Source organism: Pleurodeles waltl, chromosome 7 (assembly GCF_031143425.1).
Source record: "Pleurodeles waltl isolate 20211129_DDA chromosome 7, aPleWal1.hap1.20221129, whole genome shotgun sequence".
Classification (NCBI taxonomy): domain Eukaryota; kingdom Metazoa; phylum Chordata; class Amphibia; order Caudata; family Salamandridae; genus Pleurodeles; species Pleurodeles waltl.
Genome location: NC_090446.1, coordinates 906,401,923 through 906,546,101, shown reverse-complemented (window position 1 = coordinate 906,546,101; position 144,179 = coordinate 906,401,923). Strand labels below are relative to the sequence as shown.

Here is a 144,179-nt window from a genome sequence, read left to right as displayed (position 1 = left end):
CCCCACAGCCTTGGTGACCGCCACCTCCCCAGGACAAAGATAGCAGTAAATGCGGAGGGGCCACATAGCCACCACCTCCCCGTTCATGTGGGGGGACCATGTGCCTCCTCCCCGTGGCAGCCGCAAAGACTACCACCTCTCCAGGGCTAAAATACAATAATGAGGGGGGTCCATTTAAGACCTCCTGCCCCAGGGATTGCGAGAAGTTATGTGGGGGGGACACAGCCCCCCGGCAGCCCGGGGACCACCACCTCCCTGGAACTAAAATACAATGATAAGGGGGGGGTCTGTTTTGAACCCCCAGCCCCCAGGACCACCACCTCCCCAGGGCAATACTCTTTGGAAGTGGTCTTGCACACACCACCTCGAGGAGCCACCCCCTAAGGCCAGCTCCTGCTATGTCCCAGAATGCCCACCACTGGGATATAGCTGTTTGATTTTACTTGGTGGAAGCTGACAACTCCCATCCAGCAAAAGTCCGCTTTCTGACAGAAGGAGCTGTCAAACAGCTCCTGCTGGCAGAAAGCGGAGTTTTCATCTGTTTACCTGCACGTAGATATGCGTGCAGTGAAACAGATGAAAACATTGCTCCCACAAGCAGGAGCTGCTATTTCAAGTAGCTCCCTGATTACAGGACTGATGTTGGCTGCCGCCGGAGTCCAGAGCCTGCTAGGGCCGCAGAGACCTCAAGGCTCCCCCGTGGTCTTCTAGCTTTAAAAAAAATTAAATACCCAGGGCCCAGCCATGTGACCTGGGTGCCGCCCAGACATTTTTGTTTTCAATTTGTCTGAAAATATCTAATTCTAAGTATATCATTCAGCAAAGACTGAAAAAGCTCTCTCTCCCTCTCTGGGTGGTTATAGGGGTCTTCTAAAATTAATTTTCTGGGGGGAGGTGGCTGCTAGCCCTTCTCCCCAGGCCAACCTCAGCCCTGGGGACCCCATCACCCGGGGCATTGCCTAATATTTTTTTTAGTGGAGGGGGCAGGCGCCCCCTCCAAACACCAATTTTGGCCTAGGGACCCCTACCGCATGTGACCTGGGTGCCCCCCAGGCATGTTTGTTTTCAATTTGCCTGAAAATATCTCTTTCTAAGTATATCATTCAGCAAAGAATGAAAAAGTTCTCTCTCTCTGTCTCTCTCTTTCTCCCTCCCTCTCTGAATTTCTTTCTGGGTGGTTAGAGGGGGTCCTTTAAAAAAATTGGGGGAGGAGAGGGGCTGTGTGGCCCCCTTCCCAGGCCAATCTCAGTCCCGGGGACGTGATCCCCAGGGCCCAGCCTAGATATTTTATTTGTTTTTTATGGGCGTGGTCCTTGCACCCCACCCCTCTCAAGGCTGATCTTGGCCCCAGGGACCCTATTCCCATGGTCCCAGCCTAATTATTTTTTTGGGGGGTGGGTTTTAGGAGCGGGGCTGTGTAGCCCCCCCACACCAGGGCTGAGCTTGTCCCCTGGGACCCTATCCCCCAGAGCCCAGCCATTTGACCTGGGTACTCCAGATGCTTTTTGTTTTCAATTTGTCTGAAAATATGTCATCCTAAGCTATATCATTTCAGAGCACCCAGCCACAATGTGGAGGACAGTAGGGTTAGTGGCTGAAGGCCTCCACAGCCCCAGCTGGCTCCCCTCCTCCTGTGGGAGCCAGCATTGCTGTCACAGAGAGGGGGCTGCTTGAGAGCAGTTTTCTCTGTGTGCCTGCCTGACTCTCCACAGACAGAGGAAACCTCCACTCCGATTAAGGGAGAGCTGTTTGACATTGGAGCAGAGTGTTTGCTGTGGCTTGGGGGCAGCTGTCAAAGCTGCTACCAAGCCACAGCAAATAGCTATGTCCCGGGGGTGGGCACCCTGGGACATAGCAGTAGCCGGCCCAGGGTGGTGGCAATTCCAAGGACCATCATAGGCTCCTCGAGGGTGGCCGCGCAGCCCCCTTCCAACACAGAATAGCCCCGGGAGGTGGTGGTCCCCGGGACTGCAATTGGTCTGAAACAGCTCCCCTTTCTATTTTTTTTTTTTTACAGTTTGCCCCAGGGAGGTAGTGGTTCCTGGGGCTGGGCGGGGTGGGGGGCACGCAACTCCCCCCCTGCAGAGAATTAAATTGAATCCCCAGGGAGGTGGCAGTCCCTGGGGCTACAGAGGGAGGGCAGTGTGGCTGCCCCGCATTCAATTAGATTCAAGCCTTGGTGGCAGTTGGGAGGGGGGGTGGCCCCAACACATTACTTTTGTTTTTAGCTCAGTGGAGGTGGCGGTATTAGGTACAATGGCTTTGTGTTAGACTTCTTCATCCATTGGGCTGTGTAACTGCCATTTGCGTTTTGCTTCCGCCCGAAACAGTGTACTTGAAGAAGCATTCAATATCAGCTGCTGTGTCGTAAAGTGCACTTCACTGTCAGGACAGGAGATACAATATTATACTTTGCACAATGCTTTTTAAAATCTTTATCATTATTTAAGTCATCCATATGTAATTAAATTAGGTCTATGGGTTACAGTAATTCCAAATCGATTGTCCCTTTCTGTGTGCCAATAACGACTATAGTTTGTTGTGATGTGCATTAAAACAAAAACAATGTATGTACCTGCCCAGTACTCCCGCCTGCTAGGAAGCTCCCTTAGTGTTCTATTAAAATGATATGTAATAGTTACATTTTTATTGCAAGTAAATAGCCTGCACATTAAATTGACAGCCCCTTTCCCCGTTTTCCTGTTTTCTTTTTGTAACATATGTTACAAAACAAATGAAAAAACAACCATTTGCACCAAGTTGCACAGGGCAGACTTTGCTTTGTGAATGCTTCTTTTATGTTTGAAAGAAGTGCTCCTGACACCTGGCATAAACAGAAGAAACAGAAAGAAGGCTTCATATGAAGTTGACTTATTGTCTATGTCAGCCTATGTGTTGTGGCATAAGATTTTGAGGACTTAGGCCCTCATTACAACATTGGCGGTATTGACCGCATACCGCCACGGCGAAGGCCGCCAACATACCGCCGCTGTGGCTACCAGCTGGCAACGCATATTATGACCGCTGATGGTATTCCACTAGAAATCTGGCGGAACATCGTCAACGGTCATGGCGGTGGATGGTGGTAAGGTGTCGCTGCTGATGTCAGCACCGCCACGCTAGCAAAACACCGCCTACCATATCATGAGCAATGATACGGCCTGGCAGTGTTTTGCTGGCGGGCGCTGCTGCTGACAGCAGCGCCGTGGCCATCTCCAGCCGGAGGACCCCCTGCAAGCAAGTAAGTCGGGTTCTCCGACTGGAGAGGGGGGTGGTGGGTGTTGTGTGTATGTGGGGTGGTGGGGTGGTGGGTGTATGTTTTGGGATGCGTGCATGCGGGTGTGAGTCGTGTTGGATGCATGCGTGAATGAGTGATTGTGAGTAATGTGTGTTGTGGATGCATGTGTGTGACAAGGTATGTTGGTGTGTACAATACACACCAACATACCTTGTCACAACGTGTGGATATGTATGTGTGCATGCGTGGGTGGAGGTGGGTATGCGTGGGTGTATATATGTGCGGGGGCAGGAGCGGGTGGGGGTGGGTGTGGGAGGACTCTGCAGATGGGGTGAGAGCGGTGGAGACCACTATCAGTGCCAGGGAAGGGATTCCCTGGCACTGATAGTGCCTACCGCCATGGTTTTTGTGGCAGTACCAAAACCATGGAAACCATGGCGGTAGGCTGGGTCGTAATCCCGAGGGTGGGAATGTGACGGCCACCGGGCTGGAGACCTGTGTCTCCAGCCCAGTGGCTGTTACCAGCCTGGCGGTCGGGATGTTAAAGTGGCTGTGTTGGATGGCGGTAACCGCCCGGGTCCAAATCCCTCTTTTTTTTTACCGCCGGCCTGTTGGCGGTATTACTGCCGCTTTAACACCGATCGCCAGGGTTGTAATGAGGGCCATAGTATATCAAACAACAACAAACCAGAGCAGGATACCTCACTATGTTAATCGAATGGAAATGGCATAAACGTCAGCAACATGCTATCCAATGAAATAAACGGCAGTTTATCCCTCAGAAGCAGTGTTGAGTGGTAGGCGAATCTAAGGAAACAGGGAGCGAAAGATAGCAAATCCATATATCCACCGGGTGCCCACTTTGATTATACAGATCACTAATAGGAGCAAAATAGTCAGGCAAGTTTCTCTTGAGGTCAGAAATGGTCCCACAGTTCTGCTGATGTTTATTTCCTTCCCTTGAAAGGTGCGGGGGATTGCTCACAGTTGAGATGCATTTATTGACTTAAGAACTATCTTTTTTGGTAATCTGGTTCATGGAACTGAATACGAGACTGCTATTACAATAATTATCCACTTCTCATTTTTCAGAGAACAGCAGCTGCCGCTCGTGATATTTTCCGACACATAATTTTGTGATTATGATGTTTTCACGCCCACAAACTCAGGAACTAATTAGCCATCAAGTCTCCTGACATATTTCTACTTCCGGCGCTGAAGCTGCCTGTCTGGTTTATGGTGTCCTACCCACATATCTATCAATGAGATCAAACTGACACATGCATGTGCACTTCGTGTTCATGCATCTATCATATGTGCTTGCGGTTTATATCTTCTTCTCGTTTCTCTCTCTGTCTCTCTCGCTTTACCCTCTTCTTTTTCTGTCTGCTCTGACTGTGTCTGTTTCTCAGTTGAAATGTCTACACCCTGCTATGTTGTTTACTTGTAACACAGTCTCCACTGTTTTCAATGATCTCTTGGTGTTCTTTGGTGTTTGTAAGTGGTACACCCCAGAGCGTGCTCCAGTGGAGGATTAGGTCTTGTGAACATCAGCCTCACCCTGAGCTTGTGTTCAGATCTGTCTGCACGGAAATCCATATAAAATTCTAACTTAAAGGATATGTCAATATCCTGATATGGACTTGCTTCCCCAGTGGAACCACCTCTTTCAGTTAGGAAAATGCCAGCAATGATGCTGAAACGTTCTCATAAGAATGACAAAGATTCTCTTTTCAATGCTTTATGGAAGAATTAATTGACAAAGTAGCAGTAAAGCATATAAATCATAAGTACAAATAACTCTGTTAAGTTCTAAATGAAATCGGGCACAGATTCACCTTCTAAAATGGGGAATAAAGGGTCTCTCTTGCTAGCAAAATCCACACTGTTATCTAGTACTTTAGACAAAGAGGTTCATATATTCTGAGGGAATACATGATTCAAAGGGTTTTGGACCAATAGAAAACATTCTAGAGTAAACATTTTACTACAGAATGCATTTGAAGATTCTCTCAAGGTAGTGGCACACTGAAATTCACCCACTCTCACAGTCTTGTATGTACAGGTAAGCTGATACATTGTTAACACAGCCTGGAACAGTAAGAACCGTCCTTGATTCAGTAGAACAAGAACATTTCTCTGAGAACACTTTCCGCTTATTAAATTGAAAACTAGATGCGTTTTGTTTAGAAATGGAACAAGTCATCATGTGAAATATTGTGACTTTGAGGCAAGATGGAGGACAGTGTAAATACAAGCTAATGTTAGCACAAGCTCAAATCGAAGTGATCTATTTATTGACAGAAAATGAACACTCACATAACCCTTGTCTAATAGTGACACACTGTCTGACACTTCTTAGTGACGATGTGTTTTTCCATATGCGTTCCTGTCCCTCTCATTCTTAACTCCCAGCTGAGAGATTCCAGCATGAACATCTCCACCAGGCTGCTGGAGTAGACATGGTGGCTGGCCTGTGGCCTAAAACCAACACATGTAAATGTGCATAAGTAGGCTTTCTTTTTAGGATTTGAGGATTGATCATAAAACATTTTTGACTGGTGTTATTACATCTTTAGTGGTAACTAAGGCAGGGCTTGGCGTAGACACCTCTTACCAGCAGTTTTTTCTGGCAGTGGTAGTCTGCAAGAAGACTGTTTGTGCATGTTTGTAATGCTGCATTGTAGCAGGGAGGTTCGCCAACAAACAAAGAGTCGTATTTAAAGTTGCATGCAGGTGAGTTTATTAATACCAAAGGGACCCACGCACGTAGCTGCCTCTCCGTCCTGGAATAACGGTCAACTCAAGGCCGAGTCACTCGCACTCCAGAACCAAGAGAAGCAACCAATGGAACAGGGATTCCATTGGGACCACGCGCATTGAAAACATACAAAGAAATAAAACAGCACAATACAATATAGAAAGTAAATTACATTGCATATTACAACCTCTCCCTCCTTTACAATAAAATAAGCAATAAAACACTGAGACAGAATAAAATCTCTAAATTTAACAGGTAAGTTAACTTGTCTCGAACTTCTAGTTGTAACACATTTAGAATGAGCCTCATCCATGTTTTTGTCACTATCAGGACTTGAACCATTATCAACAGACTGATGATCAGAACTAAAATTCAGGACCTCAGAATCATTCATGTGATCGGAATCTAAATTACTAGATTTCAAAGACCCATCACATGCAAATTCTTGTAAATCCGTCGACAACATTGACCCCTCATCATGTTTTAAATGAGACATGCTCCTGAAAATCTTGAGTTGCTCCAAATTAATAGGAATTACACAACTCCTGCTCCACCAACCTCTTCCATCTAATAATACAGAAGCTCTGGTAACTTTGAGAACTTTAGATGGAAAATGAAATTTAGATTCTCCTTTTCTTACCCTAAAAGGTTTTTTAAGTAAGACCCAATCATTGACCTTTAAATCAACTGTGTTCGTGGCAAACCTGTGATCAAAATTACATTTCTGCTTAAGTTGTTTATCAAAAACAGAACATCTCATGGTGTTTTTAACCAACAACTGAGATTTTTTGTCAACATCATTCAAGACATGAAACATCCATCTTGGTACAAGTTTGGTTCTGGGATCTCTTCCCCTTAGTAACTTGAATGGAGAACAGCCTGTAGTTGAATGAGGAGTAGATAGATATGCCCAAATTTTCTCTTGCAGAAATTCTGCAACATCAACATTTGATGCTAAAGCAGTCTGAATTCCTTCTTTAAGAATCCGATTGACCCTTTCTACTAATCCATTCGCCGATGGATTGTGTAATGCCACTCTGATATGTTTGATATCATGTAAAGTCAAGAAATCTGAAAAAAAAAATGACAAAAAATGTGAACCATTATCAGTAACAATTGTATTGACAGGCCCTTCTGATCTAAATAATTTGCTCAAAAAACTGATAACTACATCAGAATCAGTTTCAGAAGTAAAAGAATAATAAACCCATTTTGAAAAATAATCCACCGCCACCACAAGATATTTCATGTGCCTTGGTAACAAATGAAATGGCCCCGAAACATCCAATGCAACTTTATCCCAAGGTTTCTCCAGCAAAGGAACAGGATATAAAGGCTTAGAGACAGTCCTCCAATGTTTATCTGAAACAATACACTCGGGTCACCTGTTGATAAAAGAAACTACTTGCTTATCTAAGCTAGGCCACCAATATGACATTTTAAGTTTTCTGGATGTAACTGAAATACCCAAGTGACCTTTGTGGGCTAGTTTAATAATCTTGTCCCTGATGTTGGTAGGAGGAACTATGAGATCACCCCTCAGGCAAATACCATTCTCACATGTGAGCTCACTTGACACATGATAATAAGCTCTAAGCTCCCCTGACAAACTTCTCTCAGCAGGCCATTTGGTCTTCAAAAATTCTACTACTTTAGACAATGTAGAGTCTGAGGACATAGGAGACATCCATTCTTGCTCAGAAACATGATTGTTAAATACAGCCAAAATGTCCAACAGGGCTACCACACACTCCTTTTCAGCATCAATCTCCACTGAGGCCTCGTAGGGTAAGGGCAAACTAGACAAACTATCCGCATGAAAATTCATGCCTCCTTGCACATACTTCAGCACTAGATTGTATTCTTGCAACTTGGATAGAATGCAAACTAACCATGCCGATGCTTTACCTAGACCATTTCCATTCAACAAATGAACCAAAGGTTTGTGATCAGTGAATACCTCACACCTGTTGCCCCAAATATAAGTTCTAAACTTCTGAACTGCCCATACACAAGCTAAGGCCTCCCTTTCGATGGTGCTATAATGTTTCTCTGCCTCCGATAACATCCTAGACGCAAAAGCAACAGTGTTTTCACCACCATTCACCCACTGACCTAAAACAGCCCCAATACCAACTAAACTGGCATCTACCACGACAAAAGGAATACCTGCAGGGTCAATGGGTTGTAATGCAGGAGCCTTGATAACTAAATCTTTAACTCTATCAACTGTGGAGTTTAATTCCTTTGTCCATTCAAATTTAGTTCCTTCTTTAAGTAATAATCTAAGAGGTTGCACTTCAATGGCATACACCGGGACAAATCTAGCATAGTATTCACAAAGTCCTAGAAAGGATTTTAACGCATCTTTATCAGATGGTGGACATGCCCTACTAACAGCATCCACATTGCTAAATTTAGGTCTGATTTCCTCACCAGAAATGACATGACCAAGATATTCCACCTCGTTTACGAACAATTTACACTTGCCAGGTTACCCTTCTCCCTTAGGACACTCAAAACCTTTTTTAAACTATTAAATGTTCTTTCTCTGTTACTGTGTGTATCAAAATGTCATCTTGGAAAGCCAACACCTGAGGTAAGTCAGAAAATAAATCATCCATCAATTTTTGAAAAACGCTTGCTGCTGAAGCAAGGCCAAAAGTTAATCGTAGATACTTGAATACCCCAAATGGAGTTACAAAAGTGGTTACATCTTGAGAAGATTAGCTCAATGGAATTTGGTGGTACGCAGAGTAAAGATCTATGGTAGAAAACACCTTGGAGTTACCCAGACTTGTAATCATTTCTTGTATACGTGGAAGAGGATGACTATCTATCACAATGTTTTGGTTAACAGACCTCAAGTCCACACACAATCGCAATTTGCCATTTTGTTTCTTGGTAATTACAGTGGGTGATACCCATTCTGAGGCATCTGCAGGAGCAATTATCCCTTGAGATTGAAGTTTATGTAATAAGGCCTTCAAATATACTCTTACACTCAGGGGTATGGATCTTACTTTATGTACAATAGGAATTGCACCCTTTTTGAGTTTTATGCAATGCTCATATCCTTGCACTCTCCCGATTTGGTCTTGGAAGACTTCTGGAAACAAATCAATTATACTTTGCGTTGTGTCTTTAAAAATGCACACACTGGCTACCGAATCTGATAGAAATAAATTAGGTAATTCACCTAGAACCACTGGAACATCATGGCCAGGACGCAGTATTATTCCTAAACATGCTAAATCCTTCCAACCCACAATATTACGCCCTTTGACAGCTACATACATTTTTGTTACAATAGTTCTGCCGAGACATTGAAGATCTTATACAAAATAACCCAAAAGGTTAATGTCTTGTTCTCCAAACGCCTTGGGAGCAACATCAGGATATTGTAATTCAATGGAACCCTTCCACATCTTAAAGAACGTGTGATCTACTAAGATAGTGATGGGTGCTCCTGAATCAGCTAGAACAGGAATGGTTTGAGAATGAATCACTATGTCACACACAGCCCCTTTAATAACTTTCTCAGTTTTCCCGCCCTGACCATCGAAACGTCAATGGTTAATAACATATTCGAAAATTGGTTAGATGTCTGTGAGATTTCGTCATCAACGTCAACACTGTTGATTTTGACTTTACTATAAGAGCCTCTGTTTGAGGGTTGTGACTGGCACACTATTTGAAAATGCCCCACTTTCCGACAATTGTTACATTTTTTATCATGTACCGGACAGGAAGTGTCATTACCAATATGAAAGTTTGAGCCACAACGGAAACACTATTTCGAATATTTAGCCACTTTTATCTTTGGCTGTTTGCTCAGTTTGTTATGAATGGCACAAACAGCTTCATTCTCACTAATAAGATCAACAGTGCTGTTCTGATTAGCTAAAACTTTGGAAGTATTTATGGACCTTTCAATCCCTTTAGCTAAAACCATAACTTCTTCCAAAGTTGGGTTACAACATTACAGAAGTCTTTCTTGAATCTTTTTGTGAAAGCAATGAAACACAAACTGATCCCGAATATAAACATCAGTATTTGAACCAAATTCACATTTAGCTGCTAAAACTCTTAAGTTTGCTATATACTCCTCAATTGACTCATCACTCATTTGTTTGCGCACAGCAAGATTAAATCTTTCAAGTAATACATCTGAATTCCCAGAATAATGCTTTGCCATACGTTCCTTCGCTTCAATATAGCAGTTCCATAGTACGTCCCCTCCACCAGGAGACGAAATAGCTGGTAAGTTGTTGAATATCCTTTGAACTGCAAATCCTAGATGGTTAAATAATAAAGCTTTCTTCCTATTAGGGGAAAATTCCGTAGCATCAATGGCTGCCAGATAGTTTTCAAAAATGCGAATCCATTCAGCCCATTTAATGTCAGGTTTACCTGCTTTCTGTAGGAAAACTGGTGGTTGTACAATATTATGCTTGGATGCCATAATAAACTTGGGAAAATACACAAAAATATTTTTCTTTGAATAAAGCAGGAATTGACACCAAAGTACAGGTGAATTTCAATGTTTTAATCAATGTCTGAAGAGCGACGTAGAAAGTACACACAAAAAAACAAAAACAAAGAATCCTTCTTCAAATGACACTAGCAGGACAAGCGTAAACAAACGTCATTGGAGGAAAATGTGTGTATCCGTTGCTAAGGCAACCTTAGAAGCGCTGCCACGTAGAGTATGAAGAGCGCGAAGAATCGGAAACCGTCACCAAGGCAATTTTTTTTATTAAAAAAAAAACTCTGCTGCGCAGCGTATGAAGAGCTCGAGAAATCGGAATCCGTCTCCACGGCAACTATAGGCCTAACTGAAGCGTAGCATATAAGGCCAGTCCAATTGAGGCAAATAAAAAAAAGATATGCCCCTCCTACTCACACCTTTCCGCGCAGCCAATCAGCTTACAAATATCTTCTTTCCAGGAAGCGGAACAATGCCAGAACTGAGCACATCAACAAGGAGCAGCTCACCGATGCCAGGAAACGGAACAACGCCAGAACTGACATCAACAAGGAGCAGCTCACCAATGCAGCACCGATGCCAGGAAGCGGAACAACGCCAGAACTGACACCAACAAGGAGCAGCTCACCGATGCAGCTCACTGATGGGTCCCTTCTATGGGGTAGCTCTTTGTACCCCACTCCTGGTACCAAATATGTAGCAGGGAGGTTCGCCAACAAACAAAGAGTCGTATTTAAAGTTGCGTGCAGGTGAGTTTATTAATACCAAAGGGACCCACGCACGTAGCTGCCTCTCCGTCCTGGAATAACGGTCAACTCAAGACCGAGTCGCTCGCACTCCAGAACCAAGAGAAGCAACCAATGGAACAGGAATTCCATTGGGACCACGCGCATGGAAAACATACAAAGAAATAAAGCAGCACAATACAATATAGAAAGTAAATTACATTACATATTACATGCATTTTGTTGTATTAATTTTTATGTTTGTTTATTTGCTGTATTATTAGGTTTCACATACCAGATACTGCTTATTTTTCAGATACTAGGTCTTTTTACTTTTGGTTAGGCACTCCATTAGAGTGCATGAGTTTTCCTGCTGTCTCCTTCATGTGCCTCTCTCTCTCCCTCCACCTCACTGTTTGTTGCTTTTTATCACTCATTTACTTTTCCACACACCCTTCTTCTTGCTCTCACACTCAGGTTCTTCTCTGTCAATCTGCTTTTTGCTCGTGTGTGTCTCCCTACTTCTTCCAACACAATCTCACCCACTCCTAGCTGCTGCCCCTCTGCTCCCCATTTCTGCCTAACCCGGGTCCGTACTGTTGCCCCCTCCCACACTCTTTCTCTCAGTTGCAGTACGCTCCCTATAACCATGGTATTTTTTTAATAATTACGTTTTTATGCAGGGTATCAGGCAGCAAATTTCTACTGGCCTGTCCACTTAGAATTACTTCTGAGCTACTTCCATTCCTTTTTTATTTTTTAATTACTGATCCATCTCGAATTGGTTTACAAAATAAAAATGGAGACGTGGTGGGTCTTCCTAGTGTCCAAAAGCCTACCTGCCTTAGAGAAGGAAGGAGAGTGCCTGTTTCTGCAGTAGAAGATGCTGTCCAGGAGGCAAATCCCAGCAATGTTCCTAGTGAAGGAACACCCAGGAAAAGTAAACTTTTGTGTACCAATGTGCCTGATGCCGGCCCAATCTGACAGACGGTCTCCATCAGCCTCCCTGTGTGGTCATTAGTTGAATTATATGAAGTGACATTGACCGTCATCATAAGTGTGCCGTTCAGCTTCTGTACAATGATATGAGGGGCCTACCTGCTATTGCCAATGAGCTGCAGCCAAGGATTTCCCCAATAGCTGGGAGGTCACAAGTACCAAGGACGTAGCCAGCCCCTGAGGCCGGTCTGCTGAGAGGCATCACCATTATGAACTGAGGGGCCTACCTGTCACCCCAATGAGCTGTGTGTCCAGATGTCACAAGCAGTACAACGATAGATCCCGGTCTGCCATGCTATAGGTCCAACATGACGTAATAGTCAAGGCCCTTTCCACAACCCTGGTCCCATTTCCAAAAGACTCAACCCGGTGACTACAAACAATGCTTGACAACCTCCACAATGCTGAACAGTGCTTTGCCCCTGCAGGAAACATTAGGATATGTCTGAGAGACTAAGGGGCGTATTTATGAGCCTGTTTGCATTGTTACGCACGACGCAAAACTTAAATGAGATTTTTGAAGTCATGCAAGGCCACTTCACCTGGCCCTGAGTGGTTTCATGAATCTGTAGTAGGGCAACACATCGCAAATCGCTGCATTGCCTTACTCTACCAAGGGAAGTCGTGCCATGGGTGTATCCTGGGTGTTCCCAGACAACTCCCATGGATTGTGAAGCAATCCCAGATTTACCAGAACTGGTAAACCTGGAAAGACACCAAAATGGTATGCCTTTCTAGGGGAGGGGTAACAAGGAGAAATATATTTATTTCTTCTTGTTTCTTCCTTTCTAAGTGCAGTACACATAGATAGAGGAATATGTCTCAGAGTATTGTTTTTTGCAAGAGGCAGGATAGTAGAGAGAAGAGACTGTCATGGTCTGTGTCCTGTGCTCATCTGTATATTCAATGTGGGCGCACGGATGTTCTTCTCCAAACTTATTAGGTGCTTGAGTCTTCCATTGTAGAGAAAGTCAGCTGTATGTGCTGGGTATGGGTGCTGCTTTGTGTGGGGCTTAGTGGCTGTAACACTTGCACTATGTGAAATGCACGTCTTCCAGAGAGCCACAGGACTCTCATAAGATTTGCAAAAGTGGCAGCTGTCTTGGAATTAAGTATAACTCCCTTGTGTTTTAGGGTGCTCCTTGCTATGCAACCAAGATATTTAGTTGGTGCAGCCGGATCCTTGCTACCAGGGTAATGACATCACTGCACTTTCATCTAAAGGAATCAATACCTGCTGGGTACAATGATGTGTTCTATGTTAACATTAGAAGTCAAGGATTTAGACTTTGATTTGCACACTAGTTCTGGAGTTCTCCTTTCCAAGAATTGTGAACTCCATTGCAACACGTAATATTTCACAAGAGCAACAGGAGAGATTTTCAACTTGTACAGATTATGTTAATATTACATTTGAATCTCACATGGCATTAACGTATTGCTAGTGGTGGGGAACTGAATGTATATTGTCAGGAGGAAATGCACAACAGTAATGTGCATCCATTATGTTTCGGCTGGTCATCTTGTTACATTGTGAATCATTCAAATCACAGACTTGATTCATGAATCACTGATGGTAGTTATCTCTATAGAAATGCATTTTGTAATATAGGTTATTTCATACATGTATCATAACAGTTTCATTTATATTTCAGCCCTAGGATGGCACAGAGTTTCAACCAAGCACAGAGATTAATTCAGACAGAAAGGGTCATCATATATATGATACGTCATGATAGAAATATTTACCTGGAATGCACAGTTCTTTCTTGTAGATTTCGATGACTATTATGCAGATGGACCCCAGCTGTACGAACAAGCAGAGTGAAGATGTCCAGTGCCTCTGCTTATGTCTCCTATTTAATTTTCCTTTTCTGGAGTGTAGAAAGCATAACAATCATTTGCATGGTTGTCACTGGGTCCAGGGAAGTATGTGGGTTAGCATTGCTTTTCATGGGCTGGGATCACTAATTTAGTGTAACCTTGATGGAGACCAGTGCTCAAGAAGGGTGAGACAGGAGTCAAATGTGTAAAGGCAGCAAGGTGCTAAAGGGAAGAAAGACTGAAGGGTTCAGGGTAGCGAGAGACTGCCACAAAAATGGATGAATAACAGAATCAAGTAATAACATGAATGACAGGGAGGTCTAGGATATGCAACAGATGAAAGGGAAACCAAGGCACAAGAGGAATGAGAGAGCTAACTGAGGTACACCTCTAATGAGGAAGGTCTCCAATAATATATTGCTGTTAGTACACCTTTCTATTTTAATTATTGTTTATCTTAACCTTGAAATTGTACAATTTTGTCTCAGTCTCAAAGAAAGACAGCCTGTGCTACAAATATCAGGGGCTCCAAACACCAAGGCTGTGTAATCTTGATTCCACCTCATTCCTCTTTCAGCCACCACCAGACACTCTCTGCTCCTTTGTCTCACTCTTGCAGGCTCTTTTTCATGTCTACCTTCTCCCTTTGTCAATGTTTTTCAGTTTTCCTCTTTCTTTCCTCCTTTTGTGTTTTTCAGTCTCTTTCCCGGGACAAAAAGCTGAATTCTGAAATAAGCGCAGGTCCCCAAAAATTAGTGCATGTGGGCTCCACTGGCAAGCACCAAATCAAATTAACCACTGGACAAGAAGGATGAGAAAATGGAGTAAGGGAACATACTCATAAAAGTGGACATTGAAACATTATACAGATGAGACAGGGACTAAAATCGGACGGCACTATACGCGTGACAAAAAAGAGCGAGGGCAAAAACGTAAAATGGATGAGTAAGGGAACTAAAAACCAAGACAGATGAGAAAGAGTTGATTGGCACAGGTCAGAAAGGAGAGAGGCGCGAGGCACAAGAGGAAAGATTGAGGCAACCACGTCCTAAGGTAAAAGAGAAAGGGAGCAGATAAATGCAACCGGTGAGAGGATGGATAAAAGCACAGCACACATGAGAAATAGAGAAGAAAGGCGATAGGGAGGAGTAAAGCATAAGCTAAGTAAGAGCAGAAAGTGGGGGACAAGCTAATGAAAGAGGAAAAGAAGGTACAAGATGTAAGAGTAGGAAGAAGGCATAAGAACAATGAAAGGGAATGATTCACAATGTGGATAATAAGTGAAGTTGGACACACAAATAATGAGAAAAAAAGCCCACGGTACACAATGGATAAAGCGGGACTGAGCCAGAAGACAGATAAGTGGGAGGGAAAGAGCACACAGTGTTTTAAAGGGAGTGGGAGAGAGGCATACTACAGAGGAGAGAAGGAAACAAGCTACATTGAGAATGAGAGAGAGGGAACTAGTGCACACAACAGATGAGGAAGAAGATTAGGGATCTGATAGGGGTTGGATGAGAGGGCACTCTGTCCAACTGAGAGTACCCTCTACACCAAACCCTCCATCCACCCACCTAATTTACTGGCAGACCTTCAAAAATGTCAACGACGTAGCCTACTTCTGCTCCATTGCCAAGATAGTGCTCCGAGGGCCCAAATGTATATGAGCTGTCAGAGATTTGGCGATTAGACTGCCCGCTGGATTTAAAGTAGGCAGATCAATGGCCATTTTTCAATGTACTTCAGTAACACCTGGTGCTAAAAGACAGTGAAAACATTTAAATACCCCCACACCATGGAGACAACTCTCACAAAGTGAGAGGCATATGCTTTTGTTTTTTAAAGCCAAACTCCTGCTTTGGGAGTTTGTTTTTGAAAAACCGAAAACATGTTAAAAATTTGACGAATGTTCATCAGTTTGACGGTACTGTCCATCAAATGTTTAACATATTGATGGGGACCAAATGACAGCAATTCATGCCATGTAGAGATGCCCACAGAGCCGGCAGACATCTGTAAATGCTGAGGATGGCTATTCCATCAAAGCAATGGAGTGTTTTACTTCACCTCCTTGATGAAGTGCAAACCGTGCTCCACACTCTAAATTGGGCCCCAAGTCCCACAGTTTATGAGATTGCGAATGAGGTACAATATTCATGTGAACATGGAACAAGGCACAATGCAGTTGTGAAAGAGGAGATATGCAAATGATGTATAAGAGAGGGGGTATGAAATCAGACAGTGAATAAAATGAGAGGACTAAAGCACAATATAATAATGTGAAAAGAGACATGAAAGATGGGGGGGGGGGGGTGGGCATGGCACAAGATGGATGAGAGAGAGAGAGATGACCATACCACTGGTGAGGTGAAAAAGGAAGGTAGTCCCCAAGACAAAAGGACGCTATACATAAACTCAAATGAGAGATGGGAGCAAGGCATAATTCCAATGTGTAGGTGGACAGGGGCACAAGTTGGTTGGGAGAGAAAACTAGGGCACACAGTAGATGAGAGAGGAGATCAGGGTACGAGAACTACAGGAGAAAAGATAGAGGCACAAGACTGATGAGATTAAGGTGACCAAATGTAACCATGAGACCACCATGAGACCGTGGAACAAAGTGGATGAGAGAAAAGACACGGCACAGTTGTCTAGACTCAAAAGTGCATGACAGGGAATCATATCTTTGGGCACTTGGAACTTGCCTAGGATTTATGGGGAGCGGCTTGACATCTATGAGGGTACACAGGAACTGAGCTAGCACTGAGCTAGAGTGAAGGGTTGAGACGGAGCTTGATTACAGACTATCTCTGCAGGTCACGCATGTTTAGTGATTAATGGAAGAGCTAAGCCTTCAGCATCTTGGGGAACTCAAGAAGCGAGGTGGAGGCCTTGATGTGTAGGTAGAGGTCGTTCCAGGTCTTTGCCTTTAAGTAGGTGAACAAGCAACCGGCAGTTCTGCTTCTGTGGATGCAGGGGATGTGTGCAAGTGGGAGTGCTGTAGAGCGCAGATATCTGGTAGGCTGGTGGAAGTATAGGCATTTGTTAAGTTAGGCAGGTCCTATGTTGTGCAGTGCCTTGAATGCATGGGATGGATGGGGATGGGGAGCCAGTGGAGATCTCCGAGGTGTGGTGTGATGTGGGTGTGGCGTGGGAGGTTGAGAACGAGTTTGGTTGCAGATTGTTTGGAGTCTGTGAAATAGGTGGGTAGAGATTCCTGTGTAGAGTGTGAGTTGCTATAGTTCAATCTGCTTGTGATGAGGGCCTACATGATTGTGTGTCTGGAGCTCAATGAGAGTCACTTGAAGAACTTCTGCAGCATACGCAGGATGTGGAAGTAGCAGGAAGTGGCAGTGTTGACCTGTGATGCGTTTGTTCAAGAGGAGTCCTAGCTTTCAGGTGCAGTCCATAGAGGTTGCTGTGGGTCCTAGCTCCATAGGCCACGCTGAGAGAGGATTCCTCTGGGACTCAGCAGATTAGTTCTTGGGCTTAAAGGTGTAAGGTGGGAGCCTTACTCATGGAGGTCTTCCAATGTGGAATGAGGAAATCCACTTGGCCCTTTTATTCCTGTGTCAAGAAGTCTAGCTATGAGTGTGTGGTGGGAAACAGTGTCAAAGGCTGTGGAGAGGTTGAGGAGGATGAGTGCTGCAGTTTGTCCTTGACTGAGGAGGGTCCGGATGTCGTCTGTTCTAACTGCATTCTGTCTAGCAGCTGGTGGAATCTGAGGAGGCTGGAGAGCTGCTTGTTGATCACCTTCTCAATGACATTGACTGAGAATGGTAGCAACAAGATGGGGCAGTAGTTGCTCTGGAGTCCATGAAGGAAAACAGATGGTGATTGATGGTTGTGATGGCCCCTGCAATACTGGTGATCTGGCAGTTCCAGGCACATTTGTTTTTAGATCATTTAGATCATGATCATGAGGATCTATCCTCACCCAAGATGGTATTTCCAAAGAGAAGTAAAACTAACAGTGGTTCATCTCTATAAGGGTTATGGAAGGCAGCCAGCATAAGAACAGGCAATTACAATAACGTTCGTTTCCAGACAATGGGTCTATCTTCCCTACAGGGACTGTCATGCAAACCACAATAGCTCCTCACAACAGGGGGAAAGCTTACTGCTGGTCAAGGGCATTGTTTATTTTCTTTGGGAGTTTTATTCTTAAAAAAATATTTTGTGGACTGGGTTCAACAAATATGGTGCCCATTCAACATGGTGAACTGCCTTTTTGGGCAGCCACCACACTGGTGCATCTGCTCATGGCCTAGAGGCATCCATGGTGGGGATACCTACATTTGTCGGGAAGTCCTCCACTAAGGGGAATGGAGGACATGATGGTGGAGATTTTAATATTGTGATGGCCATTCCATTGAATAATCAGTGGGGAAAGGCTAGAAATCTGATAAGATGTATTTATGTATTATTGCAGTTTTATATAGCGCAAACAACACCAATGGATATCAAAGTGCATTTATTAAAATCATTCATTTTGCATTTTCAGCTGCAGGGTATCTAGAGAATGTTACATACAATGATTTCATTTTCACAGGAGAACAAGAGATATCATTATTTTAATTTCAAAATTATTTAATTGTGTATCTGCATTTACTCTGTCTTATTTCTGAACCCTTTCCTGTTACGACCACAATAAGTGTAATTGAGACAGGCAGGCAGTTGCCCCAGCCTAACTGATAAGTAGTACATTTTTAGCAAATCAACATTTACAGTAGCAGATTCATAATCACACCACATAATAAAAGGCTCAGAATTTGCAAATGGCAAAAGTGGAGAAAATGTGTAAATGTTTCAGGGCCGCTTTACCAGGAATCATTCAGGCACATGAAACAAATAGATGAAAAGAAGATAGTAGACTTTTAGATTAATTTGATTAACCGAGGTGATTGACTTGTACACAAAATAAATGACTTCAAGAATAAGGAAAGTGTGTCGTGTGTGTCTGTCCTGAGATATTGCAGTAGTGGATGTTTCAAGAAACAATGTAAGCAGCTGGGCAATTTCTACCCAGATAAGCAAAAAAGTAGGGATGTCATGAGCCACGTCAGTTAAATTGTGAAACTCAGTACAAGCCATTTTAAGAAAATTAGCATAAAAACAAAACAATAGCCTTTTGAATTACCATAAGACATTCTACCAATGTGGTACAATACCCACAGTCACTGAAAAACGTTTACACAAAGTACAATTGTATTTCCTGTGAAAGGAAGAGCGAAGTTTGTTAGCAGTAGAAATATTGTTATTAATGTATGGGCGTAGGATGGTGGCATCAAAGGATTTGATTGCTAAATTGTATTATGGACACCCACTCCTCGAATTCCTTCCTGGTCAAGCTGTAAAGCCTTAAAGGCTTCTTAAAAGGATGTGTTCGTTGGAACAATCAAGTACTAACAGAATACATTTCGATTTCCACACTTTGAACATTGGTAAAGTTGATAGAGTACCAAATGAACTTTAGTAGCATGAAAACGATTGCTGAATTTCACCTAGAGTTTGCAATTCCTCGTGCATGTTTTTTGATAAATATTTACGTGTTTGTGTTTTCATTGCTATAAATACTTTTCAGGAGAACATAATAAAATGATATGCTCTTCCTGAAATACGATCTCCCAGATTTAGACGATATTGTTATTACAGTGATTTTTTATTTATATGTGTAGGAGTTGTGTGCTGACTTTATTTACAATTACAAAAACTCTGGAGTGCTTATGCACAATTTAATTAGAAAAAAGAAAGACGTGGTTGAAATTTAAATTTCTAGAACCGAATGGAAAGGGTTATGTCGAGTGATGCACTCAGAGGCTTAGTGTTACAACCTCCAGTGTGGGCAATATTCCTCTACTCCAGATACTCCACAATGTGAAATTTTCTCAGTGTGCACCTCACTGAAGTGACCTGGAAGCACCTATCCTTATTCTTATGGAGCTTATCTTTGAGGCTTAAATAGGTTCCCATGGAAAGAGAAAAAAAAGGATAAGCTGTGCCTTAGTTAGATCTGTTGACCGCTCTGAGATGCTTTTAGTCTTGAGTGGAACTCTGGCCTCCTTTCCGCCTATACCACTTCTGCCCAGAGTTCTCAAGAAGACCAGGAATGACCGGGCCCAAGTTATCTTGGGGGCTCCGGACTGGGCATTAAGAGTATGGTATCAAGATCTATTGAGCATGGCCACCGATCCTCAATTTTGACTGCCTCTTCATGAAGATCTTCTGTTGCAGCAGCAGGGGATGGTTCACCACCTGAATCTGTCCAATCTCTGCCTTCATGAATGGAGATTGAGCGGTGGCAGTTGACGGTTTTTGACCTTCCACCTGAAGTCTGTGATGTTATCTGGGCAGCCAGGCATCCCTCGTTGGCATACATTTGTGGCATGGTGTACCAACAAATCTGCTGATTCCCTCCCAGCTCCTCTTTCTGAGGTTCTTTTGTTCATTCTTTCTTTAGCCCAGCAGGGCTCTGCTTTGGGCCCACTTAAAGTGTATTTAGCGGCTAGTTCAGCCTTTCTTTGGTTACCTGATCAGCCCTCACTCTTTAAGTCTCATATTGTCAATTGATTCCTTAAAGGTCTCCCCCATTTATTTCCTCCCACTCCATTTATCATGCCTTAGTGGGACCTCAATCTTGTCCTTACTTACTTGATGTGTACTCCCTTTGAGCCAATGCACAATTGCCCTTTTTGACTCCTCAGTTTCAAGACTGCCTTTCTTGTTGCCAACACTTCTGCTCGAAGAGTGAGCTTCAAGCTCTTTCTTCCAAGCCCCATACTTGTCTTTGCACCCTGACAAAGTGGTGTTGCACACTAAGGCTTCCTTCCTTCCCAAGGTTGTTACACCTTTTCATGTAGGCCAGTCTATCACCTTGCCTACATTTTACGCACCCCACATCCTTCTCATGAGGAAGAGAGACGCCCCATCTGGACCCAAAAAGAGCATTGGCATTCTAACTCAATCGTACTAAAGATTTCCAGACGGACGAACAACTCTTTGTTGGATATGTGGGTGTGAAGAAAGGGAAGGCAGTGCAAAAACGTACTTCTTTGCATCAAGATGTGCTACCCTTTGGCTAAGAAGCAACCCCCTGAGTGCTTACGTGCTCATTCCACCAGAGCAACTGCTGCTTCCCCTGCGTTAGCACGCAGAGTTCCTGTACTTGATTTCTGCCAGGCAGCTTCGTGGGCATCCCTGCACACGTTTGATAAACATTACTGCCTGGACAGTCAGGTCCATCGGGATGGCTACTTTGGTTGTTCGGTCCTGCAGGACTTTCTAGTATGATCTTGGTTCACAGCCCACCTCTGAGGATGGCATTGCTTGGGTATCTATTCTAAGGTAAGGAATCTGCAACTAGAAGTCGCTATCAGATGTACAAGTTACTTACCTTTAGTAACTAAATATCTGGTAGAGACATATTCTAGTTGCAGATTCCTTACCGGCCCACCCATCCTCCCCGCTTGCGGACTGATTTCTAGCGACAGAGATTCCCCATTCAGGTTCTTAGCTCTGGCGCACCAATTTCTGTGTTCTTAGCGGCTCTGCACTTTGACTTGGAAAGTCGTTAAAAGAAACTGACGTCACTGCGCTGAGGTGGTGTCTATGAACTACTCCCGATTTTATTCACAGCGACTACGATGCCAATGATGCCCGTGGAGTCGATCAACGCCACCTACCGATGCGCAAGGGTATTGCTTGAAGAAAAAATCTCTGGATCCACTCTGACGCCTGGGGGAAATTCTAAGGAAAGGAATCTGCAACTAGAAGTCTCAATTAGATTGTATGGTCATGCTGGGCTATTCTGATACTGTTACTTTGTGCGCTTTTCATTTAAATTTCCAAAGCTTTATGTTTTGGCCTCAGAGGTTGAGGATATGAATGATTAAAGTCTTCATCACGTCAGGATGCTCTTGCAACACATCTCTCTGAAGAAAAGGAGGGATCATCTTAGTAGAACAAAGAAATGTCAAAAATAACTGCAAATTATTTTGCATATTGACCTTTAATAAAATAAAAAATAAAAAAAGTATGCTGAGGAGCCAAAAAACGATGAAACCTACTCAACATACTGCTCTGTCATCAGTGCAACATCCTGGAAGGATTATGCTGCAATATGACTGCCTTTTTTCATTAAAAGTGAAATTCACTCGTATGTTAGTCACAGTACAACAACAAACATGGCCTGACAAAGTTCTACTGACATATAGTTAGAGCTGGGATCGTTGATGCTGCAGCTTTTTGTGAGAAAAGTATTATGGCTCATGCCTTTCTGCCAATCAGAGCATGAAAGAGAGGGACAGACAGTAAAAGGGTGAAAGGAGGTGTGCAAAACACTGGGTGGATTCTACAGATGAGACACCTGCAAACAAGATCAGTCTTCAGTCATGTAGAAAGGTACCAATTATAGTCAGCCTTAACTGATATGCATGGCCACTGGAACTATGCAGCAGGGGAGCCTCAAATTATGCAGCAGGAGGTAACTAAATTATGCAGCAAGAAAAGGCAAATTATGCGGCATAATGCAGCTCTTTTTTTAAACTATTATTTCAATTGTTATTTTTTACACATGGTAATACTGCCTGGACAAATATTTCACCTCCCTAGTACCAGTTTAACAACCAAATGCATAAAAAAGCAACCAAAAGATGACCAGTTAACTTAGGCTAAGGGGCGTCCACTGCGCACAAACCCATGTCGCCACATTTGCAGTACCTTTTGATCCTTTTGAGCTAGAAACGAAATGTATTCTTTGTTAAAATCTGCAGATTATGCAGCAGTTGGTGGAGTATGTCAGATGCAACAAATCCAGAGATATGCAACAAAAAACAAACTGCAGAATCACATAATGCCACTAGTCCTGCTGATATCAGAGGGTTAGCAAGAAAAGTGGATGCTCTGCCCCTGAATACTTAGAGAAGTTGGACCCGGGATCTAAAGTGACCGACTCACGTTGGGAAATCAGAGAGCAAATGGGAAAGCACACTAAAATCACAAACATGAAAAGGATTTTAAGAAAAGTAAGTTACAGAAAATATGGGAACAAGGGAATAGAAAACAAGTGTGTTGCGAGACAGGAGCCATCAAGTATTAGAGAAATCGAGTGAGGCTGTAATGTGCAGACTTCTCAGCTCGGTGCAGTGTAGATTCCGAGAGTATGAATTTCTCTTTTTGCATGATGATAGATGTCATTAAGTCTACAGTGATCTGCAGAGACTTGGTCGTTGGCACAGACGGAAGGAAGGGAGATTAAGTAATTTGCACATAATTAAAGGATGTCGAATCAAAGTCGGAGTCAAACCTGCTCCCCCATTTTTATAGTTCAGGGAATCCAGCCACTAGGCTATGCCTCATAGAAATATCAGAGAGAAGATATGCCTAACAGATGGAGTCACAGGCCTAGGAACACTGGGAAGTGGATTCGGACTGCATCACCTAATTGTGACACCACTGCTGTGACATGGTGAAAATGTGACTCTGGGCCTGCCACTGCACCTTATCTAGGTGGTTTAACCCTGCCAATTCAACATGGCAAAAAATAAATTATTTTGGTAGATGAAAACCTTCATTTTAATATTAGTAAGCCTCCCTTAGGGAAGGTCATGGTAGATCCCCAGACAGTGTGCTTAATATTAAAAAGAAGGGCATGTTGCTTTGTGTTTAACTTCCTGACAGAGAAAACATGAAACTAACGTTTCATTGCAGCAAGACCAGTCATCCTATTGGCTAGCATGGAGTTTTACTAGCCACAGCGCTAAGCGCTCACTTTCATTTGGCACCACCAAAGATATCACTCCAAGGTATGAAATTATTAATTGCCTTAAACCCGGGTCAATAGAGTGATCGGATTTGGGGTAGCCTTTAATAGAACGTGAGTTTAGAAAGTCAATTTCTATATTTCACTTCTCTCCATTTCCTTTTCATGTTTGTTTCCCAAACATCTGATAGTCTTTCCTGAATTTCTGTAGCAATTGTCACCTGAGACAACATGCTTCCCTCCTGCCAGGAAATGTGAAGCATTCCAATGAACAGGTAGCAAAGAGAGTTGAGAATTAGGAGATGTGACCTCCTCTAGCAGGATGACTACCGGGCAGTAGCCACAGATGTCCAACTTCAAAGAGGCTACAGCATCAGTGAAGCAAATGGCAATTACAACTTCACTTGCTGATTCTTTGTGTAAGCAGACAGACTGGCATCTGCTCCAGCAGTGGAAAATCTGGTGCACAACCTGTTTTCCAGGAGAAGTGGCTCATTTTTCTGGGTACACCCAAGTGGTGTGCCCAGAGTGCCTCACAAAGGAAGAAGGCTATCACCACCTTGGTTTAGGTTAGAAAGGGGTATTTTAGGATTGGTGGAAGGCCAAAGCCCCAGGAAGTGATGAAAAGTGAGAATAGTAGCCTCGTGTGAACTATTGCCTCCAATAGATAGTGAGCCCACCCCTTCCACAAATGAAAAGATGACACAGAAATAGCACACCAGACCCAGTACTTGCATCACTACTGGATTTGGAATAAGACAGATAAGGGACTGCCCTGCTGTTCCCTGGACCCAGTAAAGAAAGGCTGCCCCAAAGACCAGACTGCACCTGCAAAGACAATTGTGCCTGCTGTAACCACTAGTGGAAAAGAGCTCCTCTTATGCCAGATTGGATGAAGTTATTCTAAGGGGTAGGTAGCTAACCTCCTGTTAAGCTTCAGGGCAAATAAAACATCAAGGAACCAGCTCTCATTGAAAGCCCAGTTGCCCCAAACGTTTGCTTGCTTCCAAACAATAAGGTTCCTGTTTGGCAACTGAGACTGGACCATCTCCAGGTCGACCCATAGCTGAGATCACAGTGGACTCTGGTTCCCCCAAAAAAGGATTTGCCCACTGATTCTGCTGTAACAAGGAGACCAGTTGATCAGTGGGGACTTGACCTGTACTGGACTCCCCTGCTGCAACAGCAGAATTGCACCCTGAGGCCAGAGATGACCCCTGAAGTTCGTGGACCCCAGGGAGGCCTCGGAAAATCTCAATGCATCATTTCAGCACTCCTTCTGCCTCTTCAGCATCCTCAGAGTCCTTCATCCCCATCATAAGGGCCACTTCTTACCTGGACCGCTTTAAGGAGGAAAAACACAGTGAGGACCCTAGGACTGTTGATTACGACTGGTAAACTGTCTCCTAGACCTGAGTGGTTCAGTTGACTGCCCGAGCCCACTGTGGCTAATCCAAGAATATTCTTAACAGGCATTTTAGCCCATTGGCTACTAACTGCTTCCAATAATTTTACTGCATCCAAGAGCTTAAAGTTAAAGTATTATGCTTACCTTTGAAAAATCACATCTTTAGTTTCCCTCAATCGATTGTTTTTGTTTTTGGTGTCTAATTTAAGATACAAATATGTTTTGTTATACATTGGTGTCTGATTTTCATTGCACTGTGTCTGTTATGTTATGTTTTGTTATGTTATCAGTGCTTATATAGCGCTTAAAACTGCCCGGAGGATTCGTAGCGCTTTAGCTGCAAACAGGTGGTGTCACCATCTAAATATCGTATGGAGATTAAACTTTAAATAGCCAGGTTTTCAAGGCCTTCCTAAACAGAGTCTCTTGTGATGTCGATCTGATATTAACAGGAAGACCATTCCAAAGGATGGCCCCTTGATAGGATAAGGATCTTCCTCCCCATCTCGCTTTTTTTACTGTCGGAACTGTGGCCAGTATAGCAGAGGAGGATCTCAGAGGTCTGGCCGGGCTGTAGATAGATGCCAGGGTTTTTAGCATTTCCGGGCCCTGGTTGAATATGGATCTATGAAAGTGACATAGAGCCTTAAACTAGATTCTTTTTTCCACTGGAAGCCAGTGTAGGGATGAGATTGCGACCCGTATAGAGTGAAGTTTAGGAGTGTTTAAAAGTAGACGAGCTGCTGCATTTTGTACCCTCTGCAGCCTCTGGATCACATATCTTGGGGCTCCCACAAACAATGCATTGCCATAATCCAGACGGGAGCCAATCAATGCCTGGATAACCAGTCTCCTGGCAAGTAATGGAAGTATTATTAGAACCTTCCTCAAGGTTCTAAGTAGAGCAAAGGAGGTTCCACCTATTCTGTTGGCATATTGTAACATTGAAAGTTGAGGATCTAACCACACCCCAAGACTTTTAATGAGACATTTAGGGGGCGGGAGAGTGAGTGCTCCAATTGAAGTGCTTGGACTGGTAGTGGATGCTTTCGGTAGCCCAAAGAACATGACTTCTGTCTTATCATCATTAAGTTTTAATTTACTTCCTGACATCCATGTAGCAACTGCTTTCAGACACGGACCCAAAGCTGTCCCCATGTCTGGATGATCATTAGAAAGGGAGACAATCAGTTGAGTGTCATCTGCGTAAGACACCAACTTCAGTCCAAATGATTCGATGATTTCTGCTAGAGGACGCATATAGACATTAAAAAGTAGTGGACTCAAAGCAGACCCCTGTGGAACTCCACAGTTGCTAAGGATACGTCTGGAAGTACAAGATCTATCTAGGACCTGGAAGGATCTTCCATAAATGAACGAAAGAATCCACTCCAGTGCGACTCCCGAGATGCCACATCCTTGTAATCTGTCTTTAAGAATATTCTGATCAACAGTGTCAAACGCTGCACTCAGATCTAATAAGATGATGGCGGTTTCCATTCCTTTGTCCATCCTCTTTTTCGCTTCTTCTGTGATCGCAACCAAAGCGGTTTCCGTCCCATGCCGTGGTCTAAAACCCATCTGGGTGGGATGTAGAAGCTTTTTTTCTTCCAGAAAAGTAGATAACTGAGTGTGTATGAACTTTTCTGTTATTTTGGCCATTATAGGTAGTAAGGAAATCAGTCTATAATTGGACAATATTTTAGAGTCCAGATTAGTTTTTTTCAGGAGAGGCTTAACAATCGCCACTTTCCAAGAGTCGGGTACAGTGCCCGAAACTAGCGAAGTATTAATAAGATTTGTGATTACTGGGCCCAACACTGGAATTCCCAGACAGAGAGTCAGTGGGGGAGCAGGATCAAGTGGAGAGCCCAATTTGGTTAGGCTCAGTAGTCTAGTCACTGTGTCCAGACCAATCGGGGCGAAATTTGTTAAAACGATTTCCTTCCTGACCTCCAGATTGGCCACCTTCTGATCTACCATCTGGGTGTCAGGAAAAGAGACATAGATGTCCTGAATTTTATTTAGAAAAAAGCTTGCGAGATCCTCCACATGTTGCTGCGGGGACTCTATGTTTCCTGGCTCCTCCTTAGGATGAATAAGGTCTTTTAAGGCATTAAAGATTTCCTTAGGAGAGTTAGCTGCAGCTTCAATTTTGCTGGAGTAGTAGGTTGCCTGAATCTTTTTAATTTCTAAATGATATGCTCGGATCATACTCTTATATTCTTTTATCAATGAGTCATCTAGAGTATATCTCCATTTTCTTTCTTGCTTCCTGCATTCTCTTTTCATCTCAAGTAAGTTTGTGGTAAACCAAGGAGCTGATTTCTTTCAAGGCAATTTTTTTGTGATCGAGAGAGGTATAATTTCCTCCAAACTATCCTCTATCCACTTGTTTAGGGAGCGAGTGAGAACAGTTATATTATTTGAATCTAGATTTCCTGGTTTCTTCTTCTCCAGTGAATTAATGAACTCTGTGGACTTCAGTTTATGCCATTTCCTTCTATAAGGTGGGTGATTGATAATCGAGGATTTGTGTTGAGAGATGGTTAATTCTAGCTCTACCAAAAAGTGATCTGACCAGGCTAGCGGACGTGCTGAAATTAATTCTAGATCTCGCATATTGGTGAATACCAAGTCAAGAGTTTGGCCTCTGTTATGCGTAGGGCCCTTCACTAATTGCACTAGATCACAAGCCTTCATGTCTGCTATTATCATCTTAGTCGAGACTTTATCTTCCAATTCTGCATGTAAGTTAAAATCTCCCAACAGTAAAAAGTTGGATTTAGTGCAAACCAGTTGTGAGGTGATTTCTGCCAGTGATGTCATAAAGTCTCCTATGGGACCCGGTGGTCGATAGACCAGGACACCAGAGATTGTATAGTGGGGATTTACACTGATAGAAAATGACATACTCTCACCTCCTTTAATTAGTGTGGGGGCTGTAGTTATTCTACATGTATCTCTATAAACAACTGCAATACCACCGCCTCGGGTCGGTCTGTCACTTCTGCTAAGTTTATATCTAGTAGGAAGAGTCATAACAATGTCTGGGCCAGAACTATCATCCAGCCAAGTTTCGGTAAGAAACAAAGCCAGGGGTTTTTCTTGTTCCACCAAAAGGTGGATATCCATTATATAGGCCCCCAGCGATCGACAATTAACTAGCAAATTTGAAGAATTGTCAAATTCCCTATCTTTTTGGAGATCCGTTCCTAGTTGGGTGGACCAGGCACAAGCGGGGCATCTATACCTTTTAGCGCAAGGATCTAGCTTTTGCGTGCAACTATTAAAAGATTTATTGTTCAGCGAGAAAAGTATGTCCTTAGTGTAGGTATTCAGTACCTTCTCAGTAGAAATTGAGTCATAGTCTCTTGGCTCTTGGCACGGTCTGGCGCGGATGGGCGCAGATGGGCTTGCCTTTGGCGCGCCAGCAGCGCGCCCGCTAGGCGCGTCCGCTACGCGCCGCGGTCATGTGGGCTAAAAATAGCCCAACACCAAAAAAAAGCTAGAGCGCTTACTCCCCAAGATGGCGCTCACAAAGGAGAGCCCTGACCTAAAATGGCGGCGCTGAGAGCTAATAACTTATCTATGAAGAGCACTAATCGTTTCAGTTCTCAGTAATACAATTTTACTTATAGACCAGCAAGTGTGCAATAAAGTGCCTCTGTGCGTTAAAACATCAGATTCAATACATTGACTGGACTTCAACATTAAAAGAACTCATAAATCGATAAAAAGAAGGTGAACTTGCCGCTTGCAGCAAGCGTGGGCAGTCAAAAACGCCTATGACTACCTTCCGCTACGCGCCGCGGTCATGTGGGCTAAAAATAGCCCAACACCAAAAAAAAGCTAGAGCGCTTACTCCCCAAGATGGCGCTCACAAAGGAGAGCCCTGACCTAAAATGGCGGCGCTGAGAGCTAATAACTTATCTATGAAGAGCACTAATCGTTTCAGTTCTCAGTAATACAATTTTACTTATAGACCAGCAAGTGTGCAATAAAGTGCATCCGTGCGTTAAAACATCAGATTCAATACATTGACTGGACTTCAACATTAAAAGAATTCATAAATCGATAAAAAGAAGGTGAACTTGCCGCTTGCAGCGAGCGTGGGCAGTCAAAAACGCCTATGACTACCTTCTTATTAGCCATTAGCCATTTTGGTACTAAATGCTCTAAACTTGTTCCTTTAAAATCGGCGTCAATGCCACAGTTACCCGAGGCAGAGCTAAACATTGTTAAATACCCTAGCTGGATCTGATATAAATTATGACACAATGAGATGGTGATGTCTCCCAACCACACTATTAATAATCCACTTTCCTACAATTTTTGTAAATATACTTTTATACACAGTAAACAGTGACACAACTATTGCAGTTCCTTGACCATCTCAAAGCTCAAATCAGGCTCAGACATTTGTGAAGCAAATTACCCACATCGTTACCCTCTACCCATAACTTCATTCCCTTACCCCAACATCCCAGCTCACGTACTTTCAAGTCTTTCGTGTTGACATTCAAATCTTCCCAGCCATACTGTTGGTGTGTGTATCCAGCTCATCCAAGTTTCCCATCGCTACCCATTCCCCAATTATCCCAGATTTTCCCAAATTTCTTTAGGCAACCTTGTCCCTTAAAGACTTCGAGTTTTATCACCCTGCAGTTTTCAATTCCCATCTCCCAGTCATGTAGTCGTGGGGTGTTCCCAACTTTGTGCAATACCATGCTTTGCTATCATGCATCCCAGGTTCACCAAAAGTTTCTGATACAGGGATAGGTCTGTTGGTTCCCATACGCTCAGAAGTGCTATGCAGGGATGTAGCTCCAGTTATTGCCCCACTGCCCCTTCTAGGGATACTCTCACTGCCTCCTAGAAGCCCCTCAGACAGGAGCAGCTCCAAAGCGTGTGGAAGAAGGTGCCCTCCAGTCTGCATTCTTGAAGGCAGCATGCATCCTCCCCTCTGCCTATCTTGTGGAGTAGTGTACGTGTGTAGTAGTCCCTATGTAAAACTTTAATCTGTATTAGGTGAAAACTGGCTTTATTAGCCACCTCCGCAGGGAACCCCAGAGCCTCCTGCCAGTCCTCTACATCAAGCTCTCCGAGGTCCCACTCCCATCTACCTAACAGTTTCAACTTAGGGGGTTGTGTATTGCGCAAGATGGTATTATACGTCGGTGAGATAAGTTTCTTATCTTTCCGCCCTTCAAGTCTCCTTTCCAGTGGTGCATCTTCTTGAGTTTCCTCTGCTAGGTGGACAAATTGGCGGAGGGCATGACTCAATTGCACATATCTTAACCACTGTCACTCTGGCATGCTATATTCTGCCTCCCAGGAAGGCAAAGGGAACCCGTACATTTGCATCCCACACATCCGCTAACATGGAGAGGCCAATATTGTCCCAATTTTGGAAGCCCTGTAGGGCTGTCACAAGGTGTAGGTGGGTTCCCTCCCATAGTGGTGCTTTTTGGGTCAGCCTATCTCGCTATCTCATTTCCCTGGTCAGTTTCTTCCAGATCTCCACCACTGTCACAGTGACCAGGCACTCCCCTGGTAGCAACCTACCCCCATACAGACTGTGCATTTAGCTTCAATCCCCCATGCCTAGCCTCTCTTGTCTGTACACCAGGTCTCCCCACTCCACACACGCTCAGTCATGAACCACACTCACCTGCGCTGCCTCATAGTATTCCGTAATACATGGCAAGACAATACCACCATCAAATTTGGATCTTTGTAAAACCCTCATGGCTATACGTGGCTCCCACTGCAGTGTTACACTGCAGTATGTCTACTGTGTTAAACAAGGTGTTTGAAATTTTGTAGGGACTATTCTGAAGGATGTATAGCAGTCTTGTAAGGGCTATCATCTTAAACATTGCTGCCTTCCCAAGCAGTGAGAGCGGCAGTGACTGCCAGTGCTTTACTACCTTCTCTAGCCGTTTAACATGGTACTTAGGTTCACCTCATATTGTGAGTCTGTAATCCTGGTGACCCAGAGTCCAAGATGTTTAAAACTTTGTACTCCATTCTCAGTGGCAGTGAAAGTAGCTTCTCAGTCTCCCAGTTCCCGATCGTGAACAGTAAGGACTTGTCCCAAATAGCAGTGAAGCCCGAGTAGGACCCGAAAATATGGAAAATATCTTTCAGGCCAGCTAGTGTCAGGGCAGCGTTAGACGTGAATAGCAGGAAGTCATCGGCATATAAGGATATGCATTCATCCCAACCATTGCCCCCGTCCAGCCCCAAACTTGTGCATCTATCTGGATCCACACTGCCAAAGCTTCCATAGCCACGACAAACAGCATGGGTGAGAGAGGGCATCTCTGACAGGTGCCCTTCTGTATTCTAAAGATCTGGGAGGTGTGACCATTTACTTTCACTCTTGCTGTCAGTTTAGCAGTTTGATCCACCTGAGAAGGTTTGGTCTAAACACCATTTTGTCTAGTAACCCAAAGAGGGAAGGCAACACCACAGAGTTGAGGCTTTATTCGTATAAAGTGATGCTATCTCTTTCTGCGGGCGAAGCTTCCGCTACTGCCAGATTACTGTATTGTCTTCTGAGGTTTAGCCTTGTCGAGCGACCAAGAATGAACCCAAATTGGTCCAGGTGTACCAAGTTGGACACCACTACTCTCGGTTGAGTGGACAGCACTTTGGCCAGGACTTTAATATCCGAGTTCAACAATGAAATTGGTCGGTACGGTGCACATTTGCTTTGGGGCTTGCCTGGCTTAGGGATAAGGATGACCGCCACCAGTCTCATATCTTCTGACAGTCTACTCTCCATAAACAATGCTCCAAAAGCCTCATGTTGTGGTGCGCCAGTCTAGAAAGTCTGTGAAATAGCGTAACCGAGCACCCATTCGGGCCCGGTGTCTTGCCCCTTGCATCTGACCCATCGCTAGGACTATTTCCTCAACTGAAATGCTAGACTCCAGGTCTTGCGTTTGGTGCTGCCCTAATCCTCTCATTGGGCAGTTTGGTATTAACCAGAGTATCTAATCTCTTAGAGCGTCTCTCTAGACATCATATAATCTCTCTAGATAGTCATCAAATTCTTCCACTAAACCCGCCCATCAGACACCACTCACCCCATTTTAGTCTTCAGCTCCCTAACTGCCATACTCTTCCTACCCATGCCAATAGTTTGCCCACCTTGTTGCAGGTTTCATAAAGTTCTTTCTGGTTCGCAAGATACGTCACTTTGACTTCAATGTTGGCAGCAGACTGAAACTCAGCTTGCCTTAAATCTGTCTCTTTTTTAACAGTCTGCACTGTGGGAGCTGCTTAGTCCTGCTCAAGTTGGTGAGGTCCCTTTCTAATGCAGCAAACCTGCAGCGTCTTTCCTGCATGACTCCAATTTCCCTGGAATTAATTACCCTTTTGATTGTTACCTTATATGCCTCCCAGAGCGTTACAGGCCTTTGTACAGTGCCTTTGTTTTCATCAAAGTATTATTTTGTGGCTTTGCTTAGACTCTTAAGTTCCTGGACATTTGAGAGTCTCCACATCTCCGTCTGCTATTGTCCCAAGGCTTCCTTGTGTTAATGGAGAGTGTCACTCATAAGGGCGAGTGATCCCTAATCCCTCTAGCCAGGTATTCTGCCTCTCTGAATCTTCTGAGTGAGGAGCCCAGTGTAAGGAAGTAGTTGAGTCATGAGTACACGTTGTGTACCCCCGAATAAAATGAGCACCCCTCTCCTTCCCATAGAGTGAGCACCAGACATTGCACATCCCACAAGCCTGTGCAAAACCTTCAAATTTCCCTCGGGTTGCGTCTCCCCCTAGTTTAGTACTATGCTTATCCACATGTGTGTCACGTACCAGATTAAAGTCCCCACCAATCAGTATAAGTGCTGGGGTCTTCCAGCAGTATGGTCCCCAATTTCCAGAGTGTTACTGATTGCAGTCCTGGCAGAGCATATACATTTACAAATAATACTGGTTAATTTCATACTCCCCCAGTATTGTCAAATAGCAGCCCGGTGCATCTGTCCAGGTATGCGTTACATGGATCGGGAGAGTTTTCCTAAGAAAAGTCAGCACCCCCCTAAATCCATAGGTATTCTGAGCGTAGGCCGCCACTTTATATCGACCCCTTCCCATGCTGCAATGTTGTCCATCAATGACATGCGTATCCTGTAGAAACACAACATCAGGTTTGTGTCTGCCTAGAGCTTGAGGATCAGACTCCTCTTCACTCTATTGCCTAGGCCGTTCATGTTCCAGGTCAACAGCATTAGTGACTGGGCGTTGGTCATGGTGGGCGTGTGTCCCCTGTTTTAGTGCATGGTCCGTGAGGCGCTTCATGATGTGTCAAGGTGTTGCATAGAACTCCTAAAACTACTCCCCTCCCTACTTTACCATGTGGTGAATCTAAAACTGACCACTCCTCCAACTCACGGTACGTGTAAAACCCAAACTAGAAATAGGGTAAGCATTATGGTGCTTCTGTTGCTGGGGTGTAATCAAATGTCACCCATCCATGACTGTCACTTAGCGTGCGTATGTTCGCAAACAGTCTCCGTTTGTTCGGTAGGCTCCTCTACCCCTTGATGTTCCAAGGTCCCAGAGCCAGGCACTGGCTTACCACTAAATTCGGCCCTTCAGGATTCTCCTATACCAGATGGTCAGAAGTCGCAGGCGTGACGTGTGGAAGTTGATCTTCTTCAGTATCTTGCTCTGTCTCCGTCTGCTCCGAGCCGCTGCCTTCTTCCTCGGAAACTAAGGAGTGCTATCTGTTACTGCTAGGAATGTCAGTAAATTCTTTGATCTGCCTCACTGTCTGTTCCTGGCCCGCCTTCACCTGCTCCTTCGTCAGGCAGGAGACAGTCTTCTTGTGGCGGCGACGCTTCACTGGCACCTGGAGCCAACCCCGATCCCTCCATTCCTTCTGTGGTGGACCCGACCAGAGAGCTTGCCCTTCCAGCCATGCCCATGCCTCCTGAGCAGATATCATGAAGTGTGTTTTGCCTCTATACAAGATCCGTAACTTAGCAGGGAATAGTAGCGCATATTTGAGATCTATCTGGCGCAGTACCTTCTTTACTGGGATGTATGTTCCCCGCTGCCTTTGAACTTGACATTTCTTGTCAAGAATGGTTTTGCTAAGGATAATGCCAGATTGTTGGCGTCCTGGTCCTGAGCTCACAAGGGAGCAGCCGCCATCTTTGGTGTCCAAGCACACACAGATGTTTAATTGTGTACAGCTAATATTCCTGTGAAGTGATCAGTGAGCTACTGTGATGAGCATTCAATCAGTCACTTAATAAACAGTTTATTTAGTTTTATAAAAGGCACATGTAGCTAGACATAAGAAAAACAAAAAGCTTATATCCATATGGTTCATTGATAAATAAACCATATCAATGTAGGGGGGCACATAAACCTGACTGATTTAAGACAGTGCTGCTGCTTTGAACTGATCTCCATACAGAACAGTGGTCACGCCGAAAGAATATTGGACACGGCTACTCAGCCTGCCAGACTGCACTCTAACAACCTCTTCCCCTCTTTCAGTATGAAATACTTATAAGGCAACATTCTCAATAATGAATAAAATAATTGAATACACCATTAAATATTAATTGCAATAAAGAGTGTTCTTTGGTACATGCAGTCTCCCACTGTCCTCCCACGTTACACATTCCCTTCCTTCAAAGATCAGCATCTGAAAAGTACCAGTCTGTCTATTCGTTTGTGGGTTTTTTTTTCAAAATCTGCGAGGCGCTCTCAGGGAGCCTCATGTGAAGTTGTACTCAATGAGGTCACGGTAGCCTTTGTGTGTGATTCATGTGTCAAAGTGAACAGAGGCTATGCATACAGTGCTAGAATTGGAAAGAAATTAATCCATCTATCCATAAATTGGGTGTCAAGATGTGGCAGCAGAAATGGAGTGGAGTCACAATGGCCAGAGTCATGAAAAGCGAAGTCTGACAGACAATTTATACTTTAATGCTTTTTAAAACTACGAAACTGGCAATAAGGACACACATAACAGTAAATGTGTTGTGGCTGTCGCAAAGAGCTTGAATTTTAAAATAACTGTTGGGGTTAAGGCATCTGTGGCAGAGACATTTGTGTGCCCAACAAATTTCAGGGGACAACAACAATGGTAACACTGGAGGTAGTGCACTTGTTCAAGGTATCTGTGCTTTGTTTAGTGACAGTTTTGACTCATAAAGTAATGTAGAGGGCTAATGTGCCTCCTCCAAAGCAAATATGTAACTCGCAAATCGCAGGTTTGCATTTTATATAGATAGGTAAGTGCACTATTGCTTTTAAAACAAGCATCCTTTTGCCTCGCATTTTATAAGATGCAATTCGCATAGCATAGAGAGCTATGAACCAGCACTGATGAGCTGCAAGAAGCCTTCAAGGTGTGGGTTTAGAACTTTGTTGCTTTTTCTCAATCTGTTCACTTGTCGTCACGGCGTGGAACGCTACGGTCGTGCTTACATGCAGACATAATAAAATCTGCAGAGGTTTGGCCCTTACTTTGGCCATATCATCATGGCGTGGAACGCTACGGTTGTGCTTACATGCAGACATAATAAAATCTGCAGAGGTTTGGCCCTTACTTAGGCCATATCGTATGGACATTATTGATCCTGGCATCTATTTTGGTGACTATCATAAAAGTTATAAACATATAAGCCCTGAAGAAGTCCTGTGTTGAGGACGAAATGCGTTGGCTGATGTTTTTATGATTATGTTTCAAGAAAAGTTGAATAAAATGACGACAACAATGTGACGTTCCATAATGTCTGGACTTTTGCGATACATCTAAACAAGTGGTGCACTATCAAAATATTGCTCAATCTGTTGTTATTCTAAGGTTTCTAAAAAGTCTTACAGACATCCCCAATCACTGGGTTGCATTTTTTTAAATCTTCACCATGTGTTTCTCCTGCCTGGCACTCGTAACATATAAAGCCTACCAGTAAGGATAATATGTAACTCTTATATATACCTTGTAACATTAATTGCTGTATGTAATATTTCTTACACCTTGATTTACACACTTGCACGATTTCAATCAATCAATCAATCTGGATTTGTAAAGCGCCGCTAATTACCCTTGAGGGTATCCAGGCTCTGGGCATGCTGCAGTAGGGCAGTCAGTTGAACAGCCAGGTCTTGAGTCCTTTTCTGAGTTTCAGCAGAGAGATTGAAGTCCGGAGGTGAAGTGGGAGGCTGTTTCAGGACTTTGCGGTGAGGAAGGAGAAGGAGCGTCCTCTACTGTTGCTGCGGGGGATGCAGGGTGTGTGGGCGAAGCACAGGGAGGCAGAGCACAGGTCCCTGGTGTGGAGGCGGAAGTTCAGTTGGTGGTTTTTGTAGGCTGGTCCCTGGTTCTGGAGGGCCTTGAAGGTGTGGCTCAGCATCTTGAACTGGCATCTCTTCTAAATGGGGAGCCAATGGAGCTTCTTGGGGTGGAGGGTGTTGCGGGTCCATTTTGGGAGGTCTAGAATGAGTCTGGCTGCTATGTTCTATATAGTCTGCAGACTCTTGAGGAAGTGTGGGGTGATTCCTACATAGAGTGTGTTATTGTAGTCCAGCGGACTGGTGACAAGGGCTTTTGTAATGGTCTGTCTGGTGCAGATTGGGAGCCACCTGAATATCTTTCAGAGTATGCAGAGGGTGAAGGAGCAGGTGGACGAAACTGAGTTGATCTGTCTTTTCATGGTGAGCTTATTGTCCTGGATGAAGCCAAGGTTTCGGTGTGGTAGGTCAGAGTGGGTGAGGAGCTTATCTCAGGAGGCCACCATGATTGTTCTAAGGGGAGGTATTGTTCCCAAAGATAAGCACTTTTGTTTTGTCTGTGTTGAGTTTCAGGCAGTTTTCTTTCATCCAGTGAGTGATGCTCATCATGCACCTGTGGAAGTTGGTCAGTGTGGTGAGGTTCCCAGGTGAAGGAACAAAGGTGGATTCTCTAGGTTCTTCCAGTGAGGAACCAGGCGATCCACTTAAGTCATCTCCTTGGATCTTGATGTTTTTTGATCAGGGTGTGATACTGTGTTGAACGCTGCTGAGAGGTCGAGAAGGATCAGGGCTGCTATTTTTCCTTGGTCCAAGAGGAATCTGATGTTGTCAGTGGCCACAAGCAGGACAGTTTCAGTGCTGTTGTTGGTGCAGAATCCGGAGTAGAAGAGTCCAGAAGAAAGTTGTTCTCCAGGTATTCTGTGAGTTGGAGATTAACGGCCTTCTTGAGGGCTATGGCGGGAAAGGGCAACAGGGAGATGGGGAAGTAATTCTAGAGTTTATTTGTTGGGGTCAGTGGAAGGTTTCTTGAGTATGGGCTTGACTTCTGATGTTTCCATTCTTTGGTGAAGGAGGCTGTGGTGATGGGTGCATTGAAGATAGCAGTGAGCTTCCTTTTTGGGTGAAGGTGATTTAAAGCCTTCTAACACCTTACATTTGAATGACTATCACAATAAAAGTATTTAATTAAAAAAAATTGTATGTGCTATGCAAATTCTTATGTGTGCAATTATTCATTCAGACAGACACCTCTGACATTCTTACACTGCATGCATATCTCTCACATTTAGATGTTGAACTAAGTCAAAAACCTGCCTCCAAAGCATAGTTTCCTTTAAGTGTTGTGAAGTGATGACAAGTGGCGTGCCTTTGTTTTACTCCATGGAATTAGAATCTGGGTTTTTAGCTATAGGTGGCTCCCAGCCCTGCTGAATAAAAGAAAGGCTCGTGGTCTATACAATCAGACCTTTGTTTGGGCCCAGCTGGAATTTTAAATAAGAAAGGCTTTTGTGTTGCTGAATGTGTCTCTGTGTGGGAAAATCTCACCAAGATCGATAAATTACACTGGGATAAATTTATCATATTCCTTTGGAACATGACCAGGCTCTGCACAGGGGATTCGCCTCAATTATAGCTGCCAGATCCGGGATCCTACTTTAACCCACTCATTTCTTTCACTGCTCACATACCATCAGATATTTTGCTGCAGCTTAGAAGCAGCAGAGATTGTGCATGAGGTATCGCAAAATATATGTAGTATTTTTATAATTCGCGTCCTTGTCAATTGTATTATTCACTTTCTCAATACGGCAGCTCCCAGAAAAGTTACAATGAGCACAGATGAGACCTATATTGTTCTGAGGTTTCTGTTGAAAGTGCCTACCCTTTAAGTGTGATGTCCCGTTTCCCCCTGCTGGTCGCTTTCTGAAGTAGCACTGTCGAGCAATTACCAAGACGAAAGTATGTTTCAGCTTTCCAAGACTACTGTGGCAGCACATCCTACAACATGATTATTATTAGGCTGTAAATGTGAAGTCTAACTTATCAAGCAATAGTGGAGAGAGCTAGATCCCGCCCCTTCCGCTTCTCTCCATATGTCTTCTCCTGTGTCCGATTAATTGTACAGAACAGCAGCCCTCTTACCAGGCGTCAATGGGAAGACATCCGAGGCCCTGTTTCGTTATATGTTTGCGTGGGTGCACGCAAGGTGGTGCTTAATGGTACAGCACCAATCAACTTTCACGTTTGAAAACGTTTTTTTGCACGGAAAGTTTATACCACCACACTTCGAAACTCCCAAATACGCCGCAGGGTGGCAGCCACTCTGTAATCTATGTAGAGGCGTGAACAACACAAACACCCACAGGTTTGCACGCAACGCCTGACCAACTAAATTAGCGTAAATCCTAAAGTCAAAAGCAAGCACTTGAAAACATCGAAGAAGCCCAATATCAACGGATATTCTCATCCAGAAGATGTGCAATTCTGCAAAACTGAACATCTTATGTAGCTCACTCGTAGGCAGCTGTCCTCACATTAAAATGTGTCCTGGAGTTTACCTCGAGTATAATCCTCACGCAGTGCACTAGCGCGTGTCCCTTCTACCACAGAACAAAACTTAGCTTCACACTGAACTGACTTCGTATATTTGGCTCTGCACAAGTTTTCCACAATTCCGCAGGGCAGCACTGCAATTTTTTCGCGCAGCTCTTCTTTGCATGAGCCGTGGTATATTTAAAGCTGTGTCCCTCCGCGGTGAACAGTTCAAAATGTTATGCTTTTTGGAATCTGATGGAATATATTTTGAGAAGGAAGAAAGGTGCTGCTAAATGGGAACATGCGATACAGCTCCCTCCTCCCCCCCCCCTCTCTATGTTGTGGTTGTCTTTGTGTGCTTCTCCCTTGTATTGCTTTCTCGTCCTTGTGCTTCCCCCAACAGAGTCACGTTCCTCCCTCTGGCCCGTGTACTTCTATTTCCCTTCGCTCCACATTCCTCTCTGACTTGTTTGCTTCCCCCACCCATGCTCTCGCTGTTGCTTCTGCTCTTCTCATTCTCCTTCTTGCTTCTGCCCCCTCACCCCGTGATGCTTCAGCCCCTGTATTGCTTCATTCCCCTTCCATGACCTCTATGTTGATTCCCCCCTCCACTCGCGTGTCACAAAAAAGAGCAAATGATTTTCCTGTACGTTGCTCTTTTTTTTGACCGATCAAATTAGGATCAATAAATAAAAACGAAAAAAGGTGCCTGCTTCATTTTGTAGGTGCATGCATATGTACCTAAAAAAGGGGAAGGCAAAGGCATCATATAACTTTTTTGTTTGCTTACTTTTTAGCCATGCTCCACAGCATCGACGATGCTTGTACAGCATTACTAAAAACAATTGGAAAATGAAATACGTCCCAAAGGTGATACCTATTTAGTTTGCCAATGCTTGTTTTCTAATGAGGTGTCAAAAAATACTTTTTCAATAACAGGAAAATAATTGGTAGGGAACAGTGTTGACAGTTATGAAATAACTAATTGTTACTTCCTTACATGAGCCTTTACCATGTAGGAATGCATGCCTGCAGCAGCGTGGCCCACGGGACCAGGGTAGGATGGATTTACTGAAGGTCCTTTGCCTTATTAAGCCGCAAGAGTTACTGTGAAGATTCACTATAAGAGTCACTTGCTCATTTTGGGAGATCATTTCTGGGCAGACGCTTATACTCTTGGACAGACAAATATGGCCCACAGAACCTGGTGTAGTTTCACAGGAGGGAATGGTTGTGAGTCGTGACCCCACAGACTAAGATCCTGATGTGTGCTTTTCGTGGGGGAAGGGGGGCGGGGGGTTCCCAAGCGTCCTTGAACCTGTATTCCATGTGGTTGTGTGGAAGGAAGAGACTAAAACTGTGTTAGGATAGGTTCGCTTATTTTATTCCTATTTTCTTTCCCGAAAGAGTAAAAACGTGAGCTTTTTCAGAACTCTTTGTGTATCTTTCTGTCTGCCATGCCATTATTATTGGCTAACACAGTTTTGTGTAATCGTCAGAACAAATGCCCCTACCCTCTTGGTGTACGATAAGCGAAAGAAAAGTAAAAACATACGTCTACGAATATAACAGTATAACAAGTTTAAGAGATGCCTTTCTCCAGCAGCGATGTCACTAACCGCTCTGCAGTACGTGCAGCAGCTCCCTGGGGCGTAAGGCTAGACCTCCAAGCGGGCCAGGCTCGCTGCAGCCTCGGACTGTAATTCTATTTCTGGCTGTTCCATGCTGCTCACCGGAAGTCTGACCGAGCCAGACACGCGACATCCGAGCGAGGCAGTGCAATCTGGGTACCAGTCAATGTAGCATTTTTACGTATTATACTGTGTGTTTTGAACCGTTAATGTTTGCATTAGCGAACCGAAGAGCAGATCTCGATGCTCAAGCGTAGGTGGAGTAAAGTATTAAACACAGTATGGTGAAGTCAGAGGCTGGTCCTGGCGGGAGAGACGGGGGAAGAGAGAGGCGGAGGGGAGCTACCATAAACTCTGCGGTTATAGGTATTTTCATACAGTTCGAAGCAGCAGCAGCAATGTGTGATTTTGGCTAAACTGCTTCTTCTCACCCTTTTATTTGGGTAACTTGCCAGGCGCCCAGGCTCTCGCGGCGTTTGTCTTGTACCTCTCGTCACACTCGATGCTGTTGCTAGCTGCAGGGCATGGAAGCAACGCAGCCACTGCGGCGCAAGGTGATCCCCAAACCTTTGCGATGGGCCCCAATCCTTCATGGGGCCCTTATTGGGCCGAGGACTAATGAATATCTGTGAGATGTGGGCGACTTGTGGGGCCCTCCTCAGATCCTGCAGAGGCCCATCATTGTGCGTCACGCCACGGCAGCAGGGTGTGTCATGCCACCCGCTCCTTCATTGTGCAACTACCAGCTGGGCCCTGGGTGACCTGCCGGCCCGGTGGAGGGGGCAGAGACACCCTGGGTGCGCCCTTTTATTGCATTTCACCAGAAGCACCTGCCTCCTCGAGACCTGCCTGGGACACGAATACAGGCCCGACCTTTACCCTAACGTGCTTTCTGTGCAAACAGCCGCGCGCCGATACGCTATCAGTTGAAAATGCATCTTTCTCGTGCCGCCACTGGCCAGGAACGCAGGGGCTCCTCGGGCGCCTGCGCTCTTGCACCTCTTCCTCATCCCATGAGGAAGGCTGGTGAGAAGGAAGGGGGTGGAAGGTCTTCTCACACTGATAAGCATTTTATTGCTGCCACTCCACTGCCTGCCACGCTTCGTGAGACACGCACGTTGAATGAGAAACATGCCAGAAACTCTGATGAAAGATAAAGTGGTGGACTGCCATATAAGGGACTCAGGGGTCCCCCCGGAGGCCGGTGCCTTGAAGTTCGCACAGTGACAGCGGCGTAGGAAGAGCCTGACGAGCCCTAATGGAAACTAGCAAAAAATGGCGCACCCTGTACCATCCAGCAAGAGAGATAGCTACGACCCTGCATAGGATTTGATGTCACATAAACCTTCAACTCCTATAAATAGGTTGTAATGGAATAAAACTGTCATCAGCAGGGATTTTCCACAAAATGCAAATGATACCTCGTAAAAGGGGCTTATAAACGAATTCAAGTAAATCCTAATACTGCCGCAATGTCTTAGTCCGCCATTTCACACTCCTTTCTGAGGAGTTCCTTCGCACATCCCGGGCTTGGCATTTCAATGCATAGGCAATCCTTCCCATACATATCCCTGGCCTCGCACATTTTAGTGGAGTCGCCCCCTTTGCTCTTTCCCTTCCACTGACATTTGACCTTCTACACCGAGGTCTCTTTACAGTCCATTAATTGCCGTACTCATTCTTTGAGAAGTCTCCCTCATCCTACCATACCTCCCTCACATTGGCTCCTACGCACCTGCTGGGCTGTGACTGCATTTCAAGGGACGCTACATGTGCTGCAGCGGCTCAGGTGCCTGCTGTACCCCGGAAAGGGAGAGCTAGGGTTCCTTTTGCCTCCATCCTTATAGGGTCCACAGTGCTCCCGTCCAGTGGCAGCTGCCAAGGCCTATCTAAGAAGGAGTTGCTGCTTATGGCCCTGGGAGGCTCAGCCTGTAAACGGCGACAAACACCGATTAGAATATGCCTGGAGACTGCAGAGGCCCCAGTGCTCATGGGTGACCCACTATGCCCTTTGCCTTGTCCCCCGTCCTCATGCTCCGGTGAAGCATAGACTATTAATACAACAAATGTTGGAATTCTATAAGCATTGGGCATTCAATAAAATTGTTTGGATTAAAAAAACAAACAAGTTGATTTCAAGACCGGAGGCTCCCGTTATGCATTGAACTTTTAATTGCCAATACTGCAGCACCTTTAAAGACATTCCAAACAATAAAACCACAATCTAGAATTAGAACACCATAGTCTATAAATGCATCCTTCCTACAACAGTCATCCTCTTTTAAATGCTGTGCCTAAACAGATAAGCACTTTGATTGAGTTGTTGTAGAATGATGTATGTTTAATTCATAATTTACATTGATTTGTATGCCTGTAAGCTTATAATTTATAGAAGTGACATTTAGATATATTTATTTTCGATAAATTATGTTTTAACTAAAGGCAGGTATTTTGATTAAAGCAGCAAAGGGAAAGCCGCATTTGAATGAAAGAAAAGCGATGAGGCATTCATGAGGAAATGTTCTCACCATATAGTATAAGGCACCTTAGAAGTGGTGACTTGGGGCCAATGGGTCACAAGAACACCTTAGAAAAGTAAGTGCGTAGGGTTGAATATTCAAGACCAGTAATTGAGGAGAAAGTGTGTTGTACTCCGAATTTGAACCCAGAAATGATTAGTTTGCTTTTTAGATTAGAAAGAGATCCGCACAAATGTCTAGAAAGATTCTTAAAACAGTGCCAAGATAAGGTGCTGGATTTTTTAGCAAGGTTATTGGACATGGACATGGCAGAGGAGGCTCATGCCAATGAGTCAACAGTGGATCTAGAGTTACTCCATGGATGGAGTCAGAGAGCCATTATTTTATTGGGCTAGGCAAATGCAGTTTTCATGGTAGAAAGGAGGAAAGCCATTCTAATGAAGATTAGCCCTAAACTGGGTGATACAGCTGAAAAATAACCAAGTGATAATTCTAGGGGTTTACTTTTAGGAGTGGGTTTAGTTGATAGTTTGGGAAATTATGTTTCCACATTTACATCCTTGGATAAGACGCAGGTTAACATGAGAAGGTGTTCGGAGGAGGTGTGTTTGGAAGGACCAGTAGAAGGGAAGTTTCAACTGGCAGAGGAGTACAAAGGTCCCATTATATCAACCAAAACAGAGGGCATGGAAGAGGTTATCAAACCTCAGCAAACTTTTACCCAAATAAAGGAAGAGCGGGAAGGTCAGGATAAGGAAGATTTTCACGTGGCCAAGGCTATAATTATTCAGGATCACAATGTGAGTATGGGGACTATTTTTGGTTTTCACCAAAAAAGAGTGGGAGGCCATTTCAAATATTAAGGGAAGGCATGGAAAACGATAACAAAAGATCCATGGGTATTAAAGACTGTACAAGGTTACAAAATAGATTATGTGGAACAACCACAACAGACAATGGAACAAAGAGAGTTAAGATTAACAGAAGAGCAAAAATTAGCAGTGGATTCAGAAATAGCTTCCTGGTACAGAAAGAAACAATAAAGCATATTCAAGAAAGTGCCACGAATTATGTGAGCACATTCTTTTTAGTAGAGAAAAAAGACAAAGGATGGAGACAGTCATAATTCTGAGGGAATTAAACAAATATCTATTGTTAGGACATTTAGAGATGGAAGGAATCCATTGTTTGAGAAAGGTTATTGAAAAACAATTGGTTAGTAAAACTAGACTTGAGAGATGCATATTTTACAACTCCATTGGAGAGGAGGAGTCGTCATATGTTTTTACAGTTCTGATGGCGAGAACAATTATATATGTTCCAATGTCTTCCATTTGGGATGTCTTCAGCTCTATGGTGCTTCACAGAGATGCTGAGACTAGCAATTGCTCACTAGAGAGAGAGAGATACGGGTCCAGTTAATTGTATACTTAGAGGACTTATTGATAATATCCAAAGATTTGGCGGTATTGAAGAAGGAGTTGTATTACTAAAGAGCCTGTTGACGGAATTGCTATTTTTTTATAAACATGGAAAAGTCAAGATTAGGACTTTCTCAAATGATAGGATAGAATTTTAGGATTCCAGGTAGATGCAATAGAAATTGTGTTACACCTACCAGAGTGGAAAGTGAAAATGATAAGGAAATAAATATTACATGTTTTGAGGAAGGACATGCTTTCTTTGAGAGATTTAGGATTGTTATCATCTTCTATCCGGGCTATTTTCCCAGATCCTCCATATTATCATGCATTACAAAGAATAAAAGGAAATGCTTTGAGGAAATGTCAGTGGTATGGAGACAGAGTGGCAATAAATCAGAAAGCGGGGGAAGAGCTGAACTGGAGTTTACAGAATATCGATGCTTGGAATGGTTGGGCCATTTTTGGATGCTTCCCGAATTTTAAACTAGAAACAGATAGAAACAGATGCCAGCTTGAGTGGCTGGGGGCATGGTTAAGAGAACAACAGACAAGAGGATTATGGACAGAAGATTTAAAGAGGAAGCATATAAAGTGTTTGGGGTTAACAGCAGGAGTATATGGTTTGAGAAACTTCAAAGGGATTTTGAGAGGTCAGACTGTGTTGATGAGGATGGACAATGTGCCAGCTTACATCAATCGACTATGAGGGAGCAGATCCAGTGGGTTGTCAGAATTAGGGAGAGAGCTTTGGTATTTTGGTCTAAAACACAAAATAAAGGTGAAAGCAGAGTACTTACCAGATGAGTTGAATACGATAGCAGATTGAAATTTATGGAAATTTTATTTTTGTAGCAATTAGAAACTGAACCAGTGGTATTTCAAGAAAATAGAGAAGCAATGGGGTCCTCTGGAAGTGGATCTTTTAGCAAGCAGACTGACCTTTCAATTAGAGAAATATTTCAGTTGGATTCCAGATCCAGGGGCATATGCAGTGGATACAATTCAACAGAATTGGAAGGGAATGAGAGTATATGCCTTTCCTCCCTTTGCAATGATTCAGAGAGTTCTGCTGAAGGTGAGAACAGTACAATGTCAGTTGGTGTTGGTAACGTCGCTTTAGGTGTCCTAGGTGTGCTGTACATCAATGATGAAACTGATGTGTGCAATTCCTTTTATGATTCCAGCAATGGAAAATTTACTGAGGAATAGAGAAGGAGAAGAACATCCTTTAGTATGGACAAGGAGTTGAAACATCTTGTATGGAAAGTGTCAGGCTATCTGAATGTTTCAAGGGACTTTTAAGTGGGGCTGTTGAACTGCTCAAGGAGCCTTGGGCACCAGGATCAAGATATAAGAGAAAATGGAGAGTATGAGCTTGTTGGTGTGTGGAAAGGTGTTTGGATCCTGTGGAGGCTTCTTTTGTGTTTCACTTAAAATCATTTTTTTTGCCACTTAAAAGCACTGTAAATATCAGGTGGAATTTGTGACCTACATAATATCACTCAGTTATTGGAAGGATGAAAAAGTAAGTTACCCTTGCAGGGATTCAAATTCATAACCAGCAAGGAGCTTTACATTCCTGAGCTATCTTGAGTGCTCAGTACCAATAAATAATCTTCAACAAACATCAGTCAAATAGCAATGTACAAAATTATCAGGCTGGCCTAAGGAGATAAAAATAAATATTTTTTTCCCTTTTTTAGTTACATATGCAGATGTAGACACTTGTGATGGAGAAACTCCATCTGCCAAACTTTAAATCAGGCCCTAAGTTTCTTTTGAGGTGAAAGGGGAGACGGTGACCACATGCACATTCACCTATAATTAGTGATGACTAATAAAGATAGGGTCATTGCTATCCATCTGTTCTTGACCCATCATGACTTGCCTGGTGCCTCCAATTCAACTAACAGAACCACTCTGGTGTCAGCAAGTGGAGAGGACTGCAGGTCATGATCCGGATCTCAGGAAGCAAGTTTCCCTTTTTGGCTGGCAATTGCTTGGAGGAGACAGATAGACTAAGCAGGTACAAAAGGCCCAGTTGTCAATGCTGGGAAAGGATGTGATCATCACACAGGATCCCATTCTGAACTATCTCATATGGGATCCCTGCAGCTATTGAGGATCTTCATGTGTAATGGCTCAGGGGCTCGGTACTAACAACTCACTTGGACTGGGCAGGGTTCACAGCGATAATGAAACTGCATTTTGTGAGTTTGTCCTGTTTACACCAATCATATTAAACTGGAGAGTAATTTATTGTACTCAAAATCTGCATATTTGGTCAAGATGCCCAGAAACTCCAGAGAGAGAAAAGTAACTCTATGTATGGTCAGGCCCAGCTGAGTATTTTCTCTGAGGAGTACATATAAGGAATGGGTATGCAATTTGTGTGTTAAATCTATGTAATCAAGTATGTAGGTCCTTAAAAGTAGATTACTTACATGCAATGTCCACCATGCTTGCTCTGATGGGTACTAGTTCTGGCTGCTGGGCACTTTCAGAAAATTATTTTCAGGGTGGTACTCATCTGTCCTGGTCACTGATGTCCGTGCTATATCTCAAATACTAACAATTTCCCTGACTTCCATTCAACAAGCTAGTGTATTCATCTGAAAAGGAGCATGATCAGCTCACTAAGCAAGCAGAGGTCTGGTACTGCTGTAGAACACATAACTGATTGCTGACCTATTGAGATTCTGGAGCACAGCCACCAGGATGAGGACCAAAACTGGGTAAATAAAGCAGGGAAATACTGTAAAAAGTATGAGGTACAGTGAGGCACTCACTCTTAGTACAATGGCTGTAGCACTTTGTGTGGGAGAAGTCCCTTGTTTATCTGCAGATAAAGGGGTATCTCTGGATCTCCCTCCATCCATCTGCACAGGAAGAGACATCAATACTTTTCTCACCAAAAGCATCTTCAAATGAAGAAGCCAATCAAAAGAACTTAATTTCCCATCATCCATCTACATAGGAAGTGATATCACTGGATTTCTCATCATGCATCTGCACAAGCAGTGACAACATTGGTTTCCAGCCAAAGCTGTCTTTAAAAGAAGCCAAACATGAGGATTTCATTTCCCAGCATCCATCTGCACAGGAAGTGCCATCATTGGATTTCCCTTCATCCTTCTGCATAGGAAATTACATGATTGGATTTCTCATCATCCACTTGTACAGGAATTCACGTCACATAGATTGCCCACCACCCACCTGCACAGAAAGTAACACCACTGGCTTCCTGCCAAAATCATTTTTAAAAGAAGAACCCAAGCAAGCAAACTTTATTTCCCATCATCTATCTGCACAACAGGAAGTGACTGTTGATTTTCTATTACTCATCTGCACAAGAAGTGACATAACATGTTTGCAGCCAAAACCAACTTTAAAAGAAGAAGTCAAGAAAGAGGATTTTATTTCCCATCATCCATCTGCACAGAAAGTGACATCACTGGAGTTCCCATCATCCATCTGCACCAGAAGTGACATCACTTCCTGCCTTCTTCAATTAATTCTTCAGTCCATCCCATCGCTTGAACAAAGGGCAGACACGGACTTGCCTGTTTGGGCTTGTTAGGGACTGGAAAGGTTTTGAGCCTGAACCCCTGGTGTATTGAAACCTACAAGATAAGATTATAATCATGTGCCGCACTCACCACCAGATACTGCAAATCCCCTCTATCACACCCAGAATAGACAACCCAGACACCCACATAGCATTGGCAGAAAGAGATAGGCCCAATCTCATACACATTTCACTAACTAGCACACACCCTCAAATTACAGAACAAACATACCAATACATGCTCATCAGTGCTTGCTCTGCAGTACTCCATGCACCAGACATTGCAGATTTATCACAAGCTTGATACTCTCTTAATCACAGAAACATGGTACTCACCCACGTCTTCCTCACTGTCATCTATATGGTCTCTTGGTCCTGTACACTAGGCAAGTAAGTAACTTTCAACTCCACGGCAGATGCCATGTCCCTCTATAGGTGACTCAAACTGCCACCTTTCATCTAATCTGCAGGCCTTCTTGACAGAAGAAGGACTTTAATGATGGATTTTCAGATCTCCTTACCACCTCAATCATTTGACATGCCCATGTCACCCTCTTGAATGACTTAAAGTTCCCAGATAATGCAAGCTGTAAAAAAATAAGAGACATCCTCTTCAATCTCATTGATACACTCAATGTTGTACATCATTTCACACAACCAACACACTCCAAAGGCCACATCCTTGATCTTGTCTTTTCAACATTGTTAGACTTTTGAGTTTATGCAGGGTCATCCCCAATCTTTTTGCCTCCTGTCACCTATTTTGTCTGAGCTGTTGCTGTTGGCTTTTGAATTCTGAGCACTTTACCACTGCTAACCAGTGCTAAAGTGCATATGCTCTCTGTGTAAATTGTATTGTTGGTTGGTTTATCCATGATTGACATATTTGATTTACTAGTAAGTCCCTAGTAAAGTGCACTAGAGGTGCCAGGGCCTGTAAATCAAATGCTACTAGTGGGCCAGCAGCACTGGTTGTGCCACCCGCACAAGTAGCTCTGTAATCATGTCTCAGACCTGCCACTGCAGTGTCTGTGTGTGCAGTTTTAACTGTAAATTCGACTTGGCAAGTGTACCCACTTGCCAGGCCTACACCTTCCCTTTTCTTATATGTCAGACACCTCTAAGGTAGTCCCTAGGTAGCCCCCAGGGCAGGGTGCAGTGTATGGTTAAGGCGGGACATATAGTAATGTGTTTTATATGTCCTGACAGTGAAATGTTGCTAAATTCGTTTTACACTGTTGCAAGGCCTATTCCATAGGTTAACAAGGGGGCTACCTTTAAATATGATTAAAGTGTAGATTCCATTTGGGAGCGGATAGACATGGAGTTCGGGGTCTCTGAGCTCACAATTTAAAAATACATCTTTTAGTGAAGTTGATTTGAAGATTGTTTGTTTGAAAATGCCACTTTTAGAAAGTGAGCATTTCCTTGCTTATACCATTTCTGTGACTCTGCCTGTTTTTGGATTCCCTGTCTGGGTCGGGTTGACAGTTGGGCTGGTTGCACCTCTCACTAGACAGTGACACAAAGGGAGCTTGGGTGTAGTCTGCAATTCCTGATGAGCCATCTGTGCTAGGAGGGAGGGGAGAAGTGGTCACTCACACCTGATAGGGCTGTGCCTGCCCTCACACAATGCAGTCTCCAACTCCCTGGTGAGTGTCTGAGGCCTGGCCTGGGCAAGGCAGGATTTCACACTCAAGAGACCTTTGCTTTGAAGTAGGCCTACTTCAAAGGAGAAATTAGGTATAAGAAGGGCACCCAAAACAACAGACTTTAGAACACTTCTGGAAACCAAGAGGAACCTCAGCCTGGAGAACAGATGAAGAGCTGAGGAAGAAGAGCTGCCCTGCCTGTGACTATGCTTTGTGGAGCTATCCTGCAGTTGCTGCTTCTGCCAGAGTAAGAGGGCAAAGACTGGACTTTGTGTACCTTTTATCTTGTGAAGATCTCCATGAGCTTGATTTAGAGCTTGCCTCCTGTTGTTTGAAGTTTCAGAAACAGCAAAGACTTCTCTCTGCCAGCACCTGGAGTCTCTGGAGTGACTCCTACTCTGCCCTGTGGTGCCCATCCAGTTCCTGGGACCCTGAAAGGATAAGCTGGCAGCCTAAGAGGAGGAAATCCATGCACAGAGCGCTGTGCGGAGAAAAGATCGACGCGGCTCCGATCTGCGGCTGAAAATCAACGCTGCGGGAAACGTGACCGAAGAATCAACGCATGGAGCTGGAGAAATGACGCACAGCATCACTGACGGAGGCTGGGAGATCGCAACCCGTGCTGTGTGGTTTTCGGATCATCATGCGGCTGGATTTCCAATGCAAACACCACTGGGTGTGTAAAAACAACACAAGGCCTGCCCGGACCCGAGAGTGCTGACCGGATTGACGCATCGCTCTCCTGCGGAGAGAAGAAACGGCGCGCCCGACCCGACGAAAGGAGAAACGATGCAAGATCTCGCTCGTGAGTGAAATCGGCGCAACGCAAGCCCTTTTTGACGCACACTCGCCCGTGCGGGGTTATTTTTGACGCACCCAAGGTACATTTTCACCCTAACAGTGTTAGTGTGTGTTTTAATCTACTTAAAGACTCTTTTTGATTTTTAATTGATAACTTGACTTGTGTATTGTGTTTTTTTGTCGTTTTGGTCTTGTTTTGTTTACATAAATATTTCCTATTTTTCTAAACCTGTGTTGTGTCATTTTGTAGTGTTTTCATTAATTTACTGTGTGTGTTGGTACAAATACTTTACACCTAGCACTCTGAAGTTAAGTCTACTGCTCGGCCGAGGTACCAAGGGGGTAAGCAGGGGTTAGCTGAGGGTGATTCTCTTTTACCCTAACTAGAGTGAGGGTCCTTGCTTGAACAGGGGGTAACCTGACTGTCAACCAAAGACCCATTTCTAAAAAACATCACCAACAAACGAATGCAAATTATGCATACCCTTCTATCGGGATGACCACTGCGGCATCCCTATTTCCCTCTCACTGTACTACCAACAAACAAAAGTCAACACAAAATGGAAGACTAAATCTTCAGATCCTTGAAAGATTTCGCAATTTACAACCTAATGTTCGATGTCACCTCTCACCCTATCAACTCCACCTCCGATGCCAACACCCTTCTAAACACCTTCAACAATTTCTTGGAAAACTATGTGAACGTCCATGTCGCAATTACAACAAACAAGTGCAAACCATAGCCTTCAGCACCCTGGTATTCTAAAAACTTTGCTGACAACAAACAATCTATGAACAGACTGGAAGGAAAATGGAAGGAAAACAGAACTTCAGTGGACCCCTTGGTACTGAAGACCCTCTGCACAACACTCAGAGTGCTCATAATGTCAGCCAAAGTAAAGTGCTATACCATCACCATTAATAAAGCCACAAACACAAGCAGAAAACTGTTCAAGACAATAAAGCACTGCATCAATGTCATGCCATCCTCACCTATTCCTCACTCCACAGAAAAGTGCAATGCCATCAAGCTCCTCTTCAGCGAAAAATCACAGATGATCTGACAGAACATCAACAATATCAAGCCTTCTTCATCCTTCACACCCACCTGTTTCTGTAGAATCCTGCAATGGTCAGCTCGTGAAGTCCTATCTCTCCTAGATCTGGCTGACATTCTCAGTACCTCAAAACCACTTCTTATGAAGACGATGTCTTGCCATACCATTGTCAATGACTTCCTCACTAAAGGCATCTTCCCAGAAGCCCTCAAGACTGGCCAGATCTTTTCACTTCTAATTAAACCTACACTAGACTCTGATAACCTAGCCAACTACCGGCCTTTCACTCGCCTACCACTAATCAGCAAGATAATTGAAAAAGTAGTCTATGTTCAACTCAAAGATCATTTCAATGCTGACCATCTCCTGCAGACTACTGGTTTGGCTTTAGGTCATGCTGCAGCATGAAGACCCTCACCACACACATTGTAGATAATGCCCTCTTGAATACAGACAAAGATGACCCCTGCCCTGCTCATATTTCTGGACCTCTCAGCTGCCTCAGCTGATAAGCACCCTCAAGTCGTGAGAGGGATTTACTGACGATGTCCTTCACTTGTTCTCCTATTACTTTCCTACTGACACAAATTTGTTTACATGGGCACTTCCAGGTCACAAATGGGGGTACTCCAGGGCTTCATACTGTCTCATCTTCAACCTTTACATGGAGCCATGTGGTGTTCTGCTCACAGATAACAGCATCAAGACTCATAAATGTGCTGATGATACACAACCCTACTTGAAAGACATCCAACACCCCATATGTTGCTTGCACGTCATCCAGGCTTAAATGCCCAGTGCCTACTTCAAGCTCCACCCAACCAAGACAGGAGTCTTGCTACTTGCCAAGAACACAAAACACGATACAGTGCAAACCTGGTTCAGTGACATGAACCTTGATGGCTTCAAACCTTAACTTTCACTGAATGCCAAATCACTTTGATTCAACCTAGACACCAACCTGTGATTAGGGAACACATTGACAAAAACACAAAGAGGACCTGGTACCAGCACTGTCTTCTAACGAAAACCAAAACTTTTGTGACTTCAGAACTGCAGTTCAATCCCTTGTCCTCTCCCACCTGGATGGCGGTAATGCCATTCTTCATGGCCTCCCAGACTCCACACTAGCACTCGTTAGCGACATTCTTCACGCTGCATCATGTCTCATCCTGGGGCCTGAAGAAATATGATCACGTTACCCCCACACTGATGGAACTCCATTGGTACCCCTTGACAGATCTTCAAAACTAGATGCATCACTTAGAAGGCCATCACAACCAGCACTCCCATATATCTTGCACACAAGCTCACCATGTCTTTGGTTCTTGGCACATCCGCAGCCAGGATACAAACAGACTGCAGACTAAGAAGTGTAAAAAAGAAAAAAAACAAGACAACAGGCCTTTTCCATCTACTCGTTCAGGATCTGGAATAATATCTCTGTATCCATCATGAGTGCCACAATGCTGCTCACATTTAGGAAACAGTTAATACATTAAGGGGGTTATTACAACTTTGGAGGAGGTGTTAATCTGTCCCAAAAGTGACGGTAAAGTGACGGATATACCACCAGCCGTATTACGAGTCCATTATATCCTATGGAACTCGTAATACGGCTGGTGGTATATCCGTCACTTTACCGTCACTTTTGGGACAGATTAACACCTCCTCCAAAGTTGTAATAATCCCCTAAATGTCTACAACCTAGCTGCCTCTCCTATTTCTTGCTGACTGTAAGCTTGCCTTTGGCTATGTACAGTGCTCTGATGCCTTTTGGCTATATTTGCACTATAGAAATTCCATGTACATACATAAATCTAACCATCAACTCAGGAAGTAATAGCCTTGAAGAGAGAGGGCGATTTCCATTGTCTCTGCAGAACACTTAGAAAAATTCTTGCTGATAGTGTATTCTCCAGCCAGGCGACCAGGTTGGTACCTGGCTTACGGAATTAATAGGAGGATCACTGTAAGAGGAAAGCTAGTACAAGTGATGTCCCCAAGCACAGGAATTAGACATAAGAACATCCTGTATTCATTATCCACTCAAAATTATATGAAGGAGTTACAGATTCCAAAGCTGAGATCACTGTTCTCTATTTCTTAACATTCCTAACCCTCCTCTACAGCCATCACTATTACTCACATTGCTAACACACTACAACATGTGGATTTATAAGTGTTCTTTGCTTCAATGAAGTTTCTGTTATCAGTGGGTCCCAGGCGCATTGCCTCTTGGAATAACTTGTCATACAGAGAATAGCTGATGGAATAGTACGTTTTTGAAAACATATGTCAGGCAGTACCAATTACTTTCATAACCAGCCACTATTCCAACTGTTTCTAAAACTGAATTATGCTTTTAATAAGGTGTTGACTATTTTCTCCACTGCTCGTTCGTGAGCTGACCCCACACTCCCACATATAGGAGAGCATCTATTCATGACCTCCTAATCACTAAAAAAAGGGACACTCTGGACAGAGACACCGACCTATGATAATCGGTCAGACACTTCTTTTTTCCATTCTCTGTTCTTTCCTCAAAAGTAGTGCCCAATAGTAAACTGACAAGAAGCACGCAATGGATCAAAGAATATATGTACACCTTTCGTGAAACCCCAGTATCTAAGGTATCATCCACCTTAAAAAAAGCATCCGATCAGCACTAAAAAGATTAAAACACTAAGGCCCTGATTTATGATAAAGGGGCGCAGTGCGGTGCTGCACCACTTTTGAAATGCAGGGATGCACCATATTTATACAAATACGGTGCACCCCTGTGTTCCCCCTGTGCCGGAGCTGAATTAAGCAGCCTGCGCCAATGGAGGCATCCTTGAACCATAGTGCAAGGGTGTCTGCGTTGAGAGGATAGATTGTTTATATGCATAAAGGTGTCCCTTCCTGCACATAAACAATCTATAATGGTGATTTGGCACTTCTATGAAGTACTAAAGCGTCATTTTGGACTGATTGTTAATGTGCAGTAAGGGACACCTTTCTGCACATAAACAATCACCCATGGCATTTTGTTTCTTCTATGTGCAGCACAATGGAAAAAGCAATAAAAGCATCCCTCCTCGTTTTGCCATCGTAAATCTGGTGCAGCGTCAAAAGCAATGGGTGTTGTGGTAGAACGCCATTGCAACCCCCACTGCACACCCCTCTGACACAGAAACCTGCATCAGAGGGACCCATATTTACTAGGAGGCATAACGTCACAAAAAGTAGAGTTACACCTCCTTGTAAATATGGAGCAGTGGTTATCGCCACCGAAGCGTCACGAAAAGTGACGCTCCAGTGGCACTAGGGGCTCTTAAATCTGCCCCTAAGAAATCAGTGCCATGATACAAGTCGCCCGCCTCACATCTTCAGTTTGCGCCACTGCCCTGCTGCACCGCTGCCATCATTATAATATCGCTCTGCATCTACACATAGGGTTGTCGCCTACAGCACCTTTAACCAGCTACAGTCCAAGCCACTGTCCTAATGCTCAAGAGAGCAAGGACCGCACTCAACACTGGATAGCTATGTCTCCCTTCCTGGTTGAAGGTGAGACTTACTTCTGCAGCTGTCCCTCATCTCTTATTACTCTGTCAGTTCTATCTCAATTGACGAAGAATAGAGTGGGAGCGTCAGAAAATTATAACCACATTTTTCCGGAGCCTCAAAAACCTAGCGAGAGTTGTTTTACCCTGAGCGTCAGTTTCCGTTAGTGGGTAACGTTGAAGGGAGCTTTCAGCATCAAGGACGGAGTATCCGCTATCCATGGTGCTGAACCGCAAAGGACTAGCAATCTTCCATTAACCAAATTACACAATCGTAGGATCACACGAGACACACTGCTTCCTGGAGGTGTGATACTCCCTTTGTGTGTCTTACGATTTTAGGTTATACATTTTGAACAGTTTGAGAAATAACCTTCAATTTCTCCTAAGTGCCCATCATTGACTGCATACTATTTTTTGTTGTGAATTCAAAGATAAATTCCTTTTTGATTTAAATAACTGATTGGATACTTATTTGTATTACTTTTGTGATATCTAAGTAATACTGTCTCTTGAGATAGCCTCTAAACAATGTTTCTGTTTAGCCAGTTTTTGTACGTTTAAGTCTAGAAAAAGCCAATAATATGACCAAGAAAGTCAAAGACTTCTATAGATTAATTTGGACCTAATTCATAAAGCTACTGAAAGCCTTAAATAAATCTACGTTGAGGACTGAAATGCATTGTTTTACGTCTGTCAGGCATTCACTCCACGGATGCGTACAGTTACACACCAGAATATAGCATTGGAAGGGTGGAGAGTGGAAGAATCATGGCCTGGGTTATCCCGAGAGTCTGTGAATTCTGGGGTTGTGAACATTCCTAAACGTTTCTTCAACCTTTCCCACCCTGGAAGCAATCAGAGATATACTCTTGGAAATGGATGGAGTAATTCCTTAGAACATCCTAAGAATTGTGAGAGCGTAGGAAAAAAGGTTTGATGGTGACAATGTTTTCACCGTAGAAAGAAAATAAAAGAAATGTGGACTTGTAAAGTAGATTGCCTACAGAAATAACAGACATTACATGACATTACCAGTGGTCTGCCTGGAAAGCTGTGACTGCTTTCCATATGTGCGAAGGGTGTACTACATGTTTGAGAACTAGGGCCATTGCGTTTACATTACAACCTGTACACTTAGGCCCATATATATACCTTTTTAGTGCCGCATTTGCGCCACTTTTAAATGCAAAAGCGGCGCAAACTTACAAAATACAACTGTATTTTGTAAGTTTACGCCACTTTTGCGTAAAAAAATGATGCAAATACGGCGCAAAAAAAATATAAATATGGGCCTTAGAGTCTGAAATGTGTTTCCAAAACTGGACTATGCCTAGTCGGTTGCCTTTTTCTGTAATTTTGTACCTGAATCCCTTTCATTTCTCCCCAAATCAAGACTGTGGCTGCTAAAATCCCATTATGCTCTGTCTTGCCTCTCGCTTCAGAATTGTAAAAAACACAAATCTGGGACAGTCCACCTGCCACCTCACCTAAATTTGGCCTGTAAGTCATTTTCTTCCAAACGTTTAGACATGCAGATGATTATGCTCTGAAATAAGTGTAATCACTTTTAACATATTATTCCTAGAAGGAAGTAATTTATGTTTCAAAATAATTTAACAGAACCAATACCCCTACCCAACACGTACAGAGTTTAGGCTATGAGTGATCTATTAATTTTACATCTAGCGGCCAAGGAATCTAAAGGATCCTTGTCAAACCTCTGAATTCAAAATATGAAACATCCTAATCAGATAGATATGCATGCATTGCCATGCTTTATATTAGTGAATGCTACCTACTTGCATGCTATTCTGAAACAATGAAAGTGTGTATGCTCCAAACGTTACAATCATTGCTAATGGCCACACTGCAGCTATAAAAGCATTTTCCTGCTGCTGCTCGTCTTCCTTCTACTTCACAGAAGCTAATTTTTCAAATCTCCACTACCTATTTCCCTTGACTCAAGACACAATAATTCTGCGAGGGCTTTTCTTTTTTTTCTTATCGAATGGTACTGGATGAGGACAGAGGAACAATGCTCTAAACCGCCTCACACTGAATTTCCTCCAGGGATGGAAAGACTGGTGTTCATCGCTGACTGCTCTGAGCCTGTGCTTGCTCGGAGATCAGGCTACCTTACAGTGTTCTGACAATGAACTACAATTCCCAGCAAGCCATAAACCTGCTCGGCTGATCTGTTTCTATCATTAGAAGACTCTCAAAGTAATTAAAAAATCATCTTACCAAAAATGAAGTTAGGACACTTGAGTATCTTTTGATCTATTTGAATCAAAAGCATTGTTGTTATTGCTGAGAGCATATTATACTTAAGATTTGACTGATTTGAAAATGTGTGCATCTCCCATGTTGTTATGGCATTTTGTTAAAGGTGCAATTTGTGCAATTGGTGCAATTACTATTGAGGCCATTGGTGCCTGGGCTTTGGCAAGGGTGCACCTAGTATAAGAGGTCGTGGAAAATATAAGGGATGCTGTGAAATCCAGGTACTGGCAGTATAAAGTGGCGTGTCCATGAACACTTGGGCGTTTAGTTGAGGAATGGGCATCTTGGATACCTGGGTATATCGTTTCTAATAGCCCACGTTGTCTTCACTAGGTGATCCTGATGCAATGTGGCTGAAGCCAGGTATTTGCTAAATTGATCTCGGATTTGTTTGCTAAGACGTATTACTTTCCTATGGATTTGTACTGTAGGATGTTAGGAATATAAAGATGTATTTAGAAAGATATGTTGTTAATGAAAACAAACTTCAAACAATTTTCTGAACATCTATAGAAGACTGGGAGATATTATATTAGTTAAGGGTTATTTTGTGATGTAGCAGGACAGATTCTTAGACTATGTTGCTCATGTTATGTATGAAAGTCAATTATGAGGTATTATAGTTCTAGTATGAGCATATAAATTGCCAAGGATAAGGAACAGTAAAATATGAACATAGTTGGTTACCTTGCAGTTTTAGAAGAGTCAAGTAGAGACTGTAACTATTATTCCACAGAGAAAGCATATTGATGAAACTTAAAGTAGTTATTCAAGTCTTACAAGTGTTAACATATATTTCAGGCACACATTCTTTGTATGTTTATGTATGTTTAGGTGTCAGAAATTATAAGCACTGCCTCATAGTAGAGAGTCGCCCTAACAAATGCCGCTGGCACCCTAAAACAGTTATTTGTATTTACACAATTTCCAACTCCTCTCCAACAGCTAGCCAGAACCATCAGTTCCCATATTTCCCATCACCTTGACGTTTATGCCAGTCAATGTGCCTGCTACTTTCCAACAAATAAGCCCACTTTCAAAGCCACCCATGAAAGGCTCTTCTCTGCACTCTTCATTTACATTGTCACTTTTTATTGTTTTTTTTTTATGTGAACCAGCTCATTTGCACCGTCTCCTATTGACCGATTTCCAATAGACAAGTCTGCAAACCCATCCCATGTCCCCTCCTGCCCAGTCTGCCTACAGACTACCAGACCTCTCTCCTTCAACCCTTGCATTCTTTCCTGCTTGACTTCAACACAAAATATTTCCAAAGTTCTGACACCTACTACATTGCTTTACAATTGGCTGCTGTCCTACCACTGCTATAGAAAGGCAATGTTAGCTGTTTTCCACTTTAAATGTTTCTGTCTCTGCGTTTCCAAAACACTCAATCATCTGATACTTAATTGGCTTTCCTGCTATCTCTAGACACACTTTTAGCCTCTTCACTCTAGGAAAATCACGCTCACACACCTGTCTAACTTCATCACCTTTTCTTTCATCACCCACAGCTTTTATCTATCCATATGCTTCCTGACCTCAATGTCACATTTTATATAATCAGCTAACCATCTTTCCTGATCGTGCTTGCTTTTGGTTTATAAGACTTCAGCTGGCTCACATCCTTACTTTCTGATAACCTATTCTTTCACATGGTATTCCTCGCCTGCATCTGAAACTCCCTTAAGCAGTGTTGTTCCCCAAGCCCAAGTCCACATGGTATCCCCATTTACATTTGTAACAGCATTTCCTTATTTAGCCTCTCAGTTCAGTATGATACCAAAATCTTTTTGCACTTCTAGCTTTCACCTCCTACCTACATTCTCACATTTCAAGCTGCATGTCAACCACCCATCAGCAGGTTGCTCTCAACTCTTTTGTGCTGGACTCTTCTAAAACTCAAACCATTACATTACATAACCGGATTTGTAAAGGGCATGGCTACCCAAAACCTGGCTTTTTAGCGCTAGAGAGAAACCAGTAAGCTACACGCAGCTCTATTTGTGAAACAGGTATGTTTTTCATTTCTTATGAAAGAACTGCCAGTTATTTTCAGTTATTTTCACTTCTCAAAAAGACTGGAAGTGAATTTCAGAGCTTGGGGGCTGCGAATGACCAACCGCCACTCCTGGATCTTTTCATCCTGGCTATGATGAGTAGGTCCCAGGAACTGGATTGAAGGGACCTACTGGGCTGATACAAGTTAATCAGTTGGTGGAGAATTGTAGGGTCCTGTTTGTGTGTGGCGCGATGAACCAGGCAAAGAGCCTTGAACTGAATTCTGCTAGTTATAGGTAACCATTGTAACATTCTGAGTGCTTCAGTTCCAGAATGAAAGTTTGTAATCCCCAGAGGAATCCAAGCAGCAGCATTTTGGATTACTTGTATTTTCCTGATACCCATTTTTGGCTGCTTAAATAAACTGAATTCCTGTAGTCCAGACACAATAGTATCAAACTCTGGACCACAATTCTTCTGGCTTCCAATGGGAGCCATTTAAAGGTTTTCCAAAGGGTTCTCAAAAGTCCAAAACAGGTGCCCTCGATCCTATTCACTTGAGAGGCCTTTGAAAGCTTATGATTTAAAGTGAAGCCCAGACTTTTTACTTCAGTTTTCGGTACCGGACGATCACATAGGGCAGAGGGCCTGCTGATTTGTTGCCATAGCGATATATTAATACCGACCACCATTACATTCGTTTTCTCTCCATTTAACTTGAGGCAGCTATCGCCCATCCATTTTACTATCCCCATCAAACAGCTGTTAAGAATAGCAGAGGTGGTCGTAATATCGGTAGACAGTGTAACAGTCAGCTGATTATCATCAGCGTAGGAGACCAAAGAGAAATCAAATGCTCCAATGATGTCAGACAATGACCAAACATAAATATTAAACAGTGTAGGGCTTAATGATGAACCCTGCGGTACGCCACACCTCAGTTGATGACTGTCAGGATAACAAGACCCTTCACTAACTTGAAAACTCTTCTCACAGAGAAAAGAGGCCAGCCATCTTAAATCCAATCCTTAGGCCTAGGCCTTCCAAGCGATGTGATAATACATGGTGAGAGAATGTGTCAAAGGCAGTGCTCAAATCAAGAAGAATGGGAGCTGCCAATCCCCAAAGATCAAGAATCTGTTTAAGATCCTCTGTCACACTCAAAAGTGCAGTTTCTGTAATATGATCTGCCCGGAATCCTGTCAGAGTTGGGTGGAGGATGTTACTAGCTTCCAGAAAAGCTGATAACTTACTCTTAATTGTCTTTTCCAGAATCTTACAAGGCCCTAGAAGAAAGGGAACTTGATATATAATTCTCAACAGGTTTAGGATCTAAGGAAGGTTTCTTTAGCAGGGGGCAGATAATTGCATGTTTCCAGTCATCCGGGACCTGCCCACTCTTCAAAGACAGATTGCATTAATCTGTCAAAGCCAACATAACATCACCGCCCTTCAATAAAATATCTATAGAAGCAGGATCTAACGGGGAGCCTGATATGATTGACCTTCCTACTTTAGCAACTTCCTCTTTATTTATTGAGGAAAAACTCGAGAGACTGACTCCTTGAGTGTAAGCGCCTGGTACCTCATCTTGGTGAACCTCAGCCCCTGACACCAGAGAGTCATAAATACTATTCACCTTCTCAAGAATGTACCTCGCCAATATATCACAGCATTGTTCTGAGGGTGACGGACCTCTCTTAGTAGAGTTGGCTTTCATAAAAGTTTGCACAATACGATTGATTTCTTTTGTAGTATTAGAGGCAGAACTAATCCTATTGACAAGGTAATTTATCCATGCTTTTCGGATAGCATGCTGATATTTCTTTACCAGAGCTTTGTAGCTAAATTTCTCTGTTTCATTAAAGCCCCTTCTCCATCTCCTTTCTGGTGACTTGCACTCCTTTTTTTAACAATTTCAGTTCTATGGAGAACCAACTCAACTTTTCCAAGGGTTCAGCTCTTTTGCATGTTTTTAATGGGCACTACTTTATCTAGTGCCTTGAAGACCCAAGCCTTTAAAGCTTTGAAGCATTATGAAACGTCCTTCGCTTACAGTTGCACTTTGTAGAGCACACTCCCAACTGACTAAGTTTATTTTGGACCACTGATATGATTTAACTAGATTTAGACGCCCCTGCTGATGGTATAGAGATGTTAAATGGAATCATGTAATGGTCTGTCCAGATTGTTTGCACCGGGAGCTCAACTCCCATGTTCTCCACATTAGAAAAAATTGGGTCAAGAATTTGGCCCTTATTATGACTGGAGAGCTCACTAATTGGGTTAACTGAAATACCAACATGTCCTGTAGGAAGTTAGAAACTACTTGAGATGTGTTATCTTCCATCTGCTTGTTTAAGTCACCCAACAAAGTGAAATTGACTGATTGAAGGCTGAGTGTTGCTAGTATCTTAGGTACAGCCTTTACAAAATATGCTGTAGGACCAGGAGGATGATAGACTAGCACACCAGTAAATGTGAAGGTCTGAGATAGTTTGATCGAAAATAGTAGGCTATCCCAGGCAGGAATTATGTTGGGAGTGAACATATATCCAAACATTTGATTATTGATAATGGTGACTCCTCCCCCCTACTCTGCCAGTCCGGTCGCACCTAGTAATCTGATATACAGAAGGCAAGACAACAGCGATTTCCAACTCACTACCTTCCTTAAGACACGTTTCTGTAAAAAAGATTATATTCAGAGAGGAGCCCTCTAGTAGCATAACCAGATCTCACTTATGTTTAGGAAGAGGCCTGCAGTTCACTGAAAGATTTGACACCTCACATTGGCCATTGATTGTACATTCGATGGGTTGTTTACACAATGCAGAGACGGACTGCTTTGCGAAACAAAGGCATCATTAATAGCAAAGACATGCTTTCAAGACTCAGCCAACAAGCTATCTGGAGGTAAAGATTGAAGACAAATAATACCCAAAGATTTATTAAAACTATGTAGCTACGTTGATGTACAGACTACCTGTCTGACCCATGACAGCCAGAGAGGTTGGCCCCTGGTCCCGGCCGTGCGCGAATGGGTGAAGACAGGCTTGCCTTTGGTGTGCCTTTGGTGCTCCACTGGCATCCCCGCTGTGTGTCCATGCACCGGCCTCCATTAAATAGTGGAGGGATAACAAACTAGACTGCTAACTTCGTGTAATGTGTGCAAAAGAAGGGCCACGGCTCTGAACATGGCCAAAGTCATCTTGTCAGGCTATCAAAATTCCCAGAACAACAGTGCCTCAAGCCAAACAGAAAGAAAGTAAAAAGTGTTTCTCCCCTGTCCACACTGTAACTAGCTGCCAATAAAATCCCAAATGAACTGAAGTGTCCACACCACTTTAAAAAAGTGATTAAATTACGCTCGACTTGAACGAGCACATGAAAACTGCAGTGTTATTAAAAAAATAACAGTGATTACTAAAATGACAGGTTTCCAGATAAAACAAGCCGTTAAAAGCAGACTTTCTAAATAAAACATTAAAAATGTAGGATAGCGAGATACGAGGAGCTTATTTGTGCCCCTCTCACATCCGTGCATCAGCCTCCATTAAATAGCGGAGGAATGACAAACTAGACCGCTAACTACAATAATGAGTGTAAAAGAAGGACTACAGCTCTGAACACTGCCGAAGTCCCCTTGTCAGGCTAGCAAAATTTCCAGAACAACGGTACCTCAAGCCAAACAGAAAGTAGTAAAAAGTGTTTCACCCCCCCCATCCGCACTGTAACTAGCTACCCATAAAATCACAAATAAACTGAAGTGCCCACACACCTTCAAAAAAGTGATTAAATTACGCTCAACCTTAACCACCAAATGAAAACTGCAGTATTACTAAAAAATAACAGTCCTTAAACACCTAGCTCCTCTGAGCCCCTGTAATCGGCTTCTTACTTTAAAGAGTGTTTAGGCCAAATATATAGAAAATATATTCCATAGACAACACATTGTGTCAAGAATATCAAGGACAAAAATATTGTGAAGGTAAGTTTCTACTGGTAAGCAAAGTTTTACTATATATAACTCTATATATATGTACCTTGATGATATAAATATCATCAAGGTTCATAGATTTGATGTTAAGAATAGTAAATCTATGTTTACCTATTTGCAGTTGTCTTCTCAATAGTTTGGTCCTAGATATATTTGACACAATATTCTGGCCACACAATATTTTTGCTACAGATATTCCTTCAATGATCCAATTTAAAGCAATGTTATTACTTCTTAACACCTTCCCTAATCCTCCTCCACCATAAGCTTTGGCACTCTCTTCCACTTAAGGGTGGAGCTTGAATTGTTCATATCCACCAAGACTCCAACAACAACTTCCCTTAGATTTCAGATATGGAAAATATGAACATTTCAATCCATCCTCATCTCCCCTTCCACATAACCATAGCCTACATTATACACCAATTATGAGTGCGATTGAGTACTGCAACAGACCTAGAGCCTTAGAGTTTAGCAGACTGGATAGGCGGCCGGCCAAACACACATGCGCTCTGAGGGGGAGTGCTGTGCACCCCCCCCCCTCATTTCTCGCCACCCCTGTGGCTCCGGCTCTTTTCCCACAAAATTATCATAAACATAATTTATGATCATTTTTTGGTAAAAGGTTTGCAGCTGCCGCTGCTGCCAGAGGAGCTACGCTCCTCCGCCCTTATGGAGAAGCCGCCCCTGCTACTACTAGAACAGCAATAAAAGCAGTTTCAGTTGCCTCAGCCGCAAAGCATGACATGGTGCTTCTAGCTTCATTAATTAAGACTGTTAGCCCTCGAAAGTTGCGCATGACAAATCTCAGCCCTTACGGTGATGTGGGGAAATTATTAAAATAAGTTAGACTAAATTTACAAGAGTGGCAATTGACAGGTCTTATGAAGAGGAGACATCAATGGAGAAACGATAACACCTTCTCTTACTGCCACTTAATTTTTGTTCTTGGCTGAGGCAATCGGAGTAAGAGGCAGACAGATGATGCTGAATGTCAGATGGTTGGGCTGGTGGTGAACAGCGGATTCTCTGCTGGGCAGGAGTGCGGGCAGGAACAAGCAGGATGATGTCATGCAGTCTAGGCAGCCTGGAAACAAGGTTAAGAGGACCAAGGCGTATTCAAGTGTGGGCTCCGCGGCACAAGGAATCCTTCAGTTCAGGAGTCAAGGCAGGGCAGTCATAGGTAGAACTGGCACACTTCAATAGACTGACAACGTTGGAGTATTGCTGTGGGGGTCCTCAATCTCCTCATTCAGGAGGAAGACGCAAGGTGAAGAGTCCATACTGGAGCGTGGCCGCAGTGCACAATTCTCTCAATCTGCCACACAAGGCAAATTCCATCCCACATTTTGGTAACCAGCTCAACTTGCTTTTTTCTAAAGCAGCCAGGTAAGAACTATTGCCCAATTGTGCAGGATTTAGCCCAATCTGACATCCCTGTGAGCAGCTTTGTAGATCAGTTTCAGTGGGATGCCATCTTGACTGAGCAGATATCTCTCTAAGCCAATAGGATTGCAACATTTTTTAGGGTTTGCCTTGCACCGAACATCACATTTTAATGTGGCAGCCATTTTAGGTGAGGGGAATCCTTCCAACTGCCAATAGGAGTGCAACACAAGCACTATTTCAGAGAAAGCAAACACATTTTGTTCAATTAAATCTCAAAACAGGGGCTACTAACACGGGAAGAGAGAAAGCTCCTCTGTGCAGTACTTCTGAAAGCTCTTTTTTAGGCTGATAACATAAGGTCTGGTGAAATCTGCACTGTCAAGCCAGATTTAACAAGAAAGCTGTTTCATATGGCTACATGGAATTTTGGAGGAATACTTTATGTCTCTGCATTAACCTGAGCAGTATCTATTGGACTTGGTAAACTGCTGGAAGTGCACTTCCTCATTCAAGTGTCAAGACTTCACTCTTCTGATCTTCTCAGTCACAGCACCAGCAACATTGGTTTGAAAGACATCATGATCCTTCCTCCCTGAGCCTCATGCAAGGCCAAGAATCTAATCTTCACATATTGTGCACGGCTTGCCTGTGTTTATAATGCAGATTAAAAGCAGAGACTTAAAAATTAGGAAAATATCAACAGTTATTGTCACTAGCAGAAAGTGTGAGGTCACTTAGGGGTGGGTGAGGAGCTCCGCTCCACTAGCAAAGCTAACGGAGATTTTGGCACTCCGTGCTTCACTTGGAGCACGATGTTCATTCAAAAACTTTGCTAGCCCTGCCAGCAGAGTGGAGCTCACCCAATGTGCACTGCGGCCCAGTTATGGGGTACACAGTGCAAGCGCAGTCTTCGCTTGCACAGTGCAGCCTGTAATTGGGCTGCAGTGCGCACTCTCAGTCCAACAGACGTTGGCACGGCAGCATGGAGCTGCTGCCAATACCAACTCCAATCCACCAGGCCTTTCTCTGCTGCCCGGGCCAGGAGCAGGGGGGCAGAGGGAGGCAGAGTGCCAGGCCGCTGCACAGAAAAAGAGGAGAGAAGGACACTGGTACAAGGACTTAACCTGCAGCTTATGCTGCCTATGCCCCTGGCATGAACTCAAGCCAAGGCCGTCGGCAGCGAAAGCTGCAGTTTTAGGCCTCTTGTGTACTGGCCTGCCCCTTTTGCAGTGCACACGGGGCAAGTGGGTGCACAAGAGGCATGGCAGCAAAAGAAAGCTGCCATTTCGGGCCCGACCCTGCTTAGTGCTTTGAGAACCTGTGCATTCAGGACTCCGTGCGTCACAGAACTCCGCCTCCGCGGGATTCCATAGAGTTTTTAATCAACTCCAAGGAATTCAGTGGAGTGGAACTCCATAAACTCTGCCCAGGTCTAATATCACTGACACTTTAGGTACTAATGTATAATGATAATATGCAATTCAGTGCATAAAACCTATGAATCCATATATTGTACAGCCTATTTAAACCTTTGGTCTTCCTGCAACAAACCTATAACTCCTTCCATATTATGCACACTCTACAAGTAATCTTTTATATTGCTCTAATCCTGTCTACAATCTATTTGTCCATGCATAGGTCATGTGAAATAACACAGTATAAGTAACTATGAGTCACATATGTACTTTACAGTGGGCATAAGCTTAGATCCATATACCAAACACGTGATTATGGTACTTTAAATTTAAGAGAGATGTAACACTGGGTCTGAACAGAACCATTAAAAGTATTAAGGGTTGCTATAGATCAGAGTTTCTCAACCTGGTATCCTTGGACTCCTCTCAATGTGTGGATCCTACTTAGGAGGTCCACAACTGTTTAGAAAATGAAATAATATTAGCCAGCAGTGTAGTGCCTTCTACGTTACTGCGGGTCTATAAAATTGTGGAATTTCTACAACCATAGTTCAAGTGAAGAAAATTCCATCAGTGGAACCTCTTTGTATGTAGCACTTTCTCCAGCAAATGTATAATTCTATGGTACCACTCAAGTCTAAATTGACCCCTAAGTGTTCACACAGTTTATCCTACATTACTGTGAGTTCACAGCCAATCCAATGTAAAGAATTGAAGGTCAATCTACCATCCATATACCTTTGGGTGGTACAATGTACCATCCATATATCTTTGAGTCTGTGTTGAAATCAATATAAACAGCAAAGGAATCATAAATTATCTGGTCTAGATCAACACGGGTCCATGGACTGGAAAATATTACTTTGGAGTTTTCCATGGTGAAATATAAATACTCAACTGCGGGCTCCAATTGTGTATTAAAATACTGCTTCCTCCATTGTTATTTTTTTAATAGATTTAGTTTTAGCTCACTAAAGGCCCAATTTAGAGTTTGGCGGACAGGGTAGGACACCACAAACTTTGAGTCGGATGGATCGTGAGTTTTCCCAAGGCGGTTACATCACTAGCTCCACCACTGAAAAACTTACTCTGTTGGCTGATGGATCAGACTGCCTCTCCTATTTAAAACAGATTATCTGATATCCCTTTTTCCTCACAGTCACTGCCAGGTAAATGCTCGCAACTGTAAGTGTGAAATTAGAATAGATAACATTATATGCTTATTTAACATGGACTGGTTGCAAATAGTGTAAAGGTTTCATAATAAAGGTTTCAAGTTATCACAAATAGGTCTCAGAACGAATTTAATGGGCCTATCCTGGTTGCTTTGAAAACATGGCTTTAAAATGTTGCACTGTGCACTACATTCATGTTTTCGTGTGTACAGTGTGTTGCTTCATTTCATTTAATAGTCGAATAATAAGAATAAGAGTAAGAGTAAGAGTAAGAGTAAGAGTAAGAGTAAGAATAAGAATATAAATAATTTGTAAAGCACCTGCTTACTTCTGACAAAGTGTCCCAGAGCTAGGGCTTTTACTCCCTGATGCAGGGCCAACAGCAAAATAAAAGAGCTAGCCAATCAGAGTAACCTAAACATTCAACTTTTCAATTTTTTTCAAAAATAATATTCAGTTATTTCTTGTCTAAGTGAGAGGGGAGGAGAATTCCACATCTTGGAGGCTAGAAAACTGAAGGAACACTCTCCAGTGCTTGCTCTTTACACTGTAGCAATGCCCTTGCTGACCTTAAGTTCCTTCTAGGAAGATATGGTTTAACAAAGTTCAAATATCGAGGACCTTTGTTATTCAAGATTCTGTAACAATAGCAGAGGACTCTGAAAAGGATATTTTTCTTCATAAGTAGCCAGTGCAATTTAGCGAGAGCAGGGCCCATGGGGTATCGCCTCAGGACATTTAACAGCAGATGAGCTGCTATATTCTGCACACGCTGGAGCCTCACCAGTCTAGAATGTGAGACTCTCAGATACAGGACATTGCATTAGTCCTTCCTGGACATGACCAGGTCCATCCACTCAGCCACCCCTGACAAGCAAGACCTTAACAGAGCCACTGTATTAACTTCATCCCGGGATAGTGTGATAATCAGCTCTGTATCATCGGCGTGTCATAGGTTGTTAAAACTGTACGCTCAATGATATTAGTTAGGAGGAGCATATAAAGACTGAATAGAGTAGGGCTCAGCAAGTAGCCGTGAGGTACCTCCTGCTGCAATTGAAAAACCATAGATGAAAAACGTTTTTGTGCCATTTGGAAAGTGCGGGTCTGTAGGAAGGAAGCAAGTTATCACAAAGCCTTGTAACCAATTCTGCAGCCCTGCAGATGTTTAAGTACAAGGCAGCCGGACACGGTATCGAAGGCCATGCTAAGATGCAGCATTAGCAGAGCTGCGGTGTTGCCCCCGCCAACAAATTACCAGATGGGTCCCTCGGTGAGTAATAACACAGACTCTGCACTGTAATTGATACAAAACCCCCATTGCATTCCATGGAGAAGATCCTTTGCCTCAATAAAAATCAAGAGCTGTTGGTTAACATACTTCTCTGCCACCTTTGAGAATAAGGGGAGGAATGAAAGTGGTCCAAGTTTTCCAGTTTAGGAGGGCCTAGTAGTGTTTTTGTTTAGAAGCAGAACTACAGTGGCATCTTTCCAGCTCTGGGGAACCCGACCCAACTCAAAAGAGCTTCTGAGTAGATCATAGAGCATGGGTAATATTGAATCCATCCCTCGTTCTGAGATAGCGGGCAACACAGAGTTGGTAGGTGCACCTGACTTTGTCACTGCTAAGAGTGGGAGCAATTCCTCAGTTGTAATAGGTTTAGGAATAGAGAGCCTCACTCTTGTCATCTGGGAACTCAAACCACACTTCAAGACACGGGGTGTCTCTGCCTCGAGAAAGGTGGAATAGATGGAAGAGACTTTATCAGAAAAAGGACTGTGCAATACTGTTGCAATGTTCCTCAGATGGCAAAACGGCTGCTGTCAATGTCAAATGTGCTTTGTGTTTCCAGTTGTACTTTAGCATTAAATGCCTCAAAGTCAAAATGTGTATGGCTTTGTAATTGCTGAGATTCTCTTGAATTGTGTTTTATGAAAATATTGTGATTTAATGTGATTTTTAGGTTATCGGATTTGAAGAAATCCAAGATTTTAAGACAAATATTTAAGTTGTCATCAAGTCGTGTCAATATTATAGGTTAAAATTCTATAAATCCTTAATGGTCTAGTTGCAATTGAACTAATTAAGGCTGTGTCATTAATTTCTTTATGTGTGTGAAAAAGGTGCGCTGACTCAAAGAGGGATTATTGCTGGTCGGAAATCTAATTTAGTGATTTGAAATTAGTTGTAGTGTTTTTCCATAGTTTAGTGGGGAGTTTGATTTCCATTGCAAAATCCAGTAGGCAGACAAGGCAATTCTTTTGTTTGTGGTTGTGATGCAAGCTGCATTTTGAAATCTTGTTGTGATTGGTTTGTTGTTTGTGTTAGTAGTAGGTATATGTTCAACTCAACTGCTGAGAGAAGATTGGTGCTGTTTTGTTTGAAAAAGTCTAAAATACTTGCCTTTGAAGGATATAAGATTGTATATAAAGGTTCTCCTGTCCATTTCTTGTTACTAAACTCAGGACCTCATACTTGTTTAGAGGGTTTCTAGAGTGGTTTTGTTTTATATAGTGCAAATTCTACATGATGATTGGTTTATATGACTGTGTTTAATTTAGTACAACCCATGGTGCCACTTAACACCGTGTTTTGGGCCTAGATCTTTGCTGTTGAAATGTTATAAAAAACTGTTGTATTTGGGAAGTGAGTTAGGCCTTTCCCTTTCGCCCCTTCAAGGCCGAGTCCATGTCAGCCTTCTTTTTGCAATAACACTTCGAGATTTTTAATTATTATCTTACTGCTCTGAATTGCTATCTTCCGTTCTAACATCCCTCATCCTGCTATTTCCTCCATTCATAGCTGCGCCATTCCACACCTGAAGTTCCTCACCCTTTCACAATTAGCACTCTCGACTTTAACATGTACCTGATCTCATGTCCTCCTTCAACCTCAATTGCTCCTCCGTTATACAGATGACAGGCAAATTATACTGGAGCTCACAAATGGACATGGCTCTCAACTCCGTTGCCATGGGCCAATGCCTCAGACAGCTTGACCATTGGATGCTAACTAGTCCCCTCAACACTTTGAAAACAGAAATGCTAGTACCTGAGAAATGGGACAAAAAACTCCTATGTTTTTGTTCTGAAGAGTCTAACCCACCTTCATACCATTCACACTAAGTTAGGAATCGGTGTGTGATTACAAACTCAATTCTCTGCCTTATGGAACAAGTTAATGAAATCCCGGGGAGCATAGCTTCAGAGTGAGGAGTGTAGGGTGCTCCACCCCCTTAATTTATTAATTTTCCGATAGATAGTTGAATACAGATGCTTCCAATCGGGTATGGTGAGATGTTTGCCGGATTTCACTAGGAATTTTTACATACATTCAGACAAAAAACGCACTCTCTCTCTCTCAGTTTTTAAAGTCGTCGAATTGGTAATTTTGTTTTCCCTCACTTAGTACCACTACAAATCTACATTCATCTCTCTTTTCGCTGCCCCTTAGGCCCCTGGCATCCACCCTGCTTATCATATAATGCATTTAAACATTAGATGCCAGCCTGATTGTCTGAAAATCTGAAGCTCACAACCCCAGTCTTAATGACCACACTACTCCCCTATGAAATTCCTATGTCTAATATTCCCTTATCGAAGTTTCGCTTAAAGAGTACCTGCTACCATCGTCCTATCACTACCCTGCACATGTTATGTCCAAGGAATGCACACGAGAGACCCTTCACACTTCATTCCCAGGCAGAAGCCAATTCTTAGTTCAGACGGCAAAGACATAGAACTCGATTTCAGCTACAGTTAGAATAATTGACAGCCATCTCAAATTCTGTAGCGCTTTGAAACAATGCTCTCCCCATGAATAGAACTGTTATCACTAGAGAAAAAGAATGGCTATCGAATTGGGCATCTTTGCCGAGTCTCTCTTTGCTGCACCTATTCATCTGTCTATTTGCAAATGCCAGTTTGCAAAACCATATTTAGAGCAAGTTTCCCAACACCCTGTCATCCACATTCTCCGAGGTGGATGCCGAAGAACCTGATCTGAAGAATGGACATTCTAGCTTCTACAGGAGAGAATAACCATTAATATTCTATATACAGTACATCATGTGGCACCATAACAATGGCATACAAATGATAAACGTGAAAACCTTAACATGACATTTGCATGGAACTGTCAAAACCCTCAACAGTGGCATTACATGCTATCAAACCAACCAAAGTCATATAGACCCTGTTTTTGCCTAGTTGGCTACAATAAATGGTTGTATTTTAACCGGGTGTTTTTACCAACTCTTAAATTCTGCCAGGAAAAGGAAAGTGACAAAGTTCCCTAAAAATATGTCACTGCTATGGTGTTTCGGATGTGCAGGGCAGTGATAGATATTAGCATATATCAGTTATTTGTCAGAGATATGAAGTTTGCAAACATATCTGAATAAATGGACGTGCTCACTAGAGACACATGCTTTTACACATAGCTCTTCGGGGAGGTGGTATATGAGTCACTCTGAGATGAGTCAGGGCAGAAAGCACGTATCTCCCAACAATAATCCGGCGTTGGTGTCAAGCTTTAATACGTGCTCAGAGGAGATGTGCTGTGCACTCTCCCGCTGTGCTCGTCACATCGGTGCCCTGCTGCTGGCAGGGGGACGATGTTCCTCAGCCATACCAGAGGAGCCGCAGCTGGCAATGGGTCATCCAGTGCACATTGTTCACATCTGCTTAAAAATAGTCCCTTTTCTATAGTGACCAGCTATTTATGTTGCCTGGAATTTGCATGCCTAGTAAGAAAGTGATTAATTTCCTGTCTCGTTTTTTAAAGACCTTAAGTGACATTGTAACATAGTAGCTGTATAAGATTTGAATCCATGGTTAGGTGGGGATTTATTGTGGTCTCCTTTACAATAAAAATATTAAAATGCATGGCACAACTAAAAGGCTTAAAAACATCACCAGTACCTGTGTTGTTGATTTAATTTAAAATTGTTTGTAGAATGGACTCCGGGGAAACTGCAACTTTTCATTTTTTTACTTTTGATTTTTTTGATTCACGTGCCTATAATACAAACTACAAATAAACAAATGCACAAATTGCAAAAGCCCGACCGAGTGGCTTTATTAATGCTTGTTGACCTTGGGCCTGCAGAGGTATAAGTGCACCAGCACTCCTGTGTGGCTTACTTCAAAGGGTTCCATGATTTCCGAAACCCCGCTGTGCACACAGCATTTCACGTGCATCATTAAAAGCTAGTAGAGGTGGTGCACTTGAGAAAAACAAGGAACACTAATTTGTGTGTGATTACCAGATACATGGACCTCATTTAGGGGTCAGCAGGGGTCGCAAGTGCAACCCTTGGCTTATCTCTTGTGACCCCTAGTACTGCCTTTGCAACTCCTGGCCTCAAGATACAGGGGGGACTCTGCATTCCTTATTTTCTGCTCATTTTTCATTATACTGATAGTAAGTAATACTCTTTTATTCACTATCAATCTAATAAAAAGGGAGCACTCTTAGCTAGAACACAACTTTTGGTAGGAGCTGTAGTAAGTCAAAATGATTTTAAATGTGTGTTGTTTGCATGCTTGAGGGTGACAGCATGTTTATGTGAGAGAGAGCCCGTTTGTGAGCATGTGCCTGTAAGTGTCAGCACGTGCGTGTGAGTGAAAGTGAGTGACAGTCAGTGATAGGCAGTGAGTGAGATTGTTTGAGATTAAGGCCTAGACTGAATCTTCTTTGACACAAGGCAATGCTCCACTGAAATTGCCGCGCTGTCTTGGATCAAAGAAAGAGACACATAATGAACTATATCTAATAAGATATGGTGCATTTTTTTCTCACTGTGCACTGGCGCACTTGTAACAGCCATGCACCAATGCACAAACCCTTGCACCATGGTGCAAGGATGTGTTGTCTGAAGCATAGGTATTGTACTGGAAGGGGCCTCATCCTGTGTAAAAACGATGCATTAAGTTGTTTCCCATTTAGTATGCTTGCTGTACAATGCAGCACACATGCAAAGTTGGAAAAATTAGAATTTGTAAGATTTTGATCCAAATTCCTGTCTACCAATGTTGGTAGATAGGGATTTGCATCAAAACCCATGGTTAGTTGCATTGGGACTCTCATGCACCACCCATGGAATGCCCCCTTGATGCAAAATAATGTAAAACAGTGCATAGCAAAGTTTTTCATTACTTTGGATACAATTCAACACCGATTAGGATTTGAGTTAGATACTGAGGCCCATATTTATGGACCTCTGGCACAGTGCAGCAAGACATCTTGCTGTGCTGCCTTGCGTCAAAGGGAAAGGGCAGGAATGCACCCTATCTATGGCATATGGCACATTACTTTCAATTCCCTATGCACTGGCACCATTTTGGCGGCCTTCCACCATGGTGCAAGGGTGCCTGCATTACACACAGTATTGTTTTTGTGCTGGAAGGGGCACCTACCTGCATAAAAACAATCTTGAGAGGCTTTTTTCCTCTTTCTTTGTCTGCTGCAGATTGCAGAACACATAGAAAGAGGAAAAAAACGATGAGAAATAAAGATATGTCTCCTCGTTGCGCCTCCCCTGGGAGGCATAAGGTTTTGGCACATCCCAAGGTTTACAAGGCCTTGTAAATTTGGGGATGTGTCAAAATCCATGGGTGTTGCATGAGAACACTCACTGCAACGTCAATGGAAAGTTTCCCTGGCACAGAGTTAGGTAACACAGCAATTTTTACTGCCTTACCTTACTCCATATCAATGAGGCCATTCAGGGCCAAGCAAAGTGGCTTTGCGTGGATTCATGGATACGATTTCAAGCTTTTTTGCCACAATTATGTAACAAAAAGTGATGTAACAGCGGTGCAAAGGGTTTATAAATATGCCCCTAAATCTCACCCTAACAATTTGCATCATGTTTGTGTCACAAAAGTAAACCTGGGCCTGAGTGTTAGTAAGTATGAGTATAAATGAGCCTGAGAATGAATGCGAGTGAGTGAGTGAGAAAAAATAAGAATGACTGTAAGGGGCTGTAAGAGAGTGTGAGTGTGAGGTTCGGGTATTGTGACATGCATCCAGAAAACAAATTAGGGTCAAGGGTCATGTGATGTCTCTTCCTGTGATGTCATTAGGGTCTGAGGGTATGTGATGTCACTTCTGCTACCCCTGGCATTTTGCTTAATAGATGCCCATGACCAGGTGTAGTTGCTGCGTTCACTGCACAGCAACTTGCAGACTCTGTACAGGTTTGTAAGCTCTATTTACTTGCAGCTTGAGCTTCATGGATAGTATTCTAATGATGTGTATTATTTTGTTGTCACAGACAATAGACCGCAAAGTTGTGTAAAACGTCTATAGATGTCCTGTGAAGTTTAGAGGTATTACAGTGTTAAAGAGCTTGCTCCTAACTTGTACTGAATCTAGCAGTGGACGACGGGGCTAGGGTCTTGTTGACGGGAGAGGCCAGTTTCCCTACAACCTACAAATGTAGTCACATTAATCTTCTCCAGTATTCCAATACTGCTCAACTACCAGATAGATTATGACTTGCTTTACCCTTCATATGGCTTACCCATTCCTGTTCCCATGTATGGGATAGATAACGTTATAGACAATTATTGGCAATTCAGATCATCCTTATTGTAAGTACCTCAGCGACACCAGGCATACCTTCTTCCCACAGAACCTCATCTACTTTATAATTCTCTGCACATAGTGTAGCTTTCTTTTTGTTGCTCAAAGTATTTTCTGTACAGTGAGGGTTTGGAGACATTGTTTGGGGATGAAAATATTTTTAATTTTTTAAAACCATACAATGCAAAAATACAACAATGTTTTAAGTTTCCAGTGCCCCCACTTAAACGCCCATCCAACATTGCAAAGTAATTTCTGATTTTCCTTAATTGAAAGTGTTAAATTAATAACCTGAGATGTGATCTGGAAGCTGCACTCTGTGGAGAAATTCTTGCGTCTCTAAGTGACAAATGACCTAGACAAAGTCAGTCTTTAAAGAACCTAAATCTCGTTTCAAGATTGCACAGTCCAAGGTTCTCAGACTGCTCTGTTCTTGTGTGGGCTCAGTTTCAGAAGTCTCCAATTTGGAAAGAGCCGGAAGATGGCACAGCAGTGCGGACTGGAATTCAGTGTTGCTGGTCAAAGGCTTCTTATCCTATCAGAATAGAGAGTCAGAAACTTGAGCTCTGTTTCCTGTATACCTGAAATACTCTTCAAGTAGAAGTTGAGACATCCGAATCAGACATATAGATCGCACTTTATGATGTTCAAATGTCCTAAGGCCAAAGAATATGGATTCCTGAATCTCGATTGGAATGTCTCATCATGCTGCCTCTGTAAATTTGCGTTCCTTAACTATATATATATGTACGTCAAGTTGATTATGCATGGCAAGAATGCTTCTTTTCAATGAAAAAACATATTTTCTTGTAGAGGTTTGTCAATTCATCTCTTTTCAGAAGAAATTGCATTTACAGATAAAGGACTTTCTGATGTCTTCTCTTACTGTTCACATAGGTCTCAAAATCTTATCTGCCCCACCTTATAAAATATTATATATACCTTCTTTGCAAATCTGTATATTTCTTCCAGATCGACCAATTTAAAAAATACAGTAACGTTAACTAGCGCATTGCTGGGTATGTTTTATGCAAACAAATTATCCAATATCCAGCATCTGTTTTTGAAAAATGGTTCCTCCTTGAGGCTCACAGGAAGTGATATTGTTGAGGTGGGAAGTAATATCACTATTAAAATGGCCGTCTGGCAGGAATGATTGTCTTTTGAATGAGTGGCTTTCTCTGGACTCTAAGTGTCCTTTCACATGTGTTTCGAGGCCCTCATCAGGGCATAAACTCTTCCTTGATAGTCAATGATGAAGGGGATAGTAGAGTGCCACTGCTGCTGCAGATATTCCCCATCCCTCCTCCGCTGGAGCCCACCATTGGTGGAGTTGGGGTGGTGGTGCTGGCCTGCTGGCTTTGCTGCTGTATTTTTTTCTTGTTCACTTTCCTTTCTTTGGCACGTCTGTTCTGGAACCAGATTTTCACCTGCAGTGTGTAGAAACCGTAAGAAAAGTGTAAGGTGGAGAAGCAAATGAACGAGGAGACACTTCAGATTCAGCACATTTTAAAGCAGCTGCCGAGGAAAGTGACAGATGGAGGAGACAACTCCACACAACCTCTGAAAACTAAACTTCATACCCGGATACTTATTAAATGAGGATACACCAAAGAATCCATTTCATGACCTGATCATCACCAAGCACTACCTGTCAGCAACACCAGATTTCGCGTAAGAAGGAGCACAGTATCACTGAAAGTAATGCTGGAAGGAATACAAGAGTTGCAAGTGGATGTGCAAGGGCTGTGTCCATGCTTTGGTAGAGATGTGCATTAAAGTGCTCAAGGGCTATGCTCCTTTCCAGGTGCTTTGCACACGTTGTAGGCACAATTTGAAAGTTGTGAGGTGAGAGGAGCCGCAGGGGAGCTAACAGAGTGCTGAATTAACCACGTGTGGGCAGAGGTGATGGGTACACGTAGATCCTAGTGAGAAAACCGAAAAGAACACTAGGTGAGCCAAAAGCACAAGAAGAGGATTTGGGCTCCTTCCACTACTGACCTGTCGCTCCGTGAGGCACAGGTTGGCGGCCAGCTCCGCCTTCCGCCGAATGGTGATGTAGCGGCTGTAGTGGAACTCCTTTTCCAGCTCCAGGCGCTGGTGGTCCGTGTACACAACTCGGTATTTGTCCTTTGTTCTCGTTTTACCTGCGAAGGAACAGACACAGAGAGGGAGTTAGTGGTGACCGTGGACAGTAGGTTGATTCAATGAGGCAGGAGGGTCAAAGCCCCCTGAGAACACTGGTATTGTTCACGGGGAACAGAATGCACTAAAATCAGGTGCCAGCACATTTTCTAATGGCGAAATGTGCGTAGGTTACTGTTGCACTTGGACACATCCTTTGTTACATTTTGCTACTGCATGCTATAGTGTGGTGCAAGCAGTGGCTGATTTGTATTGGTGGTTACCAGCGGTTCCCCACGGCCCTTATGTCTCTCGACTGGGGGCCTTTTAGGACCTCCTGCAGCCAGAAATATATTTACGATCCAGTGGAAACTATACCAGGCTTTTGGCTGCTGAAGGGGGTTTCACAATGATACCTGACAAAGGCATAATAAACATGCTACAACTCACGAACACTCGTACAGGAGCCATATCACCCATACTGCAACAGTTCCCGTATAGGAGCCATGTCATCCATACTGCAACAGTCCTCGTATAGGAGCCCTGTCACCCATACTTCAAAAGTCCCCGTATAGGAGCCATATCACCCATACTGCAACAGTCCTCATATAGGAGCCCTGTCACCCATACTCCAAAAGTCCTTGTATAGGAGCTCTGTCACCCATACTGCATCAGTCCCCGTATAGGAGCCATGTCACCCATACTGTAACAGTCCTCGTATAGGAGCCATATCACTCTTACTGCAACATCCTTTGTGTAAGAGCCATCTCACCCATACTGCAACAGTCCTCATATAGGAGCCATATCACTCATACTGCAACAGTCTTCGTGTAGGAGCCCCGTCACCCATACTGCAACAGTCCCCGTGGAGGAGCCATATCATCCATACTGTGACAGTTCTCGTATAGGAGCCATATCACCCACACTGCAACAGTCCTCGTATAGGAGCCCTGTCACCCATACTCCAAAAGTCCTCATAAAGGAGCCATATCAACCACACTGCAACAGTCCTTGTATAGGTGCCATATCGCCCATACTGCAACAGTCTCCGTATAGGATCCCTGTCACCCATACTGCAACAGTCCTCGAATAGAAGCCATATCACCCATATTATAACACTTCTATCCCCGTTTTTTTAAATGCATTGTTGAAAAATACCTGGCTAATGAAGAGCAAGGAAGGAGCAGAGAAACACAAGCAGGGGATACAGAAGGCAAAAATGATGTGAGGGGAGAGAAAGAAAAGTGTCTGTGTAGAAGGAAGAGAGAACACAGCATGGGAAACATGTTGGGCACCTCTACTCGTTTGTGTTTTTTACAAATTAACTACTGGGTGTAAGTCTCATGTCACAACTCAGTAATGTGGTAGTGGCTGTGCTGTTGCACCATGGTTAAGAGAGTGTTGTGATGGTGTGCATGCTTGTGCAGTCTTGATTTAGTGCAAGCACTAATGTTGTTCCTGAGCCTGCAGGGATGCTGTGGGGAACCTGTAAATGCATTAGTACATGTGACTGAGTAACCCTATATAGTGCACATCGCGTTTGCTATTGTGAGGGTAACGTACCGTAGTAGTAGCAGTTCAATGCATGCCTGTTGTGTGCTCTAGAATAGTACTAAGGCAGTGAGTAGCTGTTACCTTTGCTAGGAAAATGCATGGATAAAAAGCAAGAAACTGACTGCCTCACGTAAGAGAGTTAAATTACTCCCAGTGTGAGCTTTACTGCAGTGTAGGACTTATGCAGGTGGTTCACATACTACTGCAGTGTAGAAGAGGAGCATATGCTACTTCATGGCTAGTGTGTTTGCATGCTGTAGTCAAAGGCTGACGTTTGTGGCTCCAATGTCCTGCTAATACCCATACCACTCCATCTGCAGCATAAGGCTATGACATGCTTACGTATTGTGGAATGGAGTATGTTAATGAGGTTAGCAATGGTGCAATTAGTGGTGTCATTTGTGGATGCAATGTGGGATGTCACTAGTATTGTTGTATATGGTGTCAACTGCATTTCTTTGTGAAGGGATCATAAGTGCATACATGCGGGGCGGATCCTTCGCAATGGCGAAGGAGTGTCCCCCCCCCCTTCAGCTTAGAGCCAGGAATTGTAAAATAAAATGATATTTAATTATCGTTCTATTTTACAACTACAGGCTGAGCCAGCAGCAGGTGCAGGGAGGGGCGGGGCTGGGCCAGGGGACGGGGGAGAGTGGAAGGGGAGTGGAGTCTGTGCACTTTAAGTGCATATGTTTGTTTGGCCAGCCATCTCAGGCTGGCTAAACACAGATATGCCCTTACGTTTCTCGAACCGACTGTGTACACAGCCGTATTGTAGAAACTGCACATACTCCCAAGCAGTGTCTGAGCGGCAGGCCAAGCTGCTCAGACCAATCCTGGCACTGCTCTCATGCTGGGTTTAGCATGAAAGCAGAGCCAGGATTGCTGGGGAGCCTGTGCTGGTGTCCCAGAGAATGCTGGAACACCAGAAGAGAAGAGGAGCGCAAGGTGGCCGGCAGTGGCCGTGAAGGTAAGTTGTTTTTTTATTATTCTTTTTATTTCCCCTGTCCCCATTCTACCCCTCTTCCCCAGACCACCCCTCCCCTTAAGGCAGTGGTCTCCAAACCTTTTAATGCTGCCCCCCCCAGTTGGAAAATAAAAATCATTGGGCCCCCCTCAGAATTTTTCACAATTATTTTATAAAGATGGCAATGTTTAAATATGTCTAGGCCTATTTAAACATTGCAGTTAAGTACTGTTACTTTTTGTAAAATGCAATAACATGCTTCTGCTTAAAACAAAAGCCTGTTATCTGTATAATGCTTCTTTTGGCCAGAGTCTGGCGCCCCCCCCTATGATCACTTGGGGCCCCCCTAGGGGGGCCCGCCCCCAAGTTTGAAGACCTCTGCCTTAAGATATGTGGCTGCAGCCGCTGCATACATGCCAGTAAATCCAATTCAGGCAGGAGACTGACAATTTCTGTAGTAAAAAATGGCTTAATGTTGGATGTCTCCTGCCTGAAATTGCCTTTCCTTCAGTAGAAGTCAACGGGAGAAATACATTCTGCCAATTCTTTTTTTTTTTTAATATCCTACTTTCCTCTTCTAGAATGTTGGCATGTCTGTAAATGTGTTAAATTTTATTTCAGGTCTGACTGTCAGTATTAACCCCTTACCCACCGTGGACGTAATGGTTACGTCTGTTGCTGCGGCGCTGAGGCGCCACAGACGTAACCATTACGTCCAGGTACCGGCCCTCCGAGGGCAACCCCCTGCTTCCCCTTCCACCCACGACCCACCCGGTAACGTCTGATGATGTCAGAGGTCACCTCCCAGCGCGCTGGAAGCATGCTTTCCGGCTGATGCAGAAGAGAAATGCCTAGCATTTCTCTTCCGCTCTGGAGGAGGGGGCCGGCAGAGGCATGAAAGGAAAGGAAATGCCTTTCCTTTCCTTTCATGTCTCTGCAAGCATTTCTGCTTCCCGATTGCGATGCAATCGGGCAGCAGAAATGCCCACTAGACAGCAGGGAATATTCTTTTTGTTTCCCTAGGGGGCCAAAATATTTTTAGTCCATTTCTAATATAATTAGGCTGCTTTGCCCCAAGAGGGGGCAGAAACCCCTAGACACCAGGGATATATATATTTTTTTATGTGTGGGGAGCGACCCCTTAGGCGAGGGTCACTCCCCGGGGGCCAAATTATTTTTAGCCCATTTCTGCCCCCAGGCAGGCCAGAAACCACTGGACACCAGGGAAATAATTTTTTAATACTTACGCATAAAGGGAGCGGCCCCTTGGGCAAGGGCCGCTCCCCAGGAAGCCAAATTATTTTTAGGCCTTTTCTGCCCCCCGGGGGCAGAAAATCCCTAGACACCAGGGACAATTTTTTTTTTATTTCTTTTTTTTTATATGTGGGGAGCGACCCCTTAGGCAAGAGTCGCTCCCCGGGAGGCCAAATTATTATTTTTAGGCCATTTCTGCCCCCCGGGGGCCTCCCCCTGAAGGCAGATCGCCTTAATAAAATTAGGCCAAAAACCACTAGACACCAGGGATTTTTTATTTATTTTATACTTACGCATAAGGGGAGCTGCCCCTTGGGCAAGGGCCGCTCCCCTGTGGGGAACGACCCCTTAGGCAAGGCTCACTCCCGGGGGGGGGCAAATAATTTTTAGGCCATTTCTGCTACCCTTGGGGGCAGATTGTCCTATTTCTATTAGGCCGATCTGCCCCGGGGGTTGGAGGGCAGAAACCACTTAGGCCCAGGGATTGAAGTGTGTGTGTATGCGTGTGTTTTGTTTGGAGGGGGGCAGCCCCTTGAGCAGATCGGCCTATTTTTGGAAGGCCCTCTGCCGCCAAGGGGGGCAGAAAGCCCACCAGAGACCTGGGAAGATTTTGTTTTCAAAATAAGAGGGTGGGGCTATGGCCATACCCCCAACCCAAATAAATGGGACCAAAGTTGTTCTGCCCACCTGTGGGCAGATAGGGCAATTACCCCCGATCCACACCCAGGGAGGGGGCCAGAAAGTCTACTAGATGAGAGGGAATTAAAAAAAAAAATAGTGGGGTGGTGGCTACCAACCAGTTTGGGCCTGGTTATGCCCCCACCCCAACTGAAGGGGGTAACAGTCTTTCAGCTCTCCCCCGCACACTAAAACATCTTATCCCATGGCAAGCAAGAGGACATTTCATTATTTTGGGTTTTGGTTTTACATTTGGGCCATGAGAGCTTGGCTAACTCTCAAAATCGTCCCACTTGGAATGGAGAGGGTTGCACTTTTTGGACTTTGGGACGCTGCAATGTAGAAAAATCCACAAGACCTAGACACATCTGAATACTAAACATCTGGTTGATTCCAGGGTGGTGTGCTCCATATGCACCTTGCACCATTTTCTTACCCACAATGCCCTGCAAACCTCCAACTTTGCTTGAAATCATACATTTTCCCCACATTTTTGTGATGGAACCTTCCGGAATCTGCAGGAATCCACAAAATTCCTACCACCCAGCATTGTCTCATCTATACCAATAAAAATTCTGCTGCACTTGTCAGCCTAAATTTTTTTTGTTTCAAACTGTCCTTTTGGATCTGCTTTGGTTCCCCCTCAATTTCGACATGTTTTTGGCTCTTCCCTGTCACAGGCACTTGGCCCGCCTACACAAGTGAGGTATAATTTTTACCGGGAGACTGAGGGGAATGTTGAGTGGTAGGAAATTTGTCCCGGTGCGATGATCACACACAGAAATGTGGAAAAATTTGATTTTTTAGCTAAATTTGAGGTTTGCTGAAGATTCTGGGTAAAAAAACATTGAGGGGTCCATGCAAGTCATACCTCACTGGACTCCCTCAGGTGCCCAGGACCAAAACGCAGGTGCCTCCCCCGACAAAAACAGGTAGTTTTGTAATTGATAATTTTGATGTGTTCAGATAGTGTTTTGGGGCCTTTCCTTTCATGGGCACTAGGCCTACCCACACAAGTGAGGTACCATCTTTATCGGGAGACTTGGGGGAACGCTGGGTAGAAGGAAATTTGTGGCCCCTCTCAGATTCCAGAACTTTCTGTCACCGAAATGTGAGGAAAATGTGTTTTATTGGCCAAATTTTGAGGTTTGCAAAGAATTCTGGGTAACAGAACCTGGTGAGAGCCCCACAAGTCACCCCATCTTGGATTCCCCTAGGTGTCTAGTTTTCAAAAATGCACAGGTTTGGTAGGTTTCCTTAGGTGCCGGCTGAGCTAGAGGCCAAACTCCACATATAGACACTTGGCAAAAAACAGCTCTGTTTTCTTTGGGAAAATGTGATGTGCCCAGGTTGCGTTTTGGGGCATTTCCTGTCGCGGGCGCTAGGCCTACCCACACAAGTGGGGTACCATTTTTATCGGGAGACTTGGGGGAACGCTGGGTAGAACGAAATGAGAGGGAAAAGTGTTTTTGGGCCAAATTTTGAGGTTTGCAAATGATTCTGGGTACCAGAACCTGGTGAAAGCCTCACAGGTCACCCCATCTTGGATTCCCCTAGGTGTCTAGTTTTAAAAAATGTGCAGGTTTGGTAGGTTTCCATAGGTGCCGGCTGAGCTAGAGGCCAAAATCTACAGCTAGGCACTTTGCAAAAAACATCTCAGATTTCAATGTAAAAATGTGATGTGTCCATGTTGCGTTTCCTGTCGCGAGCATTAGGCCTACCCATGCAAGTGAGGTACCATTTTTATCAGGAGACTTGGGGAACACAGAATAGCAAAACAAGTGTTATTGCCCCTTGTCTTTCTCTACTTTCTTCCTTCCAAATGTAAGACAGTGTGTAAAAAAGACGTCTATTTGAGAAATGCGCTGTAATTCACATGCTAGTATGGGCACTCCGGAATTCAGAGATGTGCAAATAACCACTGCTTCTCAACACCTTATCTTCTGCCCATTTTGGAAATACAAAGGTTTTCTTGATACCTATTTTTCACTCTTTATATTTCAGCGAATGAACTGCTGTATGCCCAGTATAGAATGAAAACCCATTGCAAGGTGAAGCTCATTTATTGGCTCTGGGTACCTAGGGTTCTTGATGAACCTACAAGCCCTATATATACCTGCAACCAGAAGAGTCCAGCAGACGTAACGGTATATTGCTTTAAAACATCTGACTTCGCAGGGAAAAGTTACAGAGTAAAACGTGGAGAAAATGGCTGTTTTTTTTCACCTCAATTTCAATATTTTTTATTTTTTATTTCAGCTGTTATTTTCTATAGGAAACCCTTGTAGGATCTACACAAATTACCCCTTGCTGAATTCAGAATTGTATGTACATTTTAGAAATGTTTAGCTTTCTGGGATCCAGCATTGGTTTCACACCCATTTCTGTCACTAACTGGAAGGAGGCTGAAAGCACAAAAAATAGTAAAAATAGGGTATGTCCCAGTAAAATGCCAAAATTGTGTTGAAAAATTGGGTTTTCTGATTCAAGTCTGCCTGTTCCTGAAAGCTGGGAAGATGGTGATTTTAGCACCATAAATCCTTTGTTGATGCTATTTTCAGGGAAAAAAAACACAAGCCTTCTTCTGCAGTCCTTTTTCTCCATTCTTTTGAAAAAAACAAAATGTCCCCTGTATTTTGGCTAATTTCTTGGTCTCCTTCAGGGGAACCCACAAAATCTGAATACCTCTACAGTCCCAAGGATGTTGGACAAAAAGCATGCACATTTTGCGTAGGTAGCGTATTTGGACAAAAAGTTATTAGGGCCTAAGCGCGAACTGCCCCAAACCGCCAAAAAAAGGCTTGGCACCTGAGGGGGGAAAAGCCTGGCAGCGAAGAGGTTAAGACTGGCCTGCTTGTTGGTCTAGGGGTATTGGTTGGGGTTGCAGCATGGCAGGGGGGATTGGTACTCTTCCATTGCAAGATGCCTTGAACTCTTTGTTAAAAACTAAAAAAAAAAAAGGATTTCTGGGAAAAAACTGTGAAACATTTTTATTTGTAACATTTCATGACTTGAAAATAAAAATCGATTAAACGTCATTTTGAACAAGGCAGGTTGATGTTTTACTGTCATTATAGGCTGACATTATGGTAATTTCATCTTTCACATTATAGAATCTGAATGTTTTCCATAAATTTCTAAATTAATTCAGCAAACTACTTTATTAAGTAATATAAACGTCTCCATTTTTTAATGACATCTAAGTTATAGGGCAAAGCACTGATGGTTTAGCGGTAGTCTCCTTTACTCTGTTTACCCTCCCTTGTCTCAGTGCTTACTGAATTAGGAGTGTCCACCTCCCCCAGCCACTACATGACCTAGCTAAAACGCAAAGCAGGGCTCCCTGCACTCCCTTTCCAACATTTTCCCACAGAGGCCTCCCCTCACATAGATCATAAAGTGAATGGACAACCCCGGGGTCCCTGTTTTTGTGTCTGGCCCTGAAAACGTTGTTGAGTGTACTTGTCTGAGCCGGACCCCCATACTTAGCATATCTTTCTTTTGTCGTTGTCTGCTTATTTCCCTTTGTCTAGGCACTGGGGTGTTGAGTTCTTATGGTCCCCTCTTGTTTATGTTGTTGTTTTTAAAGTTGTCAAGCTGATTCAGCTTTTAAAAATAACTTTAAAAGTGACTGTATTTGAAACAGATTTATCGCGTGTTCGTGTAATTGTATAAACTAATGTCATGGTATTTGCAGTCTTATTCTTAGGATTAAACATGTTGATATATTTAAGTTATTTTCAAAATTACAGAAATATTTATGTTATCAAACATAACACTTCTTGCCTACTATATTCTTCCTTTCACCTGAAGCAAAATGCTTAAAAATATTGTGTGTAGGTCTCACCTTCAGACAGCGTTTAGCTGCCAGCTGTTGAAAACTTATTGTGAACAATATTTACTCTGGGTCCACCCATTGTTTCAAACTAGTGACTTTCCTGTACCCATGCATCCCTGTCTCCCATGCTCTGTGTTTCCCTCCCAACACGAGATCATCCAGATTTTCTATTTCTCCATTTTCAGCTCAGCTTTTTCATAATTTTTCACCTATTGGGTTTATTTGTCATTTGTTTTGTTTTTTATTTGTTTTAATGCAAGCCTCATGCATTCTTGACTTCATCCGCTGCTCCCCTACTCTCTTCCCCATAATTATCACTGCTTGGCAGCATTTACTTTCCCCCACAACCCCTTCCACTCCACTGTTGCATCCTTGGTCATCCCATTTGCTTTTTTTAATGTATTTTCCGTTTTGAAAATGCACATTCGTACACATTTTGCTAACTTGTTTTTTATTTACCAATCTAAGAGCCTGGTGTATGAATTTTCCAATTGCAAAAAGTGGCCGCAAATTGTGAACCGAGTTTTTTTCAAATGGAAAGGAATTTTGCAACCTGTTTTGCTCCCCACGCTCCTCCCCCCCCCCCCTCACCCCCTCTACGCAGACACAGACACTTCAAAGCATTTAAGTGCTTTGCCTAATTCTTGTGCAATTTCACATATCGAGGGCGTGGTCAAAAGTTAAAAAGTATAAGCACAACATTTCAATTTCCTTGAGCAGCTGACTCATTACTACAGGCTGTGTGCTCATTAGTACTGCAATCCACACTTTTAGCACAATAAATATTATCACAAGGGGTCTGTACATTGCTTTAAGACTGTCAATTGCTTTAAGTAAAATCTAGATTATATTTAATCATGGCAGACGGGCGAGGTTGCCTGGAATTATGCAATTCTGCATAACATTTTCCTTATAATTATAGACTTGCTACACTTGCCACATATCCATCAACTTCTGTAAACTTTTAACAAATCGATCTGATTTTTACAAAAAGTTGTTTTCAGCTCAAACGGATCAAGAGTTACTAGAAACAAATGGTGTCATACAGTGGCAGGCCTTTGTTGCAAAGATACTTCGAACAAAGGGAGGGGATAGGAGGATTTATGGTCCAGTGTATATCCTCCAAAGAACCTAATAATAGAATATGATACACTGTTCCAAAAGAATAGGGAGAAGGAGAAAAAGAGTCCTGATCATCAGGAGCAAGAGTCCTCACACACCATACTCGGTGTCATGCTTCATCATCGGACAGCTCCTCGTCAGACCGGCGCTGCAATGTCTGACGGGCTCCCCCCTAAAAAGGGGGGGGCTCTTTGCAGGAGATCTTTTGTTTTGCCGATGGTGCCGCGGAGCCAAGTATGGGTCCATGGGGAAAGAAAATACAAGAGTAAAGAATAAAATTGGCTCAAGACCCTCACTAATTGATTTTTTCTTTGATGTTGGGAGATGGCCAAAATTAAAAAATGGCAAGGGAGTGAAGATAGAGGTAATGCTCAGACACTCACACTAGACAATTATAAAGGAAGTCGGTAATTATCCGAAATTCCTTAATATGTGGTCGACATGTTTCGCGTCTTCTTATGGTCCCAACAGGATCCTATGACGCTTCTTCAGGACCTATTAAATAATTGGAATTCTTCAATCGAAACCAAGGTGAAAAAAATATATGTATATAGACTCCTGCAATCTATCGTTTACAGTCAAAACTTCGTCAGTCACTTACTAGGATGAAACAGGACTGGCTTTCTCCTATCAGTCACCCATCTCCATTAGAGAAAGGGCTTCATGGGATGATGAAGCATGACACCGAGTATGGTGTGTGAGGACTCTTGCTCCTGATGATCAGGACTCTTTTTCTCCTTCTCCCTATTCTTTTGGAACAGTGTATCATATTCCATTACTTTGTTGCAAAGAGCCAGGCCACCTTTCAGTTGATGATTACTGCATTAAAGTGTTCAACTGATAACCTGTAAAAATAACAAGCTCGGAGAGACATATTGCTTCAAAATGTGCCGCATTACACTGCATAATTTGCCTTTTCTTTATGCATAATTTAGTCAGTGCTGCTACACAATATTTCTTTCATCTGCCACATAATTCCAGTGGCCCTGCCGGTGGACACCTAAGACCCAGTAGGAGGTGAAGGCACAGTCCAGATCTGAGATGGAAAATGAAAGTGCTGGCACACGCTTTGACCAGTTCCGTGTTCTAGCTGCTATCTGGCGGACGAAATCAAACTCCTGACATCTCCTACTTACCCACAGCACAGGGACAGGCAGCAGCCAGGTCACTAGCAATTATCAGAGTTTATGCAGGATTAGTCTAAAAGGTAATAGTGTCTAAGGTAGAACTAAAGGGATCTCAAAAGTGTGTTATTTACCAAGTTTTAACCCCTGTGACACAGGATACACCTGCATTCATTATCGTGTGACCAGTTGTTAAGTAGCCATGGGTGTAATGAGCAGAGCGGTTACCAGTGACATCCTTTTTATATAAATCCACTACCTCCAACCACACACCCTACACAGAGTATCTGGCTGCCTTTAGTCGCCCCATATTGATGTAAGCAAGCACCTTTCAAATGCTACAATACAAGTTGCCAAGCATGTGGCAGACTTATTTAAAGACACTAATGCCACAATTCCGAGTTTACCTGTGGAGATAAAAAGCCAGGAGATCCTGGCTGGTATCTCCACCCCAATTACCATCCATTCTGAGTTATGGGCCCAGAATGTGGAATACCGTCCCTGCCCTTGAATTACCAGTCCCAATTCTGCATGTTTTCCCAATTCTGGGGCTGTTCCTGCACACATTAGGTTTCGGAAGATACTGCAAAGTTTCAAATCAGTTGAGCAGTACCTCCCCAAACAACCGAGCACCAGGCTCAGAATGGGCCCCTCGGACTAAAAAGTAGCAGACTATGAGGCTCCCATACGACAAACACAGGTGAGCACTGTGGGTAGATGACTCTGGTGGACATCTGCAAAGATGGCACTGGAGGCAACTGTGACAAACTGACACTGATGACCTGTTGAGAAGCTGGCACTGATGTACCATGTGAAAGCTTTCTTGAGTGGAAAATGTGTGAGGCTTTCACTGATACAATGTCTCTTATGAGCAGTTTAAGATGCTTCGATGGTTGGTTGTATGAAGCACAAAGCCACGCTGACCATTCTGGCCTGGCAGACTAGCATGTTGGCTATGGTGCTCCTTTCCGAGCAGAATGGGCTGCTAAGAGTCAAGCACACCTCCATGCCCAAACCTAGTTATGGCGTCCTGCGGTGTGGAGCTGGTTTGAACATTTCAGCCAGGTCTGATTTTGGTTTCCAGTCTTACATTAGTTGGCAATATGAGGCCTTAAATTGTGGGCAGTGTCAGACGCTTACAATGGTGGGCATGGAGAGCTCACATTGGTGGATGGCGTGAGAAGTTACATTGGTGGGCAGTGTAAGAATTTACAATGGTGGACGGGATAAGTGCTTACAGTATTGGGCAGTGTGTAAACCTAAAGCTGGGTGCAGTATGAGAGTTTGCACTAGCGAGCTGTGTGAAAAAATTACACCGGTGGACGTGTAAGAGTGCTTACACAGGTGGGTATTATGCAGTGATTAATTTGTAAATAAAAACGTGCCTGTGCCCAAAACCCCCCACTTAAACATGCGGCTGCTGCATTTAAATGTGCGAGCACTGAATACTGAGGCAGTGTAATTCTGAAGCCCTCTCGGGCCTCTTCAATCCATTTACAGCCCCTCCTTGACCCTTCACTCCAGCAGCTTTCTGCTTTCTACCTTTGTGACGCTTTTTCGTTTTTCTCTTCCTCCGCATTTCCCATATGTCTTTTGCTCACAGCAAATGCTTGAGGCAGAAGAAGAAGCGCCGGCCCTAAAAATAAGTGCCGGTGCTCAGCACCGGAAACAATAAGAACAAATTGAACACTGGTAGTATGAGAGCTTACACTTGAGGACGGTTTAAGAAAGCTTCCACTGGTGGGCAGTGTAAAAACCTTATACTGCTGGACAGTATAAAAGATTACCCTAGTGCACAACAGAAAAGCTTACACGGGTGGGTGGTTTGAGAAGCTTGCCCTGGTCTGCAGTGTGGAAAGCTTTTCCTCTATGTTGTCCTCCATGTTATGTTGAGGTTTGTCATGCATGCATGTCATTCAAGCACGAGCCTTTTCCTAGAGTCAAGTACAGTTCTGATAATGTTCATCACTAATCTCTTAAAATTCAGAACTGCATCACATTACCTTCTTCATACTCACATAGCCAGTATTGTGGGCGCTATAGATAATCTAAAGCTTTGTGTAAGAGTTTCTCGATTATTCTGGTGCACCTGGCACAAGACAATTCAGTGTATGGCCCTTAGTAGTAATGGTATTAAAGTGAACACACTGTGAGTGGTATTTCGAAAAGATACAATCTCATGCAACTTTTTTGCACAACAAGCACATTCAACATATTAGGAAAATGCTGCATTGATGAGAGGCGCCAGCTTCCAAGTCAAGCGCAACGTGTTATCTGACCGCCAGTCTAATTGCAAATCCATACGACAAGGGGCACTCCATGCCAGGGGCACGGCGCAGGTTAATAGCCTGGGTACACAGCGCGGCCTGCAGGGCAGCGCCTCTTCTGCGTAAATGAAAGGCGCCGCCTGCGCATTAACCTAGCAATTTATTTCATGTGTGTACTAATTCTGGTGATTGGCCAGCATTGCGCCTCATTCCTGCTGAGGGGCTCGAGACGTTAAGTCATTTCTAACTGTATCGACCGCACTCGGGCCTAATCGGGTCTCGCCCGGGCCCGTCTTTGTGCTGTCGCGGGGAAGGGCAGATTAATTGTTAAACGCTTGTGACTGGCAGCCACGGGGGCAGGGGCCGAAGGGGTTGTGTATGTGCACGCGGAGCAGAGAATAGCCTTATCTGCGTTAATGGATAACCCTTGTAGGGCTCACCTCACCGCCGGCGATAAGATTAGCAGCAGACTTTAATGTTCTGAAATTGGAAAAGAATTAGTTACAGGATAAGCCCAGGCCTCGCCGCCGACTCCTGCCGCTATTCGTTCCTTAAGCCCAAAAAGTAAATTAATTCCACCTGTGTATAGTTATTGATGATGTCTGCTAGACAGTTGTGCACCTCCCTCCCTGCTGTGACCCAGCGGCTGAACTAGGCCCCCTGTGTCTTTCACTTACGCTTGGGGCCGGGGGCGGAGGAGTCTCTGGCTAGGTGCTTCCATCATGGCGGCATCGAAGACAAGCCTCAACTGTGTCATGGCCGGTGTCCTACGCACAATGCAATGTAGAAACATTTACCCCAAACTCTCAGCAAGGGTAAATCACGAATGAGGCTAGTGATTTTTTGGAGGGAAACCCGAAATCTACCGAAAGTTTAAAGGTGGCATGCTGCTTCTTAAAGAAAAGTGTAGCTTTATGTCATTAAAGCAGTATTCCCCAAGAGCTGGCTTTGCATGGACTCCTGAGATCGAATTTATATTTGCTCTTCAGGTGAGAAGAATGTGATGTGGCAGATAAAAAAGAGAGTTAGATGTAGGGCTATTTTATGCCAAGGAATAGTCGGCATATGCCACAGTGTTTTCAACACAGACCTGAGTGTTTCGCAATTATTCGAGGGCGCTGCTATTAGTATAATGCTCAAGAAGACAGTCAGCCTTGGGTGATCATTGATGCTCAAATGGGACCACTATATACACTGTGCTAAGAGCAGGCCACCACTTCTCCTGTGGTTATGCTTACGATCATATAACTGGAGCACCATTAAGCTACTGACCTTACAAGACCAGAACGCAGAGTAGTGTTATGTAATTGAGTACCAATGCACCATTGCCAAACCAGTTTATACATTGCCCAAGCATGCAACGCCTCATTGCCAATTGCCCCCGAAATGTAAAACCTTTTCACATAAAATTCTACTTCTTCTTTTTCCTCCAAATCGCACCCAACCCTCTTCTGCTCAGCACCTTGCTGCATTGATAAGGGCTTTCGGTTGCTGTGGCAGGTCTGTGCTGGAACTTGTGTGATGAAGATGTTTGTATAGTAAGAATTAAGAGAGGCACATGCCTGTAGTAGCCAGTGGGCCCTGACCGCTACTTATTCAGCTCAAGAACTGAGTTGCCTCACACACCTACTGCCAGCATATGTGTATGGACTCCAGGGGCCTGTAACACTCAAGGGTGTAGAGAGCCACCCGGGCTCTTCTATACAATGTTGCGGCGCCCGGGCACATGGGCCGGGATGCTTACCGAGGTATTAAATAAAGCGACGCACTGCGGACCTGGCAGTTGCACATTATACCCCACTACTGTGTGTGTTGCTTAAATGCATGCTATAGATCTGCATAGCCCCTCGCGCAGGGCCGCGATACACTGGCGACCAGGGTAAAAGTATCCCTGCTGGGCATCGGCCCTCCACATGCCTGGTGCACCCCACCTGACGGCGATCGACTGGTGGCAGCGATGTCCTATACCAGGTGGGCCCACCGTCTCACCAAGGTGCCTGTGAAGAAGCGTGCCATGGCAACACGTGGCTGCACCCTTACCAGCGGGCCTTTGCCCTCTCCTGCGGTGTGGTACTTCAGCGGTGCGCTGCTTGGTGGAGGGCGAGGGGACCCGCCCACCACCCATCCACCTTCGTGGTGGGAACAGAAGTGCTCCGACGGCAGTGCCAGCCTCAGCGGGTGTGTGAAGGCTCCTGCCCCGCGCCGAGGCTGACCAGAGCGTGCCCATCTTCAGCCTGATGACAGGAGGCACGCAAGGAGTGCTACGAACCCAGACTCCTGTACAGCGTGCAGTGAGGCCTAACCCCGGGCAGAGGGTGGCTGATTAACAAGGAAGATTGCAGTTGTGCGCAGAAGAGGAAGCAGATGGAAAAAGAAAGACAGTAAATCTCATGAGAGCATCCATGAAGACACTCAACATTTAAGACGGTAAGCAGATACAATAAGAGTGCTGGCTCAGAGGAAAAAAAAAAAAAGTAGTGGTAATAAAAGTATATAACACTGTCCAAACGCAGAGGCTCATGCAAGTGGGAACACTTGGGTAACAGCATAATTTCACTATCAGTGAGCGGAACACGCACAGTGGAATGAGCTCATCACAGCAGAACCGCGACCAGCAGCCACCCGCCGGAGGGGCCCACTCGTCAGTGGCAGCATTACCCCCCTTTAGTCAGTTGGCAGCCCCTGCCACGGCAGCGCCACAATGGCACCACTGGCTCGTCCGATTGGACAATTATTTCTGTGCCACAAGAGAAACAGACGGCACCGTGCGAAGGTCCCTCATGTTGCACATGGGAGGTGATGAGCTGTATGGGCTCTTCAGCACACTTCTGAACACAGGAGTAGCTGACGATTTCAACATTTCGGTGGCAGCCCTGAACCTATATTTTGATCCCCAGCTGAACCCGAATTATGAGAGGTTCAATCTCCGTCAGGCGCAGCAAACTGATACCAACTCAGTGGACATGTTTTATGCCGACTGCGGAAGTTGGCCAGCACCCGTGTGGGCCTCGACTAGCATGAGGAGATCCGTGCGCAGGTCATCTAAGGATGTCGTTCAAACATGCTGCGAAAACTCATAAAACAACAGCCTGGTATCACATTGGACAAAATCCTGATCCTAGTGGGTTCACACGAGCTCTCGGCCAGCCGGGCCAACGACATGGCAGCAGCAAGGGGACAATCCTTGGCGGCATCCGGAGCAACATGACCGACAATTGTGAAACAAGAGCAGGTTGACACCCTGCAAACACGCCTGTATCCCCAGTATTCGCCATGATCCCAGAAGCCAGGAGAGGGAGACTGCTGCAACTGCAGGCTGGTACATGGAATGCCTGGTGTATGCCCAGTGAGGGGGAAGAGCTTCAAAAAAAGCGGGAAAGCGAATCACTTTGCAAAAGTATGTCAAGGAGGAAGGCCCAAACAGAAGACTGCACCAGAGAAGATGGCAGCCGTGAGACACCTGATTCCAGCGGAGCGAGCGAGGATGGTGGCACAGGCGAAGCAGGAAACACATGGTATGACGAGAACGATGAGGAGGACATCTTTGTCATCTCGTTTGCGGGAGGAAGACAACAGAAGCAGCGCCCAACCCCCATGTGCACAGTAGACATCAATGGCACCACAGCTGCGGTGCTGATTGACACCGGTGCGTCGGTCAATGTGATGGATGTTGTCTTGTACAACCAGCTGTAACCATGGCCAGTGTTGGCTCCCTACAATACAAAAATATACACATATGACGGGCGTGACCCCCTTCCCTTGAGGGGAGCCATCGAAGTGACTGTCGCCAGCCAAGGCCGCTCGACAGAAGCCAGGTTCCACATTGCAGAAGGGGACCACAGGACCCTCCTAGGGTGCCACACAGCCGAGGACCTCAAACTGTTTTTTTTTCACACAACAGGTCCACGAGGCCCATGCCGAAAACCTGCTTGATGATTTCCTGCAACTGTTTCAGGGGCTGGGTAAACTCAAGGGGAAACAGTTTAAGCTGCATATTGACCCAGCGATGATGCCCACAGCGCTGCGGCACAGAAGAGTTCCATTCCACCTCCGCCCGGCGGTGGAGAAAGAGTTGCAAGCACTAGAGGACCAGGGGGTGATAGAGAAAATCACAGGGCCCACTCCATGGTATTGCCTTTGGTGATCGCTCCCAAACCCAAGCAGCTTGGCGCCATCTGCCTCCGTATCGACATGCAACTGCCTAATTGTGCCATAAAGAGAGAAAGGCATATCAAGCCCACCATGAATGATATTGAGGCAGACCTAAACGGAGCTCAGTGGTTTTCAAAACTGGACCTAAATTCTGGTTATCATCAGCTGGACCTAGACCCAGAAAGCAGGAACATTACCACGTTTTCTATGCATGTGGGGCTGTGGCGGTTCAAACGGCTTATTTTGGCATATCCTCGGCAGCTGAGGTGTTTCAAAACGCCATTAAAGAGACACTGTCTGTCCTTGATGGGGTGCTTAACTTCAGTGGTGATATTCTCACCCTTCTCCGAGACTCTGGAAGACCACCATCACTGATTACGAGCCACGCTCCAAATGGCCTATTTCCACCCCAGGAAAAGGACTGAGTTGGTGGTGGATGTCAGCCCCACCGGGCTAGGTGCAGTTTTGCTCCAGGAACAGCGGGGTCAGAAATGGGTGCCAGTGGCATATGCGAGTCGGGCCTTGTCAGCAGTGGAGGCTCGCTATGCACAGATCGAGAGGGAGGCATTGGCCATTTGCTGGGCCTGTCAGCATTTTCACCTCTATGTATACAGACAGGTGTTTCAAGTCATCACAGACCATAAACCCCTTGTCTCGATGTTTGCGGGGTCGACATGGCTGGTCCCCCCCTCGAAAGTGAACGCTGGACCGTCCTGCTCCAACCATATCGATTCAAAGTTATCTACTGCCCAGGGGTCAACAACCCAGCAGACTACCTGTCATGACACCATACCACGGCCCTATCGGCAAAAGTGCCAGAAGAAGAGGTGGAAGAGATGGAATGTTTTGTGAGGATGGTGGTACAGGCGGCTTGTCCGGTGGCCCTCACACTGCCAGAGATTGCAGAAGCCTCCAACAAAGACCCTGTCGTAAGCTACGCAAAGGAAGCCCTGGCTTGGCGAAACGTTTCCTAGATGGCACAAGGTCCCTGGAGCTAGACGAACGTGCAGCCATGCAGGTGGTGTGGAAGGTGCAGGATATACTGTCCATGGGGAGTGATGGGCTGCTATTACGGGGCCAGAAGTTAGTGATTCCCCGCTGTTTGTGGAACCGAGTGATCGAGCAGGCCAATAAGGGCCACCAAGGAGCCGCCAAGACGAAGGCTTGTCATGGGAGTAAAGTGTGGTTCCATGGCCTGGACACCATGGTTGATGACCGGGAGGTGTCACCCCTGCACAATCACCACCATTGATCAAAACCCTGCTCTGGTGATCACATAAGCACCCAGCATCAGACTGTGGTCCAAGGTCAGCATGGACTTTGGCAGTTTCCATGATGGTCAGCTGACGTTGGTCCTGCTTGTCTCTCACTCGCGATTCCCTATAGTAGAGCTGGTGGCATCAACATCATTTGAGAATGTGAAGCCAATACTGGGAAAGACATTTGCCTTGTTCGGCCTTCCTGATGAGCTAAGGACAGATAACGGTCCACCATTCTATCTTGACCGACTAGCGGTATGTCATTGCCGTATTACCCCGCTGGCCAGTGGGGATGTAGAAAGATTTATGTGGACCCTGAACAGACCCCTGAGGATTGGTGTGGAGCAAGGTGAGGAGGCAGACGGGTGCATGCACTAGTTTCTAAGAGCGTATCTGCAGACCCCTCATAGGACCACGGGTTGTGCCTCTGCGGTCTTGATGTTTGGGCAGCCTCCGAGGGACTGTATTCCCGCGGACCTCCAGTGGAAGCCCGACGAGTTTGGTCAGGAGAACACTCAGGAAAAACGGCGCAGGACAGTCCAGGACCAATCAGAAAGCCAGTGTCAGGAGGAGGTCAAGGTGCTCTGATCTTCAAGTTGGTGACATTGTAGTGGTCAAGGATAGGCATCCCGGATGGAAATTCCAGACTCCCTACGAACCTGGACTGTGGAGGGTGGCGATGGTGCAAGGGACAATGATGAATGGAGAACAACGGGCCACTCGAAGCGTGTTGTGGTTCAAATGAGTGTAATGGTCCGATGAAGGCACCAATCACGGCGCAGACGGAGTGGAGGAAATAGAGGATGGAGAAATGATGGAGAATGAGGTGCAGACAAATTGACAAAGTCCGAGTGGTGGGAGACTGGATGACCCAGTGGGTCGAAGTGAGAAGTATCACTTGCGACCCAACGCCCCCAGCCAGAGACTAAGAGACTTTGGCCCTCATTACAACGCAGGCGGTCAAAGACCGCCAGGGCTGTTTCGACGGATGCACCGCCAACAGGCTGGCGGTGCAATCCATGGCATTACGACGGTCGCACCCGCCGGTCCCGGCGGTTTTAATCCGCCAGAGGATTACGAGTCCCCCTCCCGCCAGCCTGAAAAGGCTGGAGGAAAGGGGAGTCGTGGGGCCCCTGGGGGCCCCTGCCACGGCCCCATGGAGCTTTTCACTGTCTGCATAGCAGACAGTGAAAAGCGCAACGGGTGCAACTGCACCCGTCGCACCTCCGCAACACCGCCGGCTCCATTTGGAGCCGGCTCCCGTGTTGCGGCCGACATCCCCGCTGGGCCACCCGCCCAGCGGGGATGTTGTGATGGCCACCGCGGAAGTGCGGCTGCATTGGCGGCCGCGCGGCGGTTACAACTTGGCTGGCGGCGGTTGCCGCCCGCCAAAGTTGTAATGAGGGCTTTTGTGTGCTAAGAAGCTTGTGGCTGTTCCAGATTCTAGGGATTCTGTATCCTGGTAGTCGTTATGCTGTGCACTCTACCTCTCTCTCTCTCTTATCTTCTTCGTCTGTTACCTGCTGTTTGCCACGTTGGGCAGTTTCCAATATCGGGTTTTTGTTTGTCAGAGTAAAACCTTGGAGGGATTTAGAGAGCCACCATGGCTCTTCTATTCAATGTTGCGGCACCCAGGCACGTGGACCAGGATGCTTACTGAGGTATTAAATAAAGCGATGCACTGCAGACCCGGCAGTTGCGCATTATACGCCACTACTGTGTGTGTTGCTCGAATGCATGCTATGCATCTGTGTAGCCCCTCGCGCAAGACCTCGCTACAAGGGGGTTCACAGCTGTTTAGATAATATTTACATATTAGTAAAGATTATTTACAGAGACATGCAAATTTGAAGTTGGAGGCTAAAAGATAAGTTGATATTCATAACTTAATTCATGGGAGCAGCATAAGTAATGTAAACTGAATCTACCATAGATGACTGGTGACCTTAATTAAAGCACTGGTAAGTAACACATAGTAGCAAAAAAGACAAAATGATATGCCTAATCTGGCATATTGATTCCTATTTTAGAAATAAAAGCTTACTTTTGAAAAGCTTCAACTTTCAGTTAAAATGTCAATTTCTGTATATTTTTGGTTTGCAAAGTAATTAAATATTTTATATTTTGTTTGTTTAATATATATTTGTTTCTTTTATGTTTTGAGGTTCAAATTGTATAATTTTCTTATTCCAGGGTCCTCAGCTTCCAGTACTGATTCAGTGGGATCCACAGAAGTCAAAGATTAAGAATTGTCACTGTATTGGATACAGTAAAAAGAGTATTTGAATTCGACAACCCCAAAAAATTATTAAATTACTTCTGTCAACATCACTGTCCCTCTATGTTAATGTTAAGCGCTGCCGTCTTCTTTAATGCATTCCTCCTTTCATGGCTTGAGAACGCCTCTCGCCCCCTGAAGCTATTACTCTGATTATTTATTTGTCAGTGTCTGAGGATACTTTCAGAGCCCTCTGCTCTAACACCGGATTAAATCAAAGCCAAACTGCCTCAGCTGCAACTTAATAGCTATTATATAGCTCACTCATCTACCCAAAGCCCATTCTGAATCGAAACACTGCAGCTCCTAAGGAAAAGGAATGCTTGTGGTAAAAATAACGTTTTGTGTATTGTACACCCTCCATGCCAATATCTGCACGGGCACTAACACAACACAATCAAAAGTTAAAAATACATTTTTTATAACGTATCTGTTCATTCATTGCATCAACCCAAGAAAAACCATGAAGAAATTACGTTGAAAGTTCTACACTGTACAGGTCTGTTCATTCGAACGTTCTTTCACGTATAAAAGTGGTCTTAGGTCAACATTGTGAAGCTTTCTGATGCCAGAATGGAGGACCATTACTTTCATACGCCATAACCGAGTGTTTCAGACTTATGATGCCATAAACAATTAGCAAAGGTCATTGATCAAGACTGGTTGTGTTTTTCACTTCTTCACAAAATCTGCACTGGAAAAAATATTTTAGTTCTCTACCTGTTCTGCAAGTATCTAGTAAGAAAAAGGGTAAAATATATTCCCATTCAAACCTCTCCCAGTGGAGAAAGAATTAAAGGGGCATTTAATGTAGAGGGAAAAACACTTCTCTTTGCCCAGCCCTGCAATCATCAACAACAGACATTCGAGAAAATGACTTTGTTGGATAATGACGACCATTGTGACATCATTCACCAGGTATCCCTTTAAAAGTTCTCCACATTTTTGTTCTAAAGTAGGACATTTATTGATCTATGTTTAATAGATGTGAGGGCATGCTTCACATTCGCTTCTTCCTAGGAATCTGTCAAGTTGCACTTCCAGCAATGTAACACAATACAATCAGTGGCCTTATCACATTCAGAGATAGTTATCCCAGTTACAGAGTTGACAGCTGATGTGAATAAAGGATCGGGTCCGTCACATAAGTAAGTTCAAATAGCAAGTTTATTGCTAAACGCGACCTAGCGTCCAGCCACTCTGGAGAGGCATCAGTAACTGTCTTCTCCAGAATGTCTAGACGCCTACATTCTACAGAACACAGCGCAGAACCAAAACATAACATATCCTCCTATCTTCAAACTGAGTAACTAATTAAGAATGATAAACAAAAACAAGAGAAACGGAAAACAAGTTGTACTTGAGAATACATGTTACTAATTACATAGTTCTTCAAAAAATTAATACATTAATAAAAAAACAATAAAGCAATAATTTAGAACAAAAGTTACTTCATAACATAGTCCTTCAGATAATTAGGACACTTATGAATCCTCATCAGTTGTTTACGAATGGATGTCTCCACTTGAGGTGTACTTGCACCTTGTTTCTCACCCTCTTGAATTGCACTTGCACCTTGTATCACACCTTCTTGAGCTGTACTCGTGCTTTGTATCTCAACCTCTCCAGCCTCTTCACGGGTTCCATCACTCACACCAAAGGTAGATGCTTCTGAATCAACCTCCATCTTACTCCCATTCCCCCAAAAAAAGGAACTCGAGCACTCTTCCACCTCTTGACTTCGGGCACACGCTCCATTTCTCTGATACAAAGCCACATTTCTCACATTCCACTTCTCCCCTCCTTCAATCTCAACTTGAAACTTTCCCACCTTCTTCACACGAAAAGGGCCTCTAAATCTCGAAACGCCCCCCTTGACTCTACCTGACTTGACCTTAACCCAATCCCCTACCTTCAACTTATGGTTGTGATGAGGGATCACAACCTTCTCACCACTCGACATCTTGACTCCACCTGAAGCAACCCACTCTTGAAGCCAGGGGGGAATCAGTTTCGACCCTATCGATCGCCCCCTCATCACTCGAAAAGGAGACTTACCAGTAACACTGTGAATTGTGGAACGATAGGCTCGTACCACATCAACCATCATTTTCCGCACACAACAATGATTAGCAAGAGCTAGCTGTACTGTCCCCTTGATTAATCTGTTGATTCTTTCTACAATTCCATTACCCTGAGGGTAATACAGGGACGTTCTGGCGTGACGCACTCCACAATTCTTCAGAAATGAACACATCTCATTCGAAGTTAATTGAGTGCCATTGTCCGTAATCAGAACCATAGGAATACCTTCTTCCATAAAAATGTCCTCCAATACTTTTATGGTCGTGGTTGTGGTCACATCACGTACAAATCTAACCACTAACCATCTTGAATGTACATCCACCACCACTACTGCAAAACGCATCTGAAGTGGAAGTTCCAAAAGTGGACCAATAAAATCTAAACAAATAGTGTGCCAGGGTTTCCCAGGATCTTCAATGTGTCCTTCCACCTTGCCCACTCCGACTTTCAACCTCTTCTCACTCTCCTTGCACAGTCTACACCCTCCACCCAACACTTAACCTGACCATCTAAACCAGGCCACCAAAAAAACTCTTTCAACCTCCTGCTTGACATCCCCTGACCCAAGTGACCCTCATGAGCTAGGAAAAATAATTTAAACCTTAACCCAGCTGGTGGAACAAAACGTTCTCCCCGCATCAATACCCTGTCCCCACAACACGACAATTAATCCAACACATCCAGAAATGGTCTTACCGACAACGGAAGAGAACTCTCTCTTCTAGCCCCTAAAGAAACTAGTTTGAAAACACACTTAAGACAATCATCTGCAGCCATCTCACTCTTCCATTCCTCCAGCGTAAATGTACCCAAACCCCACTCAACCACATCACAAATAGAGGCTACAGCATCATCCGTATCGCAACACTTTACCGATTGAGCATCAACTTTCTCCCAGTCAAGAGACAATCTGGACAGGCAATCGGCCTGGACATTTTTCTAACCTTGGACATACTCAACGCGATACAAATACTCTTGCAACCTTGCAGAAAGTCTGGCCAACCTCGCTGATCCCTTCCCCGCACCACCAGCAGACAATATCCTTAACAATGGTTTGTGATCACTCCTCAAAGTAAACTCCAACCCCCACACATACGTTCTGAAGTATTCTGTACCCCATACAGACGCCAAGGCCTCCCGTTCAATAACAGAATAGTTCAGTTCCGTCTGAGTCAAAGTTCGAGACGCAAATGCAACCGTCTTCTCTTGACTCCCATACATTTGTGATAACACCGCTCCTAAACCAGTACAGCTGGCATCTACAGTCAAGATAGAGCGCAAATTAATGTCAAAAGCTGTAAGGATACCTGCACCACAAATTTCACCTTTGATTTTATCAAAGCAACTCATCTGCTCACCAGACCAACAAAACTTACTCCCATTCCTCAGCAATTTCCGTAAATCCTCAGTCTTGCTTGCAAACTTATCCACAAACTTGGAGTAGTATTCCACAAGTCCTAAAAAGGACCTTAATTGTTCTTTATTAGTTGGTGCCGGTGCCAACCTAATGGCCTCTAATAGACTTCTTTTTGGTTTAATACTCCCTTTAGAAATAGAGTACCCTAAGTAGTCAATTTCCTCCACCAGAAAAGTGCATTTCTCTTTATTCAAACTTAAGCCAGCTTCACCAATGATCTTGAGAACTTTCCTGAGTGTGATATTATGTTCATCAACTGTTTCACCCATCACAAGTATATCATCCTGAAAAAATAACACATCTTTAACATCTCCAAAAATCTTGGCCATCATACGTTGAAACACACTCGCAGCGGAAGCCGGACCAAAAGGCATACGGGTAAATTGAAATGTACCTTCCGGAGTGACAAACGCTGTAATGTGTTTGGATTCAGGATGAAGTCTAATCTGATGATAGGCATTTCTCAAATCTAATTTCGAGAAAAACCTAAAATTTTTGAATGCTGTTAACAACTCATTTATATTTGGCAAGGGATAAGTATCCACCACAATATTCTGATTCACAGACCTCAAGTCCACACATAATCTCACCTTCCCGTCTGATTTCTGTGTAATGACAACCGGGGAAATCCATGGAGAAACCTCAATAGGTTCAATGGTACCCTCTATTAACATGTTGCTTATTACTTTTTTGACTTCATCCCTCACCACAAATGGTATCTTGCGAACCTTGTGCTGACTAGGGTGAGCATCATCTCTCAACATTATCTTATGTACGTAACCTTTCAAGCATCCTAACTCTTACTTAAAAACATCCCTGGCCCCCTCCAAAATGTCTTCCAATTCTACATTATCTACCAACAAAACTTGACAGGACGCTCTGGGACTGATGACAATGTTGAGATCAAATTGATGCATCCATCCCAGGATGGGTGGACCCTCAACAGCCACATAGATTTTCCCAAGAACTTTCCTTTTTCCAAACCGAATTTCCTTCAACATATAATCAAGCAATTGAATTTCCACCCCTTGATACCCACCCGGGCATATGTCTTTTGGTAACAATTTTTCCTTCCGCCAATGGCGTCTAAAAAGGCTCTCAGGAATTATGGTGTACAATGAACCAGAGTCCACCATGAGATTAACTTGAACTTCCCCAATAGGGAAAAGAGCCGATGGTCTAGAGCATCAGCGGTCACCCCCATTCGCTCTCATGGTCACATCGTTCTCAACTACGAGTATCCTGTCCTCACAAGCAGATTCACAGCATTCTTCCACTATATTTATACTTGGTTTAGATTCTTTAGCAAATCGGTTACTTTCCCTGCACACACAAGCATAATACCCCCTACGACCACACTTGCGACACTCCTTGTTGACAGCAAAACATTTCTTGGAGTCCCCTAAGTGAAAAGTACTACCACACCGAAAGCACTCCTTCCCCTTGCTCCTGGTATACCCCCCTTTCTTTGGTACAGTTCCAGTTTCATGTTGAGGCCCTGTAGAATCACTTGACAAAGCCATAACATCCACAGTTTTCTCTTTCCTTTCTAATTCTTTTATACAGCGTCTCGATTCCTCCATGACTTTTGCAAGGTCAATTGCTTCTTGCAGCGTGGGATCCTTTGCCGCCCACAACCTCTCCTGAATCTTTTTATCGCGGCACTGAACAATGAGTTGATCCCTTATTAGTTCATCAGTCATGGTCCCAAACCTGCACTTGACAGACAACTCTCTCAACCGTGACACAAAATCGTCAATGGATTCATGATGGTCCTGGGGTTGGGTATAAAATTTATACCTAGCTAGTACTAGATTAGTTTCCTTAGCGAACCTGTTCTCCAATCTTTTAATGGCTTCTTTAAAAACATCGTCCACAGGCTGGCCTTTGGGCCCCATGGAAGGGGGAAGATATTTAAAAATCCTTTGACCTTCGCACCCCAAAGTACTTAGAAGAATAGCCTTTTTCCTTTGTGGCGAAAAACCTTGTCCATCCAAAGCAACAATATAATTATCGAGCATTTCTATCCAATCTTCACAAGGAAGAGTTGGAGTACCTGGAAGTGGTAGAAATAATGGTGGTGGGGAAATATTGGTCTGGGTAGCCATTACAACTGTGCACCATCAAGTAATAAGGAAACAATTTGTATACTACACAATACAGTGCGATGTTAGAGTACAGTACAAATACAACTCAATATACACAAAATCAAATGTAATGAAGAGAACAGTATAATGTTTTCCTACTCTCCCCAAAATTCTCACTATGTTCCACTTTCTAATTAGAAGCACCACTTCCTCTTCAGCACTCCAAAGGTGCCAGCTCTTTTCTAATGTCTCGTGCCTCCATGCACCAATAACAACACTGCGTCACGGCGAGGCTCCTACAGTGCCCCGTTTTTTTCCTTTTTTTTTTAACTCTGTGCTCCGAGTCCAAAGGTGCCACCCACAAGTCTGCCTCCTCCAATAAGAGCGCTGGTGTGACGTGAACAAGCCTGCTCGCCCGGAAGCACTAGTGGTGTCCTTCCTGATTCCAGCAGTAAAAATAAAAGCCGACTGGCTGCTCGTCAACGCCGGCGGCATGAAGGGAAAACACCGGTCAGGACGGGAGGCGCCCGTTAGTGCCGAACAGGTGCCGGCAGGCAAGGCCAGAAGTCGAGAGAAGGCGGGCGTCAAAGTATGGACAAGCCGCCCACGAACGTCGGATCAACGCCAGCTGCCGGGACAGGCCGGGGATCAGCGACACTCCCGCCTGGGAGACTCAAAGAGAGCGCACCTGTGCTCCGGCGTCAAGAGCAATCAGCAACGGCACGAACAAGGTCCGAGCCGAACGATAAATAGGGCCGACCTAGGTCGCGTTGTAAAGTTCCTGACTCTCGTCGCCAAAACTGATGTGAATAAAGAATTGGGTCCGTCACAGAAGTAAGTTCAAATAGCAAGCTTATTGCTAAACGCGACCTAGCGTCCAGCCACTCTGGAGAGGCAACAGTAACTGTCTTCTCCAGAATGTCTAGACGCCTACATTCTACAGAACACAGCGCAGAACCAAAACATAACAACAGCCTTGGCCGTAACCTAAGTATCACCCACCTTCACTATAAATCAGCAAAGCTTTGTGGCATTTTGAGTTTTTTCCACCCTTTTGGTACATTGGTGATGATAATGTTTTTACAGTTGTTAACCAGTCACTGGGTACTTTTAATGAGGGATATCGAAGATTTTCTTAGTATATTATGTTAGTACCCCCAATTGGTTAGGAAAGATACCTTATTCACTGCCAGGTATCCCTTCACCGGTTTTCCTTTTGCCTCCTGTTCCAGATTCTTATTCAAGGGAGTTGGGTTTACATATATGGATCATCTTGGGCAGACTTATCTATTTGTGTTGATAAGTTACAGAGAGGCTGGGCAACTATTAAGAGCTTAGATTTCCTCGGTTGTTAGGTGACCGCTGGTCGTGTGCTCGACAATGCTTGCAGTAAATCCAGTGTTACCCCTGGGGGAGAGGAGGAGCAAAAAGATAGGTGCTTGCTGTGTGACGGTAAACTGCACCAGCCTTTACTGGATTAGTCTTTAGATCACAATTAGTTTGACTGCTGTCATTGGACCCATCAACTCAAACTATTCTTTGACCTTTTTTTAGATCTGCCTTCTACTTTTTGTCATTCTACTGCTAACAGCCGATTGCTATGACATGGTTCTGGCAATTAAACTTTAAAAAATAAATTTAGGTTGTGAGCTATCCCAGTTGCAGACTCAGTTGAGAGATGGTCTTCTGCTGCCATGCCTAAGCCCCTACCGGCCGTTAATGGTCCTTCAAGAATGCCACAGGCACATTGGTACATTGGAATAGTCTCCAAGAGCCCTTTGCATCTGTGATCTTCAACGGAGAAATAGTCTCTAGAAACTTCAACGTGTTCTTGTTCTTCCTGTTCTGCTCATATGTGAATAAGCCTCGCACTAGTGTACCTTTTTTGTCAGCCTTCGATGGGGCGCAAGAGTGAAAGGCAAACTCACTGGTTGTGATACCGAAAGACCTCGAGGGGACAGTTAGAGGAGAAAGATTGTTAATAATTAAGTCCTTCACAACCTAGCCTAAGGTTGATCTCTCCTCCTTTTCACCTTCTATCCACCTTCTTCTCCTGATGCAGTTACCCAGAATCGCCTAGTTCTGAAACTACTTGGCCTACTTGGGCCCATCAACAAAGAAGGGGAAAAGGATGGTAATAGTTTTTCAGTTGGATCTGTTGGAGCTTGCAGAATTTGAGGAGGGGGAGTGAAAAGAGCTGGTGTTCTCTGCCATAGGATTATTCCTCCAGCCTAACTGTTCAAACAAACCTATTTTATCTCAGTTTCCCTTTTTTGCTTGTTCTAGCTTGACCATGGCTGTGAAGTGCAGTCCCTACTACGTTTGTGGACATTTAAGAGGTTGCGGACAGTGCATTTGTTGGATTCACACATTCTCGAGAATACGGGTATTTGCATACATGCCTGTTTTCCCAACAATACTGGTATCCTGTGTTGCCCCGGAGTGACTACGCCAAAGGCAGAGCCACGGAAGATGCTGAGAGATGTACTGCCATGTTTGCTAATTTGCTCAATCCAGCAATCAGTTTCTTTGTGGGCGCTGTGAAGCAGGAAATGTCTGCGCAGTGACAACAAGGAAATAAAATTCCGACTGCATTGGCAAAACTAAAGGGGAATATGCTAATGGAAGAAAGAAGAAGAAATATTGAGTTTTCCGAATTTACAGTTGAATTACACACCCAGTGAAGATGCAAAGACAATGCTCAGGCAAAGATGTTTGTGGCCTACCTATGGTCCAAAAGTCAATACGATGATTCTGGGGCGAGGGTGAAACCAGCTCCACAGAAAGCAACTCATGTGCTCTTGACACCTCTTTCTTGAAGGAAACCAGCTGAACATGCTCCTGCCCTGCTCCAAGCTTTATTTCAGTGGTGGTGTGGTGCAGAGGAAAAGACCTTCAGGCTCATTTGGGGCTTGTGAGCTGCATCAGCGCTCTGGTGTTTGGCTGCCTTCACCTGCAGTTTTTAATATAATGTATAGGCTAGCACCTATTATCACAGGAAATATGACTAATATGTTTTAATCAACACTCTTGAATTTCCGAATCCCAGAGGATTTTTTTTTTTTAAAGTTTACTAACAGCCTCCATTGTTTATATCCCTAAACAAAATGTATAATCAACATGTTTTTCGGTAACTAGTCCAAAGATTTTTTCAGCCAAGAAATGGTTGTTTAGTATTTTCTAACCAACTTTAGTATGTACGCAATTTCTATGATATTTAATTAACAAATCAGAATTTAAGGTTCCTAAACAATTGTTGAACCTATGAGTTTAACACCTCTAAAATGTTTCACATTGAATATTTTAATTAGCGCAAAAATATATATTTTCGAACCTTTGTGTAATATTTTTAACTATTAAATTGCCAATTCTCCTTTATGTTAAACTCTTAAATGAATTCTACTTCATAGCCAACAATTTAAGTCTTTCTAACATTGCATCGTAGAACTTTCATAAAGGTGAAAATAATTTTTATAATTTACAATTCCAACCTTTTCAAGCATTTTTACATCTTTTTAGTTAGTAATCCCAAAGTTTTTGGCCAAAACTAATAAACTAACCGTAAGCAGTCGTTAAATAGATGCTTTTTACCTATACAATGTTTTGCCTTTTTCAATTCCAATTTTTACTGTGCAGTGATTAGATAGACTTGTGGCAAAATAATTCTACATTTTTAGAGATTAATTCCCTTTCTTGCTAAATCAAAGACAATTTTACCCTATTTCAAAAACGACCTACATATTTTGATCACTCGCATTTGTTATAATTAGGGATCCCGGCTTTATGGTATTTAATTTTTTAACATTTCCATCTGTTTTTATCCATATTAATTTTTTTGCTATCTCACTGGTATTTATCTATATTTACTTTGCGTTTTGAGAATAAACGGAGTAGTAAAATGGTATTTTTCCATTATTATTTAACTGATAAGCATGCACGGATGCTTTATTGCCTGTCGAGTTTTAGCAAGTTAAGCAGCCAAATAAGAGCAAAATATTACACCAGCAGGTAAGTATCAGCATAATAATACAAATGTATGTTAACATATGCCTGTATTTACGGAAATACGTTTTTTAACTTATTGTTCTGTCTATATGCTCAGCTGTTGTCCTGGAAATCATGAAAGACAGTGTGGAGAGTCTCCCACAAGAAGCACAATATTCCAGATTATTTCACTTTTAAAAATGAATACAGACAGGAAACACATTGTTTTCTGTCTGTATTATTCTGTAAAAATCTGTAAAAACTGAAAACTGGGAGCTTTAATTATATTCAGTGCTTAATTTGAGCCGGTGGTTGTCAGTGTGGGCACCACCACTTATTTTGGGGGCTGGAAATTATATTTCTGCATCAGGCATTTACTGAGAGAAAAAGACACATATGGGAAGGACGGAGTAAAAGCAAGACGGAAAAGTGCCACAAAGGGACAATGGCAGAAAGCTGCATGAGTGAGCAGAAGGGGCAGGGAGTGGCTGTGAACTCATTAGACAGTCCTGAGATGGCTTTAGGAATGCACTGCCTCAGTATTCTGAGCTTGCACATTTAATTGCAGCAGCTGTGTGTTTCAAAGGAGCTCTGGGCACTGGCACGTTTTTATTTACAAATTAAGCACTGATTATAATGGAGTGAGAGAGTGCCACTCTGTCCAAAGCAATCACTTCCAAGAATTTCCATGGTGCTGAGTGACATCATTGTCACACTGCTGCTAAACCTTAACTCAGGAAAACATCTCCCTAATCAGTTTCCCAGCTTTCAGAATCAATGAAAATACGACAAGCATTTTGCAAACAATATTGGTTTTAGACTGTTGACTTTGCCCTTTCTGCTGGGTCATCCCCAAACATTTTTGCCTTCACCCACCTGTTTTCTGGACCCATTTATGTTGGCCTTTAGGTCTCCATGTGCTGTACCATGGCTAACAAGTGCTAACGTGCTTGTGCTCTCTCCTTTACATTTGGTGGAACTGGCTTACATCCATTTGGCACATTTAATTTACTTGTTGGTCCCTAGTAAAGTAGTATTACATGTACCTAGGCCCTGTAAGTTAAGTGGTGCACTAGCAAGCATCTCTGATTGCGCCACCCACTGAAGAGTTGCCCTATAAACATTTCTCAGGCCTGCCACTGCAGCCTGTATGCACAGTTTTAAACTGCCATTTTGACCTGGCAAAATAAACCTTTTGTCAGCCCCCCAGTTTCCCTTTTAATACATAAATGTCATCCCTATGGTAGGCCCTGAACAGCCCAGAAAGCAGGGTGTAGTGTTTTTAAAATGTTGGACATGCACTTTTATGTTTTACATGTCCTGGTAGTGGAAAACCCATAAAATTATTTTTCACTACTGCAAGGCCTTTCTGTCCAATTGGAGTGGAGAACAATGGGTTACTTTATTACATTTATTACAGGATAACTTCCAATTGGGAGCAAGGGGGTCGATTGAGTTTGGTGTTCAAAGAATTGTAAATAAAGGCCATCTTGAATGGCAAAGTTGATTATTTAACCCAGAAAGTGAGACAAAGGGAGGATATGTGATGGCAGGATGGGACACTCTTAAGTTAATGAGGAGAGAAGCTGTCAACTACCACATTTGCACATCACAAACGTTCTACCTGAGCACCCTCACAAATGGTTTGATACTTGTCTTTTGTTGCCCATGTCAAGTCAGGGCAAGGACTGGGAGTAAGGGGACACCGGACACCTCAAAGGGGTGGAAATCTCTAAAAGCTTCCTCCGCTTCAAAGTGTACACCAGGTATAAATATTGGACACTTAGACCCAACTCTTTAGTACACTTCTGGACCTGTGGACTCTGCCAGGAAGCAGGACTGCCAATCTGATGGACTATTGCCCATAAGGACCGCTGCTCACCATGATGGTCTGCTGCCCTGCTGCCCTGCTGCCCTCTTGCCTGGGTGAGAATGACTCGAGTGACTCCAAGGGCTAGTTGGTTGGCCTCTTAATCAGAAGCCTCAGGAATGAAACAGGCTTCCAACAAATTTAAACCCAGCGTTGAACTCTGCCATCTGTGAGTCCTGCTCTCCCAGGTGGTGTCATCCCAGTCCTGAACCCTTGGAAGCAGACCTGAAGGTGCTCTACCAAACCATTTCTGCATTCAGCAGATCCAACTCATCTCCTCCATAATTCAGCACATCTTTCGCAGTACTAGCACATTATCACTGCTGCTCCATACATCGCCATGTGAACCAACACATCGCCTCTACCACACAGACTTTCCCAAATTCAAGGATTTCACTTCACCCATTGCAACCCATCGGAACCATGGCTGTGCAATGAATCTTCAAACAAGGACTTTGCCTTGCCCTTCCCAGCCCATTAGAACCACCGCTGTGCAACACATCCCCACGCAAGGCCATCGCCTCACCCAAGGCAGCCCATCGGAACCGCTGAGGCATAATGTATCTCCGCACAAGGATATTGTATTGCACTTGTCAGCTCCCCAGAACCGCCTCTGCGTGACACATCTCACATGGATTGCATCCCCTCTGCTGTACAACACATTCTCAATGTGAGACTCATCTCATCATAGCCAGGATTCAGTTGCTGTGTTCAGCGGACCTAAGTTGATCTCTGCACCCTGCCCACGCTCCATCATGGTCAGCCTAAACTTGTGACTTTGTCCCGGTTTGGCAGGACCAAATACCCACAGTTGGCACATGTGCTTTTTGGTGATATATTCACATAAATCTTTAAGATTTCATATCTCTGGTTCTACTGATTGGATTATTTAGTTAACTTTACTCCATGTTTTTAGATTGGTGTGGGATTTTTCTTGTATTGTGTTTTCACTTTATTACTGTTTCAAGAGTTGCACACATACTTTACTGCAAGTTAGCAGAGGTTTAAGCTCAGGTTTATTTGGGATGTGCTTGTGCCTTTGCCCTGACAAAGCTTGTGGTTGCTGCTTGCGTGGGATTTCATCCCCTCCGACCCCAACCAGTTACCCAGTTTCTCACATAGACATTGTGTACATTTTTGTTCGCTCCACTAACTAAAAGTATGCAGGATTTAAAACAGAAGTTCTACAAAGAAAGGATCACCGCACATGGTGTAACAAAAATAAACAGAAGTCAGACACGAAAGACTTAAACATTTCTCAAAAGTCAAACGTGTCCAATAAAGGATTTTATCCTGGGTCCCCATAAAAATGAAAGGAGGGTCTCAGAAGCATCTGTTTGAAACTACTTGTTTACATAAGTATCCCAAATTCAAGGCGAGTCTCCTTACAGGAATGTTGAAGGGTAAATGCGCTGATGATTCTGACAGGACTGAGACAAGCACACCAGTGCAAGGTGGGAAGGACATCTAGGACAAAGCAAGGGCTGCATTGAATGTTTCAGTATTAGGGAGCAACGGGAAAACTAATTGGCTAGGTAAGGCTGGAAGTCCAACTTTCTACGTTAGCAGACTGAAAGTCGAAAGACCAAAGGGAGGAGGAGAGACAAGTAAGAACAGGATGAGGCACTGCTAGAGATGTCGACAGTGGTTCATGGACAGTATTGTTAGTGATGATGTAGGAAAGGAAGGGATAGGTGCCTGATGGGAATAGCATGTGGAGTATGTGGATGAGAACATAACCTGTTGGTTAAAGTGGAAGGGTTCAGAACAGGCAGTGTTAGGAAGGAGGAAGTAAAATGTCAGAAGAAGTGGCAGGGATGAGGAGTAAGTTTATTTGGAGAGTAGAGGCGCAGGGTAGGAGAGGAGTAGATCTCAAGTGTAGTTTTGAGGTCAGTAGCGAGAGTGGCAGATCTAAGAAGGATCCCCACTCTCTGTGCTGGCTACTGATCGGGATCCAGGTACTGAGGGGCATATTTATACTCTGTTTGTGCCGGAATTGCGTCGTTTTTTTTTTACGCAATTCCGACGCAAAACTAACTCCATATTTATACTTTGGCGTTAGACGCGTCTAGCGCCAAAGTCCATGGAGTTTGCGTCATTTTTTAGCGTGGACACCTACTTTGCGTTAATGAGATGCAAGGTAGGCGTTCCCGTCTAAAAAATTGACTCCGCGGCATGTGCGCCGTATTTACACTCCCGGGCAAAAATCACGCCCAGGAGTGGGCGGGTCAAAAAAAATGACGTACGGCCGCTTTTGCGCCGTTTTTTAGCACCTGGACAAGGCAGGCGTTAAGGGACCTGTGGGCTCGGAAGGAGCCCAGAGGTGCCCTCCCATGCCCCCAGGGACACCCCCTGTCACCCTTGCCCACCCCAGGGGGACACCCAAGGCTGGAGGGACCCATCCCAGGGACATTAAGGTAAGTTCCGGTAAGTACTTTCTTTTTTTTTTTTGTGGCATAGGGGGGCCTGATTTGTGCCCCCCTACATGCCACTATGCCCAATGACCATGCCCAGGGGACAAAAAATTTGCCTCAGCCTGACTTGCTCCATTTTTTGACGCCCAAGCTCCATATCCCCCTACGCCGGCGCTGCCTGGTGTACGCCGTTTTTTTTCACGCACACCAGGCAGTGCCGGCGGCTAACGCCAGTTAACGTCATTGAATAAATACGGCGCCCGCATGGCGCTTCAGAATGGCGTTAGCCGGCGCTAATTTTTTTGACGCAAAACTGCGTTAGCGCAGTTTTGCGTCAAAAAGTATAAATATGGCCCTGAGTATGCAGAATGCCCATCTCAAGGAAGGACATCCTGTAATCCTCAGGGTCATGACTGATGGGCTTTTAACGAGGGGTTAAGATATGGACCACACCACAACAAAAGCAGCCTAATCCACACACAATAATTTGCAAAGGATAAACATAATTTTTGTGCCAAGCACTGGCAACACTAATTGCAATGCAGAGAGCAGTCCTGCAAGTTCACACACACAGAACACATATAGCACTAGTCAGGTCTTTAAGTGGGATGAAAAAACGGGGGGGTGGTCTCTCAAAAGGGGCAAGGCCGATGTAATTAAGGATGTAGCTTAAACATAAATTAAACATCTCTGCTTAGAATAATGTGCTGCCCTACTGTTATTTTGCTGCTCCTTTTGGTTGCTGCATCAAGATATATAATACAACAAGTAACATTGCACCTACAGCAAGCCAGGACTATCGGCTTCGTAAGTGTTTGCTAGGGCCATAAGATAAATTAGCAATAACAATGGCATCTTTGCTTAAAGTATTTAAGATGCTTCAGTTCTGAAATGAGGAGAATTAAAAAACTGTAACGAGTCTCTTTGAAGATAAATCGAAGGCAGTGAAGGGTGGTACAGCTGGCAAGTTAAGATTTTTTTTCACGCTGAAGGTGAGGGCTAAAATACAGAGCCTTAGAGGGGCCCATCTCAGCACCTGTTTTTATGGGCGAGCACAAAGCGCTCTGTCCCATGCTGTAATCTCTCTTTGGGCTTACAACCACACCCATGTCACGTCAGTCACTTTCATTGGTTTGTGGACTTGCCTTTTAAAATCTGCTTGCTTTCATTTGTGAAAGGCATGCATACGTCATGCGTTTTCCGGTGTTTAGACCACCTCCACAGCATCGGTAAACTACTAAAAACATACGAGGCTCGATGTTTTCAGCATGGTTTCTGGACTACTTTATCTGTTTACTTTCCACGCAGCGCGATCGCGCTGCATTTTGCATAGAGCGATCGTGCTGCATTTTTTTTCTTTAAATTTGTGTGGCAAGAAAAGTCCAGTTAGGAGCTTACAAAACTATTAGCTCTAATTCGAGCAAATGCAAGACCCATTGCATTGAAAATGCTTGTTTAGAAGTGCTAGTGCTGAGCACCGGCAGACGTGGCCCAACTAAAGCAGTAGTACTGGGAGCAGAACTGTAAGCTTCTCACACACACACATTTTCCGTCCCTCGCCCCAGCAGCCCCTCTCCTCAAATACTGCACTGGTAATTGTACAAGGTTCCAGCACACAGAGCAGGTACTGTGCAACAGGTACAGCACAGACCGCAGCAGTGCAGGCTTCCTTTCCATACAATAGTCCAATATGAACAGCACCAATGCGAGTTCTTATTATAGAAATAGGAACTGTACTGTATGTCCTACAGCAGTGCAAGAACACGTACAGCCACGTGCATATGAAATGCAAAATTAAGTATCAGCTTCTTTGACGTTTACCTTGTACAACTGGAGATTGTGGGTGGATAACATTGCAAATCAACGACACATTTTATTTCAGTTTTCTTTCTACCATTTTTCAAACTAAGCACAACCTTCATTCCCTCAAGGGGGGCAATTATTATGAATTATAAAAGCAGACGATACGCAATCAAATGCTTAAAACCATCCCTTCATATATGAGTACATTGAAGCAACATTGCGATTGTAATCTGCAAAAAAATTTGCCCATTCAAAACTCATAAATTAGTCCAGGGATGCCAACAATTGTTACAGACTGGAAAAACGTAAAACGTTTATGATTAATCGATTGACTTGAAATGTGACAGTCCTACGCATACTGAAAGAGAATACTGTAAATGAGCTGCATCACGGCCTTGCACATGAAGTTAACCCTGTATATGCAGTAAGGGTCTTGCACCAGCCCTCGGGAAACCTGCAGAACTGAAGGGTCTAGCAGATGCACTGTGCACGGGGCACAGGCAGGAGGCGTGGTAGTGTGAGACTGGGATGGAGCAGTGTGGATTGACAAAAATATCTTTTGGTGGGAGGAAGGTGACATTAGACTGACCACAGTGCATGTTGGGGGAGACATCAATGGAGTAGAGAAGGGCAGAGTAAAGGGGGTTGGGGAAGTGCTGGAATGAATGGGTTCAATCAGATCCCTGATCCGGCAGCTATTATTCATCTGGATGGGGGATCCATCTGTGCCCCAATGCTAAATTGGTCCTGGTGTAATTTGTCAGCACTGGGACACAATTAAGCAGTGCCCCACTTGTCTGCTAAGAGCAGGAACAGGTAGGCGGAGAGTGGGGACTATTTTATTACCTCTTCCAGTTTGGGCCCAAAACAAAGGGTGAATTTAAAGGGCCATCATCCCTCCTTTTATTTGAGGAGAATCCTGGCTGGGAGCTATCTGCAGCCTAACACCTATACGCCAATGTAACAGGAGGGGAAACCACACAGCTTGTTATCACTTCGCAAGTACTTATGAGAAAGTTAAGTAATTTGGGATCAGGGACTTGACTTTGTGTAACCCCTATATGTAAGAGATATACATGCACTGTAAGAATGGCAGCTGTATACATATTTACATGAACAACAATTTAACTAGCACTTGCTATTTTTTTTTTGTTTAATACTTTTGTGGTGCTACTCATCCCACCATAGGATGTTAGAGCACTTTACATCACACATTATACATTGCAAATAAATCATATAACTGTGTAATGTAAATCAATGTACAGGATGTTACATAAGACAAAAGGGGTTTCAAGGTGTAGGAGTTACACATTGTCTTTACTGTTAGGGATTATTTATTAAAATTGTAAGGCCAAGAGAAACACAAAGGGCCTCATTACGAGGCTGGCGGTTTTCAGACCGCCAGCCTTGCTGTGGCGGTCAGGACTGCCACAGTTGTGGTGTTCTGACTGCCACATTACGTCCCTGGTGGTCAGACAACCAGGGTTCTGCCAGCACGTCTGGGATCCATGATCCTGACGGCCCGACAGTGGCAGAGATCATAATCCGCCTAGGCAGCACTGCATGCAGCGCTGCTCTGCGGACTACAACCTTGTTTCACCACCATTAAAATAGGCTGGCAGAGAACAGGTGCAGGGGTCCACAGGGGGGGGTTCCCTGCACTGCCCAGGCACTTGGAATGGGCAGCACAGGGGCCCCCTGCCCAGCATGTCGCAATGTTCACTTGTTGCCTTGCAGACAGCAAACATCTAGAGAGTGCTAGTGCACCCTGCGGACTACAGCATTGCCGCCTGCTCGATTACGAGCCAGAGACAAGGCTGTAGCCTGTTTCCCGCTAGGCTGGCGGGTGGAAACCAAGTTTTCCACCTGCCGACCTAGTGGGAAACTCCTAATAGCTCCGGGAGGTGGTCACAACAAAGGCGGTGGTTACCCTGTCAGGAATTTGGCAGATGGGCTTTCCCATCCGCCAAACTCGTAATGAGGGCCAAAGTCAGGATTTAAAATGTAACACAGTGCTTTTTGTTGTCCTTTATTAATGTCCAAAGGTACAGTTTTTAGTGGCCTAATAATAACAGATTGAGACATTTAAAAAAAAAATGTAAAAGTTGCCTGTCTGACTACTTTTCATGATTCTGCCCTTTGAGACTCAACCCCTTTTTGTCTCCCAACTTGAAACCCAATTTATGGGTTCTCAGAGTAAAAGTAAAGTTTTCCAGTTCCAGTCGTGGCTCACGGGGATTAGAAGGGGCGGGGCGGAGAGTCGGGGAATAATAATAACATTGTTATAAAAAATAAAAAAAAACTTGCCTGCCTCACCTCGCTGCTGCCTTATCGCCTCTCCTCTTTCCCTCGATCCCTCCAGGCACAGGCTCACAGCCTGCCCTGTGGCCAGTCCTAACGCTGCTCAAAGAAGCGTCAGCATTGTCCGGGAGCGCCAAACCAGGGTGCTCCCAGGCAGACTGGGAGCCTGTGCCAGGCTGGAGAGAGCACACTGCGCATGTGTGTTTGGCCGGCCAGAGATGGGTAGCGAAACACACGTGCACGCTAAGGGGAGTGCACAGTGCACTCCCCTCGTCCCCATCATACCTCATGGCCCCGCCCCTTTAACAACTAAATGATAATAAACATGGTTTATTATCGTTTGGTTATTAAAGGTTTGCAGCGGCTGCTGCTGGCGGGGGAGCGACGCTCCTCCGCGCTAACGAAGGAGCCGCCGCTGTCCAATTCCAGCATGGGTTTGGAGAATGATGCAATAGGGTGGTAAGGAAGCAAACAGAACACAGTGAGAAGGGGACAGGAGAACAAGGGGCAGAGTAACATGGGCAAGAGACCAGGAGGGCATAGGCAGCAGCTGGAGGGATCAGAGGATGGAATATGTGTAGCTTGAAGGACTTAAGGGGATCACAAAGAGGGAAGTTGTGACTGGTCTGTTATGCTTGCTATTAGTGGGGGCACCAATGAAGGCTTGAGTCTCACTTGTACCAAGGTCTGTCTCTGGTTCAGTACTTGATACCGTGGGGTGGCTGAGCCAAGCTCGAATTGAGCCTGAATTCCTATCCTTCTCCTCACTCCATTATAAAATGCATGTTGCTGTAACGAGCACCTGAATCCCATGCTCTATACTTGTATAAATCAATCTGAAAATCTCTTTGCTAATCTCTCCCACTGACACAGCAGACCAATTGAAGATACTTGAACATCCCATCCTATCACTCCCCACACACTCACTTTTGCTACATCCAACACATGAGAACACCTAGAAGTGACTCAGTTCAGAGTGAACACCACAGCGTGTACCTATATGCAGTTTGCCTGTAGTGTTGCTCATGGATACATTGATTTATTTACCACTTAATGTGTGTCACACAAATAATTGTCTGCTTGCATTTTAGAAAGCAGTCCTTAAATCTTTCAATTTTTACGTTTAGAAGTAGTTTCTTTAATGTGACCCAACAAAGTAACACGATGTAATGTACTAAATTGAACACGCAATGAGCCATCTTCAATTTAAACCAGTTACTGAGCTGGGAATGTCCTCAGATGCATCATTTAAACCATAATTCTTTGGAATGCCTGGCTTGTGCTTTGACTTTTAAGAACATATGATCCCTCTCATTAGCTCTTCCTACGGATTTCCTGGTTGCCTATCCCTAATGTTTGCATTAGGAAAAAGGAGGCAGAGTACTCACGAGAAGTATTTCTGCATCTGTTATGGTATTTGAATGCATCAGGTTAAAAACGAGCTGCCATGCTGGAAGCTGGTGTTTTGCTTTCAGAGTCTTTGGTGGTGGGGGTCCAACCCCTTTACATTTGCCCTAATCACATCCACACATGGTACTCTGTCACATGTCCCACATTCTGTATCAATGAACATATTCATGCACCCTTCCCCCTCACACCCTCCATCCTCCCACCTCCCTATGTCCAGTTCACCCCAACCATGGAGCTTCTTTACCTGTTGGCCTCTTCCCGACCTATGCTACCTTCACCAATCATCTTGATCCTTTTCATGCCCCCTCATCATTCCCCTGCATGTGTCAGTAACCCAGTAGAACTCTGACATCTTTTGTGGCAGGTTACACTTTGCTGCAATATATTTCACATTCTCTTTGAAGGTTTTATATTCACCCACTGGTCATTTTTTAGAATTAAATACTTGTTTTAATATGTGTTATATGCTGTCATTTTATTTTGATTCTTGCATTTTATTGTTTTCCAGATTGGAGATTAATTGGGGTGTTCAGATGTAATGTGTTTAATTTAAAATACAAAAATAAATCATTTCATTATAAATGTTTAGAATAATTTGTTTAGCATGTTAAAAAAAAAAAATGTTTAAAATGTTCAAACATTATTTATTTAGAGAGGTATAATTAAGTTTTTTTTATAGTATGTGCTGTGGGGTTTATTGCAGGTAAGGTAGGTAGTAATTTTAGTAGTGACCTCTCCCTGAACTCTACCACTATCAAAGTACTGGTAAAAATCACGAAAAATGCTATGCATTTAAGAATGGAGACGCCTCCTGTGGAAAGGATTTTGAGTATATCCTGACAAAGAAGTTCACAGCTCTTATAGGGCACTCATGGCAAAATAACAAACCATACCTTTATTTATCATCATTGGGTAATGCAGAAATGAGATGAAACTTTTTGATTTAGAATTGGTCTTAATCTTTTGTATTCTCAGGTTGAGGTGGCCAAGGGGTTAACCGTTAAATGAAAATGGAGACGTTTGTAAATGAGGGTTGGTAAAGAAATGTACGAATCCACACATTTTATTTGATTGTTTATTTTTAATAAAGAAAGACAGAGATTTCTAAAACCTATCTAAGAAAGTATGGAGTGTTGAATAGTTGCGAAGCTCAGAATGTTTACCTCATGTGCAGTTTTAAGATGTGCTATGTATGTGCAATAGGTTGTTTTTTATTGGAAATTAAGAGAAAAGTCTCAGTTTAATTTTATTGTTTTAAAATTTGAACTGTACTGTTTTTGTGTTACATGTTTTATAGACCACGGTATAAAATAAACATAGGCCCAAATTTAAGAAAAGAGGTGATGCATTATATGCAGTGCTACTTTTCTTATGTCCCTTAGCGCCCCCTAACACCACTATTTGTGTGCTGTATCAATCATACAAAATGTTTGACGCTATTGTTGTACTTTGTAGGATTAGCGCCAAAAATGCTGTTGTATTTTTTGACATTGATACAGTTGTTTAAGGAATGCTCACAATCTTTCAAAGAGCAGAGGGGCCCTCCCATTACAATGTATTTAAAAAAAATAGATGTTGTCTTTTCTTTGTACTGTTTCTAGCTGGGTTCATGCTACAAGATGTCTGTGGTTGCTGTTGTTGTGAAAAACAATGAGGGCTGTGACACAAGAGTGCAGAGGCGTGAAAGAATGGTTATGGAATTTTGAAGAATCATTAAAGAGAGCTGTGAGGCTTTTCTGCTTGGAATAAAAATACTTGGATCCAGTTTCAGATGCAGTTGAGTGAAAAAGTGAACAAGTTCATGAAAGCAAATTAAATTTTATAAATATTCCTTGGCATGCACTGGCAGGATTTGGGGATAGGTGGCGCTGACATGAAGAAAGGCACTGTTGGACTTATGATTACACATCCAAGTAAAGTAAAGTAAATCCGAGACTTATGTGGAACTATAAACTTAAGTAACTTTTTACCTTTCAATATTTGCTTGCTCACACAACGGCTAAACATTTGCTGTTGCGGCCAATTAAAATGTCCTATTTCACACCACACATAGTGCCTATGTTAATTACCTCTTACCTACTTACCTCAGTATCTGACAGCGCCACTGACCTCTGCAGTGTGCAAGTTCCATTCAAAGCTGGTCAGTCATGTTGGAAATTGACCAGTTTTCTTGAAGTGTTTAAGAATGCAACAAGCACCAAATACAGCACTGTTTTGGTCCCAGTGACAAAATGATATTAAAAGCTTTGGTGAACCTTATATTATGCATGATTCCCACAAAGAGCTCTTTGCATAAATATCTGGATTCTAAACCCAGTATTTCCAGGGTGTTGTAGCTGGGATCTCAGAAAACATGTTAGAGCAGCAGTAGAGAGCAGGGATCACAGGATCACAGCTTCTGGAGCAGAGGGAATAAAAGGTACGGAGTGTGATGGGTGTGTGTGGTAGGAGTCCAGGTTTTTTCTTATTTGTAACAGGGAGGAGATGTATGCTCCCCCATTACCTCTAGGCCCTTGCTTATCAATTGAATGCAGGGGGCAGATGATGTTGGGGGCATACATAACATGAAATTATAGATGGGTAAAAGTAAATAACAGAAGTGTTTTTTCACCACTAGGTTCAAAGCCACATCATAGCTCCACTCTTGTTGCCTCTTGGATGTCACTCTGAATCCTTTGGTAAAAACACATCCCCCTTATTCACTGTTATCAATCTATAATTCAATATATTTCCCAACTCCAAAAGGCTCTGATAATTTCGATCTGTTGTTGATATAGAAAACTGAAAGGAAGAGTAGGAAGTCAAAAGTGGCATAGCATTGCTATGCATTTTTACTTTATAGAATCAATCAAGCTCAACGTTCTAGGTCCATGATAATCCAGTTAAAGAATCCAAGTAGATCTCTGCAACATATATTATAAATCCATGTAGCAGTAGACACAGTAGCATTTTGGGGTAAAAAAAATCTCGAATTACTTAACGTTATAAATTCTAAAATATTCTAAATTTCAATTTTTATTTCAAAATGTTAAGCGAAATTAAGTGTGGAATTGTATTTCAATAGTAGTTGCTATTTACGAAGAAAATTCTTAGAACGCATTGTGTAGCTTTACAAATTTTTAAAGAAATGATTTTGGAAACTAAGCAAATATGCAAATGTTTGCATTGCTAGTTAAAAGATATTAATGTTTTAGGAGTGTTTGCATTTTGACTTTAAAAGGTATGCAGAGATATTTTTTAGGTTGGTACGGATAGTAATTTATAGAACATTCCTTGGGATAAACATGGGTTTTTTTACATGTAAAAGCAACACAAATTGTGCTTTTTATGGCAGCAAATGTCTTGTATAACTATAATAGGAGGGTACTTTCGATGAAGGTACTCCTTGTATAGGAAACCAGAGTGAGAAATCAGCTACTTTTTTCACCACTTGTGGCACAATAATTGAGTTGCATTCTAATTGTTTTCATCCATATAGAAAATATTTGTACCGACCCCGCCAGCAAATCTCGGAGTGTTCCGTGTATTCTCTACCACTGCCATAGATTTAGTCCTGTCCTTGACAATAATAAATCTCAGATTACTTCTAGGGTAGGAATAGGCCAAGTAAAAGTTTTGAGAATGCCCACAAACTAACAAGTTTTCAAGTATGCGCACATGTTATAAGGCTACCCCATTCTGAAATACCCATTCATTCCCTCCCCTTGGGAGAAGATTTACTCACATGCAAATCTATGTTTGATTGAACCACAAATGTGGCTTTGCACTCATAAAAAATGACTATGTATATTGAACCTCTAGCAATACGTCTCCATGTTTCAGACATCTGAAGATTGATTGCTGAATAACATTCAAAGCTTCCAGTCATAGGCAATGTGACTGATATTCAAATGGATTTTACCCTCCATTTCTTAGGAGCCAATGAAGTGATTTCAAGGCTGGTCGGGGATTGTAGTGTTTTGCTGTAGGTACAGTTAGGCTACCTGGCTCTGAAACCTTTGCAATCTCTCAGTGAGAGGCCCAATACTAGGACCTTGCGAAATTGTTTTTTTCTAGCAAACTCTTACGAATTCTCACAACAATTACAAAACGTAATCACACTGTCAACGAAAGTGCAGCTTCCCTCATTTGGGCACACCAGGCACATAACAGAAATAAGTGCGAGCTTACCTCACATACACTGAAAAAGATGCAAGAACACAAACAGAAAAACCAAAGTTCCATTAGAAATATGCAGGCCAGCACGGAAACAGCTGTAAAAGCTCCAATACAACATGGAGGCAGAGCACAGGCTACCATTTCAGACCGAACAATACAGCTCAGGCAGTAGTAGTGCATGCTTTCTGCCTACACAGAGGATGGGCACAGCATGAGCAGTAGTAATCACACACACACACACACACAGATACAGTGCAGGCAGCAGCAGCATAAGCTCTTGTGTAAATCAAGACTCAGACAAGGCAGCAGCAGAGCAAGTGTCCCTCACACAGATCCGATATGTAGAACAAAGGTAGAATGCATGCTTCCCTCACACACAGGATAGGTAAAACATGGGCAAAGGTATAACCTTAATACACACAATGAACAGGTGTAGACAGGACAAAGCCAGCACGCGCCTTCCTTACACACAGACTCCCACACACATACACAGACTATTTACCACATACACAGTGGTGTAACAATAGCCCCCGCAGCCCCTGAGGTGGGGGAGCCCTGTGCTCCAGGGAGCTCCCATCGGCACTGTGCATGGGCTGCCAGCCCCTGGCCTGAGAGCTCCAGGCGAGCTGCGGGGCCTTCCATGTATTTTGCAGGGGGGGGGCTCAAGTTTCAATATGCCACTGTACATACACTGCAGCTGTGTAACCTTTATTAACTCACGAAGAAGTAACAGCAAAGTCAGCAACCATGACCTAGTTCCTAACAGATGTAGCAAAGAGAGGAAATGCAAAAGCTTATTTTACATCGGAATTAGTTCAAAGTGGTTTCTCAGGTGTGCACAGTGCATGACACATGCCTAATGCCAGGCAGATGATTAAGGGCCTTATTACGAGTACGACAGTCCATAGGACCACTGTACCCGCTGTGGCCATTCAACCCCCCCCATATGACCGCCAGATTAAGATGCTGGTGGTCGCACCATCACAACACCACTGATATCACAAGGATCATGGTGCCGGTGGTGCAGAAGCCGTAGTCAAGCAGCACAGTGCCCATTGCGGCACCGCCGTGCTGATCACAACTTTCCTTTCCGCCTGCCTTGTCATGTCACACCAGCTTGTCACTGCCTTGAAAAGGCTGGCTGAAAAGCAGAGTTCGAGCCACAGGTTGGCCCCTGCACTACCCACTTCCATGTCGTGGGCAGTGCAGGGCTCCCCTTGTCAGCACACTCGGAATGCGCACTGTCTGCCATAGTAGACAGTGTGCATTCCGAGTGTGCTGTGTGCGGCGGCAATGGCCTTGGCTCTCTCTGAGAGCCGAAGCCAATCGCATTGCAGTTTCCACCAGCCAGCCCGGCCGAAACATCATAAGACGGCATTGGGAAGGCTGCCAGCATGCCGGTGGCCTCCCCACCACCGTATTGGCAGTCCGGCGGTCAGACCGACCACCATCACAATCAGGCCTCAAGTGTGTAAGTCTTCTGAAATTTTAGTGAAATTGTTTGGTTGAATGCACACTGTGAATCAATTCACTTTTCCTGATTTTTACAAATTAATTTGCTAAAAACAAAGAGTAAAATGTTGCTAAAAGACATAAATTGACCTTTTGCTATTTAAGCAAAGTATCTTGAACAGAAAAGGAGCAAAATGGCTGTTTACAGTAGACGTTTCTTGTAAAATATGGTAGCATTTAATTACAAACATGATTGAAAACATACTAAAAAATTTGCAACTTCATGAGAGTTACATTTATTTATGTTCTCACTTGGGCTGCCGAATTGTAATTGTCCCACCCCTACCATTCACTTAATATTTGTATTTAGTGGTATTTATTTTCATCAGTACGGACGGTCCTTAACAACTATGTTTCTCAGACATATTTCCCAAAAAAAGACAGAGTAAAAAATCTTTTCACTTAAAGTGTGTATGTGTCATGTTCACTGATAAAAAAAATTAACGTTAGGCATTTGAGCACATTAGTATTCAACTTTTTTAATCAGAGGATGTTCTTATTTCTGCACACCAGATTTGTAGCAGTGATCTCAGGGACATCTTAAGGATGTTGTGTGCCCTGGGCCAAACGTATTTTGGGGCCCTGTTTGGAATAGCTTTGAAAGTATAATCCAGTTTTATCTCTTTCATGCCCCATTTGACCAGGTCACTGACAGTGCACAGGCACATTTGTCCAAATTTTAAATGTCTTAACATCTAATATTCAGGGATAGTGACATGTGTCAATATTGTAACACAGCAGCTGCTCATTAAAATTACTGCAAATATTATCTGTGACACCCTCCCATTTTTCATATGTGAGGTCCTGTTTTGATCTAAAAGAAACTTTTTTATGGATGTTGCATGAGACATAACCACAACATTTATTTGCAAAATGTATGTAACAGACCCTCACATATTGAACACGTATTTAAGATCATCAGGGCAAGACTCTGCAGAACAGAGCTGGCTCTATTGCGGGCAACCTGAAAGGCTGGGACCCTGGGCCGGAGCCCACTTTGCTCATGCTTTAAAACCTACCTGAGTGAGCTGAGCCCTGCACTTGATAAAAACAGCCCTCTGGAACAGCATATTCTGCTACCCCATGTATTCCTAAGCCACATCCATGTAAGTGGGAGTAGCACCTCACTAACAAACTGAAAAGGCTGAACTTTTTAACAGAGAAAACAATTCAATATATATTGTCTATCAATAAAAATATTCGATTTGTTTAATTGATTACACCCAAAGTCAAGTATTGTGTTGGAATCACATACCTTACTTTTAAAGTTAATTATTTAAATATTACATCTTATTGTCTGGAAATGTGTTGATTTCTGGCGGGGTGTAAGTCTTGCAAAAGCACCAATTTAGCATTACAAACAAACTCTACAATTTATCAAATCTGAGATGTGGCACCAATCATTCCAAGGTGGTTTCATATTTTGGAATGGCTTTTCTGCATTTAAGCCATATTTTTTCAGTTTCACAATAAAACTGAAACTTGGAATTTCAATTATTTTTTGTAATTGTTTTGTTGTACTATTTTCATTTTTGATTATGTTTTTTTTTTATTTGAATGTTTTGTAAGCGACTCAATTTTGCGACGCAACAGAATGTGATGTTGTGGATGCTGGTACATTCATGTCGATGTAAGAATGATGGGGGATCAATTTGTATTTTGTTCACGTGCAAAAGCATTGTTGGTTGGAAGCAGTACAGTTCAATTGTTTATTAATTTTTACAGAAGATAGCAAACACTTCAAATCAACTATTGCAAAAGTTTGATTCTGTTGTTATCATTTTAACTCCACAAATAAGGCCAATATATATGGGTGGATCCTTATGAATAATACACTCATCTGCTAAATAATGGCTGGAATTTCATCAATTTTACATTAAATCCATGGATTTTCAAGATTATGACTGGAAATCAGACCTCGTCTATGAGTTATCTGTGTCACTATTATTAGGTAGAGTTTACATATTTTAGTATCATTTGGTAACTCGTTAAACATTTATGTGTTAACAGTTTCTTCCACAGAAGCACTGTGGGTCATTTGATAATTAGCTGGAATAGTAGTACATGACTGCTGTAGGAATCATTTAGAATTTAGAGTACCCTCAGTATATGCAATGTAGTGGAAAAATAGTTTCGATATTTGACACTTTAGATGCGTCAATATTGATATATTTTATAATGTTGTTATTTGAATGTGCCGCCTGAGAGTGAAATTAAATTGCCAATATATTTTAAATATTTCACATTTCTAAGTACTGTCTATTTATGAAAACATTAACTGTTGGTGATATTGCAGTACCATCAGTGGATGGAATTAGTTAGGTTAGATTTAAAGTATTTGTAGTTTGAGGGTGCTGCCTGCGAAATATATTTTAAATACTTGACATCTTATAGAACTGTGTTCAATAGAGTCACTACGACATATCTTATTTTTTAAAGACCGTTTTAGGGAATCAGTGAAGATATAAGACTTTGTGTGGATTCCATTTTAAATATTAGAGAATTTCGACATTTTAGAAATTCAATATTTTGCCCTATCATCAGTGGGTGGGCACTGGTAAGTATTTCAGGTATTTGCAATTTTAAAATGCTACATGCTGGCAGAACATTGAATGACAGCTGTATTGTAATGTTCTAATTTTGTAGAAATATCTGCAGATGGGATTTTGTTGCCCAGATTTATTTGGGATTTTAGAGCTGTGGCTGTGGTTAGAAACATGTGCATTATTCAGTGTATTTTGTGGTTTGTTAGGCAATATGTATTGTACTGTTATCAATTCCCTATTTGTCAGTGTTCATGCTTATTGACCTGGAGAAATACTGATTTAAATCCTCTAAAATATATAATGCCTGCTCACCCCTTAATCTTCATAAATTTCCTTAACAATGGGGGAATGGGAATTTTCCAAATTATATTTCGATAGAACTATGAAAAGTGTTCCCTGAAAGAGTCCAGAGCAACACACTTTAGAATATATTTTCTGAGGAGCTATGCTGCAAGTCTAAAGTACTGAAATATGAAATTACACCGACTAAGCAGTTGTTGAAAGTGAAGTCAAAGGGATACTTTCAGGTTGAGTGTAAAGTTATTTTTAATTTGTATTTTTCACATACCACTATATGGTTGTTTTTTCTTTAGTGGTATTGTATCGAATATGTATGTCCACTTTGTCCATTTTCTTTCTTTGTTGTGTTATCGCATAGGTTATTTGTATATCACTTTTTTTCTTGGAGAGGAGAGGAGAGGAGGGGAGGGGATCTAACTTATCTGAACTGGTGCATGTGCCAAAATGATTCAATGGAAATGATAATAGAAATGAAAATGCCTCTCCTTCCAGAGGAGGCTGGTGTTTCTCTGTGGGGAGACCAGGCTTTAAGAAAGATCTCTACCTACCAGACTGTATTTCAGAGAACTGCTTAGAAAGTCCCCTGTGGAAGACTACACTTACAGGGCATGTTGTGAATGAATCACTTAGGGCCTGTGACGACCTTGGCGGAGGGGATTACTCCGTCCCAAATGTGACGGATACCCTGTCCGTTGTGTTACACGTTCCATAGGGTATAATGGAACTTGTAATACGGTGGGCGGGATATTCGTCACATTTGTGACGGAATAATCCCCTCCGCCAAGGTCGTAATCAGGCCCTTAGTGTAAAACAGCCTCAAATCACTATGCTTGTGCTGTGCTATGAGCCTCTTACCAAAAAAATACAATTATTGTTTCATTAAGGCAAAGAGTGGGGTCTGCAAAGCAGCATAATTTATTACTTAGTACCAAAAGTTGTTGGTTTTGTGAAAATATTGTGTAAAGAAAATAATTCACAAAAAAATGAGTTTTGCAAGAGGAAAGTCAACAAATTAAATAGTTTTGCAAATTCACAAAGCAGAGTAATAAAAATGTACTGCAATTCTGCCAACAGAACAAATGTTTTGCACTTCTCAAGAAAATATAAGATATTGCCATTTTATACTCAATTTCCCATTTCTAATATTAAAGCAAAAAGTCGACAAAAAAGAGGACAGAATAAGGAAAGTAACATGATAAAACAGGGCTTATCGGAAGATAATTTAATTAATTTAAACAGGCAGCTATATTTAGACGTCCCTAACACAAGATGTGCATTTAGAGCAGGGAGTATTCTCTGCACTCTTACATTCTTGCCTCTAAATGTGCTTGTTTTAAAGTTTACTGGCCATTTTGCTACCTGCCCACTTCTGTCACTGGAGCCTTAAAGACCACACACTGGGACCCAGATCAGGCGGAGTTGAAATTGAGCACCACCATCGAAAGATAATACTGGTTGCAAGTGTCGGGTCAGGATTTGGCTCTGATTTGACGTTTTGCCACCTGCAATGGGGACTAAAGTGGAGGAACGAACTTCCCCCACACGCTAATGCTCATATTGCCCTGCTGTGCAATGCAATTTCCTCCAGGCTGGACATAGAGAAAAAAGCAAGCAGAAAAACCCTGATACTGAGCGCAATGTGTGTGAAACTCATGATTCAAAAAACCTGTTTGTCCCAATGTTCCATTGTTACTAGAGGTATAGCTATCAATAGTACACAGGTGCAGGGGCACCGGCACAGAGGAATCTGAGGTGTTAGGTGTATCCCAACTCTAGACTGGAAGTGGCCCAGTGCTCTTGCTTTTGTTCCAGCATGGAGCACGCTTGCTGTGGCGATGGCTTTTAAAACGAGCATGGCGCTGCCAATTAGTCTTGAGGAGTCTGGCCATTCAAAGAGAGATATGGTCCTGCTGTGCAAAATCCTGTGCAACTGGGTGTGAATAAAATCCACTACTCTTAAAGGTCACAAGGCCAGAAATGTCAAGCAAAGGTAAAGCCATTCCTGTTGTTAGGACTCCTGCCTGAGCCAGATCTTGCTTGTAATACATTCTTTCTATGTCTTTGTTTCTGTAACTCGCGCTTTCATGTTCTTTGTCTTCCTCTCTCTCAATTTCCCACAATAGTATAACACTTCCAAACAACTGTATGACTCATGTGTGATTGCTGCGTATCTAATCAAGAAATATTGCAAGGCAGGCAATGTAGTTATGAATTATTCAGGGCTGCCAATTTTAGGAGAACTGATTTTTTTCCATGTTGGCTGCCGACTATACCCCTGAATTAATGAATAAGTTGTACCCAACAACTATAAATAGATGCGTATGTGTTAGCTGGAGGGAGAGGGGGGCTGGCTTTATATCATTGCCACATGTCCAGCTCTTTACAATTTTTGGGACTATTTAGCTGCCTACCTAGGTTTCTGTATGACTAAGCCATTCTTGTTGGAGACATTTACTATCTTATTTTGTGCAGTCAATACAGATGATCTTACAAAATGTTATCAGTAGCAGAGCGCCATTTTATATTTATTGCAATGTCTGCAGTACGTTTTTGATACTGCAACATTGGAAATTCACTGAGGCACTCCTTTTTCTTCACTAGCAGCAAACAATAAATCGGGTTCCATTTTGTGAATAAGTCTATGCTAAAAGAATTAATCAGATAGCACAATATAAATTAATTTGGGTGTAATCTTCGGCCATTCGAAAGTTTTTATGTGCAAAGTTCCTTATCCGAAAGAAGGCTTATATGGGAGAAGTAATGAAGTACAATATGTCATATGTTACGTGTAATAGGAATGTTATTGCTTTCATTTCCCCAGGCGGCCATCAATGGTTTTAAGAGTATTTTATGGAACTATGAATTATATGTTATCTTCATTTTTTCTCTATTGTAATTTATGATCACTTTATATCTTTTTAAGTGTATTGGTTCTTGATACTACCAAAAAACAATTATAGGTAGACTATTTAATCAATAATCTCTAAACACCGTGGCATAGAGGTCTGGTCCAGTCGCCATGCACTCTGCCTGTCAGCACAAACTATAGCTTGGCAGCTACACCTTACCACTCAATATTATGTTATGTCAGGTGACAGGTCATGCGCTTTTGGTTTTCTTGTGGTGGAATGATTGCCAGATCCATGTTTTCCTAGGGCTGGTGGGTGCCTACTCAGCAGGCACACTGTTGTTTTCAGGTTGTTGGTGATTTACTTAAACTTACAATGCCTTTGAGGAATTTATGGACAGTTGCTTTGTTGTGTCCACTAGAATTCAGGTGCTTGACTGTAGTATGGTCAACCATGCTAAATAATAATGTGTAAACGTTTCATATGTTCATGTGCACAAGTGGGAAGAAAGCACACGGTATCTAGGTAAGGGTGGTGAAATGCTGTACTTCCTTTCATGTTCTGTAAAAGGTTGTATTTGAGTATCTGATTTCTTAGATAAACGATTTCAGAGAATGCATTTGAATTAAAACCGCATAACATGAATTTTCAAAATTAACAGCATTTGCTGTTTGGCAAACATTCATTCATAGTTTTCTTTTTTATTCAAACTTGTGTTTTACAGGCTTGTAGTTTAAGATGTAAATGCTATGTATCTTAAACATTAGTTTTCTCTATTGCAGTGGTTCGTAACTTTTGACTTCCGTGGACCCCCTCACTTCATCATTAATGGAACCCAGAGTTCACTTCTGAGTCATTATTTGAATCTGGGGACCAGCACTGAGTAATTACTGGAAGCCCGACCTCAGCACTTTCAATAATTTAAACCTTAAAACAATACGTAAAAAAAATAAAGAAACGAGAACTAATCAAACAAACATACAATGATGAAATATTGTATTTAATTCACAACAAATACATAAAAGTCATTTTTTAAATTTTATTGGGAAGGTTTGTGCTGGTCTAAATTCAATTGAGGCCACCCATCTTCAGTACTATATTTGGTTTGATGTATTTACACTGATTCCAGGAATCAATCTGAGGATACTAACTAAATTTTTGGCCTCCAAATTCAAATTCCTTTACATTCACAGTTTTTTTTTTTTTTTAAATGTTCAATTGCACATTTTGCTTCTTCATTTTATCAACTTTCTTTATCTGTTAATATTATGTAATTTTCTATGTAGTTGTGAATCCCTGGAGTAAGCTTCACAGTCCCTGAGGGGTCCCTGAACCACAGGTTAAGAACCACTGAGCTATTCTATTTTCCACCAAGGTTTGCATATATCCTTTTCTCTTACGAGCTCTATAGTTCCCCTGCCCTGTCATTAGCAATAATTCAATTATTTTAAATTGCTGTTCAGGAGGTTTGCAATCTCAATCCTAATTTCCTCTTAACATTGTTTCTCACCTGCCACATGTATTCTCCCTTTCTCCCCTCCCTTGTTATCTGTTAGGGGGCAATCCCTCCCTGATACGTTTTTAGGTAGAGAAAAGCAGCGTGCAAGTACTGCTTTTCTGACGTGTTGGTATGTATCTGGGATTTCAACAACACCCACATCAGGCCCATCACTACCACTCATTTGTGGGCTTGCCCTTCAAAAATTATTTGATGACATTGGTAAATGGCTTATGGTTGTCCCTCCTTCGGGAGGTTTTGTTAGCACCTTGGCTATCGTACTGCTTATACTGCTAATTGCACTTTTGCCAATAAGTCTGACTGCGAGCGAACTTCTTTTTCCTTTTATGTGTCTCGTCACAACGATGCTCATGGCGGCCGTGGCGCTGTGAATCGACTCGCTTATGTGAAACTGTTTTTCTTTTAATTTTCAATTTATGTGGCAGGAAAAGTCCGGTTAGGAGTTTAAAACGCTAATAGCTCTAACTCGAGCAAACGCGAGACCCGGTGCATTACAAATGCTTGTTTAATTAGTTTTCCTCACCCCAAGTGCCTCCTTTTTATCACTTTTGAGCTCACCTTTTGTACCCTCAGTCATCCTCTTACCTTTTTCGTATACCGCCACCCATCCACACCATTGTTTACTTGCCCCTTTTACTCTGGTTTTACACTAAAAATAGGTTCCGTAACTGGAATTCACATATTTCTTTAAAACAAAAACATAGATCATCAACTAAGCAATTAACTGGCTTAAAATTAGACCTATCGGAAAGTAGAGTGGGAAGTGTATATACTTATAGATCACAATTTACATTTAAGCATTTTAAAATCCACATTAAGTTGTAGCCCGATTATCCCTTCATACCCAAAAATTCAAGAGGTTAATGTAAAATGCCCTTGGTTACTCAACCACATACTAAATGCACTTTAATAAATATTTTAATTATTTGATTTTTACTCACTGATATTCATTTGTTAAAAAAAGCTTGTTAAACCATTTTTTAAATATAGCACTTCAATATACAGGATGGCTCTGTAATTCATTAATATGAGATTTTTAGGTGTGTCAATTGGTCAAGGACGATTTATGGATGCTGGTACCACAGAATTAATTAACAAGAATAAAGTCTATTAGCTTTTGGTGTTTTAATTTTATTTTTAATAAATTCTAATGTGTCTATGTGTGCAGAGTTTGTTTTATCGATATATTTGTTTAATAAACCTCTATATGACCTTGACCTTAAGAAACAGGTTTTTTGTGAATTAATATTTTTAACTATTCGTGGGGAAACGGGGGCTCTGTTATTTTAGGCCAAATTGCATTTCTATTTTTTGTTTTTCTGCTAAGGTTTTCAATTACTTGGATTCTCAAAAACAAGTTTCTATTATTCTCGAGCTTTTTGAATTTACATTCCAAACAGTAGAGATGTTTTGCACCACAAGAATGTCTGTCCCCAGCTTTTCCGTGCTTTTCGCAGTATCACGAGGCCATCCACAAGGTTTCCTCAGACAGTTTCATTTGTGGTGACTACAGCGCCAACACTGTGATTTTTAGTAGGAATAATTTAGGCAAAGATAACGGGAAGGTGCCCAAGACTAAAAGATGCGACACCACATGGACATTTTCTTAATAAAGGTATCGGGTCTTTGAAATCAATTAACCAGCTTCACTTGGTCTTCCGGTCCTAGAGTCCTGTGTTGGTGCTCTGACGCCCCACGCCTGCATCCAGCTTTTTTGGCAGCTAACAATGAATATTCAACTCTAATCCTCTAGCCGGTCCTTCCTTCTTTAATGGCCTGGATTGGCGCCTTGAGTCATTTGGGTTTAGGCGCTATGTAAACAATACTAACATGGACAGTATGCACTGTGAGCCTAAAATCATATGGCCTTTCTCTTGTCACTCCCATTGACCGCGGGCCCCGTTCTTCTTGAAGCAGAACATGTAAGCACTAGTAAAGGTGGAGGTGGGGGTTAGAACCCCTGGGGCCACCTTGTTAAAGCCCTCCTCACTGATTCTGTCGGAGCGATTATGTGAAAAAGTGTAACATCCAGGATAGCTCCATATTGCTAAGAATACCCCCGAGTCCGCAGGAGTGTATGACATTCACTGGGCCCGCTCTGCCTTTCATCCTCCTCGTGGACATTGCATTGCGTCGCTCGTCTGGGTAAAGCATCAAGAGAAAATCTCCCAGTGGGTGCCTTCCGTGATGTGGCGAGCAAGGAATACAAGTAATGGACCCAGTACATGGGCCCGGCAGCACTCTCTTGTGGTCCTTGTGCCTTGTGTCGTGTGCAGGGCCCCTGGAATTATGTGGCTCAATGAGAGGACCAAAATATGTGGCAAGATTTAGAAAATTAAGTGGCAGAAAAAGGCAAATTTTGTGATAATATTATTTCATTATTTCAACAATTTTGAACTTCATAACACGGTCTGGGTATTGACTGTACCTCGTTAGTACAATTTTAATTCCCAAACCTAGCAGAAATAAGCAATAAAAAAGGTGACCAGTCCAGTTTTGTAAAGGGCTTTTCACTGCGTAGCAACATGTGCCACGGTACTTTTCGTAACTTTTGAACCGTTTGAGCTAGAAACATTTTTTTGGGATAAAAATATGCAGATTATGCGACAGATAATGGATTATGTGGCAAATGCAGCAAATCTGTAATTATGCAAGAATCGACACAGCTGCACAATTGCATAATGCCAGCGGACCTGATCGTGTGTTAAACACATCATATGCATAATCATTAAAAACCTGTTTTATGTAGCGGTTGTTGCCAGTCATAGATTCGCAGCACTATAAATAACTCGAGTTACTATCGTTGTTTCACAGTTGCACAGCAATTCAGAAAAGGCTTTTGCAAAATAGCATTGAGATTGAATTTATATCATTATCATTAGTAGCACTAGTACTATGAGAATGATAATTGTACTGAAGAACAGACAACAATAATACTAACATCAATTCAATGGCCAGAGCTTTAGGGGCGCAAATGACACATTGCAGATCATCAGCATCCTTATTATTATTAATGGTAGTGTTGTTATTGTTGTTGTTGCTGTTATTGTTCATTTTAATATTAGTTGCAGAAGTAGTACTAGTACAACGCACCAAACTATAATAATCCACAGCAGTCGTATATGACAATTAATATGAAATGAAACAATAATAAACTAAAATTCACGTTATTATCAAGGATTAGCATCTGGTCTGGCAACATAAGGACCCTCGCCATGTTACTGCTTCGTGTGCTAGGTGTCGCTCCTGTGACGTCATCACTGTTCGCCAGTCGCGCGGCTAGGCAGGCTGAAAGAACTGATCTCTGGGAGTGTGTGGGAAGGGAAGTCTATCAGTACAAATGGCGACTCAAGGGGCATCCGCACACCTACTGGCATTTATTACACTGATGTGTCTCACCCCCGCCCCAGACTCACCTACTACATGCACATTTCAGCAGGAAATGCGGTTCACAAAGCTCTTTCTGCCCCGCCCTGTCGCCCTCTCCCATTCTGCTTGACCTGGCGGCAGGGTCAGTTGCCCCTACTTCAAAGGCCATGTTCCTCCGCCCCCAGAACAAGTGGGGAACAAAGGCCTGGACAATGGGCCGATTAGGTCTCACCGGAGTCCCTCTGCAGCATCCTCTTCTGCATGACAAGGGGCGGCCTAGTCAAGTGGAGGCCTGCCCTAGAGGGCCACTTCCAGGCCCTTTCTTCCGCACGCTGTCCATACATGCCCCCTCCCCCGGGAGCCTTTGAACCGTCCGGGGCCCCTCCTGCTACCTGCCTTCATTTGGGGTTGCACGCCGATCCGCGTCCATTTAAAACGGGAACCATTGTGGGTGTCTGGGTAGGGGAGGACGGGTAACCCCGCTTCAGCCCTACTTCGATCGCAAAGCAGACGTAAGCGCTTAGAGAGAACACCGTGCATGTGAACACTTTCTAAATGAGCTAATATTATGCACATTTTCAATGATGAAACGTTAATATTTCCTAAAAGACTTCAAAGAGCTGGAAACACGACACGTATCCAATTGTGTTTGGGATGTTTTCCATTTGTTTAGTTATTTTGTGTATTTTTTTTTTTCACGTTATAGTCGCCATTTATTGACACCCGACGTGGCCCTTTGATTTTTCGGCCATTGGTAAAGCAGGTGCAGTGACATTGGTGCCCAGAGACCGAACCCTGATTGTGACTGTATTTCCCAGAATAACCTGCGGCGGGGGTGACGACTTCTTTTCTTACACTAGGGCCCTTGATACAGTGGTTACACGCTATCCACGGGCAGCGCCAGCGCCAGCCGTGGTCCACGTCGGTTCTTATTACATCTCCAAATAATGATTATGAAATGATTGCATAGCTTAAGGTTTGTTGCGACGATATGTCAGCAGCCGTTTTTCTTAGACCAGACTTTCATCTTTCGGTGGTCGATTAAAACGATTGCCTTTGAACTGGGTAGCAATAACGACCGGCGCTTACTCGGGGAAACAAATCAGCAAAAGGATTTTGGTATTTACAAAACAAATGGGGACAAATTGAGATAAATTACTCCCGATTTGTTCTTTTGGTATTTACAGTGTACTCCTTTTATGCTTCAGGAACAGCCAGTGGGCAGTGCCGTACACGCTTTGCTCCCGGTTGTTTACTGGCACTGGTGGTCAGTGTCTTCCTACTGCTGATATGTGGTGGAACGATAACTTCATTGCTGTCCGTGCGCGGGTATCCTCAGTCCACTGATGTTAGCCGCACATGTGAGGACCAAAACGAATCCTTCTAAAGAATGAATAGCCATGTCTCCAGAACAGATGCGGAATATTGAGGAAATACATTTCATGATCAAATGTGTTGTTTTATAAATTGAAATTGCGGGTTGTGTTACACCAACTGAGCCACATTTCTGTTTTGAGGAGTGAAGTGCGTCTTATTAACACGTGCTGCCCTGTCACAGCAGCCGCCTGTCACCCGGCAGGTCAATCCTTTTATCTTTACACTCGTTTTGGTGTAAGTAACTGCGAACAAATTGGCTCATGTCGCCCTTAAGAGCTCTCTACTCTTGACGCACCTGCCTTTATGTATATTGGAAAGAATAGCAATCTAAACGTTATGTTGTATTCTGGAAGTGCGCCTGGCTTCCTCATCAATATTTTTTAAGGTTGGCCCGCGTCTGAATGTTGCAATGTGACGGAATATGACGTATACGTCATTAAAGGTCGCCTTCCTCACATATAAATAAGGCAGAAGTGCGTGTGCGCGTCTCTCTTGTCAGAATTTGTAGACGATATCCTTCTCGAAAATGCATTTTACTCCGATCAGCCGGGTTCAAAGTCCCCGTTGTTAACATTTAACAAATTGTGAAATCAATGTGTAAAAGGTAATGTCTCCAAAATGTATTTTTTATGAAACGTAACACGGGTTCAAATAAACATGGATGATGGAATTGGGAGATTAAAATATTTTTACGACCAACCCAGAATGACTCAATAATCCTATGTCGTTTAATATTTCTGTTATAGTCTTTCCTACCATATCAATCTATTCGGTAACAACTATTCACATTCAATATTTGCAAATGAGTGGAAACTCATTGTCTTAGTATAACCGCCACAAAACGTGCGCACATCCGTGGCCCAGACAATAATATTATATACTTTTAAAGAAAGGCAGGCACGTTAATCCAACACGGAGGTGGTAGGGTAAATACCACCTCCGTGTTGGATTAACGTGCTCATTCACATATTTTCACTAAGTACACAGGTTAAGTAAGTACATTCGGGTAATACAAACGTGATCTTCCTTCTTATACAGAACGTCTGTGCTATATGAAATATAAATAAATATAAATACATGTGTGTGAGTGTGTAGTGCTGTGTGTGTGTATGTATATCTAGAGAGAGAAGAGAGAGACTGAGAGATAGGAAGAAGAGAGATTTACGTGTAGATAGATATATACAGACAGCGCTCGGGATCGGTGGGGTACAGTAAATGAAGGGAACTGTAATTCATTATATGCTTTGCAAATGTGACTAGGCTACATCTGGTCTTTGCAACAAATATCATTATATTTTCAGAAGGAACCTGACGATTAACAGGTGAAACGGGCACAAGGAGCAGGCCGAGTAAAATCCATGTTTCCGTTAGGGTATGGGCCTTTAATACGCAAAACATGTTTGTAAGGTGTAATATAGACCTCGTCATTATAAAAATGGCGAGAAAAAACAATTGACATTATGAGAAGTCTGTACCAAAAGTTTTAAAAAAGAGCTTGTATAGCCTTCCCCCACCAACAAAAATGTAATGGAGTCTCCCACCTGAGGTAGTAAGGTACCCCCTCATAAGGTCCTGTAAGAAGCCATCCGCAGGCCCACAGCAGTGGTCATGCACCCCCGAGAGAGAACCCCGTTCCCACTCACCACTGGTCGTGCTGGTGCTGCCGGGGACCCCTCCCCTCCTCATCCACTCGTAGGGGTTCCGCCTCTGGGCGTTGGGGGAGAGCTGGGGTCCGGAGCTGCCCAGGGCCGGTGGCAGCATCCCCTGGCCTGGGGGCTGGACAGGGTTAAAGTCCGCGGGGCTGAAGCCCATCTGTGCCGGGTTGGTGGGTGCTGCCGGAGCAGACCCTGGGGGTCCGTATCCAGTCCATTCCTCCCTGGTGGGCGCATAGGGGACTCCCCAAGCAGGGGGCCCCTGACCGTGGTGCTGCTCACTGCCAATGCCGGCCAAGTGGTGGTGGTAACTGGTGAAGTCGGGGTACTGTGGGGGTGCCGGCACGTAACCTTGTGGGCTCAGGCTCAGCCCGTGGTGCCTGGTGCCAGGGTTAGGGTACATGGCGGGCTCCTTATCCAGAAGATACCCCACATACATTTTCCAGGAGCGGTGCTGTGGGCATGCTGTGCCCCCGAGGCTGCCTCCGGGTGCCCTGCCGAAGTGCTCTGTACTCCCTGCTAGTCCTGCCGCCGTGTGTAGCCACACCCCATGCGCAGGCTTTTATTGCACCACAGTGTGCAAGGAAGGAGCCCCGTGCATTTCAAAGGGATCCTGGGAAACAGGCCGAGGGCCACCAGGCGAATTCAAACACTACAAATTGCCCAGCGAGATAAAGACGGGAAAACAACAGGGTGTTTATGTTATAGGTACAAGGGGGGGATTGCTACCCCAGCTCTCTTTGACCCCGACACCCCTCCCTGGTGCAGGAAACATGGGACAATGGCATCAAAACTCATTAACGAATCCTTGAAGTTACCTGTGAGTTTAAGGAGAACTGTAGTTCAGAAGGCGGGTTATGTATGCGCAGAATATAAAGTAACTTGAAAAGGAAAACCTGTAGTTCTTAGGATCAGCTGAAATAAGTATACACGCCGAGGCCTCGTACACTGCAGCAGGTGCGCCGTTCTCCTCTCCAGTGTATTATTTATTTGTAAGATAAAAATGGCCGCCATTAAAGTATTTATCCATCTTTCCTAGAAAATTCATCCATTCATCGTGCCTCCCCCATTAATCAATCCGTCTGTTCACCAATCAATCGAAATCCAACCACGAGACACCTAGATACTCACCCATCCATCCAGAAACCTGTCTATCCTCTGTATATCTATCTTTCTCCGTTTGTTCCAAATCACCTATATGCTTGCAGTCTGCAGTCTACCCTTCCGTCCGTGGATCTGTGCGTAAATACACTTCTAAGTTGCAAATATGTTTCCATGTAGGCTGTGGGAAAGTTCGGAGAGCTGGCCCTTTCCACCTTCTCACTGGCAAAAAACTCAGGAACATCATTGCAAGACGACCCTAAGTGCTGTCAAATAAAGCACTGCATCTGTACATCTGAGCATGGGCAAAGCCAGTAGTTTTAAACTTGGCATAGCCAAAAGATTCCGAATTATTGGTAGCGATGACTGGTTTGGGCCTGTAGCTTTTTCTCAGCATGCCACCAAAGATTTGGGAGTCTCTAAAGATATCAAGCTGCCCCCATGCACAGCAATTAAACAGCACTAGCCGTTCTGGGTGAAAAGGAGGTGCTCATCTTTTGAGGTAAAAATGTGAGAGTGACTCCTAAATGAGGGTTACTTGAAGGATATGCATGAAGGTGGTGTCAGGACCGGCTAGTACTCTTCTGAAGCAGGCACGCAGTGAAGGTGCAGGTGGCTGTGCCATGGCTGTGTGATGCCCATTCCTTTTAACCCTTACCATGACTGATGCTCTGGATGGCCACCGTCAGCAGAGGCAACCCAAGGATATGGGAAGGAATGTACAGAGGACTGAGCAGAATAAAGGGCTGTCACCAGTGGGCATTTTGAGGGATGGCACTAGTGGGCAGTATGAGGAACTGGCACTGTATGGCTTCGTAATGAGTTGACAACTATAGATAGCATGATCATTTGGCAAAGGTGGGCACCGTGAGGAGCCAACACTGGAGTGCACAATATGAAGATCCTATAGTGGTGCCCTATAAACTTGGGGTTTGTCGTTTCCACCGTTGTACTTCAGTACAGATGCAAGGACATCATTTGGTTACCGATTCAGTTAGTTTGTAACACATAGCTCCTATGTACACCACAAGAGATGCAACATTTCTTTAGGGACAGTTATAACATATTCCAGTTCTTCACCCCTCTTTAATCTAAAAAAATGAAAATGTATGAACCAACCTTATACATAAAAAAAGTATGTTTGTGTATATGTATATATACAAATGTGTGTATATATATATATATATATATATATATATATATATTTAACAAAAAAGCGGTGCAACTGAATCAGACACCAAAAGGCTGCACAATATCCAAAGCTTGTGGAATGTAGAGAGTGAAGTTGAGATTAAAAATCACTCATATGTACAAAATCGTTGGCTTCATTTTATTGAATAAGTTCATATAAAGGCAAAAAAATGATGAAAAACATAGTGAATGAGTAAATAACGAGAACTTTCCAAAATAGTTCCTCAATACCAAAGTATTAAAGGTGCCTACAACGAACAAGACAAACACACGCTGTCCCAGCCAAATGTCGACGCGTTTCGGCAACTGCCTTCAACTGGACATTGAGAGACATTTTTACACCAGACAATTTATATCCTATAGTCCTTCTTTGCTTTTCACATCATAGCTAAGAAGAAATGTGCAAGAGGGGTGGCCATTTTGTAACGTAACAATCTTAGATTTGAAATCTCAATTTGTGTGCCCATGTACTTGGATAAAAGTCAAAGTTCCAAACATAGCAAGATTATATATTATATGGTTCCCTAAGATCTTATTGAAACATTTTCACCAGTAAATAATAAATGCATTTGCAATTATTAATTGGAAATTCTATAGAAGAAAATAACCCACATATACAAATTATTTTACTCAAATATTCTAACAATTTTAACTTAGTTGTTTCAAAAGTCTAATATAAGAATAAAAGATATAGATTATAATCTAAACATCTTCAATTAATAAATATCACTAATATGTTCAAACTGTACATAATTTAATTGATAAATAAATAGGCTGACCTATAAATACAAGAGAAGATGATAGAAAAGGTGAATCTAAAAGAGACAATTATTGAGTTGATATACATCAATAACCCAAAGAAATTTGATCATAATTGATACAAACATTTAAATATCTCAATTAATCTTAATAATAATGTTGAATTCATATATAAATAGATAATTAAATAAATAAAATAATTCTATCAAAGGGTTAAGATTATATAGAAATAGATATTATATCAATTCAGAAAATTGTTATATTCATGATAGAAAGAAGGTATCTTGGCCAATGCAAAAATTGGAACGAAAAATAAATTTGATCCAAGGACATGGACATATATATGAGGAGACTGCTCAATGTACCCCTAAAAGTGCTAATTAAGTGCAAAACAGGGAATAAAGTGTAAAAAAATTAAAATACTATGTATAGTATATATGTTTCACAAAGAAACAGTGTCCTTGTCCGGAAATATTATGGTCAATACAAAATCCCATAAAACTTCTCATTGCAATCCAACTTATTGCTTATAGTCGAAGTGATCTCCTAAAATCTGATAAGAGACTGCAATGATATCAACATTTACAGATGTACATGAAGTTCCGCATCCAAATTATGACCCCAGGGGTTTTCAGTGCCTAATGATAAAATCATTTTTGATTCAGTTTGTCTTAAATGGGCAGTTCTATTGCCCCCTCGGGGATGAGCAGCAATGGTTTTTATACCATTAAATGTTAAGGAGCTGCAATTGCCTTCATGTACGTCCCAGAAATGTTTGGCTAAGGAGTAGGAAGGATTGTGATTCTTGATAGTTCTAAGATGTTGTAAAAATCTCACTTTCAGTTTATGAATGGTGCTGCCTACATATTTTTTTATGGCAGCCACATTCAATAACATATACAACATATTCAGTTTCACAGGTAATTCGGTCAGTTATTTCACAAATTTCCCCCTCAAATGTGGTATAGGAACGGGTATTTTGTGCATATAAGCAAGATTTACAATGCCCACATTTCCAAAAACCCAAACTGTTCTTCGATAGCCAGGATAAATTAGCTTTAGAACTGAACAGAGTTCTGGTGAGATGATCACCCAATGACTGAGTTTTGCGATATGTTATTTGAGGATGTAAACCTATATTGTCCCTGATAGATGAATCAAGTCTGAGAACATGCCAATTCTTTTGTATGATCTTATTCAATTGAGAATGTTGGGAATTAAATTCAAGAAAAAGTCTAGGCAATGATCTATCATCTTGACCCTGATTGTTAATGTCTCCAGATTTAAAAATACGTTTATCTCTGGACATGTTAGACACCCTCAACTGTGCATCCTTCAAAATCTTTGGAGGATAACCTCTTTCAAGAAATCTTTGTGTCATAATCCCAATCTCAATATTTAAGCATTCATCATTAGAACAAATCCTACGAGCCCGTAAGAGTTGACTATATGGAATACTCCACTTTAAAGCTTTAGGGTGACCGCTGTTACCATGCAGAATACAATTACAGGCTGTAGGTTTGCGATAAATAGTTGTCTGTAAACTGTCTTTTTGAACCGTGATCTGAATATCAAGAAATTCTATGGTCTGTGCACTGTATTTTAAGTCAAGATGGATATTGACCTCATTGTTATTTAATGAATTAACATATTGTGCCAGGGAATGTTCATCACCATCCCAAATAAGGAAAAGATCATCTATGTATCTGACCCATAATATCACTTGTTCCATATGCTTGCTGTTGGAATCAGACCAGGCTATTTCCTTTTCCCACCAGTCCATATATAGGTTCGCATATGTGGGAGCAAATGAGGCTCCCATTGCTGTCCCTTGTTTTTGTAAATAGTACTGGTTATCAAATACAAAGGCATTGTGGGTAAGACAGAATCTAAGCATGCTCACAAGCGGCGGTCACCACCAACATACAGGTGGAAGACAATGTACAGCCCACACTATTATGAGAGGCCAATCCGCCAGCTTTTCCGGGGTGGTACCAACGCCATCAAAAGCACAGCAGAAACAGTACATCGAAGGGGAACCACTCACCTATCGACACGCCACGAAGAACCAGGACGCCATGGAGCCTGAATTGCAGATCCTCCCCATGTTGGTGTACCTTCTCATACACCACGAAGTAGAAAGAGGGTGGCGACGGCGGCGACGATGGTGAGTACTGCACCTAGCACAGGGGGGGGGGGAGGGAAAAGAGAGTGACACACACATGCAGCACGCAACACCCCCACCCCCACCCACAACAACATACACACAAACTCATCCAAAAACAATATTGATACACCCCGTCACCCCCTGGAAGAACACAAGGACAAAAGGAAATGAGTCTAACCAGTGTTATATTGGAATATTCAGATATAGTAGTAGAATTTAAATAAACATATACATACATATACTTACATATATACATATATATATATGTATATATATAAAAGTGCCGCTCGTTACAGGCACTAAAAGACTGCACTGCACAGTTTGATATAAATGCAATACTAAATGGCAACGCGTTTCAATCTTACAAAGATCTTCCCCAGGGAAGAGGCCAGTTGATCCTATCCCTAATATTGCAAACCTTACCTTCAAAAGTATCATAGGTTTGTCTATTTATCCCAAATTTGTATGCCTTACAGTGCCTGCAGCACCAAAAACCCAATCGTTTTTGAGATAACCACATATAGCCATAAGTATTGGTGAACATACTGTGAGTCAGAATGTCACCCTATGTCCTTGGCCTCCTATATGTCACATGTAGGTGGGAGGCAATCTGAGTCCTAATATGTTCATCATATTGAAGGAAATGCCAGTCCTGTGCAAAAATTGTTCTAAGTGATTGATACTCCTGGTTAATCTACACAAACAGTCTAATGGGTTTCTTCACTGCTATTTGCTGTTCCTGCAAAATGTCACTTCCATAAAGAAGATCATCCCTCTTTCCGGGTTGGACTCTGATAAGCGCATCAAGAAGAATTTTATAGGGATACCAAGGGATTCCCAAAATCTGGTAATCATCAATCCAGCTTCTTCCTCAAATAATTCATCTTTAGAGCAAATCCAATGTGCTCTAAATAACTGACTATAAGGGATGCTCCATTTCAGGGACTTCGGATGACCACTATTGCTATGGAGGATGGAATTACACGCAGTGGGTTTACGAAAAATTGGAGCCCCCAATTTGTCATTAATCACTTCCAATGAAACATCTAAAAAGTCAATGTTAGTTTTGCTATACGTAAGCAGTTCGATGAATATTAAAGTCATTATCATTTAAAGATTGAATATATTCTAATAGTGAGCTCTCTTCTCTGTCCCAAATGAGGAATAGATAGTCAATAAAGCGTACCCATTTTATGATATTGTCGAAATAGTGTTCAAATCTGCCCGACCAGGCCACCTCTTTTTCCCACCATCCCATGTATAGGTTGGCGTAATGTTGGGGTGAAAAGAAGCCCCCATGGCCATCCCTTGTCTTTGTAAGAAATATTTTGTGTCAAACAGAAATCTGTCGGAACAGGCCACCTCTTTTTCCCACCATCCCATGTATAGGTTGGCATATGTTGGGGCAAAAGAAGCCCCCATGGCCATCCCTTGTGTTTGTAAGAAATATTTTGTGTCAAACAGAACTTTGTTATGCATTAAACACAATTTAAGCATGACAATCAGCATCTTCGTATGATGCGCATGTTCATTGGGGGGTGCTTTCAGGAAGTATAAACATGCCCTCACACCAAATTCATGTTTAATGGATATATATAAAGATGTAACATCTATAGTGACCATGATGTAAGTGTGTGACCAAGGGATGCTATAGATCTTTCTCAAGTAATTGGTGGTACCTCTCAAATATGAGGACAGTTCAGTAACATACGGACACAAAAACAGATCTAAAAATCTGGAAGTATTCTTCAAAAGGGAATTGTTCATACTCATATTGCCCTCCCAGGTGGATGTGACCTATCTTTATGGATTTTAGGGAGAAGGTAAATAACCAGTATTTTAGGATGGTCAACTTTAAGATACAGATATTCATCATACTCCAAGAGATCTTGATCTAACCATCCCTTCAGCTTTGCATAAAATTTCTTCTGATATCTATCTATGGGACACACATCTAATCTCTCAAAGTGATCTTTATTGTGCAATTGTTTGTAGGCTTCTCTAGTATATTGTTTGGTGTCTATGATCACAATATTTCCAAATTTGTCAGAGGATTTGATGATAATGTTACTGTTATTGCTCAATGGCTGAATTTCTGACCAATCCTTAGGAGTGAAATTGGTGATGCTCTTTGGTTTGGGACTGCTACGTAGTCTGGTCAGATCACTTACCACCAATTCATGAAACATGTCTATCATAATACCAGTTGGAAGTTGGGCATTGAAATACTGGACGGTTTCAATTGACTAGTAGTGGATAAATTAGTGCAAAAACCCATAGTTTCTAAATGCATCACATCTTTATTGTGTGTGTCTTCTACAGGTTTGACAGCTGTGGTATCTTGAGAATTCTCCATGTCTAGTTCATTGATGGTTAATACATCTGGAATATCTTGGATAGTAAATCCAGACAGTTCCACCATATCAGCTCAGAGTGACTTTTATATATGAAGAGTTTTCATAGCACAATGTTTAAATAATTTAAACTTCCTAATTAATCGATACGTTTCAATACGAATATTGGCATAATCAGGATTAACCATGGGACAGAAGCTCAAGCCTAAATTGAGAATCTTATCTTGACGGAACGTTAGTTTAGTTGTAGAAATGTTGACCACCCTGGTGGTTGATAGATTCTGTGATGGCAATATAGATAGCTCTTCTAT

The 144,179-nt window shown here is 43.2% G+C and overlaps 1 protein-coding gene across 1 annotated transcript; it reads right to left on the bottom strand.

Annotated features, from left to right (window-relative positions):
• Positions 1-75,176: 75,176 nt before the first annotated feature.
• On the bottom strand, positions 75,177-136,847 carry CDX1 (caudal type homeobox 1). The gene is made up of 3 exons (XM_069199533.1): positions 136,288-136,847; positions 77,028-77,173; positions 75,177-76,456 (listed from the first exon to the last, which is right to left on the bottom strand). Exons 1-3 carry the CDS (start codon positions 136,733-136,735, stop codon positions 76,250-76,252), a joined length of 801 nt encoding a protein of 266 aa, XP_069055634.1. The 5' UTR covers positions 136,736-136,847; the 3' UTR covers positions 75,177-76,249.
• Positions 136,848-144,179: the final 7,332 nt, after the last annotated feature.

Excerpts from the sequence above, each read along its gene's own strand:
- CDX1 (XM_069199533.1), bottom strand. The coding sequence starts at position 136,735 with ATGTATGTGGGGTATCTTCTGGATAAGGAGCCCGCCATGTACCCTAAC. Across the intron at positions 77,174-136,287 it reads CAGCACCAGCACGACCAGTG|GTAAAACGAGAACAAAGGAC; the intron begins GTGAGTGGGAAC and ends GTTCCTTCGCAG. Across the intron at positions 76,457-77,027 it reads TGTGCCTCACGGAGCGACAG|GTGAAAATCTGGTTCCAGAA; the intron begins GTCAGTAGTGGA and ends TACACACTGCAG.